Raw genomic sequence first — 128,769 nt, forward strand, 5'->3', positions numbered from 1 at the left:
TAGTTTTTAAGCCTGTTTTTAATTCACCTCAGTAAAAATATTCCTTCATATTAATCTCTTTTGTTTTGATTTCATAAGAATCTCAGCTCAGAGCAGGTTTATTTCACCGAGCTGCCAGGCTGGAAAAGACCAACCTGAAACATGTTTTATATTCAGTCCGGTTTTTGTCTTTGCTTCATTTAAATGTTTCTCGCACCCAGTTTGAGCTTTTCGATGACAGCCTCAGTTCTTTTTCCATTTTTCACACAAAGAAAAAGAAACAGTAAAGCAGTGAACATGTCACAGATTTGGAACAATGTATATCCGGTGGTTACACCGACTTTAGTTTCTCGGCCACCCCTTGTCTGTGCTTTCATCATCGCTCCTTCTTCACCTCCTCATCCTCACTTCTGTTCTCCTTTTTTAAATCTCTCCTCTTTCATCCCGTCATCACTTCGGTTTTATTCATCATCAGTTGTCCATTTTCCTTTTCCTTCTTTCAGCCTTCCTCCATCTATGCTGGGGTCACTTCATCCTCTCGGTGATTGCAGGAGGGGAGATTCAGAGTTCAGATTTTTGTTTTTTTCATTCCTGATTTAATTCCTTCTTTGAATTTCCCTCCAGCAGAACCTGCAGCTCGGTTGAGAAGTGCCATCGCTGCAGTGAATTCAAGAGAGGAGTGATGAATCACTCTGCCTGTTGATGCTGTTTATGATCTTATTTGTTCATTTGTTTTCAGAGTCACGTTCCCACTGACACCAGATCAAAAGCCGCATATAGGCGACGAACGAGGTTAACAAACATCAGGGTATGTTGTAACTTATCTTTGACAAAAAACTACATCCAGTCTTTATGTAAAGAAAGAAGGAAAAGCAGCAGCTCTTCCTGTGGGCGGAAGCATATACAGCATCGCTGAACTATGTCAGAGCATCAGTGCCATCTATAATCGTGTCAAAAGCATTTTGTGTTTTTAGGTGTAAAACGTTTGACATCGGACCTATGCTGCATATTTTAAAAACAGAGTTGTGTTCTGCCTGTGCTCGTGCACAGGCAGAACAGAGCTCTGAGGTCAGCTCGTCTCCAGAAGTGCTTTTAAAAGTTGAAAGCTGTCGGAAGAACAAACAGCAGATCTGTGTATCAGGAGATGTTCCCTGAACACGATCCGTGACTTCTTTAAGTTTTTTCCATCCTTCCTGCCTGTCTGTCCTGTCCTGGATTGCAGCTGAAGGCTGCCGTCTGTGCGTTCCATCATTCAAATGGACAAATTCACTTTAAAATTCGCTCTTAGGCTGAGCGTAGCTTTGTCTGTCACAGCCACAGATGGCCGAGTCAGAGGTGCTGCAGAGTCATTTGATCCGATGTGATTTGCTTTAAAAGAGCCAATCTGTCATCTGATCGCTTTCAGGTCAGGTTCGCATAATTACAAACTACGCGTGGGTGTAATTAGAAACCAGCCTTTTATCGACTGAGCTTATTTTTCCTCTGAGATCACTTTTAAGAGCAGAAACTCTTAAAGATGCAGGTCATTCCTCCTCAGCTCTCTGTAGCTGTTACAAAAACGCAGCCAGCAGCACCTTCAGTCAAGAGGCGTCCCATCATTATTATTATTATTACTGTGATTGCAATGGAGGCATCATTTTGGGCTTCATTGTCCAGGGGTTCAAATTTGGAAGCGGAGCAGGTGAAAACGTTCAGAGCATATTCCAGCAGCACCTATGCGGTCGCTAAGGCTCTCATTAAAGCTGCAATTCACAGCTCAGATTAGGTAGAAATAAAAGTCATTTTTTATTTGGGTTTCTGGGATCTCGCTGACCTGGTGACCTGATGAGCTTCTAGAATGACTGTTATCAGCTGAGAGCACACCTGGTGATGTCAGCCTGGTGCTTAACCTTTCGATGTTTAATCAGGAAGAGATTCTCTGAGTAAAATTATCTCTGTTCCCAACAATCACCCAGGAATTATCTGTTCGTCTTCACAAAAACACGGCAGCTGTAACCAAACACCTCTCAGGGCGCTAGAGTGCGACCAATTTGGTCGCAAATGCGACCAAATTTTTCAGTGGTGCGACTAAAAAAAATCTTTGGTCGCACCGGTGCGACCAACTGTTCCAGTAACAAAAAAGTCTCTGCAACTCTGAAAGTCTCCCTATGGTCAACAACAGACACACATTATGCCCCTATCGTGGTCTAACCCAGTCAGGGATAGTCAGGGGCGGGACCTCTTTGATTGGTCGTGGTCCAGATATTCCTGCAGTCCGTGTGTACTTTTGAAAGTGCCGGTGGATAGAGAGAGGTGACTAGCTCGAATAAAGCGCTATCGATTCATTAAATCCTGAATCGACTTTTAAATATAAATGTATTTTTCCAGAAACACCAGAATCTCAGGTTAAAGCTCACAAAACTATTTCAACAAACAGCAAATGAGAGCAGGAAAACGGATTCCATACAAAGACGTAAACGCAGAGCGGACCCGACGCACCAGAATCAGCTTTCTCTTTCTCGGCTTTCTCACCCGACGGCCCGTACACGGGCACGCCGTCGGGGCTGAAAGCCCACAGCCCACTGATTCTGATGCGTCGGTCCGCGCTTTGTGTTTACGTCTTTTTTGCGCTAGATTCTGAGGTGCAGGTTTTGTCTCTCTCCAACCAAAATTCACTGAACCAGCAGCAAAAAAAGATCCAAACTACGATTCATTTTTGATAAACATCGTCATGAATTCCCTCTGACTTTTGCTGTTTTGCTTCCACCACGATAAAAAATCACACTTCATGCACAGCTCTATCTCTCTCTGTATTTCAAGAACAGTTTCCCATCTCAAATCTCTGTTTTCTGCATTATTCATTCGCTTATTACCTACCAGTCTACCGTTGCTTACAGCGCTGTCGGTCGCTGTCTATTTTTTTTTTAAATGACCTCCGACAAGAAAGACTAATTTCTGCTGTTCAATACTGAAGAAATTTAAACTTTTAAAAATTATGCAAAATCGCAGAATATTGCAGAATATTTTAAGGTTATCTGCTATAAAAAGCCAGGTCAGGAAAATCTCCTACATGTTTTTCTGTGTTTTATTCTCAGTTATTTTGACACAAAGGCATCTGTTGTGATGTTCACAATTTTGATAAAGTCTCACATGCATCAGTACTGATAAATGATCAGAATTATAATATTTCTGACTGTCTGAGGCAAAATTGAATCGAATAGAATGAATTATAGAAATCAGTGATGATACCCAGCCCTCGTGAGTAGCCTAGGCCCGACAGAAGTGGATGTAGCTGTGGGTAATGAGAAAAGATGAAAAGAAATATTGATAGCTTAAGTCAAGACCTGATCCGTCTGAAATTCATAGCCAGTGCTCTGACATGGAGCCATCAACCTCTGAACGCTGAAAAAGCACAGTGTATCCAGAAAACACATTACATGCTGCGATAAATGCACTGCCCAAGTGTCCCCTCTCCCTACTGCCTTTCAGCGGCAGGCAGCAGCCTGGAAGCACAATATTGTTAGTTAATCATTTACAAATCAATATTGTCTGTATGGACAGCAATTTCCCCCCCAAAAAAGTGCACATGTAAAAATTTGGGTGCGCCTAACTTTTGTGCTGGTGCGCCTAAGAAAAAAATTTAGGCGCACCAGTGCAACCGTGGCAAAAGGTTAGTCTAGAGCCCTGCCTCTGGACTGAAGCTAAAGCGCCCAGATCTCAGCAGGTCCCAGTTCCACAGTGAAAGCTGTGAGTGACGAGGTCAGCGGCTGATGCGGACGCGCGTCTGCTGCTTGAACTCTGGAAAGCACTGAAAGCGGGCTGTCAGTCGTTCTGACAAACTTCTCTGCTGCAGATGAAACCTGCAGTCTGCTGCCACAGTCGACTGTGGGCGGGTTTCTCTCTTCCCCTCAGAGCGATGGTTCAGCAGTCCATCTCACTCTCTGCTCCCACAAACATCATTACATGATCTGTGCTTTGAGAATCAACGACTCAAACATCAAACCTCAAACACCATGTCAGTGTTTGAGTTAATCACGTCATCGATCCTTAATTGTTACATTCAGTTTCATCTCAGCATCCGTCCACTCTACATTTATTATTATTATTATTATTATTATTATTATTATTATTATTATTTGACCAGGATGTACCACTGAATCTCTAAGAATGGGGACCTGACCAATGTAACACTGCAAACACACAACATCAGCTACATGACTGACATACTATGGAGGACCACAAGAGCCACGCGCATCGAAATAAAGAATTCTGTGCTTAAATAATGAATTGTAGAATAAATTCTCCATTTGTAAATTCATTTTTGAATTCCAATTTAATAAACTGATTTTTAAATGCTTTTTAAAAACTTCATTTCAAAAAACATTTCTGAATTCCAATTTAATAAACTTAATTTCAAAAACCTTTTTCCAATTGCACTTTAATAAACTGCATTTCAAAATCCATTTCCCTTTCCTGTTCGCTCAGGGATTAACATGTGGATTAGCTGTTGGATTAACAACTTCATTTTAAAAATCCTGCGGCTATTCAAATTAGCCACACCGTGGGAAGTAAGGAGCTCTCTGATTGGTTGGACAAACACAGGCTGTCTGCCAGCCTGGATTTTTCTAGCTCATAGCTTTGCCCTGCTAAGAAGCGTGTGTGCTTGTACAAAGGCCGTTCAGCCTCGGGATTTACACTCGGCTCGACACGGATATGTGAAGAATGAAGGGACCCTGCAGCGAAACGGAGAGCGCAACCTCTGACTGAGTGCCCGTTTACTCAGTCTGACCACCTGTTGAAGGTAACTTGCTAACATGGCTAACGCTAGCATCACCGCACGTAGCCCCGTTATTTTAACCTTCCTCTCGTGTTAGGGTCGGCACCGACCCATTTTAAATTTCAAATGCATAACAAAATCACATACATTTGTTTATTGTATCAAGGCTTTTTGACTTTGTCAGGAACCTCTATTTCTACAAAATAAAACAAAAAAAAAAATCTTTTCACTAAATTATAAAATGCCCTAGTTGAAATTATGACCTTTGTGTTGTTAGGGTCGGTTTCCACCCAGGTATAATATTATGAGTATAAAGCAATAATTAAAGCCAAAACTGAAATCATAAGTGCACTGTCAGCTAAACACTGACAGCAAGCTCCTCTCCTAATCATATGAGCTTCAGGGGATTCTTATTTTGCGTGTTTTTTTGCAGTATACCTGCACAAAAACAAAACAAAATAAAGATGGGCATGTCAAGACATTTGAGGTGAATTCACTCATTTGAGTGGCCATTTGACTTCCAGAGTGCACATTTACAATTTGCAGCATACAAAAATGAGAAGAAGATTCCCAGTGAGCCAAGTTCTGGATCATATTTTTGGTGAAAATGAAGGAGAGGACACAGAGCAGCATAGCGATTCAGAAGGGCAGGTTACTAAAGAGGAAGACAATGTGGAGTATCATCCAGAAGACACAGACACATCTGATCAGAGGAGGAGGTCGCTGGTGCTGAAGCTACTCCTGCTGAAAGATTCAAGTCCAAAAAGGGTAAGATCTTTTGGAGCTCAGTACCTCATGATGTACATAGCAGGGCAGCTGCTGCAAATGTCATCAAAATGACCCCTGGAATCACAAGGTTTGCTCTGACCAAAGTCAGTGACATCAAGAGATGTTTTGAGCTATTTATGCCATTGTCACTAAAAAGAATCATCATTACTATGATAAACCTTGAAGGAAAAAAAGTCCATGGCGACATGTGGAAAGATGTTGATGAGGAATACCTGGATGCTTTCATTGGTGTTCTTCTTCTTGCTGGAGTGTACAGATGCTGCAATGAGGCCACTGATAGTCTATGGGACGCATCGACAGGCAGAAATATTTTCTGGGCAACGATGTCACTTCACACATTTGATATCATTTTGATTCAAGAGTCCTCAGATTTGACAACAGAGAGACCAGACCGAGGTCTAACAAGCTTGCTCCCATCAGGGATGTCTGGGAGAGATGGGTGCAGCTTCTTCTGCTGATGTTCATCCCAGGGCCAGAGGTGACAGTGGATGAACGTCTTGTCCACTTTTCGAGGAAAATGCCCCTTCCGGCAATACATACCCAGTAAGCCAGTGAAATACAGCAGAAAAATCTGGGAAGCCTGTGATGCAAAAACCAACTATGCCCGGAATGTACAGATTTTCACAGTCAAAGCTGCGAGTGGCACCCCTGAGAAGAACCAATGAAAATGTGTGGTCCTCGATATGACCACTGGACTGCAGGATCACAATATCAGCTGTGATATTTTATTTTATTTTATTTTTTACCAGATATGACCTCGGACAAGAACTTCACAAAGGAAACTTCACAAAGGTGTAGCTGTATCATTGGGAAGTGATAAAAAGCCCACAATTACCCACGACTATAACCAAAACAAAGGAGGAGTGGACTTTTTTTCAGTTTATATTAAAGGTCTACTGCTGATAAAAAAAACATTTTTTTGTCTTTTCTTGATGTAAATATCTATGGGTCGAAATTGACCCGTAACACCATAGATGTCATTTTAGTTATTAAGCTTAAAATGAAAAAATCAATAAAACAGATTTATTTAAGAGATGTGTCCTATACCCCTCAGTAATAGTCAGGTAACACAAAAACCTTTTATTTATTAATATGATTCTCTTGAGGTTAATTTTACTATTTTTTTTTAACTGAAATTGAGGGGTATAGTGACAAAAAAAGACCCAGAGGCCCACACCAAAAGTATTAAAACCAACATTTTCATGGATAAGGAAGCCTAACAAGATAACCAAGAGATGAGAAACAAATTGGATGATAACTTATTGTTTTTAGTGTATTTTATAGCTGATTTAATTCACGGGTCAAAACCGACCCGTTAACATAAGAGATGATAACAGAAAGCTAACACAAGAGGAAGGTTAAGGTCATCTTAGCTTATGAAAATTTTACGTCGCAGCTGTACGAGCTCGCTACGTGTTTTGTAAGCTGCTGTGCTCTTCACAAATAAAGCTGGAAGCAGCTCAGACTATTAGAACCAGCACTGAGCCCTGTTACATTTATACAGTGTTAGAGCAATGGCTGCAACCTACAGCCTTTAAACTAGCGATTAAAATGCTGACAGTAAACTCGTCAGTCCAGATGTTACCACATTACTTTGTGATACTTAGAGTTAAAACAACTGAGACAGGCTGATTAAAATAACAGCTGTCAGTTCTCTCATTCCTTATATCAAGACTGGAGATCGCACTACTGATTTCAGTTCATTTAATATGTGAGTGCACAGATTCATTCTCAACTGGACATAAATGATGATCAAAGGTTGTATATATGATGAATTCATCAAATCCCAGCCTCTAACACAGTGCGCTGAATCTTAGCTTTGAATGTCCAGTATATTCTAATCAGTGCAATTTAAGCATTCACTGAACCTACAGTATCTACACCTGTGTGGCAAATGTGTGGTAAAGATACAGATAATGAAATTTAATTATTAATACAATATACATCATGAGAAACAAAAGCTGAAATTGATTCAGTTAAGTACTTTTCTCTGTATGCTCTGTGATTTTTAAAGGCCTTAAATTCTGTGATATATACTGTAAATGACTTTCACAGAGGTCTTAAAGTAGTTACATTACTGCTGATAGTCTGGTTTATATTTTCACATGTTTTTGTGTCTGTAGGGCTGTTTGATGACGATTTGGACTCCTCTGGGAGATGAGGACACACCCACATCTGTTCCATACTGCAGCCATTGATGGTGTTACGGCTCTGAGTCAGCTTTGGGGCATCAGACGCACACACTGGAAAACCAGCACCTGGACTTCATGCAGGAGAGACGGCCTCAGGGATGGACTCTGCATCCTCTACTTTACCTCCTAATCTCTTTCTCCTTTAATACACAATTAAAATCACTCCAAAAGAGTGTAAACTTACCGAGGAAGTCTCTAACTTGTACACATTTGTATTTTTACTTGTTTTATGAGTTATATTTAAGAAGAGTAAAGTTATTCACATAAAGTTTTTATTCTTCTGTATCATGTACCACAGTCATACTGAACTTTACAGACCTGGTGAATTGGAGAAAAAAAATCATATGTACGTGTGTGTGTGTGTGTGTGTGTGTGTGTGTGTGTGTGTGTGTGTGTGTGTGTGTGTGTGTGTGTGTGTATATATATATATACACACACACACACATGAATGAATCATTCAGCTTCAGCAGTATTTCTATTCATCTTATGGATTCCAGTCTAATGTCAATTCACTCTTTGAGTTCAGTTTTGGTCTTAAACTCCAGAGAATACCACCTGGTTCAACAATCTTTTTATCTGATTATTGGCAAAACAGTTTTCTTCTGAGAGATGCTCCTGAGGCTGAAATTGAGCCCAAAGAAACAACAACAAAGTTTAGTTCCTCTGGATTTTCCATGGAAAATTGTTTTATCACTTCTTCTCCATTGTCACGGATGAGTGATGAATGTATCTCCCACTGGAAACCATTGTGTCCAGTTAAAGTCAATCGACTTTTTTAAGCAGAGTTGTTAGATGCTGTGCTCATGAGGACAATGAGTTTTAACTTGCAGCACAACACAAAGCTGCCATACTGGATCAACGATCAAAACACTTAATTGAGCAGAATTAAGTCAAAATGTAATATCCTCATATGATGACACATCACACATGACCCAGCATTGTTCTAAGAATGCAAACTTTCTTATTGGAAGTTTCCACAGCTGCCAGAAAGGGACAGATTTCTGGCTGGTCTTAATGAGTGATCGTTGCTCTCTCGTTTTCTCTGGAATTCCTGCACGGAGGATGTAACACCCATGATAAGCGCTGAGGTGTGTGTCCTTGTCAGGAATCGGCCATCCTCAGCTTCCGGGTTAGGAAAAGTGGAACCAGAAGATATTCAAATACATCTCTCCACAGCTGCTGATGAATTCTACAAAAAACAAAGTTTGTTAAAAACATTTGCAGGGGAATCACCACTGATTTATCAGTGACATCCATTTACTCAAAAATTACTGACAAGTGGACAACTAGAATATATAGTTTATAATTTCAACAATGTACTGTACAAAATGGAACTATATATGACAAATGTGGTGCTTGTGGAATTTTTAACAAGGACACTACAAAGCTTTACAGTACTCATGCTACCAAACTTTTGACGGCTAGGTGTGCAGTTCCTGCTTTAAATGCATTCACTTTTAAGATTAAGAAATCTAAGTGATAAGAGGCCAGAAATGTTTGAACTCGCTTATGAACCTAAATCACTGAGGCCGTCTCTCCTGCATGAAGTCCAGGTGCTGGTTTTCCAGTGTGTGCATCTGATGGCCCAAAGCTGACTCAGAGCTGTAACACCATCCATGGCTGCAGTATGGAACAGATGTGGGTGTGTCCTCATCTCCCAGAGGAGTCCAAATCGTCATCAAACAGCCCTACAGACAAAAAGACGTGAAAATATAAACAACCAGACTATCAGCAGTGATTTAACTACTTTAAGACCTCTGTGAAAATCATTTACAGTATATATCACAGAATTTAAGGCCTTTAAAAATCACAGAGCATACAGAGAAAAGTACTTAACTGAATCAATTTCAGCTTTTGTTTTTCATGATGTATATTGTATTAATAATTAAATTTCATTATCTGTGTCTTTACCACACATTTGCCACACAGGTGTAGATACTATAGGTTCAGTGAATGCTTAAATTGCACTGATTAGAATATACTGGACATTCAAAGCTAAGATTCAGCGCACTGTGTTAGAGGCTGGGATTTGATGAATTCATCATATATACAACCTTTGATCATCATTTATGTCCAGTTGAGAATGAATCTGTGCACTCACATATTAAATGAACTGAAATCAGTAGTGCGATCTCCAGTCTTGATATAAGGAATGAGAGAACTGACAGCTGTTATTTTAATCAGCCTGTCTCAGTTGTTTTAACTCTAAGTATCACAAAGTAATGTGGTAACATCTGGACTGACGAGTTTACTGTCAGCATTTGAATCGCTAGTTTAAAGGCTGTAGGTTGCAGCCATTGCTCTAACACTGTATAAATGTAACAGGGCTCAGTGCTGGTTCTAATAGTCTGAGCTGCTTCCAGCTTTATTTGTGAAGAGCACAGCAGCTTACAAAACACGTAGCGAGCTCGTACAGCTGCGACGTAAAATTTTCATAAGCTAAGATGACCTTAAAATAACGGGGCTACATGCGGTGATGCTAGCGTTAGCCATGTTAGCACGTTACCTTCAACAGGTGGTCAGACGGCGAAAACAGGCACTCAGTCAGAGGTTGGGCTCTCCGTTTCGCTGCAGGGTCCCTTCATTCTTCACATATCCGTGTCGAGCCGAGTGTAAATCCCGAGGCTGAACGGCCTTTGTACAAGCACACTCGCTTCTTAGCAGGGCGAAGCTATGAAATGCAGTTTATCAAAGTGCAATTGGAAAAAGGTTTTTGAAATGAAGTTTATTAAATTGGAATTCTTAATGTTTTTTGAAATGAAGTTTTTAAAAAGCATTTAAAAAATCAGTTTATTAAATTGGAATTAAAAAATGAAATTTACAAATTTATTCTACAATTCAATATTTAAGCATAGAATTCTTTATTTTGATGCGCGTGGCTCTTGTGGTCCTCCATAACCAGTGTTGGGTAAGTTACTTTAAAAAAGTAATTAATTACTATTACTAATTACTTAGTCAATATTGTATTTAAAATACTTATCTAATTACTATGGAGGACCACAAGAGCCACGCGCATCGAAATAAACATTTCTGTGCTTTAATAATGAATTGTAGAATAAATTCTGCAATTGTAAATTCATTTTTGAATTCCAATTTAATAAACTGCATTTCAAAATCCTTTTTCCAATTGCATTTCAAAATCCTTTTTCCAATTGCACTTTAATAAACTGCATTTTAAAATCCTTTTTTCAGTTGCACTTTAATAAACTGCAGTTCAAAATCCTTTTTCCACTTGCAATTTAATAAACTGCAGTTCAAAATCCTTTTTCCACCTGCAATTTAATAAACTGCAGTTCTAAATCCTTTTTCCACTTGCAATTTAATAAACTGCAGTTCAAAATCCTTTTTCCACCTGCAATTTAATAAACTGCAGTTCAAAATCCTTTTTCCACTTGCAATTTAATAAACTGCAGTTCAAAATCCTTTTTCCACTTGCAATTTAATAAACTGCAGTTCAAAATCCTTTTTCCACCTGCAATTTAATAAACTGCAGTTCAAAATCCTTTTTCCACTTGCAATTTAATAAACTGCAGTTCAAAATCCCTTTTCCACCTGCAATTTAATAAACTGCAGTTCAAAATCCATTTCCCTTTCCTGTTCGCTCCGGGATTAGCTGCTGGATTAGCTCCTGGATTAGCTGCTGGATTAGCTCTTCGATTAACAACTTGCTGGAGGCTATTCAAATTAGCCACACCGTGGGATGTAAGGAGCTCTCTGATTGGTTGGTCAGACACAGGCTGTCTGCCAGCCTGGATTTTTCTAGCTCATAGCTTCTCCCTGCTAAGAAGCGTGTGTGCTTGTACAAAGGCCGTTCAGCCTCGGGATTTACACTCGGCTCGACACGGATATGTGAAGAATGAAGGGACCCTGCAGCGAAACGGAGAGCCCAACCTCTGACTGAGTACTTGTTTACGCAGTCTGACCACCTGTTGAAGGTAAGGTGCTAACGTGGCTAACGCTAGCATCACCGCACGTAGCCCCGTTATTTTAAGGTCATCTTAGCTTATGAAAGTTTTACGTCGCAGCTGTACGAGCTAGCTACGTGTTTTGTAAGCTGCTGTGCTCTTCACAAATAAAGCTGGAAGCAGCTCAGACTGTTAGAACCAGCACTGAGGCCTGTTACATTTATACAGTGTTAGAGCAACGGCTGCAACCTACAGCCTTTAAACTAGCGATTACAATGCTGACAGTAAACTCGTCAGTCCAGATGTTACCACATTACTCTATGGTACTTAGAGTTAAAACAACTGAGCCAGGCTGATTAAAATAACAGCTGTCAGTTCTCTCATTCCTTATATCAAGACTGGAGATCACACTACTGATTTCAGTTAATTTAATATGTGAGTGCACAGATTCATTCTCAACTGGACATAAACGATGATCAAAGGTTGTATATATGATGAAGTCATCAAATCCCAGCCTCTAACACAGTGCGCTGAATCTTAGCTGTGAATGTCCAGTATATTCTAATCAGTGCAATGTAAGCATTCACTGAACCTACAGTATCTACACCTGTGTGGCAAATGTGTGGTAAAGATACAGATAATGAAATTTAATTATTAATACAATATACATCATGAAAAATGAAAGCTGAAATTGATTCAGTTTAGTACTTTTCTCTGTATGCTCTGTGATTATAAAGGCCTTAAATTCTGTGATATATACTGTAAATGATTTTCACAGAGGTCTTAAAGTACTTAAATCACTGCTGATACTCTGGTTGTTTATATTTTCACGTTTTTGTGTCTGTAGGGCTGTTTGATGACGATTTGGACTCCTCTGGGAGATGAGGACACACCCACATCTGTTCCATACTGCAGCCATGGATGGTGTTACAGCTCTGAGTCAGCTTTAGGCCATCAGATGCACACACTGGAAAACCAGCACCTGGACTTCATGCAGGAGAGACGGCCTCAGTGATGATGGACTCTGCATCCTCTACCTCACCTCCTAATCTCTTTCTTCTTTAACACACCATTAAAATCACTCCAAAAGAGTGTAAACTTACTGAGGAAGTCTCTAACTTGTACACATTTGTACTTTTACTTGTTTTATGAGTTATTTTTAAGAAGAGTAAAGTTATTCACATAAAGTTGTTATTCTTCTGTATTTATTCTTTTGTATCATGTACCACAGTCATACTGAACTTTACAGACCTGGTGAATTGGAGAAAACAAAGCGCGCTCGCTCGCGCTCTCTCTCTCTCTCTCTCTCTCTCTCTCTCACACACACACATATATATCATTCAGCAGTATTTCTATTCATCTTATGAATTCCAGTCTAATGTCATTTCACTGAGTTCAGTTTTGGTCTTAAACTCCAGAGAATACCACCTGGTTCAACAATCTTTTTATCTGATTATTGGCAAAATGTTTTCTTCTGAGAGATGCTCCTAGAGCTGAAATTGAGCCCAGAGAAACAACAAAGTTTAGTTCCTCTGGATTTTCCATGGGAAATTGTTTTATCACTCATCCAGGTGACTTCTCCAGTGTCACGGATGAGTGATGAATGTATCTCCCACTGGAAACCATTGTGTCCAGTTAAAGTCATTCATTTTCTTTTAAGGAGAGTTGTTAGATGCTGTGCTCATGAGGACAATAGGTTTTAACTTGCAGCACAATACAAAGCTGCCATACTGGATCAACGATCAAAACACTTAATTGAGCAGAATTAAGGCAAAATGTAATATCCTCATATAATGACACATCACACACGACCCAGCATTGTTCTAAGAATGCAAACTTTCTTATTGAAAGTTTCCACAGCTGCCAGAAAGGGACAGATTTCTGTCTGGTCTTAATGAGTGGTCGTTGCTCTCTCGTTTTCTCTGGAATCGCGGCACAGAGGATGTAACACCCATGATAAGCGCTGAGGTGTGTGTCCCTGTCAGAAATCAGCCATCCTCAGCTTCCAGGTTAGGAAAAGTGGAACCAGAAGATATTCTAATGCATCTCTCCACAGCTGCTGATTAATTCTACAAAAAACAAAGTTTGTTAAAAACATTTGCAGGTGAATCACCACTGATTTATCACTGACATCCATTTACTCAAAAATTACTGACAAGTGGACAACTAGAATATATAGTTTATAATTTCAAAAATGTCCTGTACAAAATGAACTATATATGACAAATGTGGTGCTTGTGGAATTTTTAACAAGGACCCTACAAAACTTTACTCATGCTGCCAAACTTTTGACAGCTAGGTGTGCAGTTCCTGCTTTAAATGCATTCACTTTTGAGATTAAAAAACCTAAGTGATAAGAGGCCAGAAATGTTTGAACTTGCTTATGAACCTAAATCACTGAGGTCATCTCTCCTGCATGAAGTCCAGGTGCTGGTTTTCCAGTGTGTGCGTCTGATGGCCTAAAGCTGACTCAGAGCTGTAACACCATCAATGGCTGCAGTATGGAACAGATGTGGGTGTGTCCTCATCTCCCAGAGGAGTTCATATCGTCATCAAACAGCCCTACAGACACAAAAACATGTGAAAATACAAACAACCAGACTATCAGCAGTGATTTAAGTACTTTAAGACCTCTGTGAAAATCATTTACAGTATATATCACAGAATTTAAGGCCTTTATAATCACAGAGCATACAGAGAAAAGTACTAAACTGAATCAATTTCAGCTTTCATTTTTCATGATGTATATTGTATTAATAATTAAATTTCATTATCTGTATCTTTACCACACATTTGCCACACAGGTGTAGATACTGTAGGTTCAGTGAATGCTTACATTGCACTGATTAGAATATACTGGACATTCACAGCTAAGATTCAGCGCACTGTGTTAGAGGCTGGGATTGGATGAATTCATCATATATACAACCTTTGATCATCGTTTATGTCCAGTTGAGAATGAATCTGTGCACTCACATATTAAATGAACTGAAATCAGTAGTGTGATCTCCAGTCTTGATATAAGGAATGAGAGAACTGACAGCTGTTATTTTAATCAGCCTGGCTCAGTTGTTTTAACTCTAAGTACCATAGAGTAATGTGGTAACATCTGGACTGACGAGTTTACTGTCAGCATTGTAATCGCTAGTTTAAGGCTGTAGGTTGCAGCCATTGCTCTAACACTGTATAAATGTAACAGGCCTCAGTGCTGGTTCTAACAGTCTGAGCTGCTTCCAGCTTTATTTGTGAAGAGCACAGCAGCTTACAAAACACGCAGCGAGCTCGTACAGCTGCGACGTAAAACTTTCATTAGCTAAGATGACCTTAAAATAACGGGGCTACGTGCGGTGATGCTAGCGTTAGCCACGTTAGCACCTTACCTTCAACAGGTGGTCAGACTGTGAAAACAGGCACTCAGTCAGAGGTTGGGCTCTCCGTTTCGCTGCAGGGTCCCTTCATTCTTCACATATCCGTGTCGAGCCGAGTGTAAATCCCGAGGCTGAACGGCCTTTGTACAAGCACACACGCTTCTTAGCAGGGAGAAGCTATGAGCTAGAAAAATCCAGGCTGGCAGACAGCCTGTGTCTGACCAACCAATCAGAGAGCTCCTTACATCCCACGGTGTGGCTAATTTGAATAGCCTCCAGCAAGTTGTTAATCGAAGAGCTAATCCAGCAGCTAATCCAGGAGCTAATCCAGCAGCTAATCCCGGAGCGAACAGGAAAGGGAAATGGATTTTGAACTGCAGTTTATTAAATTGCAGGTGGAAAAATGATTTTGAACTGCAGTTTATTAAATTGCAAGTGGAAAAAGGATTTTGAACTGCAGTTTATTAAATTGCAGGTGGAAAAAGGATTTTGAACTGCAGTTTATTAAATTGCAGGTGGAAAAAGGATTTTGAACTGCAGTTTATTAAATTGCAGGTGGAAAAAGGATTTTGAACTGCAGTTTATTAAAGTGCAAGTGGAAAAAGGATTTTGAACTGCAGTTTATTAAATTGCAGGTGGAAAAAGGATTTTGAACTGCAGTTTATTAAAGTGCAACTGAAAAAAGGATTTTAAAATGCAGTTTATTAAAGTGCAATTGGAAAAAGGATTTTGAAATGCAATTGGAAAAAGGATTTTGAAATGCAGTTTATTAAATTGGAATTCAAAAATGAATTTACAATTGCAGAATTTATTCTACAATTCATTATTAAAGCACAGAAATGTTTATTTCGATGCGCGTGGCTCTTGTGGTCCTCCATAAATTACTGTGTCAGAAAAGTAACTTAAGTACTACATAAGTATTTAACTAAATACTTCTTAAAATCCATATAAACCTTGAGTGGACAAACAATAGAAATTAAACTCTTTAAATAATAAATACACTTTTTTAAAGACGGACACTCTACAGTATGCAGCGGTAGCATCTGTTCCACAATGTAGCCTGCCAGGGCTGGACTGGGACAAAAAAATCGGCCCGGGCATTTTGACTAGAGACCGGCCCGCCAGGTATTATAAGAAAAACCATAAAGCCTTTGAATGAAAACAAACGCTGTTGTCACAGTGATGTACACTGTCTTGTTGGTATATATGTATCAGTCTAATAAACTTAAACCTTCACCATCCTCCCTATTCTGGTATTCTAAACAGTACCCGAAAGTAGACTGCTTGGTCGAGTTAACCTCCTGAACTATCTACAACACATGGTGAAAACCTGAAATTAAGACAGAGAAGACTAGAGGTGAGACATGATCATTACTGATTACTGATGACAGATTTAGGTATATTTTCATAAACCATTCATTTGCCACATCAATAAACAGCATGGCAGGGCAAAATATTTTTTCTAACATGGCAACCTTTAAAAAGTGAAAGGAGATAGAAAGACAGATGAGAAAGAAAAACTTAATTGACTTTTTGATGGCATTTCACACACAGTACTGGTACAGTATCTAGAAAATGTGGGAAAATGCTGGCATCATATACAGTACTTACTTCTGAAGAAATTATGATGGGACCCTAAAAAAATACTATGTACAATAATGGATTTCTATACATTTTACATCAGATGAAAACGTTTGTTGTAAGATTCAGAGCGATAAACAAACAAGAGAGAAAAGCCGATCAGCTGATCACTGATCAGTTTCATGATTGAAGTAGAAACAGGAGAGGGAGGGGGAGAGAATGAGAGGAGAAGAGGCAGCTGTGCAGCAAAGACACAGAATAACTCCAGCTTTGTGTCTTTTTCATTGTAGCTGAAATACGGGACAAACTGTGTTCCTTTTCACCTCAATACCAAACGCGAATATTTTCTCTGTACACCAGACGATTCCGTTTTTTACAGGACGGTTGGAAACTCTAATAACTAACCTTATAAATAAGATAAAATAAGTTCAACATCAATAATATCATATCATCCGCCCAGCAGTATAGAAACAAGTTATTGTAACTGACTGTAAAAAGTCAGCATAACGAAAATAAACTCCACCTAAACTTGGTTTATATCTGACTCACATAGACTGCAGGTCATAACTTCTTACCTGAAGTTCAGTTCACCGCCTCGGGTCTCTGCTCCTCCTGCCTTTCCGTCATCCACCTGCCAGCGTGTTGCATCTGCTGGCCTCCACCACTTGCTAATGTTGCTGAATCAGTGGAAGCTCCGCAATAGCCATCACCAAACAACTGAGTTATTTTTACACATCTCCCTTCATCTGGCCAATCCACCACCTTTCAGTGTTTATACCGTTACGGAAAAAAAGAAGAAGAAAAAAACAACCATCGGCCCATAAAAACGAAAAATCACCGGCAAATGCCCGGTATGCCTGATGGCCAGTCCAGCTATGTAGCCTGCAGTCATTTTTTAAGCTCACCTTCAGACGCTTTCTGTGCTGCTGAAGTAAAATCAAGTTTTGCCTGCTTAGCAGGAGTTGCCGCGGTGTTATCCATGGATGATGAACAAGAATCACTCAGAAGTGTTCGTCTATGCTCTGTGTCAGGCGCTTCAGTAGATTACTCGCGCTATTAACAACAGCCGATAGTTTTTTCTCCCCAGGACATAGCTCACATATTGCTGTAATGTTCTTGTCTGCTTGTTTCAGAAAAGTGAAGAGACGGGAATATGTCCATGTCATAAAACAGCCACTCGCTTCAGCCGAGTCCGACATCTTCCGCTGTAGAATACGACTATGCAGCAAACTGGCGCGAAATGACGTGCAGCTGCACTACAGCGATGTTAAAGCGGCAGAGTTTACTTTTACGTTTAGAAGATAAATTAATGAAATTAAATAATGATATTCAGCGAGTTTAATTATTTTACAATGTAACGCAAGTACATTGTAAGTAACTGTAATTAAAATACCTAAAAATGAACAGTAATTAGTTACTCTACTTTTTCAGTGGAAAAGTATTTTAATTACAGTAACGCGTTACTTAGTAACGCATTACACCCAACACTGTCCATAACTGACAACGTGATATACACCACACACCTACAACATGAAACACTAGTGACCTCCCAAGAAACACATCCACACCCCCTTCACTGCATTCCTGCATATCAGCGCTACTCATAAAGAGGACGATATTGAGTGAGAGACTTTGTATTTGGAATAAAACACGGAGACGCAGGAGGTATTAAAACTGAGGAGGCACACCACCATCATCACAGGCAGAAAAGTAGCTTCGGCAGAATAAAAGTAGAAGCTAAATTTATTTCTACATTTTTTATTCCATTTATTCTTATGAAACATTTTCCTTCACATAATTTTTGTGTTGTTTTTGTAGTTCTGGAGAAAAGAAAGAAGAATCCACTAAAGTGTATTGTCAGTTTTTATTGAGAAACAAAGTCTGAGTCGAACTTTTGGAGTTAAAATAAATAAATATTATTAACAATATTAATATCTTATTTCATGGTACATTAATTACTGGAGGTTTATTAAAATCTCTTAAATCCTTTAAACGTTTATATACAGAGCTTCTTTTTTTTTAATAGAACGTTTGTATTGCGCATGCCCGGTACCAACAGCGGCTCACGCGCTTTTACGCACGGCCTCCTCCTCCAGGTATCACACCTGGCTGTGGAAATGGCGTTAAAACTCACATAGTTAGGACAGGTAACGCCGGATAGTCCAAGAACGGACCTTCAAATTAAAAGCACAACATCGCCAAAAAGACAATGCGGCATTAAAAAGTCTCCAAATATTTATTTAGCCTTTTTAAGCTTCACTCTTTGTGTATAAAGAGCTTAGATTGATTCTTTTTAATGTATTTTAGATTTTTTTAATCATGCTAAATACAGTTTTTATTTATAAAGCATTGCTCTTTAGCTCTTTCTCTCTATTTTGGGTTTTTATTTTACTTATTTAGAATTTTTTTCTGTGAAGATTTTTTCTTTTTATATTTGCCACAGTTTTTATTTAATGATGTATTTCAGACATATTCAAGTGTTTTATGAGGTTCTTGTGGTTTTATTTTTCATATACTCGCTCTGAATCGCAGTTATTTCACTAATATTTCTGACTAATCCTCAGGTGTCCTGTTAACCCCTCTGTTCCCTCCGTGCACCTCTGGATGTGTTCAGAGCTGGGACCGGAAGTCGCGCAGGGTTATCCGTGTGGCTTGACTGCGCTCTCTGTCCCGCAAAATCCCGCAGCTGGCATGAGTTTAGGATCCGCGAGTGGAAAAAAGAGGGGGGAATGAACAACACGCCGCCAGGATTACGGTTGGTGTGTGGACTTTTATTTCACTTTGTCCGCTTTTGGTTTTGGGGGATTTGAACTTTGATCGGGTTTCTTTCTGTGTGGCTCGCTCGTGGCTCTTCATCGGACTGTATTTGGGACCACAGCCGCTCCGTGAATGCTCTTCCACAAGTATTTGCAGTGCAGGGTGTGTTGTCATCACTCTTGTTTTCGACAAAATGTTTTCTCATAGCTGATTAATCATGTGTGCATTTCAACTTTATGAAACCAAAAATGATGCTTTAGTTAAGTTCTATAAAGTCCATAATTCTATTTAATCTCATTAATACAGCCTGTGTGTGAAAATGTTACAGCTCAGTGGGTTTTTCAAAATAAAGTTCCAGATCGTGAGCATGAGTGTTAGAAAGTGTAAGTTCTGAGGTCCCGTGGAGCTCCCGGGTTCTTTAGCGAGATATGTGCTTTGTATTTAGTTGCGTGTTTGCCATCTCTCTCTGCATTGTGTTGAACAGGGGGGTGTTTTTCGCTGACATAGTTCTGTAGGGATTATAATGCAGGGAGCACATGCCCTCACGGCCCATTGTTGGCCCCTCTGTCTCTGTTGTCTCTCTTTCTACTGAGCGAGTCAATTGATGGAGGGATAAAAGGCCAAAAATATGCACTGACATGGCTTTCAAAAGAGAGAGAGAGCGGGACAGAGGCAGAGGGTCAGTGGCAGATTTGGTAGACCTACTGTTGGTGGCCTGTACCCAGAGGCGGCAGCAGACAGGCCATGAGGGCCCAGAGCAGCCCTACAATTAAACGGGGAACATCGAGAAGCAAGCCATGTCTTTAAACTACATCAAAAACTTCTACGAAGGATGCGTAAGTACATCACTCAGACTTATTGGAGGACTCTTCCTCTAACCGGAGCCTGCCTCGCCGAAGCTTTGACAGTTAGAGAGAAGCAGTGCTTAACACGTGTCCCTCCCGAGGCTTAAAATGAAAAGACATTAATTTTTTTATATATTTTTTTTAAAAGTCAATCTTTGTTTTGCTTCAGTCTTTATGTAGCTGAGCAACGTATTTGTGAGCCAAGAGGCTCTCTGCTTTGTAAGAGTGCCATTTAGGCCCTTTTTCTGATAAACATGAGTCGGGCTGGAGCAGGCAGAGAGACGAGACGGGAAATGTTTCCTCTCAGTGGGTTTTGTTTTAGCCTTCAGAGCTCAGGGCCTCCGAAGCAGCTGCTTTTATCTGACTGACAAAAGCTGTTTTCTCTTTGTGTGTGTGTGTGTGTGTGTGTGTGTGTGTGTGTCATGAAAACCTGTATGGGAATGTAAATACCCCCGTGTGTGCACATATGGCTGTCTGCTTACATGTTGTCCTGTGTGTGTGTTTGTGTGTGTTTCAGCTCAGGCCTCCTACAGTGATAGGCCAGTTCCACACCTTGTTCTTCGGCTCTGTGCGGATGTTCTTCCTGGGCGTCCTTGGCTTCGCCGTCTATGGGAATGAGGCGCTGCACTTCAGCTGCGACCCTGACCGCCGCGAACTCAACCTTTACTGCTACAACCAGTTTAGGCCCATAACACCGCAGGTAGGAGGAGTCATCCAAACTTTCATCCCTCTGATGTCACAAACTAAAGCAGAAGGAGCTTTTAGAGGTGCCATCAGCTTTTATTAACACAAAGTAAATGCTACAAAACCTCCGAACAATTCTAAATATCCCAAAATGTCTGTAAATTTTGACCACCATTACAGATCATATTGAGTTTGAGTTCTGAGAAATCACATGTGTACAATGAAGAAAAACAGATGTGAATTATCAGTTTGGATAAATTCTGTTGAAGAATACAGCATCATGCATGAATCAGGGAAGTTTCCAATATTCCAGCTGAGGCATGTTTGGGGACAGATGGTGATGTGTCCAATCCAATAAAAAGCATTTGCAGTCAGAAAACGGTCGCAGGTGGTTATCAGCATGAACGGCTTTTTTCCATATTGGTGGAAAAGGCAATTTGGGAGAGAACATTTCAGCAAACATTGAACTACAATTGACCAGATTCCCGCCTGCTGCTTTTCCAGAGACACAAATCCTATATTTCACTGATTTCCACCATCTGGAAGGCCAATTTAAAAGCAGTGTCTGAAGTCATGCACAATAAATGGACACATGTTCTTTTTACTTTGTTCTTGAACTCTCTATCCCTATTTAACCTTTTTCTCCTTCCCCTGATTTTCATCCTCGACTTGCTGCTCTTGTTGAAGTCCTCTTCTTGCTTCAATCCATCAACTTCCATGAGCTTTTCTCACTTCCCCTGCGTTGTTCCTCCCCTCTCCAGGTCTTCTGGGCATTACAGCTGGTAACAGTCCTGGTTCCTGGAGCAGTATTCCACCTTTATGCCGCCTGTAAGAACATAGACCAGGAGGAGATCCTCGAGCGACCCATCTACACAGTCTTCTACATCATTTCTGTTCTCCTGCGCATCATTTTGGAAGTCATCGCCTTCTGGCTACAAAGTCATCTCTTTGGCTTTCAGGTCAGTCGGTGAGAAATGTGACACGATAAAATTTTTTATTTGTATGTTCACCCATATTCACACCAAAGGATAGCAACAATGAGAACTGTGACTGTGTCTGGAATATAGTTCCAGACACAGTCACAGTTCCAAAGATATTGGAGCGGGGCACACCCGAGGCAGGGCACACCCGAGGCAGGGCAGCAGACAGACAACCATTCACATTCATGGGCTAGATGGTGGAATCGAACTTGGGATCTTCTTGCTGTGAGGCTACTGACCGCCCCACCATGCAAATATAGTTGGTATAAAACTGTCATTATTATGATGGCAGAATTGTCAGATTTCGCTACCTGGTAACCTATAATACAGTACAAGATAAGTCTCTTTAGGCATGACGTACCAGGGAAGTTTGCAGCTTTACTTTGATCATGGATCTGTTCCTGTGTGAAAACGTCATTGTACTTTGACTCTTTTTTTTTTTTTTTTTTTTTTAAATGGTCTGGCACATAATAGGTACAGCCAGAGTAGTTACATTGGCAATAATTCCGATATAATTCCTGTCTTCATGAGATGTAAGGTTTGAGCAGCCAGTGCCTAGAAGTTGAGATAAGAATGGAAGCTTCAGTGCCTCACATTTCTCTCTTTTTCCCCAGGTTCACCCACTGTACATGTGTGATGCCAGTGCTTTGGAAAAGGCTTTTAATGTGACAAAGTGCATGGTACCTGAACACTTTGAGAAAACCATCTTCCTCAGTGCCATGTACACCTTCACCGTAATCACCATACTTCTCTGTATTGCCGAGATATTTGAAATACTCTGCCGACGGCTGGGCTATCTCAACAATCAGTGACACAAGTGCACAGATAAAATGACTTGGGGTAAACCTGTATGACACCTTATCTGCCAGTTTTACCGGGCTCCTGCCAGCTACGGCTGGACTTTTATAAAACAGGAAGCGAACAGAAGACCAAAACCTCACCTGTGGTCAATCGTGAGTAAGTGGCACTAAGAAATTTGAGACAGTCCAACAATGTCAGAGCTGGCAAGTCTGAAATAACCTCCAGAGTTTAACCATAACTATAGAGTGATGATCCCTGGTTGTATATCAGATATCAGTGGGTCTGTACTGGTTGTGTCCAAAGGTGTTGTGTGGACAATAGTTACCTCTTACTGAACACTTGGGGATGGACTAGAAAGACTTTTGGTTTTCTTTTTTTTCCTACAAGACATGACTGAAGGACAGACTTCATGGTGCTACTAAAAACTCTTTCCAGATGGATTACAGCCCAATGGCAAACACCTCAAAGGCCCATAACAATCTTTTCTTGGAGTTGTACCTCAGATCTGACTATACAGAAGAAACCCCAGAAGCATTAGCTGCACACATTTTTCTAAAAGGCCTGGCATGCACTAAATGCATCATGGTTCATCGAGCCAACTTGATGCATCCTCTGTGGACTCTGTTCACTTATGGAGTGCCAACCTAAACAGTTCTTCTTACGGTGCAAAAAGATCTGACTGGAAGGCGTAAGGTCTTCATGTAATGTAACTGTTAACAATGCAATTAACTGAAGAGCTAGTCACATCATTCTGTATAAAGTGCAGATGAACATAACTGTCTAGCTTGCCTTTCAGGTGCCGACCACCAAACGTGACAGGCACATCGCAGAGCTGGCCACAGATTGTCACTCATGCCATGCATAAGAAACTGTCATCCAGTAACCTTACCCATGGGCGAGTGAATTGCAGGTGCCATTGCTTCTGACACTTGTATGTGTGACAGTTATCGCTTCCAATGTGTGTCTGATGTTGCTCAAGGTCTGTTCTGACCTTCACTTCAATCAACACGAGCACCACAACTTTGTTGTCATTTCATATAAAACGGTAGTTCTTAAACAACTTGATCATCAAGCTCATGCGCCGGTTGAGCCTAAACATATGCTTGAGTTTACCTCAGTGAGATTAAAAGGCATCTTCAGACCACTGATGCGTCTTACCAAAGATGCCATTGCTAAAATGGTTGCTATGTAGTGTTTTACTCTTCAAGGTAAAGATCTGCCCAAAGATGCAACTTATTATGAAATGGGTTTGATGCAATGAACTACGAAAAGGAAGAAAACACCTTGTAATATATATTTTTAAAAAACTTTATCAAAATCTATCACCTGAAAAATCTGAGTTAAAAAGTAACAATTACATTTGGCTGTAAAAATGTGTTGAAATGAAAATTTTTCAGTTCTATAGTAGTACTAAAGTTGTAATGGTTTTGAAATTTCTGAAACAAAGCATCAAGCTCCAGTTAGAACATTCATATGTTAATTTTTTGTTAATAGGTATTTAATAAAATCCTACTGGCAGATTTGTTGAAATCCAAGCTGGAGAAGGTTCAAGCCATTCACGGTTCTGAACGTTCTGGGACACCAGAAGAGGTGTCCTCAGTCCCCCGCCTTTGCTTCACCCTTTTTTCTTTGCTTGAAGTATTAATACTTTCTGTAATATTTTCCTTTGGTGTCATTGTCCATGTATTTTGAAAAAGATTACCTCTCATGTTTTGTAATGTTTTATTTTTAATCAGACATCCATCCAACTTTTGTTATGAAGTTTTCAGCAATCTGTTCATCATCTCAGGTACAAAATTGCATTACACGACAAAAGTGGATCAAACCCTCTTTCCGAACCCTTTTAAACCCTTAACCCTTTTCCTCTCTCTGTGTCATCACTCCAGTTGCAGGATTTAGAAGGGTTTGAACCAGGTATGTGACTCCTGTGATTTGGGTTTGTCTGCGTTCTGGTATCTGTGACTGGACGATGGTTTTAAATTTTGCCTCTAAAAGTTCTGTCACCAAGTCTAAGGCCTGGTTTATATGAAATTAACAACTGCAGATGAATTTGGCAGGATAAAAGGTTTCGATGTGGTGCAAATAATGAACAAATCTAGGAATCTCACTGGATAAAATGGGATAAAACAAATTTAAGTGCATACCAGTGGTCTATCTCAGTCTATTCACATTATCTTTGAGTTAGTTTATCTTGTTCTTCTGCTCAGGTATACGAGGTGCTATCAAAAAAATTCTGAGACTGGGGTGATAAAAGCAAAATCCATACCTGATTTAAATGTAGCTACCGTCCCCTTCACAGTAGCCAGCTGATCCAACGATCCATAGTTTCGGCTCGTTAACCACACCTGGAACACTCCCCGGAAGTCCCATTTTTCTCATTGGTGCTGCTTCCGTTCAATGGTGCAAATCGTTTCTTTTTCTTTTTTTTCACCTGCAAGGTAACACAGACTAGTGTAACATTCACCTAAACTGCTTCTGGCACCTGTTGCATGCTAAGAAAAGAACCTCTGAGGGAGAAGTCAGTGTCTTTTACTAGACTGTTCACATTTATTGTCTGGTTACCAGACAAGCTAGTTAGTTTACTTGCAGTTAGCAATGCAGCTACCTTAAACAGCTCATGCTACTTTGTCCACAAGCTAGCAAGTTGCCAGAGCACATCACATTTCTATAGGTTTTAAGCCTCTGTTCATTTAGTGGGCTAGTTTCAGTCCTTGTGAAAGGTACTGTTTATAAGGTTGGGGAAACCTGTAGTCAGCTGAGACTGAAGAAGTCACCTGGATGAGTGACGCAATGTTCTCCCACTGAAAACGCTATGTCCAGATGAACAGAATCAATTTTGGGGGGTTTTAAGCCTCTAGTAATTTCAGAGGGTTGTGTCAATCTTTCTGGTGTGACCAGGCTAACAGGTTAGTTTCATGCTATCACCTGTAATTTTGAAAAACAAACCCAGGACATTTAAAATCCACAAGAAGAAAATGTTTTGCTCAGGTTGGCCAAAGTTCAGCGTTCACTTGTTAGCTTTTCCCATAAGCTAATTTGGCAGGGTCAAACCTCGGGGCTAGTCTTGGTTAAGAGCTTAATCAAATTTGTACATGAAGCTGTGTTTATCTGTCTTTGAATGATGAACTTAGAAGAATTTGGAAAGCAGAGCTGCTTGTATTTTTGCAAGGCTGATTCACTGATAATCAACAGAACTGTAGAGATTGGAAATATTGGGGGGTATATGTGATATTAAACATATAATCCAGTTATTAAAAAGGGGGCCACAAATTCTCAGCTTGTTCTTTTAATGAACTCATGTAAAATAAGTCAAAGCGTCAGCATAAAGTAGGTAGGTATATGGGTTATGCAGCACTACTGTAAGCTAATTTACTTCTTCTGGCCACTAATATCAGGTCATTTGTGGAAATTCAACTATGACACAGAGTACACAACAATGCAAATTCATTTTTAAATTTTTTTATACATCTTTGATTTTTACCAGTGATGTTATATGTTAGTTGTTAAAATTGAGTTGAGGTTTATTACATTTTTGACCACTGTTTGTCTCTATATGAAAATATTTTGTCAAAGAGGCACAGTTTACAACCAGTGCATCCATATTAAAACAAAAATCTGTTTGCTACAGTTTACTGAAGGTGACCAGTAAATTCTGACTTGTTTTGTCTTGAGATGATTATTAAAAATGTCCTACAATTATCTTTGTTTCATTGTTGATTGACTTGACTACAGAGTACTACAGACTACGGTATTTATAGAGAAAAGTATATATAAGGGGAATATATATTATGATGGATGGTTTTGGTTCACATTGGTCCACCGGTTGAGGTGATGAGGTACATTCAGACATATACACATGCATACCCTACGATCATTATTGTAAGATTATTTTCCATTGATTCATTGTTTTTATGCTTATCGAACTCAGAGGTGACTGACCAGCTATTATATGGTAATGGCGATAGCATGTGGTATAAAAGATTTCTTGAATCTGTCCTTGTGGCAGTGGAGCTGAGTCAGTCTGTTAGAGAAGGAGGACTGCTGGCTATCCAGTGCGTAATGCAGAGGGTGGTCAGTTTGTTCAATTAATTTATCCAGACCACATCTTCAGAAGTGTCCAGCCAATCTCAAAGCCACCCTTCCTGATCAGTTTATTCAGTCTATTGATGTCAATAGCTCCAACGGCGCTCCCCCAGCAGACCAGATTAAAGTACACTGCAGTCACCACAGCTGACTGATAGAAAATCATCATTTTGCTGCACACATCAAAGGATCTCAGCTTTCTCAGGAAACAGAACCTGCTCATTGCCTTCTTGTATACAGTCTCTCCTTGTTAATATGTACGTCCAGGTACTTGTATTCCACCACACCAGTATCCTATCACAGGACAGACACAGGTTCCCTCTGAAGCTGCTCCACGTCTTTCTGGTCTTATTGATATTCAGAAGCAGATGATTTGAAATCTTCACCACACCATAAAGTCTAGTGCTCTGTACCTCACTTCCTGCCCATCACTAATGCATCCAACCACTGCGGGTGTGATGACCCAGGTTAATACTGAAAGTCAGAGGTGCAGAAGGTGAATCAGAGTGGAGATACTCCAGTGCCCCTGTGAAGCTCCTGTACCGTACTGTACATCTCCAAATCAGAGAGTCTCACATACTGGCTTGCCGGGTAGTCAGTGATCCACGAGACAGTGGATTGCTGACGTCCTTCTCTTTCAGCAGCAGTGGCTGCATCACATTCAATTTACTTGACAAATCAAATAAGGTGATCCTCACCATGCAGTTCTTTCTGTCCACATTAGTCCAAAAGAAAATAACCCACTGATGGTTTGATTTGTAACCCCACCAAACATTTTCTTATGAGTTTGCAAACTGAATTGTTACCGTCAAGTATTACTCGAAACAACATGATGGTCTTTTGTAAACTACGGCTTCACTAGAGTCAAAAAGTTCATGATTTGTGTCCAGAATTTTACCTGCTAGTCTGCATGCCGACTGTTCAGAACATATTTAATGTGTCCAGGGAGGCTGCAGACAATAAATACAGCTAAAAAAAGACAGAAAACATCTTCTCATTGAACATCAATCAAAAAGGGGAGTGAAGCTATATATATATTTTGTCTTCTTTTGTTCATCATCAATTACTACCACCTCATCCAAGTCCAAGCTACATTTGGATTCAAAGTATGTGTGCAGCAGCCTTGCAGCTAAGGTCCTCTGTTCCCATGAATAAAAAAAAACAATAAAATACAGTATAACCGGAGCCAAAAAGTGCAAAACTGAGTCACCAAGGAAGTGGGTGGGCTTGGACCAGAGTCGACCAGTCAACCAACAGATTCTCACGACCTCATTACCCAAAGCCCTGACCACATTAGCTTTCCAAACCTCACGGACTTCAGTCCAGCTCATGGTTCGGTGGGAACTGGGCAGCATGAAGCTTAACACACCAAATTTAAACATACAACAGCATATCATGGTTTGGACCAAAGAAAACCTGGTACTCAGCAGACATGCCTCAATAAAGTCAACACATGGCAGGCTTTGGGAGAAACCCGGAGAAGCTGTCATGCTGTTTCTTTGTTGAGCCTCCCGGGTCAAAGGATCATTTGACCACAAGCCGAACCAAACAGATCCAAGCTCTCATTTTTACCACGGCCCATAAACTCCCCTCACTGCAACAGACTTCTTTGCTCCAAGCCCACCCAATTTCCTGGAAATACATCATTGTTCCCTTTGATTTACACCGTTTATTAGCAGACTTCATTTGCTTTGTTGTAAATGTGCTCAATCGCCTGAATTCAAACTCAGTTTGTGGCTTTAACTTGACCTCAGTCCAAATATCCTGGGTGTAATACTATGCTGATTCTTTTTTAACATTCATTTGTTTTGATTGATTTTTGGGACAATATTGGAATATTAAAAAAAATTTAAACATGGAGTTTATTATTTTGAATCTGTCTAACACACATGCACACACACAAATTGTTCCAAGTAACTAAAGCTTGTTTTTAACACACTTTTGCCATGACTTTCTTCCAGTGGCCACTGTCTGGTGTCTCATTTCTTTCTTTCTTTTAATTTAAAAAATGAAAAAAATATGAAGAAAATATGATCCCAACTGATGCATATATATATATGAATATATAAATGTGCATAAAACCAAGAGAGACTTCTTGGCACTGAAATGAATGTAACGTAAATTCATGGGTTGAACTGACAATTTTGGCCTTATGGATATGAAATTTTTCTAATAAACGAACATGTAAATGCCTAATTTGTTTCTTTACATTGTAAATAAATGCTTATATTGCTAGTTTTCTTCAGTTTATTGTTGTCCAAAATTCTTTGACATCTTCCACCAATAATATATTTTTATTCAGGCTCACAGAATATGTATTATGTCATAGTTTCACCTGTAGTTCTTTGGTTTAATGAGCCACACCTTGAGATTCAAACCCTCACCCAATACTTCAGCGAGATGGTGACGTCATCGTCCCGTCTGGGCGGCCGCTCCTATTGGACAAACACGCGGAAGTACGGAGGAACTCTTGCTAACAACAACAGTCCATTCTGGTGATTTGGTCGAGCTCGCTGGATCGGTTTTAACTCCACCATGGCTCTGCCGGTTCAGTTCAGAATCATCCAGCACCACCTGCGGACCGCGCAGGAACACGAGAAACGGGACCCGGTGGTGACTTATTACTGTAAGTGTGTGTTCTGATTGGCGTTAGCAGCTACTGTTGTTAGCATGACAGCTTTGTTTACCTGAGAGCTGACAGCCGCCTGAGCTTAGGACCCAAGCGTTTTATCCAGAGGGGAAGTTTAAAGTAAAAGTCCTTACAGATTGTGTGAGATGTTCAAGGAGCCGCCGAACTGCGGCGTTAAATCACTCCGCTCTTTGAACGTCTCACAGCGTTAGCTCGCTCCAACTTCATTAGCCTCCTAACGTTTCCTTAGCAACAGGGATCATTTGGGAAATTCATAAACTGTTCCCCTCACTGACTCAGATAAAGAAAGCCCTCCAGCTTCCGTTCTGTGAGGCTGTAAACCTGCTCTGCTTTCGTCCTGTTAACTTTAGTTGAAGTTTGGAACAACCCAGAAACTGTCCAGGTAATCCCACCTGGCTAGCTGCCAGTGAGATCTGGAGTTAGCAGACAGGAAGTACCGGCCAGAACGTTCCAGGGCTGCTTCAAAGTCTGACGTGAAGTCCTCGTCCAGCTAGTTTTTTTCTTCTTCTTCTTGGTCCTGCTGTGTGTCACAGAGTCATGAGCCTTTACAGTCAGCTGTGAACAATGGGCTCCACCCCACTGCCTGCATACTTCACCTCCACAGTGACTCATGAGTGTTTTACCAGTCTGTCACTGTGTTTCACACCAGTGCATACCTGCTGAAACCCAGTCGCACCTTCCTTACACAGTGGCAGTATTTTCTACAGAAGTATAATGCAGCCACGTGATGAGAAGTTATATATTCAGTATACTTCACCAATCCACAACATCAGTTTTGTCAGGACACTTGATACGGCAAGATTAAGAACCTACAATATTATTATTTTTTTAATCCCATAATTTTATGAACTTTTATAAGCAGCATTTGGCAATAGTGGTGTAGAAGAACTCCGATTTTACAGGAAAATATCACCAGCAGAACTGGAACTGATTGGTGGGGGTGAGTGGAGAGGGATGAGGCCAAAATACAAATAAATAAATTATGGGAGAGAGAAAAAACAAAAGATAAAAAGTTTGCTTAAAGTATTGTAATCAAGGACAGAAATTCCAAGAAAATGCTTGTATCTCCAATCTCAAGTAGAATATGAAAATTGTCCTGTTTTTTTTCTGAATTAATGAGATGCCTTAAAACCTTTAAAACCTTGATTTGATGGACAGTGATTTGACCGTATTTACGTCAAATCCTGGTGTCTGGGAGATACTGGCTTCTGTGTCGTAGCTGAGTGTTTAGATGCATTTAGGCTGATGACTTTCTGGCGAGATGCAAAACATCTAGCCAATATTCCCAAAACGTTGATTCTGTTCATTTTCAGCGGAAGGAACGTTTCATTGTCCATCCTTGTGACTGAACATAGTCTACTCTCTGGGATTTCCTGGATTAATGAGCGGGCAGTAACAGTAGCATCTACAGTATGTTACTGAAACACCAGTGCCTCCCGGTCTTTCATTCTACACCAAAGTAAAAGTGCCCTGGGGGGTATTAATGGTCATGAAATCGATCTTTCAAATCAGTCGAAGGTTTTTCTTGATTTTAAGATACGTCACTGAGAGAGAAACTGCAGGTTTTTGGTTTGTTTTTTGGTCAAGTGACTGCATAAAACTTCCATATTTTTCCTGGTGATTTAAACCAATATGATGCTTAAGTTTCAGGGATCATATCACATCTACACTTTTGTTCAATATTTACTCTGAGAACAGATAAGCTGTTCCACAAAATTCTGTTTTTATTTCATTTAATAGGAAACCACCAAGTAATAAGAGCTAGTCTTGTAAGATATATGTATATGTTATTTTCCTTATTATGTAAAGTGTCGTGTTGACATGTTTTTATCAGTCTGAACTATGTATGCTTCGATTTATTAGATCTATATTCACCTTGCAATCAGCCATTTCACAGATTTGTACAACTAACTTTGTGCACATTAAAAGCAGGTGTGATGAAGGGCTCAAAGACATTAAAAACAGTAATTTATAATTATTTATAGTATTCATTTCTCTCCTTCACTATCACAGATGTTGAAAATCATACAACATAAACCACAAAAACCCGTCCTGCTGGGTTCTTTCTGTGTGCCGTTTGTATGTTCTCCCTGTACTTGCTTGGGTTCTCTTTGGTACTTTGGTTTTCATGCCACAGCACCAACTGGAGGATTCTAAACTGGAGGTAGGCGTGAATGTGAGGTTGTCTGTGTCTCTGTGTTAGGCCTGTGATGTACTGGCAACCAGAGGCCGCTCTCTGGTGTCCTCAAGGTGCTGCTCTGTGCTGATCGAGCAAAACCAGCGTCGGTGAAGAGACGAGTGAGAGAGAGAGAAACCAAAGTGTTGTTGTCACTCACTCACAGTTTGGACACACACAGAAAACTGTTGTTGTGACGCACCTCCAGACTGCTGATCCTTTGCTAACAGGCATCGTCCCACTGTTTCTGATGTCTGATCCACCTTTTTGGGTGAGTGTTGGTCACAATATCACATCACAGTCATCAACAGTCCATGTAAATTATTTCAAATGCTCTATTGAAAGATAACGTTTTGGTAGAAAGGTGCCCAGTCCTCAGCCTTGTTTCCTGTTAAGTAGGGCAGAGTGTGTAAAAGGACTGATTGGTGATGCAGAGGGCACAGCAGGGACTGAGTCTGACCCAGTTGAGCGGATGTAAGTGAGATGCACACGAAGAGGTATATCAACGCAGGAAAAGAGAGTCGGATCAAAACCACGAGCCCACTGACTGACAGACAGACGGACAGACGTGTGCTTCCTGTGACAGCTGAGGTGAAGCTTCTGGGAAACAGCTGTTAGGCCACATCTTCATAATGTGGCTGCAGCTTTAAAAAGCTCGTTTTGCTTCAAACAGGCAGAATGGGAAATGGGACGGTCATGGTCATCACTGTTTTCAAGGCGTGCTTTGCTCTCTGTTGAACCTGTGTTTGTTCACCTTTACCAGCCTGTGGATGTACACGATACCCTGTGTGGCTGAGCTCAAAATGATGGCACATGATCCGCCACCATCATCAAACCAGATTTTCCTCTTTTAAATTTGGCTGATTTTTCACCCACCTGTCATCTTTTTGTGAAAGTGAAATACTTCAGCACTGCTGCTATTTTTATTCTGTCACTCTGGATCTCCCCCGGCGGGTCCAAACACTGACCCTTTTACTAGACTTTTATTTTGGAACAAGGAAAAAGTCACAGTGAGCACCAAAAATTTTTTTGGGTAAGCCTCTCTCAGCCTTAGCCCATCACTGAGCATGGCTTATTGCCAATCCCTGATTGGCTGCAGATGGGTGAGTGTGAGGGCGATGCTGGGAGGTGGACTAAACAAGCTTAATGATGTGTATGTGCATGGAAACATATTCTCAGTGGTGAAAACGGTGATGTGCTGTTCTGTCTGTCTGAGGTGAAGGAGGCCTGTTTCTCAGGCGTTTGTGAAGAAGAAGCCCCTCCGTACCTCCCAGGGACAGTCATTATCGTTCCTTGGGGGTGGCGGCGCTCTTTGTGCTGTTTCTGGTTATTAATTTGCCGAGTGCCGCCTGCGAGGAAGCCGGCCCGAGCAGCAAGGCGGCGTCTTCATTTCTGTCCGTGGTGCGTGAAAAACACTCTGCTGCTGCTCATATTAGACGATTAAATTGACTCACCTCTCCAGTCTGTTTTATTCTTTTTTTTTTCTTTGGTTTTTTTTGCCTCCTTGGTCTCTTTGCTGCAAGCTGCTCTGTGCAGTGCAAACAGCCTAAAAACAAAACCCTGTGAACACTAGAAGAATGTTCTACCAGACGATCTCTTGGGGGAAATTTTGGACTGTGAGACACCAGCTTTGGCCCTGCATGTCCTCTGGATACCCCACAGGACCTAAAATATGGGCTAAGTCTGGTTTCAGCAGACAACCATTAAAATGTAGTAAGATATCAGATCCATAGTTTGAGAAAACAAAAAACAGTTTTTTTTGTAATTGAAAATAGTTGCAGGCTATACAGACTTTATTTATCCCTTGGGGATAAATAAAGTCTCTCTGATTCTGATATTAATCATGCAATATGTTTGTTGTTTTCTCAGAGTTGTTGCTCGTGGTTGTTTATCAGCAGGTACAGCTGTGGGTGTGGTCTGCAGTTCAGGTGTGAGCCTGTATTTGGAGCCCAGTTACTTGTCAGTGATGTGTGTGTCCTCTGGTCGAGTGCTTAATGGATTTTATACTGCTTATGTTGGGAACATGACTGACGGAGCAGATAAGCAGTTTAACTGTATCTGAAAGCAGCAACAGCAGCCTTTTATCACTCAAGTTGATGCGGAGAGATAAACATGACGGACAAGTCCGAGGAGGGTGAAGGTGAATAGCCCAAGCTGCCTGCACTCAGTGTGTGTTTGTGGTGTGAAAGGTGGCCCCGTCAGTGTGGATGTGTGCTGGACCAGTGACCCAGCCAGACCACTGGAGGTCAGCAGCACCATGTGTCTGGGCCTCGGAGGGAGAGAGAGAGAGGGAGGGAGGGGCAGGTCGTACACTAACTTTAACAGGGAACGTGTGTGTGTTTAAGGGATGGGGAGCAGTGGACTATGAGTGTGTTTCGTCACCATATTAGCAAGAAGATGTTTTTAAGAATAAGATGTGACGTGATGAGTGAAGCAAGGCTTAAAAGAATAGAAATAGGTTAATGCTCATGTATACTGATTATGGGAGCAATAACACTAGAGCTGGAATAACAGACAGGTTTGCCGTGGATGTCGGCCATATCTTGAGTTGGGTGCATGTTTTTGGTAGCAGGAAAAAAGGAAATGCCAGAAGGAAGCTTTGAAATATGTAAAAAAACAAAAAAAAAACAACAAAAAAACAAAAAAAAAAAAAACCACTTGTCGGCCTTTACAGGGGTCTGTGAGGTCTACAATTAAACTGATCGACTGCACCGAATCAGATCATTCAGAATCAATGTGCAGTTCCTACCAGGAATGCTTGCAGGTTTTACCCTGATGTCACTCTTTGGTTAGTGACATTATGAAGGCTTTGATACCTTGAGATGAGCATGTTAGCTGTCACTATGCTGGTATTTTGAAATGGATGGATCTGACTGAAACTGTACACCAAAAACATGTCATGGTCAATCATCCCTCTTGATCCTTTTTTTAAAAGTCAGTATGACCTGAAACTAGCAACTGAGCCAGAAAAGTCATCCGAGTCACAGAGAAAGGGACATAGAGACATTTCCACCCAACAAATATGACTACCAGTTCTAAAGTTTAAAAATGACTCTGTTGTATTGGTTATTGGCTTCAGTGATCAGAAACCCATATATGAGAAATGTGAACTGGTTGGAGATGCTTGGTTAAGTGACCTCAACAAAAGTGCACTGCAAACTCTGCCAAACCGCCAGTAAGAGGAGTGAAAAACAGTTGAATTTAATAAAAGAACTGACACAAGAGTCTTCCAGGACTCCATTCATGCCTGCAGGAAAACACAGCAACACCAGCCAAGCGGAAAACACTGGAAAAGAGCGAGAAAAATTCCAGAGACGAGCAGCAGGTGGTGAAAAAGACTAAAGCTCCGACTCGATAACGCAGGATTTCATCACCTTCAATGCGCTGCAGACTGTGAATGAGACTCTCAGCTCTCACCGTCAGAATCTGCTGAAGGCGAAACTTTGTGAAGAAACCCACATTTACAGCCCGCTGCTCGTGTTTCAGTCTTCGGCCTGGCTCTTGTTCTTTGGGCCAGCAGCCTGCCCGTTGTCTCTGACTCAGATTTACTGTGAACTGAACTGATTTTACTCCAACTCCCTCTACAGGGACGATACTGAGGTAGAAATACTGCATTAGCATTAACAGGGCAGCTGGTTTGAGACTGACTGTTGGACCGGTTGGCCAGGTGGGGAAAAACACTCAGTGCATCACACAGACACAGAGCTGATAAAAGACGTATGAGAAAAAATGATTTCATGTGCTCTAAAAGGCACCCCCATCAAAGTGGTTGCATCCATAATTTTCTGCATTAAAACAGTAACCTGCGTGTATTGTTGTCACGCAGCTGTAAAGACCAGAACCATTTTGTATCAGGCTGAAAACAAAATATGGAAATATGAACATGTCTATGGGGACTGCCTCACTTTTGAAGCCTCAAGTGGCCATTAGAGGAACTGCAGCTTTTATCTGCCACATTGATGGCTTCAAGTTGCATTTTGGTCCTCGTATCAGTCATTCCTGTTAACAAGTGACAAAATCAGACTTTTAGACTTTTATAAGCGTGCATCCCTGAAGTAAACATAATTTACTCCCCACCTCCGCTCACACTAAGGTGATAATGCTGCTTCTTCTTTTCTCTGACGGGTTCTTTTTCTCAATCACTGAAACAAATTGAAAACTGCCGCTAATTGGCTAACAGATGGTTGCAAATCTGGCCTTCCAGGGGAAGGGATAAATATTACAATAAATTGGAAATCTGACAGTTGTCTCCAACAGAGAGAGAGGGTGTGTGTGCGTGTCTGTGTTATTCACATAATTGTACCAAAGTAAAGGTGTGCTTCTTCGAGGTGCTTTGAGGCGTTATGACTGGCAGTGCAGAGTATATTTTCAGCGAGCAAACATCTGAACATGCAGAACTTCACAAATAACTCATCAGGGAAGCCGTCCATCATGTGGGTCTGATGAGGCCAGGGCTCACAGAGATTTATTTCCGTCCTTTTTGACTGACCGCTAGTGCGTTTACCATCACTCAGCCTCAGCTCCACATCAGCAGGTCCATCTAAATTAGCCAGCTAATGCCAGGCAATATTTCACCTCACCTCCACCCCAGAACAGGCCAATCAATGGAGGTTTGAGTCAACGCCATGATTTGTTTAGCTGTAATGAAGCCACGTAATTCACCTGCAGCTCCCCCGGCCGACAGCGCTTGGCTGCGTTACAAATGCCGTTTCACACTGATTGGACTGTCGACGTTATAAACGAGGAGAGGGTGAACACAGGTACCATCCCTCTGTCTGCGGGAGGGGAACACACTCCTCCTTTTATTTGTATGTAATATTCAAACATGCATGCAGCTTCTTCTTTTTTTTTAACTTGAAAATTTTTTTTAATTCACTGTTTTATTCATTACTGCACTGATTGGCTGTGATTATTTGGCTTCCTCAGAATGATTGGATTCTGATAAACAAGACTTTGCTGAGTAACCTGATGGAAACTGGGACCATTACGTCTCACACTCAATCCTCCATCCTCTCCCTGCCGAGCTTTAAAACATTTAGAAAGAATAAAACCTACCATGTAATTAGTTTGGACTGCCTGGGAAGTGGGCACAGTGGCAGACTGTGCCAGTTCAGCTGTCGCTGCGTCCACATGCTGGCTATAATTACACGATTTCAGAGTTTGCAGCTGAACGTGATGATTATCTCTTCAGCATGAAGGGAATGATACGAGTGTGGTGACAGTGGTCTAGATTTTCTTAATGACCCTTGCTGTAGTACAAGACATGACCTCACTAGAGATTTATAACTTAGTCTTAGTTTCCAACTAAGTTCACACAGAACAGTGTGTGACTGGTTCTGGCTCCCACCAGCTTTCCCAAAAGTTTTAACAAATGAAGCCATCTGGCAAAATGGAAAGTTCTGAGGAAAATTACCGTTGACATCCGAGACAGAATTCATTGTGAGGTGTGATTCTCCTGGCTGACATAACCTGATTCAAGCTTACCTCTGTGAATTACACGCTGTCACTATATTGTCCTGAGTGGATAAGGTCAGCTAAATCATTCCAGTGCTGGTCTGATAAAGCGATGTGACCATATTCGCATCACTTCATCAGCTAACTTTACCACCTAAACATCACCGGATTCATGCCACGCAGCCAAGTTAAAGCTAGCTAGCCAACTCTACTGCTTGGCAACATTATTTGTGCATGTAAATGTGGCTTCTTCTTCACACATAGAAGTTAGTCATGGAGTGCTTGTCTCTAAAGAATAAAGGCCTGGATGTTGTAATTTTCTTGTCTTACATTTAGATAAAACTGAGGTTGTTATACAGTACAGTCTTGAGCTACACCCTTCTTTACATTTTGCAGGAAAATGGGTAATGGGTGGCATTTTTCATATGCAGTGATTTACTGGAACATATTCGTAGATGACACACTGCACACTATGTGGTGTGCCAAGTTTTCAGCTAACAGCTCTTTGGGAATCGCTTTGTTGGTGCAAAAATTTAATTTTATGCTGTCAAACTATGTTATCTTTTGCATTTTTCATAAATTTGAATGAAGAAATGGGAACAACAATGGAGGTTACGCCGAGCTGCTTTTAATACCAAAACCAAAGTAATGCTGTGACAACAGTAGAACACATATGGCAGAGTTTCTTGTTCTTAATGATCTGTTCCCGTCGTGCTCGGTTTCTGTGTTCGAGCTTCATCTTATCTGTAAGTGTTGCAGTCACGCTTTACAGCATGTTGTGCTGGAATGAACCTCCAGAATCTGTGGCAGTGTGTTCACTCTGTGGGCCTCGATTGTCTTCTGGTCACACTGAACGAACACACACACACACACACACACACACAGAGCGACTCAGCTGTTCTCCATAATGAAGTCCTTGTCATTCATATGACACAGAGACTGCTCTGGCCCACATTCACATTGGCACAGAATGTCAAAAATTGCATCGAGGCGGTGGCGGCGTCCTGCCAGCACCATTACAGGAGGGTTAATTATTCACTGCTAAATATATTTTCTTACAACAGTCACTGTCACGCCGAGAGATAAACGAGGAAATTGGGGAAACTGCTGTGTTGACAGAGCAGAGTTTAGTGTCTGTACACGTGAAATCTCTGCTGTAGAAGCCTCTGCAGAAAACTTGGGCAGCACATCACAGGTCTACCTGATGTGGCTCACATCGTACTGACTGGTGTTGACGTGCTCAGTTATGTGCTGTGCAACCCAATGAGTGCACTGTCATAACAAATCAGCAGTAAACCATCCCGTCAGGCACCGATGGCCGAGAGGCTCGCTGTTCCATCCCGAAGATGCTCTCTGACCACAGTCCCTGCATCCAGCTCACCTCCACGCACACAGAGAGGCAAATTAGACCGATATCAGAGTCCTCAGAGACGTAGATAGAAGTCAGAAAGCTGCGCAGTCACGAGCTGAACTTTCTGGAAATGCAGCTTCTTGCTTTTTCACTGCATTTGTTCAGCGTTCAGTGTTTCGTCTAACACCTTCAGTGCACATCCTTTCTCACAGACTTTACAGCACTTTAACTTTTTCCTCTGCGTGAGCTGGCAGCAGCAGCCCTTCCACTGAAGCTTATCACCTCCGAAAAACAAACGCCGGAGGTAAAAGCATTTTTTGGACCCTACTTATTTTTGGGAGAAGCAGCAGAGAGGGAAGCTCGTCAGAGACCCTATAATCGCAGGAAACAAAAGCCTGACAGGTTTTAACACCATCGTCTCCTCAGAGGATGTGTCCCAGCTGGCGTGCTTTCAGGCTTTTGCAGCTTTTTGCAGACCGGAGGGGCATCGAAGGTTTAACCTGCGAGGCCTGGCTTAAAATGTCTGGTAGCTGATGTGGATGATTTATTTCCTGTAAGATGAATGCAGGTCACTGAGATCAGTTAAAGTCCTCCTGTGTGCTGATATCTGTGCACTGCTGATTTAAAGATGGAATTAAATATAATTTAATGTAATTTATCAAATTCAGATGTTTTGTTTAATTCTGAGTGTTTTTAATTTTAAAACAAACTACTATTTATGTGTTGCAGTGACATTGGTAGTTGCTGTCCTTTACTGGGCTGCAGAGTGCTGTTGATGCTTACATGCTGACAGGACAGGAAATGAAGAGTTGAAGGTTTCACAACATGTAGTTTTCAGGGTGAGAAGAATAAACTGAACAAAATACAAATTAATGAAAAATGATTCCTATGCAGAAACAAACTGCACCTTCACTCACCACAAGAGGGCTCCAGCACTGGTTGTGTGTGTGTGTGTCTGCAGTCTAACTGCGTTGGGTTGTGTTGTACAGCGCGATGACACAAAGCCTTTCTTTGTCAGTCTGCTGGAGGACCCGCTGTCTGTGTGGCTTGCTGCGCTCTGGTTCATGCGTACATGCGTACATGCGTGTCACACTGGTGCCGCTCTTTGGAAACACTGAGTGCTTCTGGCCTTGGCGGCTGGACAGAGGCTCCCCGCCATTCTGCTGCTGTGAAATGGGCCATTGTTCTGCTGATGCTGCGCAGGGCTGTGACTCAAACATGAGGTGGAAACAGATTACTCAAATATATGCAGAGTACAACACGATGTTTATGGTCTCCTGGTAACTCGACAGGCCCGACCGTCCACGCTGGAAATACTGCTTAATATTCAGGCTTTCTCTCTCCGCTGCAGCAGACGCTCTGAGCACAGCCTGTGCATGTTTCAGATAACGTACAATAAGTGTAGAGTAATCGTGGGAGCAATATCAGCAGGTGGAATTTTATTTAGATATGTTTTAATGTTTATTAATGTTTCCAGCTCATGTCATGTCGGCTGTGTCTGACCAACAAACTAAAACCTGGAGATTTTCAAATTAAAGGCATAAAACAGACCAACAGCCTATCTCTGGATAAGTTGCAACCTTTGAGTTTTGTTCAATTAATGAACTAAATTATAAACATAATTATAATTAGTTACTCAGATTTCTTACCGTGCACCATTCCACATGCTTTCAGCTCTATATTCTTCTACTAGAGTAGCTCTGCATGATTTACAATTTACAGTAATCTTTATTTATGTGATGCTGCATTACTGCAGCCCCTCAGTCACTCATCTCTCTGAAACAAGCAGTTTTGGCTCCTCCACCTTTATGCCAGCTGTCTTCTGATTGGCTGCCCCTCACAGACAGAAGGTTTTAACAGCAGGTGGGTGGGGCTGCGGTGCCCTACAACCTGAGCACGTGGCTCACAGAGATTACTTATTATTTGAAACTTTGGTGATTTTTAATAAAACCGTCGATTTCTAGAACACGACAAGGTTCCATGTTCCAAAATGAGGTCCATGTTCAAAAGAGAGAATTTCAGCAAAGGGTGAAATCCGCACTGATCTCATCGCTCTGTGCTGCACGCCGCACTCCGCCTCCACACAAACAGCACAATCAGCTGAGGTAATCCTTGCAGAGAAGGAACTCTGAGGCTGCTTCACCCTGCGCTGATAGTGCAGCGCTGAGTCTGCTCACTGTGCCTGTTGCACTACAAGTGTACACACACACACACACACACACACACACACACACACACACAGCTGTGGATTAGAGATGATTTGAGGACTGTCTGCGTGCCTGTCAGCACAGGTGGAGGTTTTTACTCCAACATACCTGTGAATGTGTGAGAGTGAGCAGAGTGTGAAAAGCCTTTCTGCTGCCGGTTTAGGACGACTGTGAGGTGTTTATCCTGCAGACACAGCGTCTGTATTTCCTGCTGATGGAGGAGGAAGCGATGTGCGCTTCCTCCTATTTCAGGCTCCGACTGGTGGCAAAGGGTCGCTCTTCATTTTTAACATGGGTCAGCAGCTGTGTGCACGCACAGCGATCACACACAGTTCACCATCCATCTGGTTAACAAACCCCGGGCTGATTCACAGAGAGATGAGCCTGCAGTGCAGTTCAGCCCAGAATCTACAGGAAGGCATCAGCATGGTTCCATAAAACTTTTACAAACACAAACTCTCTAACGGGGTGTAAAGTCATGGTTTGTGTAGCCACGCGGCAAACCGAAGCACGGTGACGGACTTCAGGTGTACGAGCCACACCCCTGAACTGAAACCTGGATACCCACACAACAAACAGCTGAATTCTGTGTGTGTGTGTGTGTGTGTGTGTGTGTGTGTGTGTGTTGTTGATGGGGAGCTCTTTTCAGAAAATGTGTTAAACCTCTGATGAACCCACGGGTGCAGAGGGACGTGTGCATGAAGAGCACGCTGAAGTCTGCTTCATATTTGAACTGTTTTGGAGAAATATCCAGATATTCATGACAGCTGTGCACATCATTCTCAGTCTGCTTTCTAACTGAGGTTTGTGTTGTGAGCATAGACTGTGTGAGCAAGTGTCTCTTCATTGCCCAACAAGACTTCACAAACCATCTTTTAAATACAGTCTGTGGTGTTGAACGTGGAGTTCAGGTTGTATCACTCCTCATGAATGTTTTGTGTATTTTTCTGGCTCAAATAACATTGGATTTAATGTTCCTATACCAGCAGATACATTCAGTAAATGCATATCTGTAATATTCATATAACAGTTTTTGAACACTGAGTAATGAGCTGCAGGTACATCACAGAAACACGAGCCCTCCCTGACCTCCGTTACAGTAATATGAAAACACTTTATCATACCAGCAGCTTTTTTCTGACTAGCTTCATAATTTTTGGAAAATAATTCCAGTCCAAGTTCTCTAAGAGTTTTTCTGGAGGTCATCCCTGCAGGCCCAGTGCTGCTGCTCAGGTGTGAGGTTACATCATGTTAGAGAAGAATAGAAATAATTGACAGGTGAGGGATCATGAGAGTGTGTCCACACAGGCCTGCTTCGTCTCAGGTGGAAATCTTTCCCTCTTCCTCCTGGAAGAGAAGAAAACATCTTCAGCAGCTTTTATGTGAAACTTTAATGAGGAGGACTCTGTGTCGAGTCTTGTGTGAGCGAAGCTGTGGAAGAACAGACTTGTTTAATTCTTTTATCTCCTCCCCGTGCTCTCCCGCAGGTCGACTCTACGCCATGCAGACGGGCATGAAGCTGGACAGCAAAACACCTGAGTGCCGAAAGTTCCTGGTCAAACTCATGGACCAGCTGGAGACGGTGAGTCGGATTCACTTTAGTCCTGTTCCTCCTTCAGTGCGGACCCTTTTTCCTGTTTAGTTCTCTCTTGCTGATTGTGTCACGTTGAATAATGAGTAAATGAAGCGCATTAGCTTAATCATCTCAAACCAGGAACTTCAATATTTCAGGAGCTTTCTGACTGCGTCTAAATGAGAAAGATTAATTTGGGTCTGTTCGCTGGGTCTGATTTTCATTCCTGCTTTTGACTTCAAGTGATTAAGAGAACAAAAACACGCAGATGAGATGGTCATTGCATTTGTTTCATAATCATGCTCTTGATTTTTCTGGACTCTCTCTCCCTCTGTGGAGAGGACAGACGGGCTTGGAGGTCCCTGGTTTCTGTGCAGGCCTCGAGGCCATGCAGGCTGCAGCTCATACTTTCATTGGGATTATTTATTTATTTATTTTATACTGAAGTTTAAGCTTTGCATCGAGAAAATCTGCCAGATTAAATCAGCCCGGTTTATTTTTATTTATCTGTAAGAAACCGAGGCTCATAGAGGACGTCTGAGGAGCTTTTGTCTCATCATGCGCCCCTGCTGCACAGCTCATGTTTAGTAAATTAATAAGAGATATGAATAGAAGTGTCTCGAGGGTTGATAAGAATCTTGTTGGATTTCATATACGTCAGATTTTAAGTGACGTGTTACATGAAGAACAATGACCTCCTGCTGAGCTGCACGGTCCAGCCGACAGCCTCGTTACTCCTGCTCCGAGCGCCAGACGGAGCGCTGTGACGCTAGCTGCACTGCTGCCTGTATACTGCCTCTACCTCAGCAGCACACGGCTAAGTGGCTCTTTTCTTAGAAAACACACACACGTCAGGTATTACTATGTTGTGGGGACATCTAATTGACATAATGCTTTCCCTAGCCCCGTACCCTAACCCTAACCATGAAAAAAGAATGCCTAACCCTAACCCTCATCCTAAACCTAACATAACCATAACCTAACTGTAACCCTGACACTAAAACCACATTATGAGTCTCAAAAATGCCTTCAAACCAGGATTTTGGTCCCCAGAAGTATAGTAAACTTTAAATCTTTGGTCCCCACAAAGATATGAATACACACACACACACACAACGCAGCCCTCTAAAAGGCTTGACATTTACCTGTTGGCTATCAGAGGCTGCGCTCACTGCATAAGGTCCTCTCAGAGGTTTGAGGTTTCTCTCCTCGGAGAGGTTAAAATACTGCTGGGGTCCCAGTGACCCCAGAGTTCCCCCTACAGGTCACATGCACTGCTGGGCAGCAAGATATCATAAGTAATGCAGAAAAGCCTTCAAAAGGTCTGTTAGCAGACATACTTTGCAGGCCAGGTAATGTCATAATACTTCAAGTTTTCCTTCAATTTGTCCATATATGTATGAACTACGAACACTTTCATTAGTAAGTTCTGTGCCATTTCACGCAACGAGCCTGAGCCTGTTATTTCTGAGCCTGTATTGTTTTAAAGGTGGTTTCAGGGTTTAAGCCATAGACTGTACATAAAAGATGGCTGCAGATAATGTGATGTCACACACTGGTTTCTAAAGTCCTTGAACTTTTCCTTGAACTTGGCATTTTAGGTGTTGTTGAATTTTTCTCAAAAGCAGATGTGGTGAGTGATGTATGGATCTAAGGAAACCATCCTGAAATATGCGCCGCTTTAGCCTTCTTTTTGACTCTGACGGGTACATGGTTTCTAAAATGAATGTCATGTTGTGCACAATAAGACGTAAACCCAGTGATAACCCAGACAATTTTTTCCCCATTTCCTGCCACTGCGCTCTGAACCTGAAGTGTGTACAAGGACAGGAGAGTGTCGGATTTAAGCGTCATTTAAGTTACTGACCCTCGTTAGCGGCTTGCGGGCCAGAAACATTTCTCTGAGATGGCACAGAGTGCAGAGCGACAGCTGGACAGCTGTGCCACACCTCACTGTCACTCTGGATATGTGGTCAAGTTGCACATATATACAGATGCCTCACTAAGACAGTCCTGAGCCTCACTGCCGTGGAGTGTAAGCCGACCACAACAAGGTAATCAACAACCTTTGATTTATATTGATAACGAACGATATATAAATATAACAATAACAAGGTTTTGTTTCACATACCATTCAGCCTGAACCTCTGATCAGAACTTTTACATTCAGTCATTCACATGAGAGCAAAGGCCTGATGATGTAAGTCGTGGGTTATTTTGACCCCCACTCACAGCTGACCAGTGCTGACATTTTCCTGCTGAGGTCGATGTAAAGTTAACCTGTTCCATCAGGTGAAGACTCTTTGGGTTTTATCTCTTTTCACCATTTAATGTATTATATTTCACACGGTAAATAATCTTTACCATTAGGGACTCTTTTTGTGCCACAAGTCTGACTTAATTATGGAATAAGACACGTTGGTTTGCGTCTGTTTGTTCTCCGAGCTTACGAGAACATCTTGTGCTTCTCCGTGAGTCACATTTACGTAATGCAGGCTGCTCTCCTGTCTGCTAACAGGAACGGGCTAATTAGATTTTGTGGGATTGTTATGATGAAGGGAGGAAGGGAGGGAGCAGGTGACCGGGCTGAGAGTGTCCCAGCAGGGGGGTCAAGTGAATTTACCGAGACTGAGAAGAACCCACGGAGAGGTGATGAAGCTCTAAAACACATCCGTCAGCCTCAGTTTTACTGTCCATGTCATTTTGATCCTGTAGTTTCCCACCCTCATCGCGCATGTTTCTACTTCTACGATTACATCCAACGTTTACCGTTTACCGTTTAACTTGCTACGTGGCAAGCAGAGGAGTGAAGAGGAGAATGACATGGCTGTGAATGAAATCAGGTGTGGGTCTGAACAGTTAAAGGAATCAGATGCAATGAGTGCTCGCTGAGCCTGATTTTACAGAAGCTCCAGGGATCTCCGTCACACATACGCGTCGCTTTCCCGACACGACACACACCTGCTGCTTTGAGTTCTGTACGTGTGTGTATGAGTGGGCTCTTTATAATCTGTAATAAATTATTTGATTATGATATATATTGCTATGGAAAATATAGCCTTAAATTGCATTACACTACTCTCAGAAAATATTTCTCACAATATTGTCACCCTGGTGTCACCTTGTCACGGTGGTGGTGTTAGCATGCTACGCTGTCTACTGCAGTTTGCTTTGGGTGGAGTCTTTTTAGGGAAAGATTCTTAGGTAAACTTGTTCAGTGTGAGCATTTATAAAATATGAATATTAACTGTTGGTTGTAAAATATCAAACAGCCACTCCTGACTGTGTCAGCTTTTGCTTGATGCTCTGAACATGGAATGACGACTGCCGCGTTTGTCACGTTGTCTTTCTGACGCCTATTGCCGGCTTGGAGTCGCAAGCAGGTTGGTTGCTTGAGACGTCTCCATGAAGCATCACTGTAGGAACGAGGAGAGTCCCAGAGGGAAAACTGATACAACATCTGGTAAAGAAAAGAAAACTTTCATTTCCTTTTTTTCTGAGGAGCAGCAAGAGTTTAGGAGAAGACTGCAGGTGAGGATGGCCACAAATAAGGCCGTGATCAGGGCCTATGCCAGCTTTCAGAGCAGGTTTCAGGTCTTATTCTGATTTGGTTTTGCTCGGTAAACTTCAGCTGGAGTCAGACTGTGATCACAGCGCATCACACCAGCACAAACCCGATTAATCATGTGGAAGTGCTGCTATTGTCCAGATGGAGCCCGAACAAGGTCTGTGAAACACGGGGACACCCCGAGGTTTCCACTCCTTAATGAACTGTTGCTCGTTGCTGTGACTCATTCTGCAGCACTCTGAGTCAGGATTTATACCACAGCAGCAACTCTCTCTGCCCCCCCACTCCCATTTCCCCGCTGACCTGGCTCGTACGTACTAGGCATGCTGGACTTTTATTTTCCACTGTCATTGCCAGCTCAAGCCTTTCACTGGGACGGTGGAAAATCTCTTGTTTGAAAATCAGTTTCATGTGATGCAGGATGGGAAACCTCAGAGATGCCAGTCATGGTAGATGCTGCTAAATTTAGATCTTTGTCTTCTGCAGCAGCCTCTGAGGATGAGCACCGTGGTCTCTCACAGCGGGGAGATCAGGGTGGTCAAACAGGTGGTCCTTCTGCTGTGACTTAAACTCTGCAGGTAAAACATATTGATTATCAGGTAAAACTGATGCAGGACACACAGCAGTTCAAAATCAGCTCAGCCGCTTTACGAACGGAGTGAGCGAATGAGTAATGTGGCTGATTCTGGCTCTGTAAGTAAAGCAGATTAGCAAGCCGCTCGATTTGCTTCTACTTTGCATTTTATTGGCAGAGAACGCATTTTTATTGTTGCTCAGTCATGTTCATTTAAGGGTGAGAAGCCAAAATGATCGAGGTTATAATTCAATAAATTGTGCAGCCTTATCAAATATACTATACAAAGACTCAGATTCCTTGGAGTCTGTTCAATGAGTCTGTGGTGGTTCTGATCACCTGTGACTGTGGGAATTACGTGCATCAGAACAAAGATGGACTTTATCAGAACCACATCATGGACTGAACTGAAGGTTTTCAGAAATGTAGACCCAAATCACGATTAGACCCAACAAAAGAATGAGATGGATACATGTGTCCAGCTGTTTGAATTTCCTCTTGAGCCCTGAGCGGTCGAGGAGTTACGGTAAAATCCCGGCGGAGCTGATTTTTCATGCCACTCTGTGAGTACTTGGTGCTATTATGGTACACCAACTATCACTGCAGAGCATAGGTTCTCTTTTTTCCAAAACCGTTTGATTTTCATCTCTAACACAAACATTAACAGAGTTACAATAAAGTGTGCTTTTACACTGACCACCAGGTTCATGGTTCAAAAAGGGTTAAATGGTAAATGGCCTGTATTTGTATAGCGCTTTACTAGTCCCTAAGGACCCCAAAGCAGTTAAGACCTCACTAACGTCAAGGAAACATGTATTGTTCTCAGACACTCAAAGCTTTCTGAGCTTAGAGACACTGACTTGAAGCTCAGACACATGAACAATGCTCAGCGGATGATGGAGGAAAATTCAAATGACTGCAACTAGAATTTCGATTATAATTGAACTCAGTTCAATTTAATTAAATTTATGCAGCGCCAAATCAAAACAACAGTTGCCTTAAGGTGCTTTATATTGTAAGGTAGACCCTACAATATTACATACAGAGAAAAACCCAACAATCGTACTATGACCCTATGAGCAAGCACTTTGGCCACAGCGACAGTAGAAAGGAAGAGGTGGGCCGAGGCTGCAGACTTGAGCATGAAGCATCAGCTGCAGTCAGAGGTGTTGGAGCTGGAGTCTCTGTGATTCATTGTCACACACATATTTATGGTCTTCATTTATTAACAGAGCTCATGAAAGCGCGGCTGGGCGTCCCGTCGCTCATACACACTGCTGTGCACGTGTGGATTTCTGTGGGAAGCGGACCCGGTTTGTTGGTTTGGACTTGGTTTGCACCTCCGTGCGTCACACTCGCTGCTCCCAGAGTCAATAAGGCGTCACGGTCTCGTATCAAAGGCTTGCTTCGCTGTAACCTGGTCCAGGTTTACATTTAAAAAGTGGCGCTAATTCTTCTGCTTCACTTTAAGTTTGGTCGCCTGTCAAACGGAAACCTAACCAGAGCGAGCGAGCCTGAGATTCGTAGCTGAGTTTAGCGACTTTCCTTTCATCCCACATTCTTGTATTCCCAGGCCAGTTGTCCTCTGCTGTCCTGCACTCAGCTCAGTGCTTTTACATTCCTCCGCTACGACTCACAGTCAGCGAACAGAGTATCTATTCAGCCCGGCCAGGGTCCACCTGCTGGAAGCAACCCGCGTGTTTGCTTTAGTGCTTTTACAAGAAACCCGAAGCCTGCTGGACGCCGTAATGGACAGAGCTAGACGTTTCATATAGAGGAGCAATTACAGGTGGAGCAAACCTAGTCAAAGCGAAGCAGAGCAAGCGAGACTAATCAAGCATCGCGCTAGATGGCACCCGCTGAGGCGAGGACGTGTTTGCCTGAGTTAAAACATTTGAGCTAAGAAGTCAGAAGTGTTTTTCCGTGCACCAAACCAAAAGCGACACATCCAGGGATCAGGGTTAGTTTCTCCGGCCTCCACTGGATGTTTAAAGGATCATCTGCAGGTCCTACTAAGTTTTAAAAACTGTAAATAAAGCAGATACTGGGATAAGTACATCCAGTAGATGGAATACTCCAGAAAAAGTGTTTAGCTGGTCAAAGAGAGGCCCTGTTTTAATGATGGCTTTGTGTGAATTTGTGGGCACTGGTGTGTAAGTGTTGGTCTTCGTACAGTGAATGCATTGAGTGTGTGTCACCTGATTCAGCAGTTAAAACAGTACCTGGTCTAAAAGCTCTGCAGGTCTATCCGTTTGCAAACGTGAGCGTGTGCAGATGTTCTTCTATATTTCTGATCTGTTGATCAGTTTCAGTAACGTGGCTAAAACATATTACACCTTTCACAACCAAAGTTTGACACTAAAACAGATTTATTGCTTTTCTCTGCACAGCTTACATGGTTCCGTTCATGCGTTGGTGTTTTTTGTTTCTCCTGCAGATGAAGAAGGAGCTGAGTGATAACGAGTCCATCAGTCAGGAGGTGGTTGGGAACGCCCACATCGAAAACTATGCCTTAAAATTATTCCTCTACGCTGACAACGAGGACAGAGCAGGACGATTCCACAAGTGAGAACCGAGACGCTTCCTTAAGTGTGTGTGTGTGTGTGGGTTTGTGTGCACTTACTAGCAGGACTTTGAAGTTGGCTTTGGCCTATAATCATAACATCCCTGAAGAGTGTAATGGCCCTGTGTAACTGGTTTGTCAGTGTAATGATTTAATCATTGAATGATGCTCTGATTAGTCCAATTAGAAACTTTGAGGTATTTAAACCTTCAGTTCATGATGGAGTCTAAACATTAGATTGCCATTACAAAGGACTTGATGTGAGATTTGTATTCACGAGTACAAGTACTTCATGGAAGGAGTCATCTTGCAGGAAGAACCACAGAGCAGCTCCCAGCCCGCAGAACCACACAGTCCTGCTGTTTCTCTGCTCAAAAAAATATCTCAAACCTCAGTGAACAAGCGGGATGCACAGACTACCTGGTGCGCTGGTTTTCTGTGGACCACAAAAATATGATCTGTGACTTTGAAAATGTGAGCACAGCTTCTGTCAAAAGAAACTCAGTTTCTCAGATAAAGATAATATTCAGATTCCAGTTAGACCCGTTACTTATACTGTGGGCTCTATAAGACCAGCTTTGCATGATTCAGTGTTCAAAATAATTCTTCTTATACTCATACTGGGCCACAGTGCAGCTCATCTTTGCTTTGAACCAAGAGGTTTTACTCGCCCATCCAAGAATGAAAGTTTGTAATTATTAATAAATCGATTAGTGACGGTCTGACGTTTTATTCACACATGGTTTAATTATGACCTTCCTCTGTAATCTGATCATTCACGAGGAAGGTCAGTATCTAACCGGGTCACTGGAAGGGTTTGTTGGAGGATTTCACTGGAAATTTATATTTTTTCTTTTATTAGTTTCTTTGAGTCTTGATGTTTTTCCTCTGACAGGAGACATGTTGGAAACACTCCAACACTTTGTCTTTCATACTGCAGCTCCTCAGCCTTTCCTCACTCTGAAACACGAATTAGGCTCCTCCCACACTCGTGCGTGAGGGGGCCGTATCAGGGCTATCCCCACTCAGTGATGTCACCGAGAGCCAAGAGTAGAAAGGCCTGGGTGAAGCAGAGTGTTTAGAGCAGGCTGAATTCCTCACATCTGCACACTGAGCTCATTATTTGAAACTCTGCCCGTGTTTTTAATATGAACGTACACGAATGGAGCAGAATACATGGCAGAAAATAAGCACAGCCGCCCCCTTTTAAGCCTCACAGTGTCACAGTGGGACATTTTCCGGAATGTTCAGGAATATTCAGGAATGCTGCTCCTTGCTGCGTGTCCACGCTCAGTTTCTGCCGTCACCATCAGATGGTCGACGGCCCTGTTGGGGATGGTCTTGGTCTCGGGGGACTTGCGTCCGTACATCCAGTTCCAGACCGTTTGGTGGAAAGCAGGTCACATCTCCTTCCATGGAAGCAGTAACTCAGGCATCATGTGGAAATATGCTGCCTATTTAGGTCAGGAAACCACCTCAGCCTGTTGATCTTCATTCAGCGTTCAGCTGAGAGTGTTTTAGCAGTGATGTTTCTGCTGGTAATCACAGTGTTTACACCCATCACAGCTTTAACCTTTGGAGCTAATTGAACCAAGGAAGACGGATTAAAACCAAAAACATTAGTTTGTAATCATTACTCTTCTGTTAGTGACTCTGGTTGTGTTAAATCCTCATATTTAACGGGGAAGAATAACATGACACCAGATTATTGGAACAGTTGATCTGAGGGATTTCTCTGGAAAATGTGTGTTTCTTACTCTTTTCCTTTGTAATTTCTCCTTCACCCAGTTTATCACCTGGAATGAGACTGCCCGACAGGAAACACCTTGGAAATAATCAGAGGTGTTTATACGTTCTCCACATGATTTCAATGCATTCTTTGTTTGTCTTATCTGCGGGGGTTTCTGGGCTGAGTTTCTAATTGTACATTAAGTGAGGCTGGCCAAATAGTCAGGAGTTCAATCTTTGTTTTCTTTTCTTTGTCTTTAAAAAGTTGGACCCTGTGTCTGACTCAGACACACAATTTCCTAGGAATGAGACAAAGAACAACAAAACAGAAGCACCTGCAACTCTGTGCAACTGCTGTAACCTTTCAAAGAAACAAAGAAATCCACCATGCCTGCATGACAAAGTGACTTCAGATACCTGGTTATCCTCCCATTACCTGGATTCAGGTACCCAACAGCAGGAATCGGGCTGAGCTGGTTATCTGCATGTGAGTTCACCTGGAGTTTCCCTTGTACGTTCACATGAAAGGTGCGGTGCTGGTCCATCCATGCTTCAGACCAATCAGAAGCATGGATGAACAGGTTGATGAGGTCACAGCATGAACACAGCTGCTGTAGACAATGCAGCGGTCTGAGCATGTCTGAGGAAAAGCTTTGGTCAGCAGCATTGTTTAAGATCTGCTGTATTAATAAAGTTTTAAAAGAATTTGAAGCCAATAGAAAGATAGTCATCAGTAATACAGTGATGTCATCACCACAGCAGAATCCAAAGGATTTATTATTTCATTAAATTAATTAAATGCTCATCTTTAAGGAAAACACCCGCTCGAGACCCAACATCCCGCAAGTTTGCAACTTTATCACTCCACACTGAAGGTTTCCAGAAATACCTGGTTCTGCCTGAGGTTTCTTCCTGTTAAAAGGGAGTTTAATTCAATTCAGTTCAATTTTATTCAATTCAATAGCATATCAGTAGCATCCAGATCTGCTAAAAAGACAGAAACCTGCAGGACATCTCCTCTGTGAACTCTGGAGACTCTGCACTTTGACCTTTGACCCGGGAGAAACGTGCAGAGTCAGTTTCCTTTCCTGTCAGTCATCCTGCAGCAGCTCATGCAGGATGAATGGATGCAGGCGACGTGTCTCTGAACTTGTTTGTGGTGTAAACACAGCCCAAAAGCTGTTTCCAGCAGGTATATGAAGCAGGACTGACTCAGGCTTCTGTTCTGCTGCAGGTCAGCAAACCCGCCTGCGGTTTTACAAGCAGCAACAGTCTGCTGCCAACAGGAGCCTCAGTCGTGTGTTATGTCACCCCTGAACACACACACACGCACAAACACGGGCACACGGACACACAGATATACATGCAGACACGTATATGTATGTGTAAATACGTACATGTTTACATGTCTTCATTTTGAGTCACACAGCTGAATGTTTCTTGGAAACTTCCCACTCTGCACTACAAGGAGCCCATTCTTTCTCCTTACCTGTGTGTGTGTGTGTGTGTGTGTGTGTGTGTGTGTGTGTGTGTGTGTGTGTGTGTGTGTGTGTGTGTGATGGGTTGCTGTGGTTACCAAACATATCTACTCTTCAAACCACAGAGCCCGGCCAGCTCAACACGAGCACTTGCTGTTTAGAATCTTTTACCAAGAGTCAGATAACAGATAAAGAAGTAAACAAAAAGTAACCAATACTAAGCAAATAATTAACTAGTAATAACGTGTATGTTAGCTTAATAAACAGCAATAAAAGCTTAGTAAAGGTTTACAGTGACGTTAGAGGTAAAATAAGTAAGGCTGTTATACAGAAATAGAATGGAGGGGATGGATCTTCTAAGTGGCATTTTTTAAGCCCCTGCCCCAGCTCATGTGGGTGGGACAGTAATGGAAACAAAAACGCTGATAACTGAAAGATAATCTGCAATCCTCAAAACACAAATGTTTGGCTCTCGACCTGCACCAGCCAAAGTTTTAAAGGTGCTTTCTTTTTTAAAACAATGGTCCAACTGCAATAACTCTAAACCAATATATATTACGCCGTTTTATACGAACGGTGACCTATCTGAGTTCATGTGATTGTAAGGCGCTTTTAAAACTCGAGTGAGTTTATACAGTGTCCTGGCACTGATACATGTTTAAATCCAACATGTCTCACGAGACAGTTTGTGTTGTGTTTGCGTGTTGTGTGCTCTGTGCTCTGCAGCACTCTGGAGAAGTCCTGTGGTGCTGAGCCTGCAGCTGCTCCACCCCCTGCTGTCAGTTAGTGGTTTGTTCCTTTGTAGCTTGGACCACTTTTAGTTGGTATTGATTAAGGCTGGCCGATATGTGAAATTTTTTCAACCGACATTAATGAGTCCAATAAATGACGATAGGCGATATATTCGTGCAGGTGACTTTTTGATGGGCGGAGCAATGTAATCATGCACAGACTGATTTGCGCGTTTAGAACATAGAAGTCCAAATGTAGAGCAACTAGTTGCCCCCCCAAAAATACAAAGTCACCAATTTGGGATTTCTTTGGCTTCAAACCGAAAGATTCAAAGAGTCAAACCTGAGGATGTAACCAAAGGAGTGCGCCACTTGTGCAGACGCATAGTGCCAGCAAAGGACTCAAACACGACTAACGTGCATGAGCGTTTACATGTCCACCATCCGGCTGAGTATGCTAGGCTATCACCAGCTTCCTCGGCTCCATCAGAAGTGCTTTTGCTAATATAACTTCTGTTTGGATTATTCATTTATTTATTTATTTGAAACGCACCAAATTACACTAAAGCTGCTGGAAGACGGTGCCGTTAAAACAGCCCTATTTCTTTTCTTTTTTTTTTGCCCGTTGACTGCTTCTCTTAGCTTCAACCAACATTATTGGCAAAATTACTCATGGGCAAATAAATAAATCGCTATTGTAGAAACGAGGCTCAACCTATCGTTGATGGTCGATAATCACCCAACCGTAATGGTGATCACTCCTGACTGGAACATGAGCTGTTTTGGAAACTGAAATTATTCCCGCTCAGTTGTTAAGCATCAAAGACATGACAGTGATTTGTAATATTTTTGGCTCATCTGAGTAAAACTACTAAAAAGTCACAAAACTCAAGATCAAACCAGCAACCATCCAAATCAGAGACAGCCACTGTACCTCATGAGCCATACCTATGGTCGGCGTGTGGTCTCTGAGAGATGAGCCGCAAGTGTGAAACTGGACGTGAATGGATTTGTGCTCATGTTATTCACTGTCTTCAGTGAGCTCTGTGATTTTTTTTTTTTTTGTTGTTGTTGCTTATATCTTACTCCTGAACAGTGGATCAGTGCAGTTTATGGATGTGTGACAGTGGAAACTACGAATCCTTTGCGAAGGATATTTAACAGACTTGTTTATCTCTCAGTGATGGAACAGTAAGAGACTAATGGACGTTCTTTCATCTTATTCATTCACTTCTGTTCTGCCCATTTTTTTTCAACCCCCTTTTCTTCCAACCTTTCCTCCTTCGTATATCCCATAATTCCTGCCGTCTGTCCCCCTCCTCTGCCTCTTTCCTTCCTCCAGGAACATGATCAAGTCGTTCTACACTTCAAGTCTGCTGCTGGATGTCTTGTCTGTTTTTGGGGAGCTGTCAGAGGAGGTAAGATAAAGACCCTGCTGGGAGTCCCAGGTTTGATCTCTGCAGAGTTATAATGATGACCAACCCCAATAGAAAGCTCATTTATCAGATAACTGGCTGAGGGATGATGCTGACTTTATTTAATCATTTATAAATGATCCAATAATCCCCAAAGAGACCAAAACCAACAGAACATTCATCCTGCTGCCGAGGCCTGTCTGTGCAGCCAGATCCCGACAGCAGTCATGCATCTGCTTCTTTATACTGAGACACGAGAAAGTGACACAGCCGTGACATCGATCAGGTCACTGCACTGTGGGAATGTCGTTAAAGGAGACTTCAGGTCATCCACCAATCCCTTCCTTCTGATATTTCATTGTTGTTTTTTTGTATGTTGGCTAACAAGTCCATCAGTGATCTGCACTCATAACAGAGCTGCTGTGAGGCCAAGCGTTGACTCAGCTGTTGCGATGTATTCAGGGTGCTGCAGATAAACAGTCTTTGTGTGAATTTGTGCTCTTATCCTCCCGCTAATCTGCAGTTATTAGCGAACCTTTACAGACTGGCTGCACAGCTCGACATTGTTAAAACACAGAACTTTATTTTATTTCGCAGCCAAAAAATTTCAAAGATCCCAAATGTGCCGTGCTGAATTTTCAGGGAAGAGATGCACAAACACATTAAATATTTCGATTTGATGAGAAGGTGCAGCCACAACACAACAAACCACAGAGTCTGTGTGAACGTCAGAGTGAGCAGTGGAGACAGTCTGAGCAAATTAAAGCTCATCATTGGAAGCAAAGGTTTAAGTTTAGTGGTTATTAGCAGTGGCTGGGAGTTATTTGTGCCTTAAGGTGTGAAACACAGCGCAGCGTTTTCCACAGATTCAGATTACAGTACGTGTGGTGCAGGAGGCCCACACTTTCTAAAATAAGTGATTAATAATTCTGCTCAAATGTGTCGCTGCTCTGAACATTTTATGTGCAGCGTTTGTGATGAAGACATAACGGAGCTGTAGATGTCTCTGCAGCAATCTGCCTGTTATCTCCACCGTCAGCCTGCAGCTCGTCCCTCTGAGGTGTTATGATCGACGACTGCAGACCATCATGTTGGAGTTCAGCTGTGGGATGAGGTCCTCTTGAGATCAGACACCCAGACAGTGACTGAACTTTCAAAATAAGTGGGTAGGCTTATGGCCCGGTGAATTAACAACAGATGATGAGATTTTCCCAGATGGATTGAAAAATGGCCAAAGTATGTCCCCAAATATATTTCAGCAACCATTAATGATAAAAAATTCACCGTGTCTTTAGGAAACCCTGCATAGACATTTTCTTTGTATAGCACCAAATCACAACAACAAGGTGCTTAAAGGTGACCACGTACGAACCTTTACTGTGAAAATGAGGTATGAACACAGTCCTGCTTAGCTCTGTTCCTGTAAACACCTGGTGTGTATGATTCCCTCATCATTATGTCCAAATAACCCAGAAACCGTTAAAACATGATGGGGCACTTAGTTCATGTATGGTGAGCTGTCATGCTCCCACACTGAGACCCACTGGTGACTGAGTTTCAGGCAGCAGAAAGAGGTTTTCAGCAGTGTTGCCACCATCTTATGTAACACTGTTACCGTCAGGGACCTTTATACTTAGTGAATGCCTTCAATGTGTTCCCATGTGTGTCAGAATTCATCCCACTGACCTGTTTCTGAGAGAGAAACTGAATCTGTAGCTGCAGTGTAACGGTCTCTGAACCAGACAAGTGAGTCAGTGACTTTGAAAAGTACGACTATCCAGTTCAGTATTTTCAGAAATGCTTTTTAAAAATGACTCTAGCCTTTGTAACTGAGGCTGGCACACATTTAATTTCGCACATTTCTTCAAAGCAAGCACTCAGATGTCAGGTGATGTCCTCTCTGTCAGCAGGTACCACCCCTCATTTATTGATGTTTTTGCTTCCAAGGAGCCAGTTTGTCCTGTAAAGTGGTCTTGAGCAGCAGCTCTCCAGGGTTTCTGAATAGTAATCAGTTGTTTTATTTATTTATTTTTTTAAATTTTATTTTCAAGAATAAAAAGTCAATTCAAGGGATGGACCAGTGCTGTTCACACAAAACAGACAACTCAGGAACCAGTTTGAAATGGAATCTTCTGGCTTTTTGTTATGAGCAGCCTGTGTTTCACAAAAACTCATAATTTGTTCTCATTTTTTTTTTTAGGTGAATCTATAAAAATTGCCAAGGATAACACAGTTAACACCAACAAGGTGGTTCCCACAGAGCTGTAGACTGAAACCTTGCCATATCTCAGCATGGTGTGTAGGGTATCCCTAAACGTTTTTTTTTTTTTTTTAGAACAGTAGGTGACTAAAGAAGAAATGAATAACCAAAACAATTGCCTGTAGCAAATAAACAGTATCTGAAAGTTATGTTCTTAAGAAAGAATAAAGATCCAACAAGACCATAGACAAGAGAAGAGAGATGATATGGACCTTCAGTTGATCATTCATTGCTCACTGAAGCCTCATCAAAAATGGTCTCAGTGGAAGGACAGCTGTCAGGAAGCGGTTATTAATGTAGGGAAACTGGGAGAAAAGGCAGAGGTATGAAAACTACATGAACAGGTCTGATGGAGAGATGGATCCACATCATGGTCAGTATGTACGAGGAGGTCAGGAGGAGGTCCAACAGTGAGAGTCTGCAGTCATCTGTGACACAGGGTGGAGATTCTTTCCTGGAAATCTGAAATGGAAAAACAGGCAGAAAACCTCGAAACAAGAGCTTCAAATACTCTTCACGAATCCTGGAGATCTTTTCCTGAAGCTACTTAAAGAAATGACAGAAAGCTCAGAGAGCTCAGACTGAAGAATTAAGTTTGTCGTACCTAATGCAGATTTTGAAGCTGGTTAGAATTTTATTGTCTATGTGTTAATGTGGCCACAAACTTTAAGTTGAAAAGAGAGATGACACCATTAGAGGAGATCGTTCCCTTTTATCTCTGTTCATTAAGAACACCATTAATCCTCAGTCTGGCCCCAGTCCAGCCCTCCAGTACATTTAATTTGATGTGCATCCATATTCAGATGTGAAGACACGGCTGTGTGATTTCATGTTAACTGCATCAAGCTGCCAGATCTTTAACTTTACCATTGTTTTCTCTTTCCTCCTGCAGCTGTTGAGTTTTTATGTTCAGGCCTGATATAACAAATATAATTTTGCTTTTACACGAGTAGTCGCTGTTATGCCTGATCAATTGGAATTATTACCCAGTTGTTTCCTCTTCAGTTAGTTCCTCGTTGCTGTGCCTGGCCGAGAGCGTGCACTGGACATAAAAATCTACACGAGCAGAAAGCTCATATGCGTACTTCTTTTACTCCGGCTGTCACCGCACTGCATTGTTACTAACAAAGGCAGCGTGGACCATCTGCCTCTGACTATAATTATGTCTCTCCACCATGAGGCCGTGAGCCCGACTGGGGACATTGTCAGCCAATGCATTTTACATTAACAAATTATGGGAATTGAAAGCATTGTGACCCTAATCATGGTACTTCACAGAAAAGAGTCAGCAGCCGGGGAAACTACATGTTCCTGAGTCACTCTTTGAAAATCGGATCATCACCTAGAATATAAAAGGATCTAGATTTTTTTTTTTTTTTTTTTTTTTTAATACAGTCATGAAAAAGTTTTTACAGTTGTGCACAAAACTTTATCACATGACTGCATGAAGATAATGATGTTTCCAACAAATATGTTGAAAGTAATTCAGAACTGAAGCATTCGTGGCTCATCATATCTTGAAACGTTTAAGATTTTACCAACCAAATGTCCAAATGAAGATTTAAAGTCCAGTGGTTCCCTCTGTGAATTGCTACCTTATTGTGGTGGAGGGGTTTGTGTGTCCCTGGGATCCCAGGGGGTATGTTATCTGGGGCTTTTGCCCTATGGTAGGGTCATCCATGGCGAATTGTCTGGTCCCTCACCCAGGAACAAACTCTGCCCGGGATGGGGTTAACTGGGCCACGCCCTGGAGCCAGGCCCAGGGAGGGTGCCCGAGGTCGAGCGACTAAGGCCAGGCCCAAGTAGTCTATGGGGCCTGGCCAGGCACAGTCCGAAGAGGGAACATAGGTCCAGCTTCCTGTAGGCTGCACCCGACCCGCCCAGCACATACTGCACCCGACCACGGTAGAAAACCTGAAAGGACCAACTCAGATAGGTTTTTTTGTCTTTGTCATATTGTTGAGTCTTTTTGCCTTCTACAAAAGTCCTGTTTAGGTGATAAATGAATGCAAAGACAACAAATTGCCCCGAGAGGGAGCATGTGCTTCCCTCTGCTATTAGTTATTGTTTAACCGAGAGTTTTACAATGTGTCACCTTTCTGTTGAAACTTTTATAGCGGTTACATTCCTGTCTTTCCCTTTGCGTGCTTTAATATCTCAGAAGTGTTTTTCCAGGGATTAAAATGACCGGAGCCTCATCCATCTGCGATGGTAATGCTAAGACTAAACAAACACGCGTCAGCTCTCCTTGTTGTTTCTGAGCTGCTTCTGTGAATTTGGCACTTAACTGGAATAAGCAGGAAATTCTCACAGGTCTTATCAGGGTCACTCCTATTGTAATATTTCAAAGATCCTTCAGCCTTGATTCACTCTAGTGTGCCCCCATTAACACTCTACTGCGTCTCCTCACACCTCCATTGTAGTACATTGTGATCATTCACTGCCTGACACCGAGGACCTGGGACACGCAGTTTATGAATTGTAATGTAAATTCTCTGTGGGCGACTCCAAGCAAAGGCAGATGTGCACTGATCATGAATTTTACATCACTCACACCTGAGTGCAAACCAGTGCATAATTGAGGTTTAGTGCCCAACTTAGTACCTGTTAACCCCACAGGTAGAACTTTGTTACTCTGACTCTATAGTCGAATACCTCTAACAGCCTTATGTATGTTTTCTTTTCTGGGTTGGATGGATGGAACTTTATTCATCCCTTGGTTAGGTTCCTTCGGGAAATTCAGTACCTGAACCTTGAACCTTGGGATTGAAGTATTTTTATTTTCTTTAACTTCAAATTGAACAGCTTACACCTTTTTATACCCTTCAAAACTACTTACCTGCTTCTTTGTCTTCAGGCCTTCAGCAGTTATACCCTCCCATTTAAAATCCAGGTCCTAAAAGTTGGCCCGAATTAAACCAATAATGCTTTTTTCTTTTCAGACTCAGTTTTAGTATGTTTTCTCTACTTATCAGTAGAATAAATTACACCTTCCTTTCTCTGGCCCTGCTTTAAAAGCTAACCTGATTCACATTAGGTCCATGTTCTAGAGTACTGATGGAAATCGGATAGCCAACAAAATGAGACCTGAATGTAACAAACCCACAGCAGACCCCAGTGCATGTTCATGCTTCCTGCTGGCGCCGCAACACTGCCGCCTGCTCCTGCTGTGTAGCCACCATCTCAGCCACCATTTGGGTCAGCTCCTTCCACGGTTGGCCTAGTTGCGGGTCTGCTGTGTCCCCATCCTGGGTTTCGGCACCACTGTAACAAACCCACAGCAGACCCGGGTGCATTTTCATGCTCTGCAGCATCTCTTTATTAATGGTTGCTTGTTCACACACTGTTGGCTGCAGCTCTCTCTCTCGCTGCCAACCACACACACACTGACAACAACCACCATCCTGCAGGACCCAGTACCGTGTTTAAGTCGGTGGGGCATGATTGCGGATGCCGTGCAGGTGCGTCCGCCTTCCCTGCTTGGCACCGCAAGCCACGCCCCACCACACTGAATAAATATCCCAGCACTTGGTGAGAGGAAGAATCTATCAGTCTTCTCAGCTCCATTCACCTCACTCATGGACAAGACCTACAGACACTCATCCCTGACCCGGAGTTGGTACTCCATCTTTTCTGGCTGAGGAATCATGGCTTTGACTGTGTTAATCCCACCTTCAAACCACCCCAGTGCAAGGTAGAGGTCAGCACCCGACAAAGAGAACCATGTCATCGGCAAAAGCAAAGATAAAATCCTGAGTCTAACACCCTCCACTCCTCAACTGTGCCTGTCCACGAGTTCAAGTCTGTCCAAGAGTTACGAACAGAATCTTTAATAAAGGAGAGCCCTCACAAGAATGAGTCTTACTTTTTGTTGGCAGTGTAAACCCAGTCCTGTACAACTGTCCTGGGACCAGAAACTAATAAAGCTAAGCAAAGCTCACACTTCATGCAGTTATACAGTTTGCCTCACTCTCAGAGCACGCTGGCATGTGACAGGTGCAGCAAACAATTTCTGCCTTCTTGTCTTTGTTTGGGGACCAAACATAACACGTTTGTCAAGTGCCGCTTGGATTAGAACTTACAATATAGCAGTACTAGCTCTGCTTTTTATATGTCGCGTGCCCAGGTCACAGTCTGTCTGTCTCAGGTAGATCCGGTGACGTCCACAATGTTCCAGTGACTTCCAGTCTGGAAAGTTCCTCATTCAGATCATGACTGCAGCTACAAAACTTCTTTAACAAAGAGAGCCCCTATCCTGCATTGCTGGTGTATGACAATGAAGGACCCATGGTAAACATCAGCAGAATAAATGGTTCCACTTGTTAAAATTGGATTGGTGAAATTGGGTGCTTTTGAACGGAGCACCCTGGGACCCACAAACATTTCTATTTTTAAGAAGACCTCATTAAAGGAGAATTGGAAACTAATGATTATGACAACCTCAATCAATGAGAGTTCAGTTTGACTTGACAATGTTAACTTCTTTATGATCTATGTACCCACTTCCAAGTCCTTTACAGTGACTAAATTCATACCTTTCAGCAGCCTTGACCTTTGACCATATCGCATGTTTTACACTAACCGGCACTTATATTTTTCCACAGCTTTTACCCAAAAAACTACCTCCCTGTGTCAGTTATAACTTCCTTGATGTGTCTTTACTCTCGCCTTTACCAGAACATCCAGCACAGGAAGTACGCCCGCTGGAAGGCCACCTACATCCACAACTGTCTAAAGAATGGGGAGACGCCTCAGCCCGGGCCCATCGGCATGGGTGAGGACGAGGAAGCAGGTGGGACACACTGATATGGAACGCACGCACACACGCACACACACACCTCTTTCCCCGTTACCAAACAGTCCTCCCTTTTTCTCTTGTGTGAGTTCTCTTTAATGAATGCTGAGGCCAAATTCCTTTTGTTGGCATGGTTCTGTGTGTGTGTGTGTGTGTGTGTGTGTGTGTGTGTGTGTGTGTGTGTGTGTGTGTGTGTGTAAACCTTGGCTCTGCATTGTTTGCCTTATCAGGTCTGGGGCTGTAGCAGGAAAGTCATGCGGTGAAACTGGAGACGCTGTGAGATTAAAGGAGTGAGGAGAGTAGATTAGTCATGTGGTCTGTTCTTACATCCACAGTAAGTTTGTGCTTATGTGTGACGATGATTCAAATTAGCACAGTCTGGCTAAAGAAAACTAAGAAAATGTGTGCGAAAAGGCACCTGAGTGCACGTGTGCCGCTAGGCTGTGCCGGATCTTTGTGTTCGTGTATACATGAGAATGAGCTGATATTTATTTTATTACTCTCGGTTTCCTCATATTGAACACAGATCCCTGACCTTTGTCACATTGTAAAGTTCTGGCTGCTGATGCCAGGCTTACACCATAAAACGTAACCTTTAATAGAAAGAAAGCATGGGGAAAAACGCCATGAGATCCCGGGGAGATTGACTGAATTAGTCCACCAACAAAATGCAGCCTTTAAAGTTCACCCTGTTCTTAAAAACAGAAGTGTAGGGCAGGAAACGAACCCTTTTTCTAATGTTCGCCATTTTAGCTGCTGACATGGGATTTGCAATAGATTACGACCTCCGAATAATAGTTTTTGCTCAAGTGGCTTTTTAAGTGGTCCAATTTGCAGACCATCCTGCAGCTTACAGCATTTGTCTTTTGGCAAGTGGTAATTCTCTGCCTCTCTGGGTTAAATCTAAACATCAGAATAGAAATGGACTGAGCTGTTCCTTTTTTTCTTTCCCCTACTCATGTGAACGGACTTCCTCCATGTTTCAGGCAACATGCGCGCATTCGCTGGTACAATATTTCGTTTTTCCTTGTATTCCTGTACGTCGTACGTTAAATTAGACATGCTACGGCAGCACTGGTCACTCACAGATCCAGGATACATTTTATGGTAACAGTTTTTGGTGTTCTTGCCTCATGGTTTCTCTCACCTTCAGAAACATGCTTGATTGTTGCAGACTTGCTCAGTTGAGGAAATCTCTGTGAAAGACATTCTTAATTGTAATTAATTAATGGATTTTTTAGTGATGTGAGGAGTATACTTTCTCTTTGAAAATGTGCTTGTGATTGATGAGTTCAGGTCCTTCAGAAGGAATCGGACAAGCGAAGTGCGATTGTGTGGCTCGGCGTCTCGACATCTCTTGGGAGCATTATGTGATTATGCTAATAATTCCTGAACTCTGGTGACTTCAGCTACAAGTCGATTTTATGCTACGCCATCTGGACTCATTTTCAGATTGCACTCAGACTGCGAGAAATTGCATCAAAAGGCCCAGGAGAAAACATGAGTGTGTTTTGACATGAGCACCTCCGGGCCTGCACACGTCTCCCGTCCCTGAAGGGGAAACTCGAAGCGTAGTTTTCATGTCAGTGGAGTGATGTTGACGAATTCCTCACTACAAAAACGACCATCTGCTCAGCCACGCCCGCTCAGTCCACATACACGCGGGCGTGCTCGACCGTGACATCACCTCAAAGAGCGCTCATCTGCACTCACATGTAATACGCACGCACGCACGCACGCACACGCACACACACACACGCACACACAGCACATTTACTTTTTCTTGTATTTCCGACCATGTCTGCCACAGATTTTCACACTTTCCTCCTCTCCCTGCGGCGTTGGGGTCTCTGTGTCAGTGATGACATCATGATAGCGATATCATCCATCCTGCACGTATGGATGGTGTATGTGTGTGTTTGTGTGTGTGTGTTCCAGCGTTACTGTATTTTTTTTATTTATTTTTTTCCCCCATTAGGATTTTATCAGTATTTCAACACCATTACGCTGTGTGTGTGTGTGTGTGTGTGTGTGTGTGTGTGTGTGTGTGTGTGTGTGTTTTCTTTCTGTCCTTTCTCACAGACTCACAGACAGTCCAGATGTTTAGTTTAGTTCTCTGTGTGTGTGTGTCTGCGCGCGTGTGTGTTGGAAAGTTCGCACATCTGTCTCTCCATCAGAAAGCATTCCTTTCTGATAGGATCACTTTTGATTGATTACTGTTGTTGTTACTCCTGCAAACACAACATGATTTGTGGAGTTTGTTTCTCTTGCTGTGACGAACGTGTCAGCCATTGCTGGCTCCAAAGAGTGAACTCCAGGGTGCTCGCACTCTTCACCGTAATGGTTAAAACCTTTGTGACAGCAGGGTTAGACTAAATCCCCTGGAGAGGATTCTTACATTATGGTTCATTAACACAGATCTGAAGATGCACCATGCCGCACAAATAGATGTGTAAGGTGTTTTTGTTGACACTGTCTGCAGCATGAAGAATCTTTTTTTTTTTTTTTTTTTTTTTTTTTTTTTTTTTTCTGTGATTTGTTGGCAGTTGAATTAATCTTTGATGAGAGGTGGGCGGGGTCAGTGGCAGCTTTTATGCACAAATAAAAAATACTTATGCACACGGTTAATAAAAAACTGATTTAGCTGCTACCTGTTTCTTTTGCTGTGGGGGATTCCCCCGAGAATAAACTGTCTTTATCGCCACATGTGCTTCCTTTGCGCGGCTTCAGATCACACCAGGGTGGTAAACTAAAACAAATGAAGTAGAAATCAAACGTTTGACTTTTAGGAACACTCGGACGTGGATTCTTTGGGTTCGGTGTGCCGAACCGAGTGAAAGCCTGCTGTTAATGTCAGCTGTAGTGATTAACAAAGGCCCCATATATTGTCCAGGCGTCGTTTATTTACTGCACTGTTGTCATGGTAACTTTGTGAGATATTATTTCCACATCTCAATAGTTCAGAAATTATTCACCCAGGGCAGAGAACAGAGGGGAAACTTCCCATGTGATAAGGTTGTTAGAACAAAGGAACGTGTTTACATTTTTTTTTTTTTTTTTAATTACGGACTTGACCTTTAAAGATCAGAGCCTTCAATTACAAGCCTCATCTGGAACAGCTGGTTAAATTTCATGCGATGTTTTTCACAAATCCCTCCATATATTGTGTAATTTCCCAGGATTTCCAGAAGGTTATAATCTCACACCTGTTATTTACCTTAAAAGAATCACTTCTTGGAGCGAACCTAAAAAGAAATGCCCCTCTGTTTTACTCACTGAACAAAAGAATCCATACGATCGTCAAACTCATTTATTAAAGCAGACTCGCCCGCCAGCACAGTCATGGTCTGTTTCACAGCAGTGTTACACAGATCCTGATCACATCGTGCTTCGTAGCCCTTTACCGCTGTCTCTGAGGCGCTAGCAGGAGATGATCCTGGACCTTATTTTATCATAACATGGAGACTCCACCTGTGAGTCTACCTGGAAACCCAGGTGATGTTAGAATTGTGTGTCCCCGTGCTGCTGGACACTGCGTGACAGCAGGCACCGGACTCTCCACTGATCCACTGTAAGTAGGTTAATTGATCTCTAGAGAGTAGTTGGACACACACACAGCAGAACACCAGTATACAAGCAGTCATTACAGGCAGATCATTGTCTCCCAGCAGCCCTGCTCCGACTTTCTGCTGGCTGGAAGGAGGATGTATTTAGCAAGAGGAAAGGAATGGATGGAGGGAATGAAAGGGTGGAGGTTGTGGGGGGTGGGTGTGGGGCACAGGGAGAAAACGTCCCGTGCCGAGTTGTTAAAAATATAAAGCATGTTTTCTGTGACCTGAAAACATGCTTTATATGGTGAAGTTATTGAAACGTGACTTTCACAAACATTAAAGTCAAATCGAGCAACACAGAAGGTCGGTGTGGGTAAGGGGGGGGTCCTTAGTGACAGTTGGATAAACAGATTTTAAATTAAGGCCCTGTGAAGCCCACAAATCCATTCTGACTGACCTGCTGGTGTATAATACTAAGTGACACAGTTATTAAAGAGCTTTATAGGTTAGAGGCCATTATCCTATGAAGGATTCAGGTCAACAGTGGTTCTTTGATGCGTTGCGAGGGTTGGTGAAGTAAATTTGGAGACAGTTAAATCAAAGTGGAGCTGTTGTGCTTTCCCTAAGTTTCCATCTCCAAACACTGTTTCAGGCTCTCAAACCCTAATATGGTCTTCTCAGACAACGTCAGCTACAGCCTCCTGCTGTGTGCAACAGGCAGCAAATCAGAAGAACCTTGGATGAAAGGGGGAGGGGCTAAAACAGCTTCTGGGTTAACTAATGCTCATCAGAAAATAAATGAGGATTATTTCAATCTGTGAATCGTGCAAAGCAACTGTTGGTCTAAATAATATGATCCTCACCTCTTTAACCTTCACAGAAAAGACATTGTCTGTTCTTTGGATCTTTTCTGGAAGTCTGATGCTTGAGAACTTCTTGTGTGTTATTTTTATGTATGTATTATATGGCAAAAGTGAGAGAATGAATAAAACAAGGGAACAACAGGCAAACCCGGGACCTTGGTCCATGCTCCAATCAGCTAAAAGCAAACAACAGTCAGAATAAATGAGAACTCATATCCCACTGATAAAGTCACAAAAGCCATGAAAGGAGCTGGGATGGATGTGGGTTGCTAAGCAGCTTGCAGATGAACAACAGCTGTGGGCAGGCAGAAGCAGCTGAATGGCTCACTGTAGATAAGATTTTCATAGAAAGCGGGTGATAATGAAACTGGTGCTGTTTTGATGATTTTTAAAGGCATGTGATTTGTTGACCACCTTGACTGGTTAAATGTAAAAGGGGGAAAGTGGAAGTAAGCAAAGTTCGTCTTCTACCTGAGTTGGTTAGGATTCTGGGATTTATGAATGGTGAAGCTTAGAAGTTAATAGTCATGATTCTTTTTCTCACAAATCAAATCAAATCAAATCAAATCAAAGTTTATTTATATAGCACATTTCAAGACCGAAGTACACCAAAGTGCTTTCCATAAGATCATAGTACAGATAAAATCAAGTATAATAAAATTGTAAATATGAAAATACAATAAAATAGTTACATAATCCAATGCAATCCGGATGCAGTTTGCCCTAATTGACCTTAAATGCAATGTCGAACATGTATGTTTTTAAACGTGATTTACAAGACTGAATAGAATCCGATGCGCGTATATGGAAAGGAAGTGTATTCCATAATCTAGGTGCTGCAACGGCGAAGGCACGATCACCTCTGGTTTTCAAGCGAGACCTGGGTTGCACTAAGAGCAGTTGGTCTGATGATCTTAGTGCTCTTGTGGGGCTATATGGGCAGAGAAGATCAGCTAGGTAATCAGGTGCCATATTATTTAAAATTTTATAAGTAAACAGTAAAACTTTAAAATCAATTCTAAATTTAATAGGGAGCCAGTGTAAGTTTGCCAGGACAGGAGTAATAGAGTCATACTTTCTTGAGCCAGTCAAAAGGCGAGCTGCGGCGTTTTGAACTAGCTGCAGTCGTTGAAGGAGGGAGAGTTGTAGGCCCATATACAAGGAGTTGCAGTAGTCTAGCCTTGTAGTAATGAAGGCATGAATAAGTTTCTCCAAATCCTTGTAGGGAATATAAGATTTAGCCTTGGAAATTAGACGTAATTGATGAAAGCTGGATTTAACCACACTAGATACCTGTTTGTCTAATTTAAATGAGCTATCCATAATGACTCCAAGGTTCCTAACGGCGTCAGTAAGATGACTAGCAACAGGACCAAATATGTCATTTAGCCGTCCTGAAGATGTATCTCTGTCAAAAACAATAATTTCTGTCTTCTTCTCATTTAGTGTAAGAAAATTTTGTGATAGCCATTCCCTAACATCCCTTAAACAGTCAAGCAGAAGATGTAATGGGGAGGACGCAGGTCCGGTCAAATGAAGATAAATTTGAATGTCGTCCGCATAACAATGAAAAGAGACATTATGTTTAGCAAATATTAAACTCAATGGCAACAAATACAAGGAAAACAACACAGGGCCCAACACCGACCCACACAACAACTGGTCAGGAGTTTTAAGCAGGACTACAGCAGCTTGTGGCCTTGGCTGGTGTCCACGGTGGAAATGAGTTTGGGGATGTACAGGTCCTTAGAAAAACAGCCACCCTGCTGCAGTGGGTAGATAAGATAAGACGTTATTGATCCCGAAAGGGGAAAACATATTTCATCCAGAGCAACAGAAAAAAGCAATAAATAAATAAAATGAATTAAAAGAATATCAGAAGGGACAAAAGTAGAGAAGGGCTCAAAGTAGTGCCTAAGAGCAGCGACCGGCCTCCAGACACCAGCTGGAGGGCTAAGGGTCTGTCTGAAGCTATGCCGAGCTCAGAAACTGCTTTTTAACAAGTGCCCTTTGGCAAGACACTCAGCCAATCTTTACACCACAGAGCTGCACAGCGTCCGGCAGCAGGACCGCCGCTGTGGCATTCACTCACCCACTGCTGTAAACAAGGAAGCAGAGCAGGAAGAACACTGGCCACAATCTCCATTTACTCCCACAGCTCACTCACCAGCTTTATACCAGCCTGATTAGACCGATCAAAGGGGATGGTGATAATATTGATGATGATGATGATGTGACTGGGTTCAGAGTGTGATTTGGGCAGCAGTAAGAGTTGATAGCGTTCATAGTTTGGCTGCTGTGAGCTCCCTGTCTGCTCTTCGGTTTCAGTTACAGAACACTTTGAATGAGCTACAGGTGTCATGGCTGCCAGGTGTTTATCATTCAGTGGTTTAGGGAGAGCAGAGAAAGGAAGACGGGAGTAAACAGGGGAACTTTGAGTGAAACTTCTGTTGATATAGACAAAAACTCATAACCACATAATGAGCTGCTGCCCAGTGTTAACACGCCTGATACTGACTGTGTTTGTGAACGGAGGCGATACTTTCTCTATGATTGCACATAAATCTGTAACATCTCCATTCTGACCTTCAGAAAATCTCCTGCTGGCAAAAAAGCTGATGCTGTACTTCACACTATGTTTCATTCATGGCACACAGCTCCACTGAAACCTTACAGTAGTGTGGGGAAAAGTGCCTTTCAGGATCCACTGCCATTCACAGCGAGATGATTATCACTAATTAAGCAGTTATAAAAAGGAGAAAAAGCCATTCCACCTTAATTAATATGATCTGATGTGACTTTGCAAACTGACACTCTGTGAGCACAGAAAACTTTGAGTCTCGGATTTCATGTTTGACCTTTTCATTGATGTTCAGGGTGAAAATAATAATGTATACTTTTCAGTTGACCCACAAAATCATATTCTTTGAAGCTCACAAAGTGACATGAAAGAATATCAAACATGAATATTACTTACCTGATGCAATGTAAAATCTATTTGAAGAAACAGTTATTTGTTATCCCAGTACTGCAGCGAGGGGTGAGCAGTAATTAATCTGATAGATGGTATTAGTGCTGTTTAAGCAGTTTTACAAACATCAAACAGCAAAATAAACAAATAACAAACTAAAAAAATAACTAAGAGTCAGAGTCTGACAGAGTTTTCGAGCTGAAACCCAAAATCATTCCCTGAATAATCATAGCGTGTGCGTGTGTGCGCGCGCGTGTTCTTTTGGGGAGGTGTGGGGCAAACTGTGGTCGAGTTGATGCAGCTGTGGGTTAGATTTAATGATTTCCTTAAGGAGGCTCCTGCTGGAAGTGTCACCATTCTGCAGCTTTTGTGTATTTGTGCATGATTTTAAAGGCGTACCAAAACTGCTGCATTTACAGACTCATCAGTCTATAAGAAAATAAAGGAGGGGGGGAAGTGCTGTAATTGCCTTGAAAGAGGGTTTGAGAAACTTTCCTCCAGAGGTTACACTCCCGCTGTCTATGCTGTTGCTCCTATAGATTTCAGTCCTATAATGTCTCCTCTGTAAGTCCAGCATAGCCCTGGTAGCATGCTATAGCTGCTTGAGCGCTGACTGGACCTTTAATGCTGGGAAAAGAAAATTTAAAGTACATGAACATTAACAGAGTGTTGAGCTGTTTGGAGCACAGGGATAGGTGCACACACAGTTGTACACGTACAGGTGTACCAACAAAAAACAAATAAGAGATAAAAAACTTACAGACTGTAATATAGTTTATTCATATAGTTTTCAGTCTGATGCACAGATCGTAACAAATATTTGAGCATTGAGAAAGTGTGTGTGCGTGCGTGCGTGCGTGCGCAGATGTGACTCCACAATGAAGGGGTGTGAACGTTCACGTTTTAACAACTTAATGAAAGATGGAGCGGTCCAGCTGAAGTGTCTGATCTGTGCTTCATGCCCGTCTGCCTTTTTGTCTCTGATGCAGTAATGACACAGGCTGGGCTCTAACGTGGTGTCGAATCCAGCCTGTGTCTGCACATCCAGCCCAGTAGCTTAATCTCTGCAAACATCTCTGGCTGTCAAGAAGTGTTTTCTTTGTGTTAGGTGTGGTTGCTGAGTCTGCGGGCTTGCAGTCAGGAGGTGAAAACACTGCAGTTTCATGTGTTTCAGAAGGCTCTGTCCTTGTTTCAGGAATATTATTACTCTCTGTCGCTGCATGTTCAACTCTGACACCTTTGTTCATGACGTTACCTCCCAGAGTTCCACTCTGAACGTGAGTGTACAGGTGTGACAAACCTCAGTGTACCTGTTGCCACTGAGTGAGGGCTCGAAGGTCGAAGGCTACACTGAAAACAGCATTTACCAAAAAAAAAAATAATGCTGAAGTCACTTAAATTGTCAGTAACTGAATAAAGAAAATGTTCTTCTAACACAGAAACCATCAGCAGATGATCGGGTACAAATGTAACCTCTTCTTCAACCTCTTCTTCTAAGCACGCGTCACAGGTCAGGGGCCGGGCGCAGACATCAGAGTCTGTTTTCCAAAAGTTACCAAACATGGCACGCTCAACTTGCTGTTTTTGTGTGACTGATAAGCATTAAGAGGGTTATCATCATTCATAAAAGCCAAACCTGTTGTTTTGGTGAAGAGGATCTCGGTCCCAGCTATGTCAGTCTTACTAAATTTTAGGGTGTTTTTGTAGTAATAAATATTACATGTTCATGTAGAGCTTCAGTGTATGAAGAAGCAGTAATATTGTTAACAGTCTGCTGTGTGAGAACAGTGTGTTTAAATATAAATGTGGGTGCTGGGACATTCAGACACACAGTGCCTTGTGTTTGTATCATTTTTCGTTTTCTGCAGAACTTCCATTATTGTACTTCTGCTCTTTCATCATCAGATTTGATGGTGTACGATGGTGCACGATGGTGCATGATGGTGCATGATGATGTATGTGTTACCTTCAGTTTTCACATATATCTGGTGTGTTAACTCCTTCAGTGCTATGTTACTTAGATCCAGTGATGTGTAATAATTTGTGTCTGTTGTTGTTGCTGTTTTTAACTCTCTTGAAAAATGAAGGGGATTTTTACTTTTGAGCTTTTGGATATGGCTCTGTTAACACCGGTTTACATTTACATGTCATTATCAAACACGATCTGACCTCACATTTAGCTTATGTGTGTATGACTCAAATATTAAGGGTGATGCGTAAACACTGTAAACTGTGTTTCCATATTGAATAAATGATGCTTAACGGGTCGATAGCAGAAAATAAACTGGTGTAATGTAATCAGAGAAGTCAGTGGCTGGTGTAACGTCCCCAGTCCTGTGATGTGTTTAAAAGTGCAACAGAATACCAACAAACAAGGGCGATCAGTCATCTGCAGTCCTGCAGTCGCTCCATCACACATGCCCCGCTGCACACTCCATCTGAAACCAATTTCTGATGTAATATCTGTGGGATTTACACACCTCCTTTCTGTTCACTTTAATCAGATTCTCATGAATTCTAATCATTTTCCCCAAACTCATTTTTGGATTCCACCTGATGTGCTTTTGATGAAGAACCCTTTTTCACTGTGTGATTGAAACCAAGTGAGGCCAAAAGCTTTAAGCTTCTCTGTTCACCTCCTGCATCCTGACGTGTGGTAGAAAATGTCATTTTTCACTTTTAGACACAGAAACTTGAACCGAGTCTGAGGGTAAGCAGCATGATGAGCACCAAAGGCACCGGTTGTAAATGATCTGGGCTGATGTGAGCTACAAAGACTTTTCTTATTTCATGATCCGTCACTTACACTTCTATCCCCGTGTTTCCATTTTACCCTGTGTGGACAGATATGTAGTTATTAGAGATTAGGGCGCAGTGACGGGCTGGAAAGTGGTGAAATCAGGTGGGTGGATCTGATCCCGGCCACGCTCCTCTCACGTTTCTTCAGCTGAGAAACCGTGTGCCAGTGAAAACCGAAATTCCTTCATGATCCACTGAAACTCTGAGATATGGAAGTAATTCACAAGTGTGAAAGCAAAATGAGTTTCCATAAACAATGTTCCAGTAGTTTTTATTGGAGCTGCTGTCCATTGAAGAAATCTCTCTCTCTCTCTCTCTCTCTCTCTCTCTCTCTCTCTCTCTCTCTCTCTCTCTCTCTCTCTCTCTCTCTCTCTCTCTCTCTCTCTCTCTCTCTCATAGACGAGTTTGGAGCTGAAGGCTTCTCCGGCCTGGGCCTCTCCCACGGGGGTTCTTTTAGGGCCGGTCCTCCTTCACAGGCCTCCGAAGACCAGGACCACAGTTCGGTTCCAGGCCCCGCCCCTGGCATAGGTTTTGCTTCCGGTCCAGGATCAGCCCCATCGGGTCCTCCGACCACAAACTACAACAACATCCACATCCCACCAGGAGCCCACGCTCCGGCCAACACGCCGGCCGAGCTGCCACCGCCTGCAGGTACGACAGAGGTTGGCTGTGTGTACAAACAGCGTGGCCACATGTCAACACTCTGGTCACTCAGTTTAGTCTATAGCAAGCTGAGTGTACGTGCTGAGCTCTCCATGTTTGACACATGTGTCCTTGTCCAGCAAAACATTTCACTTCACATTGTCCATCAGCCTCAGCTCCACGCATAGTTCTGCTGTCTTTAGAAAATCTCACAGTGGTTTTATGTCATTGTCACACGGCAGCATTTAGCTCAGAGGACGAGGTCCAATCAGTTCTGTCCGTGTTTGGATCCGTCTCTGGAAATCTGTCTGCAAACACATGAAAACAGCTTTCAGCTCTGTTTCGAGACGAGGACACCACCGCAGTGAGCCAGACTTCGAGCGTCGATCACACCTCGTATCAGCCTGCCGCCGTGGCTGCCACACCGTTACTACGTTACGATGCAAACAGTTTAAAACGCCAGTATTAAATCCTGCTTCCTCTGAGCGCACTGGGCCCGCCGTGCCTCTGAACATCGAGGTTTAACATGAAATAATAGCAGCAATTTAAAATTCTGTAGCTTTAAAACAGAGTAAATAATATTGTGCTGTACGATATTTCTAAGAAAGAGTCATTCGTTCATTTACATCAGCTGACTTTCAGAGTCTGAGAGACTGTAATATGTCAAATATGGGACTTGTGTTGTGCAGCACATGGAGCACTTTATTTAAAGAGACTGTCGCTGCAGCAGACACACACACAAGCGCGCACGCACACACACACACACACACACACACACACACACAGTGCTGTTTAGATGTTAGTGGTCTAACTTCATCACATGCTCTGTGAGGGTCCAGGTCTGTCCCATCACTGAACCGTGAATGATTAATTATAGACAAAACGTTGTGTTATATAAATGAATTATGATAATGATGCCATGATCACATGACTGCTGTTTCCAGCGTGCTGTTGTTCTGCCATCATTAAAGGTCTAAACTAGAAGAGCTGCCTCTCTTGTCACCTGCCCTGTAATCCTGCTAATTTCCCCTGATAACACCGAGTATGTGACGGCCTCGCAATTTACCGGCGACGCTTTCAGTGACACTCCTCCCCGAGAGATGCATGTACACACGTTTGCTGGTGCAGATGTTTGCAGATGTTCTCTGGAGGATATAAAGAAGGTAAAACTTCTCCAAAGTGAGGCCCGGAGGTTTGTGCAGAGTCGATCAGTGACTGTGTTTATTTGGAGGCTGACCTGAACATCCAGAGTAATAATGAAGTGTGTTTCTGTGCAGAGAGATGTAATTGTTCCCTTATGGAAACGGCGTAAAGGCAAAATGTTGTATAAGAGCACTTGTGTAGGCACTGTTGCCACCTCATAGATCTGCGTGGAGGATTGAGTGTTTAGTTTTTTGCTTCCTGCGCAGAGTGATGGGGCACAATAGAAAAATAAACATTCACACAGAAACCTCGAGTAATTCAAGGTGATTATAGATTACACAAGCTTCTGCAGAAAGAGCTGGCACACACCGTGCAAACACACTTTTCCCCAAACACACACACACACAATCGGTCCACCGTCACCGCTGCACAAAGAGGAGAGACAGAGGTGGACCTGCTCCTGCTGACAGACAAGGAGAGACTGAACCCTGCTGATAACGAAGCTTTTGCTCAGACCCGTGTGATAGGCTGTAGCCCGGGTGTGTGGGAAAGAGTTTGGGGCTTTGCTCACATGCGTGGCTGAGTGCAAAGTTTAGTTCTGTCTCACTGATGATGAACGCTCAGGGGGACTTTTCAGACGACAGCTCTGAAATCTGACAGGTTTACAGAGCAGCTTCGTTCCAAGGTAACCACCTGATCGCAGTGACGCAGCGTGTTGTTGGTGACGTTTCGTTCATTTCCACTAGGAGCGCATCCAAAGTGAAGCATCTGTTGGCAGCTTGGTCGTTTTCAGACGCTTGATTGTGTTGTTTCTTGTCTGGATTTCTGCTAGCTGTCACTAAATATTCATATCTGTGCAGTCAGAGCTGAGATTGAGGCTTCAGAGATTCACAGACTGAAAAATAGGACGCCATCCAATAATCTAATGGGGGTATGTTGGGGCTGAAATACTGTGGCCTGCTGGGTAAAGGTCAGGAAGATGATAGATGTTGACCTGTCCGTCCTCTGAAATCTTTGGCACTCTAACGGAGGTGTTAGATATAAACACTGATTATTGATAACTGGCATAGTTATTAGAAATATAGTTTTGGCCATTCGTTACTGAGTATTTCCTTGAATATTTACCACAATCATAATTTGAAGTGTTTTTGTTGACCAGCAGAAGCTGTTAAACCTGTGCCTATGCCCCGATCAGTGCCCACTGTTGACCCCACACTGCTCAGCGCCCAGCAGCAGGGTAAGAAAACACACACTTACAGATGACTGCTGACACGATACACAACTGCTTTTCCTTCCAACTCCCTATAAACACAAAGCTCAGACTGCAGGCGGTTCACCTGAGTCAGAGGCTCTCTGGTGTCTGCAGGTAATCCTGCTTTCACATTGAACTGGTTTAAAAACTGCTTCTTAAAAGACATCTCACTGGTTTAAGGCCAACAACCATTCCTGCTGCTCTCTACGCTCATCTGGATACCGAATGTTCCTATAGTGAAAATGCAAAAATGTGAAGTTGGAATAAATTCCTGAGACTGTTTCCAAACTTTGACTGCCTCTAAATCCAGTTTGAGACCCCGGTGGCCTCCGGTTAGCGCTCTCTACCAGACATATTGTATTAATATAAGGATGAAAAAAAGTTTCTGCATATGGTCTCTGTCTGTCGCTCCACCGCACTCCACTGGAATCATATTTCTGTACACAGCTGACAAATTAAAGAAAAAAATCAAAGGTAAAGTGTGTTAGTGTGAGCTGAACTCTTCTGGACGAGCACCATTCACCTGTACCTTTCCTTCATTTGCTGTTTCGATGATGTTGGAGAGTATGGCCTGACACATCATTCAAAAATGTCCCAAAGAATTTATTCAGAATATTAAAAACTTTGTTTTCCTCCTCTGTTCTGTGCACACATACAAAATATAATTTATACTATTATAGTTATTTAATTTAATACATAAGTAGAAATTTAGAACTTCATGTGTTTCATTTTCCTTTTTCCTCGCCGCTGCAAACAGACAGGACGTTTTTGCTGCTGAGTCTTAAACTGAATCTGTTGGATTTTTCTTTGCCTATTAAACTTTTTATAAACGCATGTGTAAAACTTGTTGATGGAAAGACGCCTCGAGTATAAACCAAGGAAGATGCGAACATGGCGAGCCCGAGAGTGAGTGGGAAGCTAACGGTATGTGGTTAATGAGTAGCACAAGAGGACTCGCGTTAAGGAGCTTAATGGAGTTTAATGATAGGAAATGAATTCAGACGCCCGTCGACATGAATACGTTACACAGAGCTAATTATAAAGAGCAACATCTAACAAGATTTCCAGAGATTCACTCACAGCCTTGGAGTGTAATGAGTCGGAGCGTTTCATTAACTCCGCCGAGTACTTTGGTGATGAATCAGGACTTTGATGGCAGAGCCATTCATATTTATTTCTCAATTAAAAAGAGGACAGCAGCTAATCTGCCACACTGAGCCTGATGAAATGATGGAAGGATCGTTGTCCGGTTTCCATTACCAGGCTGAGAAACGGCGCTTTCCTCTTTTTCCTCCTGAGGAGGAGATGGTGGCCTCTGTCTGATTGGACCTCGCGTCGTTCGTCCGTCTGTCTGCCATCTAACATATCATTACGACCTCAGCACCGCCGCTTCGCCGCTGTCTAGACTGTCATTAGCTGCTGGCGGTCAGCCGCAGAATGAGAGGGAGAGAGGGAGCGTGGTTGGAGGGCAGGATGAGCATCATTCCCGTAATTCACACTTTGCTGCTGTTTTTAAACGCGTGGTTTCAAAGTGTTTTAGAGAAGCTGCTCAGCGGCTGGCAGAGCACAAGCAGGTTGTGCTGAGCAGCTTCAGTGTTTCCATTCACCTGCTATTATGGCACAAACAGAAGAACCACAAAGTTTAAAGAACTGCTTCACAAAGGTTCTCAGTAAAGAAAAACCTGTGACAACAACTGAGAACAGCCGAAAAATAGGCTTTACATACGACAACGGCTCACATGTGACGTGTTTAATGTTCGTATCTAATGTATTTATGCATTCAGAAGGGACACAGCGGCCTTCTGCCTTACTCTGTTCATGATAGTTACAGTGCAAACAGAGCGTGATTATAGAAAAGTGTTTAGTATATGCTTGTGTAATGATCGTAATGTGTAACACATCACTGTGTTTATGAGCTGCAGATTAATCAGCTTTATTGTGACATCAATACATAAAGAAATTTAATTTAGACCATGAAGACCACTGACTCGACATAAAAGATGGGCATAGCTACCAGCAAGGATAAATGAAGCAGGTGCACAGGCTTAAACCTGCCCACCTTTATACAGTCAGTGATTATATTCCATTCATGCAGCAAGCAAAAAGTAAAATGTTTGCGGATGAATTGTACGCTGCTGCAGTGTGCACAGTGCAGCCATAGAGCATATTATACCATATAACCTTAAAGACTGAGCAGGTTGCTTAGTCAGCCGGTCATGCATAAATTATCATCATGCAGTTCCTCAGATAAAATTATTCAGTCGGCCGGCTCAGCAGCAACTTTATGACAAATCACTGAATCATTCAAACTTCAGTTTTCTGTCAAGGTGAGTTCAGATGTTCTGAATAAACCGTGCAACTCGGGCAGTTAAGCTTTTGTCCAATCGCTGTTATAATTAAAATGAAAAGGCCTTTTTGATGCAGCGCATTAAGCCTCAGTCCAGGCAGATAATGAAGAAAAATGGAGCTCGTAGCGCTCCGTTAAAACTCGTCAAAGACTCTGAAATGAAGATGCGGTGAAGAAGCAGGTGTTTCTTTCCGGCAGCCCTGAGCGTCTCCTCTGCAGCGCGGTCAAACTTTTTAATTCAGTCAGTCTCCTCTTTTTTTTCTTTGAGTTTATGTGTGATGTAATAGAGTACCATTAATCTTTAACCCTTAAACAAACTGTCACTCATTTATTTGACCACTGGCATGATTTTGTACGAGAGTTTTACTGCAGCGTTGAAATGCCATTAAGATATCAGAGCTGTATAGTTATCAGCTAGATTTTTTAATGTTCCACTGACTTACTCTGAGCCTCTGTAAATGCACCGGGGTTAGATTTTACAGCACGCAGTCGTTCCCGATGAGCACAGGGACTAATACATCCATATACATCCCCATTCATGCCAGTTTCCATAGCAGTAATCTCCCGTGTGTGATTTATGGCTCCTGGTTGGTGTCTGTTTGCGTGGCTCTTTGGCTGGGCAGGGCGATTGTGAGAATTTACCATTGTGCACAGGTAGCAGCATGAGAAGCACAAAGAATATCTGCACTGGTTTTCAGTTTTCATTGATTTTTAACCCTCTGAACGAGACTCTGGGAGAGCAGAGTGCTGCAAATGTAAATAAATAATATGAATTCACAACACAACACCCCAAAGATGTGTCACTGTAACGGAAAACAAAACCAGTGAAGGAACAAAGAAACATAATAAGATCAAGAAACAGTCATTCTTACAGCGTCAGTCAGTAATAGGAACGTTTCAGCTGGGGTCCTTCCTGGCTCGCCTTCTGAAAACTGATTTCTCATTATGAAAGCTGTCAGCTCGTTTCATTTACTCTTTTTATTTCAAGCAATCCTGCAGTTAATGACTCCTGAGATCATTTCTTATTTCGACCACCTCTCCAAACACCCCTCTTCAAATGTCTCCCTCCACGTTAAGCGCTGTGGTCTCTGGTTTTTCCACGTTTCCCCCTCCTCTGCCTCTCAGGCTCTTCTAGTTGTGGAGTATATGCAGTCAGCATATTTTCCCAGTCTTTTCCCAGCTCAGAGAAATCAGCCAGGGGATTAGAGGCTTATGGTGAAACATTATTCAATCATTTCTTTCCCGTTCTTCTCCAGGACACTTTTAAGAGCAGAGGAGCGTGTTTTACGAGAGCTGCGGAGCCAAGAGAGATATTATCTGTTGATCTGTTCTTTCAGCCTGCCCTGCTTGTCAGAGACTCTCAGAGGTCCTTTATGGAGGCGCCCACCATGTTAATGTTAAAGTAGAAAACTAATTTGGTGTTATTATTGTTTCATATGCTACACATTAACTCTGCAGAAGAAGCATTAGCTGGATGGATCTGTAGATTTATTCCCTCTGTTTAATGGAAGAAAAGTCTTGCTGAGGTCGGTATGCCCAAAAATACACAAGTGACCTCAGCGTTTAACCAGCGGGCAAGCACATAATGACACCACAGCCCAGATTCGTACTTTCTCGTGTTTAAGGAAACTCTATCTACACTCAGGAATTTAGAAGGCCACCTTCAGGACAACTGCTGAGGACAGTTTCCATCTTAGTTTTCATCTTTTATGTGACAGGAAGAGGGTGGATTCCTTTAAATCAGTTCAGTTCAGTTTTATTTAGATAGGTGCTTTATATTGTAAGGTGAGGACCCTACAATACAATCACATGAGCCATACGAGCCAAGTGCTGTGGCAACAGTGGGAAGGAAAAGCTGCAGAGATTTGCATTATGGGTAGTGGATATTCAAGACTTTGTGTTCTGCTCATGAAAAAGTTATCAGACATGCGCTCAATGCAGATGATGTGCATCATTTTCCACTTGTGAAGAAACTCGAAGTGAGTGAACTACAGACAGAAACCAGGAGTACTAACTATGTTTTTCTTGCCTACAGGCTGCATATTCATACTCAGATATCTGATCTGATAACTTCTCGTATGTATGAAACATTTTCCACATAGTTGGCCGTTTTTATTAAGAGTGGAATTGAGTGGAATCTCCAAGTGAAATCTGCTCATTCACCATGTTTTATGGTTTGTTAAATTGATTTTTTTTCTTTGTCCATAAGAGACAGTTATCGCCCTTAGACTGTGCAGATGGTTGGATGTTTTATCACTGCTTTTCTGTGAGACTGTTTTATGAGTACAAAGTAGATCCAGTGACAGCTGCTCACTGTCACGTCTGAGGATTGTTCAGAGAAACCTGGTTTCTGGAAACACCCTGTAAATGGAGGTTCACTATGTCCGAACTGTCTAACAGAAATATGTAACGCATCTTAGATCATTTTTGGATTTGTTACCATGGTATGGTAATGACTTGAGCCTCATGCCCAACTCGGCAAGTATGGACACGTTCATGTACATTTGTGGACTGTGATTTATCACTGTGATGTCAGCAGTGTCGGTCAGTCACCTGTAGAATCAGTAAACGTGTTTAAAAAGCAAAATCCAGAAAATTCTGCTGAATATTACGTGGCACCAAAAACAACCAAGGTGCTGTGTTCATTTGAAGTAACGCTGATATTTACTTTTCAAACACAAAAGAAAAGAAGAAGAGAATCAGACCAGGTCCCTGGAGTGGAGGTTGTTGTCTTGACTCTGTGTGTCTGCAGCATTCAGAATCTGCACTAACCTGCTCGTGTTTTGTCTGCAGTGAGACTGAGCGATTGAATATTATTCGTCAGAATGCGTTAACATGTTTCGATTTTGCGCCGTCATTTCGTGGCTTGGAGACGTGTCCCATCCAAGACCACGTCTCGTGGTCTGTTTGCAGAGCGAAGCGTAGAGTGAGGGGAGCGCAGCAGAGGCCTGGTTTAAATTAAAGAGTGTCCTCTGAGAGGGAAGGATCAACTGAGGGAGTGAAACATCCTGAACAAGTAGAGTGATGAAAGAGGGAATAATGGAATGATCGGATAAAGGGTAAAAGAGAGATGATGGGAGCGATTGTAAAAAAAAGTCCAAAGGAGCCAATCGACCACCCGTAGATACAGAGAGAGGAGGGAACAGTTTCAAACAAGAAAGCAAATCAAGAATAAAAAATGTGCTCAACAAGGGAGCAAAGACTCTACATAAATGTCATTTACAGGATTCATTTGTCATAATTGAAAATTTGAAATGTGCAGAGACAGTTTAAGAAGTGATGAAAGATCCACTGCATATATTTCAACACGCTTTGAATTCTTGAACACTTTGAATCTTTCAGGGACTCTAGGAATGGATTCTTTCAGGATTTTATTTGTATTATTGTGTTGAAATTTCTTGCTTTTTTAATGTCTACTGATTTTGCAAAAATAAATGAATTGTGACTGGATAGACAGTAAAATCAAGGATAGACAGGTAAGAAGCAAAAGATCATGAACGAGAAGAAAGTTAGAATATAGTTAAAACTGGATGAATGTGATGGTTGGAGGCAGTTTGTACAGTATGTGTTAATTGGACTGGTCACTGATCTGTTATGACCTGTAACCTGTCCTCATAGAGCTAAACTGGTACGTCCAAAAAGTCAAATCTTTATGCCTCTGCAGTTGTTTCCATCTTTCCCCTGCTTCGTGATGACACAGTGACCCCATACTTCATAAAAACAAGTTTTTTTTTTTTTTTTTGAAGTTAATAACTTGAGCTCCACCCATCTCACAGCTGGAGCAGCGACTGTGAGCCATTTTCAGTCTGAAACCTCACAGAAACTTTCAGTCTGATATCAGCCGCTCACCCTACATTTGTGTGGTCAGGTTTCTTAACAATACAACATCAACCTAATTTTCCAGAGCAGCAGCACAGCTCCAACAGCAGTGCTAAAGGACCAAAGTTTCTGCTGGTAACTGGTAAGCAGGGACAGGCGGTGGAACATATCCGTGTCCATGACCAAGCTCCAAAATCTGTCAGAGAGGTAGAAACCAAACAACCGTTACTCCTAGCTGGAACGTTCAAAACATGCGCTTAAACATTGGGGAGGAAGCATCAGAGGGGGAAGTAGAAGAGGGCAATAAAGATAAGGGAAAAGAGAAACATGCTCTGAGCTCATGATCCAGTTTCCTGGAGGCAGGGTCTTTACTGGAAGGATCTTTACAAGGTTGTTTTTGTTTTTTTTTCCTATAGAATACTCTGGAGTCCTGTATGTGAAGGAGGGTCTATGTATCCTATAGTGTTACACCCACCATAAGAGCTGTGTTTTCTTCAGGCTGAGCTGTGAGCCCCTAGAGACTCTGATGGGTGGAGGGCCAAGAGTGGAATATGCTGCAAATAAAACCCCAGCTTGCCTTTTTTCGCTGTTCTTGTTGGTTAGAGAAAATTTTTGAATTTTAGAAGAAAAAACAAACATCTTTTTGTCACTGCAGGCTTGACCTTGAAGAGCAATGTGGATTTTGACCCAGAAGAACCACGACACATGCTTTAATCGAGTTTATAGCTTCAGTAACAACTACAAATGAAAACAAAGAATATGCTGTGAAAATATTTTTAGATCTAAAAAATCATTGTTATAAAGTCGATCACAACTTTTTACCCACCCACGACATGTGTGTATAGGTTAACGGTTATCTTGGAAGCTCAATCAATCTTCAGATTGGGTTCCCCAGGGATCTGTCATCAGGCCACTGCTTTTTATACTGTACATCAATGAGATGGCTGCAATGTCAAAGTCATTGAAGGTCATATTGTTTGCCGATGACACACACCCAGTGTGCCAGGGAAATAACGTGGAACAACCTCTGAATGAAGTAGAAAATTATCTGAAGATGTTGTTTGACTGTTTAAAAATTAATTAATTAATTAAAAAAAACAAAATTTCATAATATTTGGAAATCTTAAAAATTCTACCACTCTGAAACGGAGTATAAATATTAAAATTAGAAAAACGAATCTGAAATAAGAATTTACAAATGATCCTGGATACTCCATATTACTTATATCTCAGGCAAAATATAAGAAAGCCACCCTTTATGAAGTTGCAGATTTCATAAATTGGACATCATTATGACATACTGCCCGGAAGGGAAAACCTGTAAAACACACCCGTCCACTTTACTTTCTGCAAAAAAAAAGCAATAAAGACCATAAATAAAACCGCTTCAAGAGATCAATTAAATTGACTTTTTATTAGAATAACTGACTTTGAGAGGAATACTCGTGTTCAGCTTTAATATGGGAAATGTTCATCTCTCTGATCGAGCCGTCTCAGTGTGAGAGTAACCCAGCCTGAAAACTTTAACTTCTTTATTTTTTGACGAAAAGCAGTCGGTCTCCATAAGTTTTGAGCTTCTACCTCCTGCTGTTTGGTAGTTTGTACACAGGGTGTAAAACTTTAGATTACTTAGTGTTTCATCTGTAAATGGCTCAGGAGTGTCAGGATCTTCACTTTACACTTGACTTTTACACTTCTTTTGTTCATGTTTTCTTTGATTGCTACGCAGAATAAAACTAAACTGAGCTGGGTCAAAACCAGTCAACATCACATCATTTTTAATATTTTAGGTAAAACGACAAAGAGGGGAGGACGTGAGGAGACGCTGATAAGAAAAACCTGATTCTTTAATTGTTGAGATTTAAAACAAAAGATCGTAGACAAGTTTAGAGCAAGAGGGTGAGCGACATGATGATCTCACAGGGAGCGGTTTATCTCCGAGGATCATGGACATGTTACAGCCTCACATCTCTTTATTAAACAACACACACACACACACAGACTCTGTGTCTCCTCCCTGACGCCTCACCTCATCGGGCCGATTACAGATGAGTCTTTATTTAAATACATTCTGATCACAGAGATGAATTACCCACAATCCCCTTGACACCGACAGACAGTGATGGGCTTACTTTCCGTGACGCGGATCACAGCGGGACTTCGAGTGTTTTAAAGGGAATTTAAGTCAGAAATAAACTCCGAGCAGAGCAGAAGACTCATCCTGTGCCTCGTTTCTCCGATGCTCACAATCAAACACACTTTATTCGTGCAGCAGGTCAGAACAAAACGGATGACAACTGAAACTGACAGGAAATTGGTAAAATGGGATGACAGCGGCTTGATTATAACCCCCAGAAAATAGTTTTTTTTTCTTATCATTGAAACTTTATTCAAAGCAGCAGTTGAACAAAACTGAGTGGGAAATATTAGAAATATTGGAAATATTAGAAAAAATTCCAGCTATTCCTGAATTCATTCATCCATCCATCCATCCATCCATCCATCCATCCGTCCATCTTAGGCCCAGGTGTAGCTCAGGAGGTGTGACCCTGCCTGCTGCAGTCTGCATGTATCCGTGGCTTAGATACTGATCGCTGAGACAGGAAGTGCAGAGACGCGCTCGTATGAGTAAATGAGGCGTTCGGTATAAACAGCTGTGACTGCATGGGTAGAAGAGAAGAACCGTCCATTTACCATGTTATCCATCCATCCATCCATCCATCCATCCCGTGTCTCACACAGTGGCAGTAACACAAGTATTGTTATATAAGAAGAAATTTGTAAAATGAGTCTGTAACCTTTAACTTTCAGGGTTTTTTGTTGTGTAGCATCAGAAGTAATAAACAAATACTTCAAGTCACTGTAACACTCATGGGACGTTTTTTCCATGTTACAGATAAAACGTTTCATGTTTGGTGTGATCATAGAGTCGATGTTATCTATATTAAAGGGATCCTTTGCTGTTTTCCTTTTTTTTTTTTCTCCTTTCCTAAAGCATCCTGTAGCTAAGGAAACTCAACAGTTGCTTGTGCAGATCTGTCTGTCTGCCGTTTGATGGAATGTGTCATGGTTGGCATCAATCCTCCCCTTTGTGTTTCTCAGCAAATCAGTCGTCAAGAGCGATCGGCCCTCAGAGCTGCTCTAATTGCTTCGTAGTTGTTGTACATTATATCTGATCTCACTAGTTTCCTTCTCTCTACCCCCCTCCATCCTTTATCCTCCTGTCATTCCGCTCTCCCTCCCTCTAGGCGGCATCCAACTCTCCCCGGAAGACTTCACCAAAGCCCAGAAGTACTGCAAGTACGCCGGCAGCGCCCTGCAGTACGAGGACGTGGGCACGGCCGTCCAGAACCTCCAGAAAGCCCTGAAACTCCTCACCACCGGCAAAGAATGAGGCCCTTGTCCTCCTGCCGACCCACTCCTCCATCCCTTCTTTTCTCCCCCCCTCCCCCCCCTTTTCACTCCAGCAGCGCCACTCTATCCGTCACTGATCCGGCCCAACAGCGAGCTGAGGACGCAGCTCACTCTCTCACACACACAAACACACACATACAACCACACACACACACACACACACACACACACACACACACACACTCTGAAGAGGGCCGTTGAGCTCGCCATCAGGCGAGGACACGATGGAAATCAGCGTTCAACAATAGCTGCCTGTGTGTGGCTGCGAGTCGCACTGATTGACGGGACAACAGTCCGACGGCAGAACACGGCGACTCTGACGACTGACGCACATCACAGCTTCATCATTGGTCTGAAAAGACAGCAGAAGGTCCTCAGGCTGCCATTTAACATCACGGAGCTCGCCGCGTACGCATCAGTAAACCGTTACCATGGAAAACAAAGCTCTGAAACATTTACAAAAAGTACAAAATAAGTCTGAAATCATTCTGTTCAAACTTTAAAGAGAAATAAACAAGAAAATGAAAATGTTCTGCTTTCCTGACACTAAACTGTGTCACAGGCAGAACGACGATTTAGGAACTCGCAGATCGATACAACAAAAACAGCAGAAATTTTTGGTTTGCGTGCAGCAGGCTCTGTTTGTGTTCTGTGTATGTGGCGAGAAAAAAAATGTTCAACTCGAAGCTCGAAGTGACTTTAAGGTCACGGCATTCAACCTTTTTTCTGCTGACACAGCGTTAATGAGAAATCACAACTGTAAGAGTTTCAGGGACCAAACTAAATTAATTAGCGACTACATTTAAGTAATTGTTTTTTTTGTTTGGCATTTTTCCTGCAAAATTACCCAAAATCTTCAGAGATTTCACGAGTGAGTTCACGTCACGTCTTTTCTAACTGCGATGGAGGGCGTTGAGTGATCTCGGACTTGATCAGCTCATCTTCTAAGTGCAGCTTCGAACTTCACACAAGTATATAAGAAAAACCCAAATTTTAATCTTCCCATCACACAATGAAACTAATAAGGGTATTCCTCAGAATGCCAAGAGTGTGAGATGACACACGACAGACGCTGAACGAGCTATGCTCATTTTCAGACGACCTTCAGCTCACTGCTTCAGGTTTTCTTCTTCTACGATAGAAGAAAGGAAAAAGTGTCTGTGTCTGCATCACTGCTGTCGGGACGTCTGTGACTGCTCGCTGTGATTGTTTTGGCTGTTGGCGTTTTGCTCTTCTGTAATAGAAAACTGTCTCATTTGTGTCACTTTCAAACGGACGGTGTCCTGATATTCAGGCGATGCAGAACAAATGGAGGAGGCGAGGCCTTGGAGCAGCGTGGCTGTCGGCCTTCTGACTCGTTGTGTGGCCGAGGAGGCGGAGGATTATCTCCTGAAAGCTATACATAAAAACATATTGCCGTGTGTGTGCTGGTGGAGATGGGGGTGGCAGTTGTTGTTTCAGCTTTAGTTCTTTTCTCTTTATTTAATGTTAATCATTCTTGGTTTGTTTGAAGGTTTTCAGAGTTGCACGAAGCTTCTGTCAGAATCAGTGATTTACAGCAGTTTGAATAAAATGTTGGAAATGCACAGCAGTGTTGATTCTTCCTGTTTGTGTGTTTTATTCATAACTGATGTCACTGTGTTGGAAATGAAAGCATGTGTAGCTCAAGCCCAACAGACGTGCAGCAGAATGAGCTCCATGTTAATGAAATCTGCATCTTTATAGTAGGACCTGATAGATCCTGCTTTTAGCTCAGCGCTGTAAAGATCCTCCAACACTGAAGGAAAACCCTCGAAGCCTGCAGACGGTGCTCTGTGGTCGTCTCTGAGCCACCCCTCGGGGAGGACCCATGGTTAACCCCATTTCTCCAAAAGGAGGCAGCAGCTCTCGGCTTCTTCTACTGTTAGTCTCATTTAGCTAACCATCACAAAGAGCAGCAACACAACTCAACAGCGTAGGTCTTTTAATCTGCTGCCAGTGACTGAATAACTAGACTCCAAACACCCGCTCCACAGGGCTGCGGACCAACCACAGGTTCATGTCCGCTCACAGGTTCGAGGACACGCCTAAATATTGACCACAAATCTACAACGGAGAAAATGAGGTGTAATTCACAGCTCGGTAACAGCAGAGTAAAAATAAGACCACAACTTCCTGCAAGTAGGAAGATGATTGCTTTGATTTTTTTCATATTAGTAGCAACACTCTACACATCTGGATGACCATTTTCAATCCTGTGCTGATCAGACAGGTCTCCTGGTGGGACTGATGCTGTCACCCTCAGCTCATTTATAAATGCAGGCAGATAGTAATGAAAATGATTCTGCATCGATGAGTCCAACTCGTCCTCAACATGTCTTCCTACAGGACTGGACTGTCGGAAGCGCTGCAGCTGGTTGGATTCTGGTGATACTTCCATTTTTCCATTTTGCAGGTAAAAAAACGATGTCACTGCTGACCTGTGATGTCTGCTGATTTGTCATGGTTAACTATTATTGCAGGCAGATTTCATAGAATTACCAATACTGATTCCGTCTTGTTGCCACAGTGACGTACCAAGACAAAAACTGAGTGGTTGCAGATCTTCAGAGGCAACAAGTTCGTTCGTGCTCAGGTAAAATGATTCAGGGCCTGTAGTAGTCTGCAGCCACTTTCTCAACTGTGACTGCAGCATTAAGGAAAGTAGCTTCCTGTGATGAAGCAGACACATTCAAGTTTGAGACGTCTGGGTTAAAGCGGTGCCCAACACAATTTAGTTTGACATAGAGCATCTGTGGTAAAGCAGATCATGTTGCAAAGCCACAACTGCTGAGAAGGTTTCGTCCTGAAAACTGAACCAGTGTTTGATTATGGTCAGTCTCTCCTTTCTGAGAAATCCTCCTGAGGAATCGCTGAGGCTGTTATGGCCGGGTTTCCTGTGTCATGGAGCCACACATGGTTTCACTTTGCAGAAAACATCATTGTGAAGCGGAGTCCAAAGGAACCAGCCGGGGACGGTCAGAGGTGAGGCGTCCCAGCTTATCGTCAAAACTTCAGCATGTCTACCTATACTAATCTCTGAGTTATGTCCAGCTTAACCTGTCACAGTTAAATGTTCATGTCTCCGCAACCTTTTCTCTGGAAGTTGGAAGTGAAAACTTTTAGAGCCACAGAGATGGCGCAGGGAGGATGCCGAGGTGGACAAATGGGAAAATAAATCTTTAAGCCAGGGGTGAGGAACTCCAGGCCTCAAGGGCCGGTGTCCTTGATCCAACACGGCTGATTTAAATGGCTAAATTACCTCCTCAACGGTTGTCTCCATTCAGGGGTATTCAGGGGTAGCATGCTTCGATGGCCGCATTTGTAGGCATTTACGTCACAGCAACGTGACGAAGGCTGTCCAAATTCGAAGAGTCCTCCAAATGTGGCAACAAATGCATCTTTCATTTCCCCAGATTTGAAGGATGGGTCAGGTGTATCCTTTGTGGCCAACCATATCCCAGGATTCATTGCGGGTCATACAGGAGAATTTTTCTCATAACAATTGCTGTCGAAGCAGGAGTTAATGCGGGAGAGGAACACACTTTTCAATGTAAGTATAAGAAAATCTGGTGGTACAAAAGTTACATTTTAAAGCAGTTGTGTTGTTAGGCTTTGGGCATTTGCTTATGGTTATTGTGTAATTAAAATAATCTTCGTTAAAAATTACGCGTAAACTAGCTTGTATGGTGGGTCCTGTGGTTTTTCATGTATTGCCGCTTACATACAGCTAATTTTGAATTTTGATTTTTTTTTTTTTTCAAATTAACCTTTTCGTGATATGTTTTAGGGAACAAAGACCAAATGGCTCCGTTTATTAAAATAAGAGGAGAAAATTATCACCTCTTCACTGGGGTGAAGAATTTGGCCACTGTGGCATGGAGGTACAGGAATAAATCAATTTACACATCATATTCATATGAGTATAGTTTTATTAACTCCCATGCTGTACAGAACCTGTGATGTCCAGATGGTATTGCTCTTGTGTTCTGTTGTGGAAACTTTTGGATTTACGGATTAACAGTTGCCATGGTTTTCTCTCTTCTCTTATTTTTTTGAATGTGATCAGGACAGTTCTGGAGAAGATGGACCTGCAGGGGAAAGTCACCCCTTTGCAGGCCAGAAAGAAATGGGAAATCTTAAAGAAAAATACAAAGTATGTATGTGTGTTATCAAGAAGATAATTCTTAAGAACACATGTTAATAAATGTACAATTACTAAGAGTCGTTGTGTTGTTTTTATTTGTCTACTGTCATTTTTGATTTCCTCTGCCTTTAGGATTGCAAGTATCCAGGCTCAGGAGAGGGACTCAGTGGGAAGCTCACTGTTGGTACTTGACACTGGAGTGTCCTCATGAATGTGATAGGTGATAGGACAAAGGCCTTCCATTAGGCCTCCTGTCCTAATTTCAGCAGTGGGTGACCAAAACGAAAGCAATGAGGAAGTTTGAACAATTTCAAATGGATATGTATTTAATGAGAATAAAGTAAATAACAATAAAACAAGAACATTTATAATACATCAACAAAAATATGGCCTGGGATCCTCCCAGTTAAAAAAAAAAAAACATCCAGGACTGGGACACTCAGGTTAATTCTACGGTACAAGGGTCTGGTAGGTAAAGGAAAAGGTGGAGAACAACATAGAGTTTTAGCAGAAAGGTATGATTTCATTTATTTTAAGACATCAAGCATTAGTCTGATTATTAAGCTTAAGTAAAATATACTAATAGGCTGTGAAAAGACTTAATTTTTTTGCACTTCATCTGTGTAACTAAGCTTTTTGTGAACTCAAAAATAAATCTTTTTTTTTTTTTTTTTTTTAGCTTTGTGACATTTTTACAGCTCATCTATGCACACAAATAAGTTACAGGATCAAATGAACAATAGAAAATAAATAGAAATATAAAATGTTCTTCTATAAGTTTCAAAGAGATTTAGTTTACATATTTTATATAATACAGTAAATGTGTATGAATGGCCAGCAATCATTCAGTCACTGAAATTATCCATGCAACTAGCTAAGTAATGCTTGTAGATTAAATAAATTATTTTACCTGGATATGACTGTCTTTGGTGAGCCTAAGGTACAAAACATGCAGGCGACGACGATAGAGTTTTTCTAGCTCCTCGAAAATTAAAAATGTACAAAAAAACAGAGCGACATTGCTTGGTCCATTTTAAAGTTGTCGCACTGTGGGGCTAGCGACCGGAAAAACACAGAAGTAAGGACAGACTTGAATGAAGGCTAGAAGACTGTCCAATTTCACAGCCACTTACTTCCGGCCTATCTGGCCTTCGAAGGACCCGCCATATGTGGACTGGGTAGGTCGGGTCCTTTGAAGCATGCTACCCCTGAATTTGGACACAGCCAACATGTCTTGAAGTTCTCCAGAGGCCTGGTAATAAACTAATAATTTAATTCAGGTGTGTTGACCCAGGGTGATATCTAAAACCTGCAGGACACTGACCCTTGAGGCCTGGAGTTCCCCACCCCTGCTTTAAGCAGACACTGTTTGCTTTCTGTTTCAAACGGTCTGATTTACCCACAGCTTCTCCAGAACCAGAACCACCGGCTTCTCTTTATAACAGGAAGAGTTCCTCTATGTCAACATAAACCTGCCTTAGCTGCTTCCTCTAAGGTTTATTAGAGAAGCCTCCTGTATGCTAGATCACTAAAGCTGGAGGACCGATTGTTTTACTTTACTTACTCCACGAATAAAGATTGTCACTGGAAAAGAAGAGTGAGTTTTGTTTTAGACGGGGAGACAGGATGAGAGATGAAAGCACGCTTTAATCATCAGACATAAATACACTTCTCTATCAAACTAATCATCATTCTGATTAAACACTGAGTCACTGAGTTTTTTATTTAATGGTAAAAATTGAAGGTGAAGTTCCTCAAAGCTGAAAAGTCTTAAAAGCCGAGGTCGTTATTGTTTCAGCATATTGTTGATTTTTATGAAGATTCGGAAAGAATCAGACCTGTGGTCAGTGCATCCTCCTCATTCCTCGTTCATCTGTCTTCATCTGCTTTTTTAATCTCTCTGTATTCAAGCATTGCTGCTTCTATATTTGGAAGACAAACAGACTGAAGCCTGAAAGACTCGTTTTTACCTTTTCATGCCGATTCCAGTCACTGTACTTCTTGTTCTGTCCTCTGTCATAAAAGTGCTTTTATTCTGCTGGTGGATCTGCCAGGGACAAACTGTTTCCTTTTTATTAATATTATATAAGCCTGCTCCTTTTTCACTGTTTTTTCTCTCTGTCTCTTTGCTCTCAGAAAACTTTCTTACTTCATTAAACGGCAGCATGAGTTTGTGAGCCCGAAGCTGATGTTTTCATAAGAGGGCTCCACTTTGAAAGCTGAGAGTCGCTGTTGTAGATATTTGTCGACGTGAGACCTCCAGGACTGAATAGTAAAGCCAGTTCCTCTAATGTCCACCTGAGGCGCCCTCCAGACTCCCAGCTTCACGGCAGAAATATCTGAGAACATTTTTTTTAAACTCACCTGTTTTGATCCTGTTAAAGCTTTAAATTTGGGCATGACAGGTGTTTGTGCCTTTTACACCTTCAGCTTCCGCCGACCTTGGGAACAAAGTCTAGTACCAACACAGGTAAAGTGTACGCTAGTGCAGCAGGAACTACAGCATGAAAACGTTTTACCAGAGCTAAAGACCACTGATACTCAAACTGTGTGAAAAATCTGTGGTATGAACTCGAGTTCGGAGCACGTTTAAGGGAACGCTTTAGAAAGAGTGGGCAGAGCAGATGGAGTTCTTTGACTCATGTGGGTCCAGTTTGGTTCAGTGAGGATGCAGCTGAGAGCAGGACAGGGCGGTTACCTGCTGCTGCGTCAGGCGTCATCATGTCTGTGCGCCAACTCCATCAGGCGCGTTTCCTGGCCCTCTGAGATCTCCTCCCTCAGGAGTTTTTCCAGCAGAATGCAAATCCGTGCAGCTCCTGAACTTCTTATCAGGCAGGAAGTTCGTCTTGAGTGACATTTAGAGGCAAATGAGATGCAGCGTGCAGCTCTTTGTTTCCACTCATCTGCACGCGCTCCGTGTCCTCCCTTGACCAAGAACATTCTGACCAATGACGGGCGAGTACTCACAATGCATGCTGGTAATGATCAGCATTTATCTGCAAGTCATTACCGAATAAGTGAAAATGCAGAAATGAACGCTGTGTTGCCTGCTTGCTCAGTTCAGATCGCCCTCTGTGATCTCATACTGACCCAAGAGCAAAAAAACTATGCGCCTGGCTGTTTGGAGCACAAACTCTAACCTCATCACTGAAACATTAGTTTAAAATGAGCGGTCAGCTCTGAAATTGATGCGTGGCAGGAAATTACATCAAGCAGAATTAAAATACTTTAAAGGTCGTCAGGAACAAAGAAATAGATGGAACTGAGCTAGCCAACACTGAGGGAACATCTACACATGCACAGCCCTGAAGCTCACAGGCAGGATGTTTTTCACAATAAAAGCCTGATGGTCTCCTCTGTACTTTATTTTCCAGGATCTGCTCCTGCAGGTGAGACCTGCGGGTGGGGCCGTGCTCAGTGTGACAGCTGATTGTTCTGTTTGTTCTGTCAGACAGCTTTTATTTTGATGGTTTGGGCGGAAGTTTAATCGTATAAATTCCAGCCTGAGCTGAAGTAAAAACCCGTGCTTGTGTTTTTCCTCAGCTGAAACGTCTTCGCGCTCCTTCGCCGGGCAGTCCGGGTCAGGAAAGCGAGCCCACCCCTCGCTCTCCCCGCCTCTCTCTCTGCATCGCTCTCCCTCTCACTCTCTAAACTTTGGAGACTTTTGCGCGTCCTGGGCGCATTCTGGATTTGCTGATTTGGAGTCTGAAAACTTTCAGCGCGAGAAAAAACTGGAAAGCAGAGAAAGAAAAAGGGAAAGAGGAAAAAAGGGAGAAAAGAAATAGGAGGAAAGAAGACCTTCCCTTGGACTCCGGAGAGGGAGAATGATCCTGCGGGGGGACCAGCTGCCGCTCCAGTGAAACATGTAAGTCACAAAGTGTGAGGCTGTTTCAGCTGCAGACTCGTGCAGGATGGGTTTGCTGTCCGGTGTTTGCTCTGAAAGCTTCTCAGAGACTCACTTTGAGTGTTTCTGTGTTTTTGCCTCCCGTTTGTGAAACATCCACAGAGTGGACCCACAGCAGCCTCCGTGGAGAGGCTCCTGTTTAGCTGAGTCTTCAGCTCTGATGGACGCGCCGTTAATGAGGAAAATCATCTGTGTGCTTTTCTTTGAGCTGAGCTCTCCTGTGGAAAATGAGCAGATCTGTTTCCATGATGCTGCTGACTGCAGATGTGTGCACATGTTTATGGTGATAGAGACGGAGTGCGCGCGGGAGCGGGTCAGTGTGCGTAGAAAGCGCACAGACTCCTCTGGGTTCTTTTCTTTTGTCTTTTGTCTGAAACCCTGAGTTCAGACTGCACAGGCCTAAAATATCAGACCTCTTCAGGTCTAGCACTTAACTTGAGTCCTGTGAGGAACAAGAAGTGATGTTTGAAACATGTAAAAACTCTGCGAGCACAGCTGGGACAGTCCCGGGTTTAAACCTTGGCTTAAACAGTTAAAACACCTCGATTATACTTCAACTAGTTCAATTCTTAGATCAGGTCAGTGCTTTTTCTTTTTTGTTTAAGCCTTGTGAGCATTTCTAATCATTATAAACTGGACTAAGATCTTGTTTAGGAATCAGAAAATCTCGGACTGTGAACAGAGTCCCGTGGAAAAGTGTAGAAACGAGACTGGAACCAAACCGGAAACTTTGTTTTTCTTTAATAAAACTGCTTTTAAATTACCACAGTTTATAAAAGATTAGTCTGTGAAGAGTCTTTGATTACTTTGTGGACTTTTTCGTATTGTGTGGAGTGAAATAAGCACCCGTGCTTCATATGTGCAGGTGTGCGTGTGAGTCTGACAGCGCTCACGTTATGAAAGCAAAACGCACCAAAAGACCCTGGAGGCACCGTGTAGAAAGTTTCTGTTTGCCTGCTAAGTCAGTGAAGTAGTTTGTTTTTCAGATGATGCTGTCTGTCCATCCAGCTTATCCCAGCTATGATACGGTGAGTACACCTGGACAGGTCACCAGTCTGTGGCAGGGCTAACGCAGAGAGACCTGAGGGGCAATTAGAGTCAGTGGGTATCCCAACCCCACAGAAAGGCCCCGGGCTGGATTTGAACCCCGAGAGGCGAGCATGGTGACCGCTGCACCACCATGCTGTTGGTGTGGGTCATGTTTGTGTGTCACAGCATGACAGGAGCTGTGGAGGCTTTGTGCCTTAGCAACGTGTTTCATTGTGAAGATGGGACGGCGGTGACTCCAGAACCAATCAGTGATGTTCGAGGAAATGAAAGATGCATCCTCACAGGTCCTCAGAGCCTCCGCAGTCCCCTGCAGGGAGGGGATTCCTGACTTTATCAAAGAGCGTCTTGTTTAGGGTCTTGTTTAATCCGTCACTGCCAGGTGTTACGCAACCTGCGAAGGCGATACGGCCAAAAACACACCAAGGGTCCCAGAAGGTGAAGCGTCGAACAGGCCGCCTTTAAACGGAGGCGCGAGGTGACGTCAAATGACATTCTGATGACGGGAAGTGTGTGTCTGTGTGTGAGGTGAAGTTACCTATCCTACAGGTGTACTGAGGAGCCCTGATACATGTACAAATTAAAATGAAAGTTATGTTCAAACAGAATGAAATCCAGACGGCGATAAGCGAGAACGAGCTCGCGGTCAGGCGTAGCAGAGAGGAATGTGCTTTAATTAAGTTAAAGGGGAAGATCTGATCTCTCCACCTGCACCGTGAGTCTGAGCCTGATGACATTTGGTAGGATAAGAAGGAGGCGCTCGCCTCGTTTTCCCTTTTCGTCGTGAAACGGGCGCACAAACTTTTACAAACTAAGCATTGTGATTTATATAATAAAAGTGAAAATGAGTGAGTTGAACAGTAAAGTCACATGGAACGTGTTTAACGAGGTCCCAGGTGAGAGTGGGAGGCTTGTTTTCTGACAGACTTCTTTGTGCAGGAAGAGGTGTCGCCCCCTGCTGGTCATTAGAAAGAATACAGGTTTAAGTCGCTTCCTTTTTTAAACCCTAGAAACTGCTATATGCACACATGCATTAAAAAACAGGAAAAAATAAATCCCTGTGATGAGTACTTGTGTCAGTAGACCAAGTCAAAGACAGATTCGGCACCGAAGGCTAATTTCATTTAAAATGTTATGCTGGTGCCTAATAAATCATAATGAGCTGTTTACACCGAGTTATGAAGATGAGCTCATCATGCGTGAAATTCATTTGGACATCTTAAAACTCTTCCACTTCCAAAAACATGTTTTTATGCCTTCCAGTAATTAACAAGAGTCATAATGTAAAAAAAAAGGCTCCATTCTGTGAATGAGCAGCGTAGTTTTTTATAGCTGTCCACACTAAGTGCTGTGATTGGTGCTTAAAATACAACTACAGAATCAGTCACCAGCATGGAGCCCCCTGAGGATTACCACCGAGCTGACAGATCTTTGGAACATTTAGCGTGCTTTAGGTCCTATTTTTGGTTTTGCAGCATATTTCCATTGCATCTGTACGTGTTTGCATAAAGCAGAGAGACATCACTGCAGTGCAGCTGATCAAACAGCGCAGCTTCCAGGAGCGAGCAGAGACCAAAGCGGAGCTAAAAGGAAAGGGAATATCAGACACGCCATGTTGTTGTCCGTTTACTAAAAATCTCATGATGAGTTTGAATATCAGTGACCTCGAGGTCAGAGGTCAAGTTTTCTGAATATCCTATGAATGCCATTATTAAAGAGTGAAGCATATTGGTTGAATATGATGGAAACTACACAAAGAAAATGAAGCAGTAAATTCTGAGAGTTAAGACCTACTCATTTTTGTTGTAAATAAAATAAATAAATATGTCATCGCTGGATTAAAAACTGCTAAATATGTCACCCTGGTCACCCCGTGGTTCCTTCAAAGGTATCGTCCACCTGTTGTTGTCACACTTGTGTTGCACAGCCTGAATTGTGTGTCCTCTGGTTTGTGCTGCTGTTGGTGCGTTTAGCTTCGCCTCTGCTGCCTTCACAGCAGACAAAGAGCGTCTGTGTCAGAAATAACGGCTCCACATTGGAGGGCATTGTTTCCGGTCAGCGCGTTGCATCGGCGCTTGCGGGCAGCGCTGATGTTTTCGGCAGCTCTTCCTTTTCGCAGTCATCTCTGCTGTGGTCATTTCCCTTTTGCTTCGGGCCAAAATTTCAGCCAATTGGAGTTCAAAATATGCAAAGCGTCATCACTCAGAGGCGACATGCTGTTGTCCTGCTGGAGGACTGCGTGTAAGTGCGTCTCAGTGTGCACTACAACAATGGGCCATAAATCAAGCGTCAGGCAGCTCTAGCTGATCTTCTGTACACATGTTTGAGGAGGGCAGTTAGAGCAGTTTCTCACAATAAATTAGATTTACAACCATGTGCGTGACAAGAACTTGGCTGCAGTGTTGAAAGGACAGGTTCCTGTGTGGGCTTCAGACCTCCACCAAGTTTGAAGAATTGTTAATATTGGGATACTGCAGCGAGACGAGTGCTGCTATGGAGATTTAATCCTGAATGAGTTTGTTCTCCACCCCCAAAGCTGACAGAATAAAAAACAAGTGCGCCTGTTTAACAGACTGATTACACATGCACGACACAGAAATCTGAGCGCCACGCCAACGCAGAAGAATAAAGAGCACAAATATCTTAGATTAACATCTCTAGAATATAATAAACTCATCTACAGAGTCAAACAGTTTGTCCCTGTTTACCTTCTCTTACTTCATAAGAGAATCCATACTTCTTTCTCTGACTTACAGAAAGGTCTTCACACAGATCCAGACTTTGTCTTACATGATGTCCGAAAGGCGTTTGGGTCTCCAAGGACTGCATACAGTCAGGATTTCTAGGCATAGAGAACTAGTTCCACACGATCCTGCGCCCCACGATAGCTGGGGCTCCAGCACCACTGCAGCCCTGAACTGGATAAGAGGTTAATTAAAAGGATGAAGGCTTGCCCCTCAAAGCTGTCAGTTTCCTTCATCAACACTGGCATGCTTATCTGGCAGTTAAAGATGGATAATTTCATGCTAGTGAAGTTTTTGCACACCTGAGTGACATTCAAGCCTTTTCTATCCTGTTTTAATCAGAATCAATAATGTCGTCAGTATCGATGACATCCCCATCACTCTCCATCCGGAGGCGCAATTCTATTTTCAACTAACGTGTCCAGAACAAAGAGTAACTCTCTGCTCAGCTTTAAAAACTGTAAAACACATAGAGGGTGGGCTTCAGCCATAAGCTTTCAGCAGTGTAGTTTCCTGCTGTTGATCTACGCTGATGATGGTGAAGTATTTTTTCTCAGAGAGTTCGGTGTTTTCTGTCTTAGCTACTATAACATAAAACTGAACTGCAACCCTACTGAATTAGGTCTGTTAAAGTTGTTGCAGGGTGCAGCTTCTGGTGATCGTGTATAATGCAGCAGTTGATGCAGCAGCAGTGGGGAGACTGGTCTTTACATTTAAACATCAGCCTTTTCCGGCATGTAACCGAACATATTTTGGGAGCTGAGCCTTTCTAAGTAGGCTTCAGTGACAGCAGGTAAAAGACACAGCAGTGTCTGAGTTTTTAACGTGATTCTGAAGAGGATCAGTTTGCAGCAGGTGTCATTTATTTTGTGTTTTTAGTGACTGCACTGATTTAGTGACGACATAAAGGCAAATCCTTCACTAATGCATCTGTGGTAGGGTCCAATCAGGAAGCAGTTGACACCGTTGGTTTGTTAATTAGACCAGAAAGAGAAGTTAAACAGCAACAAGATAAGAAATACAAAGAATGAGGTGACGCTGACAGAAAATGTTCAGCGTGATGTCGGAAAGCTTTCTTTGATTCTTGTGTGTCAAATATGAGCAGTTTGAGTAAAATGTAGTTGGTTGTAATTAATAGAAATCAATTTTAATGAAAAACATCTGTCAGGTTTGTTTTCTCACTCATGTCCATGTTATTAACCGTCAATGTAAATGAACTTGAGGGTGAGTCACAAAGTTGTTCCTGCTTGTGCAGAGGGGTTGGGCAGAGAAGGTTTGTGTTGCTGAGTCATGTCAGAGCTCCTTTTCCTGCAGTGAAAGGTGATTTTCTCAGTTGTTCTGCAGTGAAACCCTCAGAATAACCTCTGGGCCACAGAATGCCTGGCTTGAGGCGGGGGGGTTTGCAGGCTGCCATCCAGCGCTGTGGACACATGAATCGCCGCCTTTATGTGGTCATGTCTACCGCTTTGCTTGCTGACCTTGCTCTTCTTGTCATTCACTCCCATTTCCACAGCGGAGATGGAGCTGGGAGGAGGAGGACCGAGAAAACAAGACGCATGACTTGACAAAGAGGCGAGTTTTCTTTAATGTCAGGAGCTGCATGAATTTGCGGCGCTGGACACAACAAAGCTGAACGATGAAATTAAAATCGAGCTCTGTTCTCTCTGCTTTAAATATTTATGATGCAGGAACTGTTCCCAGTATTAGGACGGCCAAGTTTGCATCAAATGATGAAAAAAATTCTAATCAAAAGTTCCCAGAGACCGAAATGTTTCTGCTCGTCTTTTTACTTTCTCTACCTTGTACAATTTTCATTTCTTCCTAGTGTGTTGAATAATTCACTGGTTTGATCTGCGGAGACAGAGGAAGTGTGCAGCTGCCATGTAAAGTTGTTCAAACACACCGCTGAGGCCATCTGCTGCCTCGCACATAGAGACGTGACTTTGTTTCAGCATGAGGACTTAGCAGTTTAAGCTCAGACAGGGTGACGACGAGAAAACTTTGCTGCGTTAAACCGTTGAATATTCACTGAATGTGTAGCTTCTGCAAAGTTCACAGCTCAGGCCCATATTATTCTGGACCTTTGGAAACATCAACGGCCATATTTGTCGTGAGAAAAAATTTGTCTTTGGGTGTGCACAGACAGACGAGGAAACTTTGAAGTAGCTGGGATCAGCCATGTGATCGAGACTTTTCACAGCGTGCTCTTTCTGGATTCGCACAGGGATGGATATCAATACCAAAGTCCTAATCAGTTCAGTCACAGAGTGAATGAAGTGCCGTGCAGGCTTCATATATTTCTGATCATCAAGCTGTTCTAGAGACCATGCTAGGTTTGCTAGCCACATGTTGGTCTTCACCAAAATGACCACACATTACAAAGTGTGTGTGCCATTATCATTAAATATGCTAACCTCAAAAAAGTAAAAATGCACTTCCTTCTTCACTTCTACCTCCTGGATCGGTGCTGATGTGGCAGTACTGGCTACATGTGCCGTCATGGCGAGCATATATAGGAGTGCGGTGGGTGTACTGGAGCCACCAAATTTGTTGTGCAGAAGGAAGTAATTAAGTTATATAAAGTCCACCAACATGATGCTAGTACCTGGTCTACAACCTTCTGCACACATTTCCACATTTCCACCAAAAGAAAAAAGAGAGACTCGTGTTGATTCCAAAAATCTGGCAGCGCCAAGGTTCCCTGGAACGGCTGTATTTAAAACTAAACCCACTGATCTTGGGCGGCTTTGGCCTCTTCAAGGAATTCACCAATCACTGGCAGATACATGCAATAGATTCTGAAGATATCAATAGAAACACAAGGACTCACTCCCACACAGCTCTGGTCTTAACATCATGGAGTTGGTAGGAAAACACAAGGACCTGGGGGCCATCCCTGCCTTAAGTGTTTTTGATAAATATGAGGCACAAAAAGATCCCAGCAGTCCCAGCCGTTAAGTGTCCAATGGGTTCATGAACAGCTGAGAGAACAACCTGAAGGCTGGTGTGGAGAGGCCGTGGTTTCTTCTGAAACTTAAAGACATTCAGAGTTTTTAAGCTGTGAACAACTTTTCTCGGTCTTCGGGTCATTTTTGCTGTGATTCATAGTTTAGTATTACGTGATCTTATAACTCAGTGACCATGAAGGAGGAGCCGAGTTTATGTTTTTGCTCAGTTTTTAGCACAGCTGGCACTTCTCTGCATTTTACAGTCTCCTGACAACAGAGACAGCAAAATACACTCAAATCAACTCAGCCAGAGTCATGAGGGACCGACCGAGACACCGAAAACAACCTTTAGATTCACTTCACTGCGTTAAGCACATAGTGCACAGATGATGTCACTTCCTTCCTTGAAACCGCTGTAATTTCATGTTTTTTGTCATATGCCACTTGTCCCTCTGTCTGCTGAGCCCAGGTGCATTAAAAGTTATTCAAGTTATTCAAAAAAACAGCAGTAGGATATTTTGGTAGATCGTAAACCAAAATAAACAAATAAATACATATTAATAATGAGAGTAGTTAATTATCAGCCTTCTTAATAATTGATAATAATTGATTAAGTGAGGAATTATCCAGAGAAACTTCATTAGCAGTGATTCATGCAAACCTGGAGTTGGATATGTGGAAGGAGCAGATTATAAGATCCTGCTTTTAATAAGCAGACTGTGTCTGTGTGATGCTGCGGGTATTTATTACTATTTATAATTTATACACAGGCGACAAACAAAACCTCCACAAACCCACTGTGTGTGTCTGTGGAAAATAACTGGAAAGGATTTTGGTAGAAAACCTTTGTGACTGTGGTCTCAGCATCCTGCACTGGTGTGTGTGTGTGTATGTGTGTGTGTGTGTTACCAACAGCCATTATGGGGACCAAAATCCTGGTAAGGGGCTAGGGAAAGCATTATGTCAATTAGATACCCCCGCCCAATGTGTGTGTGTGTGTGTGTGTGTGTGTGTGTGTGTGTGTGTGTGTGTGTGTGTGTGTGTGTGTGTGAGTACTGTAAACATTTGTTTCAACTGCAGGAAGAGACTAAATCAGGAAGAGACGAGCTGGGTCTCCACATCGCTGTTCCTCCCAGAGGCCTTTGAGATTTGGATCACTGGATGGTTAACCCTGATAAACTATAGATGACAGCCTCGCTCGACCTTTTGGTTTCATCTGTGCTGAGATAAAAGTGTCCCGACCTCACAGCCGTCAGGAAAATAAGAGGTGTCAGATGGCTGACAGTGTATGTGTGTGTTTGTGTGTGTGTGATAGATTGGCAGGATCCAGCTGATGGGTGAATAAAACATGAAACAAAGGTGTGCTGACGCTGTGCCTGGAACATCTTCCTGAATGTGGCTGACTAGTTTGGATCTCTGTGCGGGACTGAAATACTCCCAAACGGACACATTCAGATGTGTTATTGGACTTTTTTTTAATTTGGAGACTTTCCACAGTTTTTCATTAAGTTGCAAATCAAGTGACTCTTTGAGTATATTAAATTTGATTTTGAATAATGTTATGCTTCAAACAATGCCACAGAGAGCAAGCCTGGAGTATGGGTACCTGACTGAAGATATGTAATATAAACAGTTTAACCCACTGATGTCGGCTTTATTTAAACATTTCCATGAAGGATAGAAGTCAGTCCTGTTGGGATAACTACGTTCAGTCTTCTCACATAGGCAAACATGAACTCCCCCTCCTCTAAAACACCTCCGACTCGTTGGGGCGTGGACGTCAGCTGATGCTTTTGTTCTGTGTGTTGTCGATGGGGTCTCGATAGGTCGGGCTTGTTCCTGTGCCCTCTGTGACCCTTAGTAGGTCCTGAGCCATTGTTGCAGTAAACTTATTAATATTAATGAACTGAGATAAGATTTGAATTTGCTTTAAAGCTGCTTCACTTTGCTGAAGTGAAACTCTTTGATACAACAAGTCCTCTCATTAGCTTCTCTCTGCATTGGAGCAGTTTGATTGGTTCCCCGGGGATGTGATTGTCTGACACGCAAACACATGTGATCTGCAGTCACTCGTTTATTCACAGGTCTCTCGTCAGTTTCAGGGCTGCAGGACACATTTGAATGTGACTGGTGAGAAGCATTTGAAGCTCCTTTTTTGTCATGAAATTATCCACAGTTATGTTGAATTATGAATTACTGAGACACAGTAGACCTGCATCAGGTCAAGTTGCACTCCACCCACTCTAGAGCGAAGTGGAAGGCTCTTTGTTCCTGCTGATGCTTTTCTGTTGATCGGACTGAAAAATGACAACAAATAAGTTGAAAATGGTTCAGAGAGCAAATGAATCATAAAATGTGGAGTTTTCATCCAAGAAAAACAGGATTCATGTTCAGAATATGAAAAAGTCGGAATGCACTATGCTGAAAATTTCCTTCTTCGTCTGCTTTTCCAGGGAGACCTTTAGAGGTGAAGGCGGAGGAGGAAGAGGAGGAAGGTGGAGACTTCGTCATGTTGTCCCGGTGGTTCTGCTGTGGATGACCCTGCACAGACACGGTAGGACCCGATGGTTTTAACTCTGCTTGAATGGGAAAATCCAGGACAAATAGATCTTACTTTTATTTATTCACTGAAGCAGGAAAGCCGTGCTGCCCTCACAGCTGTCACACTGACAGGAAAAAAAAAATCACACATATTCTAATAAATAAACCTTCAACCCCGAAACCCTGAGCAGGAATAAAACTGTAATCATCTGAATACTGAAGACACTATAACTGCAGTGTGTGTTCAGGCAGTAGTTGGAGGACAGAACACCTCTGGGTTACTTCCTGATGACATGTTTTTAGTGATGTTTGCTGTGTTATTGGGCAGCGTGGATATTTTGAAGAGTTCACCACTGCAGCCACAGCAGCACCCACATGGAGAACATGACAAATACGTTCACTCGCACTTTAAAACACAAGGAAAACGCCTGCAGGTCACCTCTGCAGGAGAGGCTCAGGAACAGGCATCAGTGATCTCAGTTACAGAGCGATGCCGTCTGATGACAAAACATGAAACCATCATGAAAATTGAATTTATTTGTTTGTGTATGTGAATGCAAACATCACCTCTTTGAGTTACGGTCAGCTCGACTTTGGAGCTAACATACGAGGAAGTGTAAAAATCATTGGGTCCATCTGAGAGTTGAGCTGCAGTCCTTGGTGCGAGGGGAAAACGACCCAGAAGGCTGTATTTTTTTTTACTATTTGAAAGTAGAAAACCTCACAGCGTGAACACAGATACAATATATAAAACTTCATGCTCGTGTCAACCTGGGAAAAGAAAGAAAAAGGTAGGGGGAAGGATTAGATCCAGGATTTTGATAACCACAGAGCTAGTGCAGGGAGGATGGACTTCATGTTACGATGTAGGTTTCAGGTACAGAATGAATTAACAGTAAACAAACCTTTATTCAGGTGACCCAATAGTCCAAAGGAGCTGTGGATACACTAGACATGAACAGGCACACCAGCAACCTGAGGCTTTAAAGCAGGGGTGGGGAACTCCAGGCCTCAAGGGCCAGTGTCCTGCAGGTTTTAGATATTACCCTGGGTCAACACACCTGAAATAAATGATTTGTTCATTACCAGGCCTCTGGATAACTTCGGCTGTGTCCGAATTCAGGGGAAGGATGCTTAAAATGCCATATTTGGATGCAATGACGTCACAGCGACGCGACGAAGGCTGTCCGAATTCAAAGAGTACTCAAAATGTGGCGACAAATGCGTCTTACTTTTCCGCAAATTTTAAGGATGGGTCCGATGTATCCTTCGTGTCCTACCATATCCCAGGATTCATTGCGGGTCATACAGGAGATTTTTTTCTGATAACGATGGTGGTCGAAGCGGGAGAGGAAAACAATTTCAAATGTAAGTATATGAAAATCTGGTTGTACAAAAGTTAAATTGTTATAGCGGTTGTGTTGTTAAGCTTTGGGCATCTGCATAGACATGTTTTTTAAATTTTATTTAAATATCCGTAAACCAGCTTGTATGGTGGGTCCCGCGGTTTTTCATGTATTGCTGCTTACATACAGCTAATTTTGATTTTTTCGAATTGGTGATATGTTGTGGGGAAACTGAGTTAACGATAAAAACCCTGAAAACCATAAATTTCACAGGGGAGCCTTAACTCTCGTGGCCCGGTACCAAACGACTCACGGACCGCTGCTGTACAGAAACTGTGATGTCCAGACGGTATTCCTCTGGTGTTCTGCTGTGAAAACTTTTGGATTAAGGGATTAACATAGTTGCCATGGTTTCCTTTCTTCTCTTATTTGTTGTGTGTGATCAGGACAATTCTGGAGAAGACGGGCCTGCAGGGGAAAGTCACCCCCTTGCAGGCCAGAAGAAATGGTATAACTTAAAAAAAATACAAAGTACGTATGTGTGTTATCAAGACAGAAGTTCTTAAGAACACAAGTTATTAAATGTACAATTACTAAGAGTTGTTGTGTTGTTTTTATTTGTCTACTGTCATTTTTGATTTCCTGTGCCTTTAGGATTGCAAGTATCCAGGGTCAGGAGAGGGAGTCAGTGGACGCCCACTGCTGCTACTTGGCCCTGGTTTGCCCTCATGGATGAGGTGATAGGACAGAGGCCTTCCATTAGGCCTCCTGTCCTAATTTCCTCTCTCCCTGAGGACACTCCAGGGCCAAGCACAGCAGTGGGTGACCAAAACGACAGCGATGAGGAAGAGGGTGAGCCACCCACAACAGGGAGAAAGAGGCGAAGGGATAGAGATGATAAGCTGCTAGACCTCGGAGAGGACATGAGGCAGCAAAGAGAGGCTGAGGAGAGGAGAGCGCAGGAGAGCAGGGAGAAGATGGACAGACTGTTTTCACTTCTAGAAAGATTAGTTCCAAAATGAGTTATGCATTAAGAAATTAATTAATTTGGATATATTTGTTACATTGTTATATGTGTTGCATTAGTATAGAGGTTTTATGTTATTAATAAATTAATTAAAACAAACAGTAATTGTCACTGAACTCAATTTAATTTACAGGTATTTGTAACATGTATGAACATAACGCTAACGTTGAACAATATTACATGGATATTTATTTGACAGCAATAAAGTAAATAACAAAAACCTTTAAACAAGAATATTTCTAATACACCAACAGTTTTAAAGATGAAAAAACAATATTTTCAGTTGTTCACACAGGATTAACCTGAGTGACCTGTTCCTGGACCGTTTCTTTTACAACTGTAATAGATTACAGGAAGTCTCTGGCAGTGTTGCTGAATCTGCCGGAGCAAGATCAGACATGGATGGGGTGCTGCAACTGAGACCTGCGGTTTGTCTTTTCTGGTCTGCAAGTGGAGAATCACACAGGGTGGTCTGCAAAGAGAGCTTTAGGATGGTTCCTCCCACTGTCCACTGCATCGTCCATCCACAAGGTTTGCAGGGCTGGCTCAATCGACGGCTGCCACACCACTAAGATGTTTTCAAAAATATGCAAGCAGGAGATGGTGGATGCTATATTACTACTAGTATAATACTTGTAAATCTGTAGCAGACAACAGTTTGATAAAGTGCTATGTAAAAGAAACCAAAGATTAGATTCTATAAGTTTCAAAGACTTTTGGTTTATATATTTTATATAATACAGTACATGTGTATGAATGACTGGTGTTGTGCCAAAAAATGATCGTCTGTCAAAAACTGATTGCTCGTATTTAAACTGCTATGAATAACTTGTTGGTCTATAATACGTGAAGCACATGTCAAATGTATCCCTCGTGAATGATATCAAGTCACCTTGAGCCACAAACAACATTCCTGTAACAAGGTAGAAGCTGCAATCAGTTTTTGGCAGTGACTTTTAAATATCCTTTATTTATCCAGTTCAAAAAAATGTTGTTGACATTGAAAATTTATTTTTTATGAGTAATCTGGCCAAGAGGACAGCAGACAGTGCAATAAATATATCAACAGTTCTGTAAACATACTTTAAGTGGACAAAAAGGATCAGATTGGTTATAATGTAGGTACAATAACACAGAGTTATAAAGACACTTGAAAAACAGGTAATTTTTAAATTATATAACCCCTTTGTAAACCCTGTTCACCGAAGTCTATTTACCAACATACATAAAGATATTACACATATTACACACGGAAACATTGGAAATCAGTTTTGGCAGGCGAACACTTTTTGGCACAACACCGGCAATGATTCAATTATCCATGTAATTAGCTAAGTAATTCCTAAATGCGTGTAGATTAAAGGAAATTATTTTACCTGGATATGTTTGTCTCTGTTGAGCTACAAAACGTGCCGGCGACGCCGATAAGGTTTTTCTAGCTGCTCGAGAATTACAAATGTACAAAAAAACGGAGCGACAGTTCTGGGTCCATTTTAAAGTTTTCGCGCTGTGGCGCTAGCGACCGGAAAAACACGCAAGTAAGGGCGGACTTGGACTTGAAGGCTAAAAGGCTGTCCACAGCCCATCTGTTATGTTGTATACTCATTGTTTGTTCAATAAAGTTTCTATGGAGAAAAAAGGGGGCCGTCCACAGCCGCTCATTTCCTGACTACCTGTCCGTCTAAGGACACTACCGTGGGCGTTTATCAATATGCGTACTTGTGCGTACTTGCGTTCTCGTGTACTCGTGATACGTCATCAGTCGGAGACCAAGTACTGTTCCAATTCGAAGTACGCATCACGCCGAGAACGCGAAAAAGTCCCGGATGTGTTCTCGATCCGCCCGTTTTATCGAGCATGCATCGGTGTAGACTTGGGACAGCTAAATATCCCAGAATGCATTTCGTCCAAAACTCAACAGCGGACTCCCGGCACATCGTTTCCAACCCCCCCCCCCCCCCCCCCCCCCCCCCCAAACCGCTCGCGGACTTCTCACTACTCAGGTTAAAGAAACCCCAGCAGTTGTCTATAGTATTGAGTGTCCACTAGAATAGAAATAAAAGCGTTCTAACATCTCACCTGCTTGTTTTTATTAAGGTATGTACACGTATGTACATGTACACTATTTTTATTAATAGAGGTTTCACTACTGAGGTTAACAATGATATATAAGTCACTTAGATCACTTCTAAATGTTAATGTTTGGTTTATTTCAGTGTTTTATTTGTTCCTGAGTAAACTGGTTTGGCTGTGATTAAAGTTAAGCTTCATAACATGTTACTTACAGTTAAATTAAGAGGGGACGGCAGTAAAAACTCCGGACCTGTGACATCATCACGTACGCTGGTGTTCCGACTGTACAAATCACGAGTCCGTGCTCGCGTACTTGAGAATTGAGAAACGGCCCACGAGTCCGTGCTCGCGTTCTCGGCGGGTATGTACTCACCGAGAACGCGAGTACGTACTCGCGTACTTGGGCATTGATAAACGGCCCTTGTGACGTAGGTAGGTAGTGTCCTTATGAGCATCCTTCCCCTGACACAGCATTCAAGACATGTTGAGGAGGTAATTTAGCCATTTAAATCAGCTGTGTTGGATCAAAAACACATCTAAAACCTCCAGGCCTCAAGGGCCTGGAGTTTCCCATCGCTGCTTTAAAGCATACAGGAGGCAATAAGGGAACAGGAAACAGGCAGGGAACTAAACATAGCTGAAAGTAATCATAGATAACGAAATAAAACCGGTAAATCATATCAAGAAAACAGCAAACACACAGAAAAGGAGAAACTAAAGCTCAAGGAATCAAAATGAAGCTGCACCTACAGATTATTTAAATCTCATTATGTTCATCAGTAGCACGTCGCCGCAGCCATAGAGAATCTCCCTGAGACCGAAACCGCTGCTGAAACACGAAAGTGTGGCAATGAAGACTATTTGATGCCATTAAGGTGCTCACAGGTGTAGAACACAAACATGGATCTTTGTGTGTGTTTTGGAAGACATACCCCCCCCCCCCCCCCCCCCCCCAGTGACCACCCTTCCTCCAGTCGACACAGGAATCATTCAGTGTTTGTGGGAGGGCTTCCTGAGCGCTCGCAGCTGTGAGGGCAACGCAGCACAAAATTCTTCCTCTGACACAGCAAAACGATAAAAGGCCCTCAGCAGCCGTCAGAGCAACTTCACAATGATTAAATGTCAGAGTTTCAGAGCGGAGTAAAGTCTGCTTTCACTCTCAGTCTCATTTTGTTCACCCGTTGAATCTTTGGAGTGAAAATGAATGTGAAGTTTTTCCTTGATTACAGCTGCTCGCTCTGTGATAATTGCTTTAATTATAATGAATCTGTGCTTCGAATGACATGAAATCATCCATTAAATGTCATTTTCAGATGTTTGTGTGATTATTTTAATTAAACATGGGGCTTGCTTGCATTTCATTTCCCTGTGAAAATGTTTTTGAGTCTTTTATTGTGAAAGGCTCGTGGACATGACCGTTTTGTGTTTCTTTGCTTTGTTCATGTTCTCTTTGTGTTCAGCTGCTGTTGGGAAAAGACGCTGCATTTTTGAGGGAGTGCTCATGCTCTACGTTCCTCTGAATAAAGAAATGAGCAACGTGTAAAAGATCCTTTCGAAGCTTAAACTATGGGAAAACCGGCGTTCCCAGAGATGCAGCGTTTTCATCTGACAGCAGTGATCTTTCATTTTGTCTCTTCTTCTCCCCGCGTTTCCATCGTTTGCTTTCCGCTTCATCCCACTTTGTTTTTTCATATTTTCCATGTCTGTGTTGGAGCATGCCTCCTCTTCTTCATGCTTCCATTAACGAGAACCACCCGCCATGTTCCTGAAGCCTGCAGTCAGATATCTTTTCCATCTGGTTTATTTTTATTCCGTGGAGAGCATGTCAGCAGCGATCATGCTCTGATGCTTTCATTCATTCATTCCCATGAGGTCAGAAATTCATCCTCTCACATCCACGCATGTCTTTCTGTCGCAGGCATCACTCTAACACTTACAGACGTCTTTTTGTTTTTTACTTTAACCTACCAAATGTTTGTGAGTGGTGTGAGGGAGGTTTGGTTCCTGGAATCAGTTTCATGTTCGATTTGGAGCCAAATTAGACAACGCTGGGCCAGAAACCTGTTCTGAAGCCTGACAGAGTTTAAAAAGTTTCGTTTTATAGATTAAAGCCGCTGTGTTTAATGATGTGTGTTTGGTGATTAGTTTGGTTATTTTTCTATGGTTTTATGGTTCTGTTTAAAAACAGAGGAGAGCTCTGGAAAGGTTTTGGAAAGGTTTTTTTTGGTGTTTTGTACTCTGATTCAATCCTCTGTTTGTCAACACTTTCCTGTAATCCAGTTATGTTTGCCTCTGATTGTTCAGCTTTTGGCCAATGTACTAATCAAACATTTGTTGGTTGTTTGCTTCGTTTGTATCTTTCTGGTTACTTCATTTGTTCAGAGGATCGGTTTGATTGAAACTTGGTTTGTTTGTGTATTTTCTTTTTTCTCCTCACTGTATGGCTTTTTTCAGAGCTTGTGTCTGAATGAAGGTGTAGTGGGTGGTGCCCACAGACTCATCTGTGCAGGTTTGGGCTCTGTCAGCCCGACTCTGCTGTTTTTATTATTTTATTTTTTATTTCCATTGGAAATGTTGACGGAAGGTGACCTCAGCAGAAATGAATATTGTTTATGTTCATCAGTGTGGCTTGTATTAGAGCACTGTACCTGGACGTAGTTCTATAACGGCGTGTAAACTGAGTCGGGAGAACGGATTTTCTTTGTTTTTCTACAGCATTAAATTACATGGATTAATTTTCATTTAAAGAGATATTTCATGTTCACAGGTCAAAATAAGCACAAACGGCTGCATCCGCTGGGTCTCCTCAGAAACGTGCACCCAGTACAGACTGCATACAGTCATTGCAAGCTTATTATCAAGGGTTTGACAAACATGCACGCTCAAACTACTCTGACAGTGCCGGCTCTGGGTGCCAGCGGCATCGGATGGGACCAAAGTTTGGCCAAATTCTTGCACGGCAGCCGTGGGAAAAGTGGGGCATCCACAGACTTTTGGCCATGTGAGTGTTTTTCTTAGATTTCAGTGTTCAAGGAGAAACGCAGGAGTGGAAGACGGAGAGCAGGGAACTGCTGGCTGTCCATGTTTTCCATGTTTCTGCCAATAACACTCATTAAACTGAAAAATTCAAACTCCAAGTGAGAGAGAGACAGAAAAGCGAGGGGCGAGCAAGAGGAAAGAGGTGAAGGGGGGAGAGAGAGTACGTTTAATGCATTTTCCATACCTCATCAGCAGCCGCAAGCCAAACCGAGCGGTTCACACACACTCGTAAAGTTCCCAGCAGTCCTAAACCACAGCACACACACACACACATGTGCACAGGGGTTAGCGGTGGTTGCTGTTCTTCTGGTGACAAACACATAACCGACATGTGTGTGCTGCTGCTGACCAGCTGATAAACTGCAGCTCTGAACCAACCACACAGGAAGCTGTAAATATTAGAGAACGAGAGAAAGAGAGATAGAGAGACCTTTGGTCTGACAGCAGCGTGGGGCCTTCTCCTCTCTGACACGTCAGTCCGTTAAGGGTCACGTGCCGATCTGTTTAAAGTTCTTGTGCCCTCCAAACACGAGCTAAAGCTGTAGCTCTGGGTCTGGTGAGGTTCCAGTAAATGTATTCTGCTGTTTGTTCTGAAGCTCTGAAGTTTCCACACACTCAGCAGAGCGCAAGTCCTCCGAGTGCTGCACCACAGTACGACTATTGTTGCAGAACCACAGTATGCTAATGCTGCAGACTCAGACCAGGTCTCCTTCACACTCACTGCCAAAAGTATTGCACTGACTGAAAATGATGCAACGTATCAGCTTCACGGAGCAACTCCCATCAGGACGTTGCTCTTACCAATTATCTCCCCATTTCTTACTGATAAACAAGAAGCCTGAGTGAAATGCAGAGGCTGACAGACTGTGTTTCCCGGTGCTGAGTTGTTTTTATCTGATGACGTGAACATGGGGCTTTATCGAGATGGAACCAGAAGCTGTAGAAATGTGCTTTCTGTCACTTGCCAAAACTAAAAGCAGCACGCCTTCCTAGCTGCTCAGCTCAGTCACTGAACTGACGGCGGAGCATCTACACTCAACCTTACAAACACAACTCTGACTGTGATTCCAGTTCCCAGATCTCACAGTATGACCACAACATTTGACAAAATAATGCTCAGACTTCCTGAGTTGGTGGTAATTTGTTTCCAGCCATCCATTTTCTACTGCCTGTCTGGATTTGAGTTGTGGGGGCAGCCATCTAAGATAAGCACAGACTTCCCTGATCCTGGAATCTTCCTCCAGCTTATCTGGGGGAGCACGGTCATTCCCAGTCTTGCAGAGAGATGGAATCTGTCCAGCGAGTCCCGGGTCTGCTCCCAGCATGACATGCCTGAATCACCTAAACTGATTCCTAAACTATCCATCCATCCATCCATCCATTTATTGTATTTTGCTTATCCAATTCAGGGATGTGGAGGGCTGGAGCCGATACTAGCTCACTGTAGAGCGAGAGGCGTACACCCTGGACAGGTCGCCAGGCTGCTGCAAAGCTAACACACAGAGACAGATAACCGTTCATAATCACAAAATAAAATCCAGTTTTTAAAAAAAATCTGGCCCTTTTTTAATGATTAGTCAGCAAAATATGTAAAAAAAAAAAAACCCTTGTTTTTCCATTCTTTGAAGTGAGGAGTGTGCTCTGATATTGGAGCTTTCATCTTAAAAAAAGGGTTTCAAGTCTCATGAAGTCCAAAAAGTTTTTCAAAATATGATTAATTATTAGTTCATTTCCCACAAACATGCCTTTTGTTTCTTCTGTTTTCTTTTTCTTAACGTTTCCGTGCGTTCCAGCATCCTGCTGGCATCTGAACAACGTTTAAAATCTTTTCCACCCTGACCAGAATTTCTTTTTCCTTCCTGCCGGGAAGCCGCCGACTCGCTGTGATTAGTTTTTGTCCCGTCTCTGCTCGGAACGTTATCAGCGATCAGCAGCCGCAAATTGTTAATGTCACCCTCCACCAACACTGCTAATTAATCATAATTATGGTGTACTGAATTTTTTAGACAATAAGGAAATGATTTCAAGCCTGGGCGCCTAATGGCTGCCCACTGCTTCACAGAGTGAATGGGTTAAATGCAGAGAGGAATTTCCCCACGGGGATCAATAAAGTATACATTATTATTATTAAATTTCAGTGTGTGGTTTCAAGGAATCGATGCAACGCAGCCGATGAGATGTGAGAAGGAGCAGCTGAGGTTGTGCACACATCTCGCTGTGTTCTTCATAATACACATAATCACAGAAAAGATTATTGGACATGAAAGACACAAAGCAGCGTTTGTGTTAAAAGAAGATTTTTAATTGCTCAGAAATCGTGTTTAAATAAGATAAAGAGCCGAAACACAAACACCGATATCAATGGTTGCCAGTTTGATTTTCTTGGCATTTCTTCTTTTATGCCAGCAAAACAACTTCATGAAACCTCGAGAGTCCAAGATTAAGGCCTCTGAAGGATGCAGATGAAAACTCTTTCTGCGGTGACCGTGCCGACGTGTTAAAAAAACTGACGTGAACATACCGACCTGTTGTGTGAGTCTGTTAACAGCTGATGATTAAAAACGTTTGCGTGATGAACGTATGTTTATTTAACTGCAAACCAGACACCGGTCCTCCTCGGTAAAGTCGTTCCTCTGGAGGCAGCGAGAGGCCGGGGAAGGGTCGTTCATACATATTTCATAATATGATGTGGGTGTGTGGTCGTGGGACTGTCCAGATTTTATCAGCCAGCTTGGCGTCCTCCCCTCATCCCTCAGTTTTTATCTCTACCTTCACTTTTTTTTTGTTTTCTCTTCTGCACGTGTAACCAAGTACATTTACTTTACACCTTTTGTGCTGTACATATTTATTTTACGGTTACAGTAACTAGTTAACTAGTGTAAAATATGATGCTTGGTTATCCTATAAAATAAGAAATCTGACCAGAAAATGAACAAATGAACGGTGTTTTGCTTCCAGCTTAACTTGACGTGACAAGTTGCTGTTTTTCCTCTTTGATCTGTTTTTAATCGTCAGTTTGAGGCTGTTTATTGGACACTCTTCTCACTCTTTTCCAATAATAATCAGAGGAAATAAGCACAGGTTAAAAAAAGCTGCATTTTAACGAGTACATTAAAAATACAAAAAGATAAAATGATCCACCAAACTCAGGAGTTCTCTCTGTGCTTAACAATGAGCATAATAGTGGGCTGATACATTACTGAGCAAAATTACATCCGCCCCTTCTAATCTTCATAACAGATTTTTAAAGGTTCCAGCAGAATGTGCACCGTTAACATGAAACTACTGAAAATGCATCATTCAAACTCAAAAGGTGCTGATTATGAAATTGACTGAGTACTGCAAAATAAAGATATTTCTAAGTATTTTTATCCAGCAGCACAGACGATGCCACGCTTTGATTTTTTTAAAGAGTTACTGTGTTGCTGTGAAGCCTTTCAGTTTGCAGAGAGTCCAGCAAGTTTGTTCCATATAACACGAGCATCGGCAAAAGAAAAGTCAGTTTTATGCCATGAAAATGTCTGTTTCACATCCGTTTGTTCATCTTAGAAAACCCAAATGTACTGATTGATGGTTTTTGGTGGGAGTTGAGATGAGCATGCTTCATATGATTGTTTGGGTTTTCTGTTTTCTTTGTGTCACTGTAGGGTCTTTCCCGTATAATATGAAGGGCTTTGATGCGACTGTTGTGATTTAGTGCTAAATAACTAATAGTGAAATAAACTGAATTGTTGCTGTGTGGTTCTATTTACTGTTTCAAACCAAAGACATGTTCCAAATGTCCTGTGCTGTAAACTTTAGCGGTATGTATTTTCTTCAGTCGTGTGAATAAGCTCCTACTTTGTGTTCGTCTCTGCTTTAAAAGCAGCTGGGCAGAGACGAAGCTTTACTTGAGCCCAGTTACAAAACCTGGACGATGATGTCACTTTTGGCCCTCAATTTTTTTGTTGAGCGCAAACAAGGCGATACTCTGTCCTCTCTCCTGTTTCCTCACCTTCTTTTCTCCTCGATCATTACACATCCTCCCCTCTTCAGTCAGCTCTACCCCCCCCCCCCCCCCCCCCCCCCCCCAACTCTCGGATGCCAGTCTTGATTATCTCCCAGTGAAAGACAAGAGGATGAGATGAGGGAGGAGCAGGAACACCTGGGAGAGTGATTCAGTGTTCACCTGCAGAAAGAGAAAAAGTGGGAAAAAAAGTAAAATTCCTCTTTCACTATGTAATTATTGCGCTTCGGGCGAGCTTATCTGTGCTCATTTCAGTGCTTCAGGTGTGTGCCGTTCATGTTTGAAGCTGGAAGAGAGCAGCTGTCGATGGATTGAAATCCGGGGTCTGAGCTAGCCACCCTGTTTGCATCTTTTGAAAGACCCTGAAAGGTTGTCCAAATTATGGAAAATATTAGGCGTCATGTAAGTGCAGTCATTGTGTAACTAGTCCAGCTGAATAATTGACTTCTCTCACAGCAAAGTGGAAACAAAGGGTTTTCTATGGAGCTCATATACCGTGTCAAACTGAAACAGACATACTGTGTTGACTCAATATTGTCTGAAATATCTCTGTATTCAGTGTCAATATTTTCCTCTTTGGAAGAGGCAGCTCCTGGGCGAGGTGTTCTGAGCATGTCCGATCCCAGACACACCGGAGAGATTATGTCTGTCAGCTGGCTGTCAGCTGGTCAAACCACCATATCTGAGTCTCCTGTAAACAATTTTTCTATGGGGACGAGATCATTAAAGAACTATATTTTATGTGTGGAAATGCTCAGAGTCAAATTAGTTAGAGCTGTAAATCATCATCAGTTCTTGGAGGAGAGGCAAGTCCGTTTCTGACCGATGATTGGCCAACAAATGTTTCTTTCTGTAATTGCCGTGCTTGTTGTTGTGTTTCAACCGCAGGACCTTCCCTCAGATTACAGGAATTCTTATAAGGATCTCAGTTCCTGTGCAAGAATTTAAACTGAAGAATGAGGCAATAAATTCACTTCTGATAAGGTCTGTTTATTCCTGGAAAAATACCTGATTGAGGTGTAAAATTATCAGCAGTTTCAGGAACTCCTGATCAAGGGGAACGTCATGGTTTTGATATATCAGTTCTTGGAAGTAAATCTGTTTGGATGTGGGTCAGTGAGTGAGGATTAGTGTTGGAGGTTGGCTCAAACAAAACATAATAAAACATAATAATTAGTGCTGCACTTCACTAAGTATGCAGTTTACTGTAGTAAAATGTGTCTGAACATCAGGACCAGCGCTGTAACTCCATCGTCTGATGTTCTGAATGAAGTCACCAAGAACCTGAGTAACAAATTAATATCTGAATATTACAGGCCAAGAATGGTTTTACTCTCAAAAAGATGGAAACAAGCTCTCTGTTTTTATTCTCTACATCATCGCCGCTTATGAAGAAAGACCGCTTCAACATTTCCTGCCAGTAACCCTGTCTCTTTATCTGTTCGATGACATCTGCCTGTAAGTACGGGTGTCTGGTACAGCTTTGCATTATGAGATGGTCTTAAATTGTAATGACTAGTTTCTTTCAAGCGCACCCAAGGGTTGATTGGGTTTCTCTTTTGTAGTCGGATCTTAAAAAGTCTTAGATTGTAATCAAAAAAACACTTGAAGTTCTAAAACTGAACCCATGCTGGAAAAACCTGTGACCTGTTGAGCATTTATCAAAGTTTTGTCTCTATAGAAGCTACATCTGAAGTGTTCGCTGAGGGAAGCGACTTCAATTTCACACCTTTTTGAAGTTTTGTCCCGTGTGTAATTTGAAGAACTTCTCACAGATTCTTAAAGTGAGTTTAATTTTCACAAAGCATGATTCAGATTCCTCTATACTGCTGACTGATACTGACCGCAAAGGCATTCTTACATTTCATCCAGCATGGTAGGCTGTTGTACCTTCATTTGGAAGAAGTGTCCACAGTGTTTGAACGGAACTGTGTTCAATTTGTAGGTGGGAAAGAAGGAAAGCAAAGAGAGGGGATCAAGAAGGAAAACAATGGAGCGATAACAGCGAATGCCTGAAGAAGAAAGAGGGAGTAGAGAGGAATGCGAATGAAAGAATGTGAGAGAAATGCTAGAAAGGACAGAGAGGTGAAAAGAGAGAAGGGCAGGTTGATGGAAGCCAAATCATCTATAGGATTAGTGTCTGGAGAAAGGCCGAAAGGGGCAGAGGGGGCATTTATTTTTAGTGTATTTGTGATACTGGAGAATTTAAGATGAAGTTTGGCTAAGCTCCTTGGGTCACAATGAAATGCCAGGCGTGCACTGATATCTTGTTGATAACAGAAATGATGCCAGAAAGTTCCTATTTCAAAAATCCTCTCTGACCTTTCCTCGTTCTGTCATTCTCTAAGATCTCGGGGGTTAAGGAAAGGTCTCTCATATCTGTTATCAGAGTGGGCAGGTTTTAATACTGAGGACATGGTTGGTTGGCACCACTGGTGCATTAACACATTTGCAAAATTAGTTTTTAAATAAGCTCTTCTCTTCGACGCAGAGATGCTGTACTAAACTCACTACAGACTCACACCAGCAGCTCTGAGTAAGCCCGATAAGAAAGACTGAAAAGGCTCCTTCTGTTGCTTGTTGTATTTCATCATTGGTCCTGATCGTAAAGGTGCAACAAGCAGGTAGAAGTTTATCTTTATCTTTCACAACGACAGCAGTTTATCAGCCACGTTAGCCAACATCAGCTATCTCTGGTGGTATCTGCCGTGTCAGCATGCTCATCACTGAATCTGGATTTTAACACCATGTGATCACGCACAGTATTTCAGAGCCCACACAGTGGTGTTTTGGTTATGTTCAAACCCACTGATCAGTCTTTAAATAGTAAATGTGAGTCTCTGTGCTACTGTATTACTCTGATAGACTGAATAGGATACTAGTGATTGAGCACCGAATCGTTATTGACCTTGTTCACATACCGCAGATGATGACCTAGCATGAGTGGACTGATATCAGGTCAGAGAAGGTGCTGAACATGCTACAAGACCTAAAGTCTATGATATAAATTATGATTAGGCTGACTAACCACTGATACTATGAGCACACCAGAAATGTTGTAAATACAGCATCATTAATGAGCAGTTATTACAGTTTGATGTGGTTTGTCTTGAATTCTCATTATTCTGAACTATTATTTTAGAGAGTATTAGGAAGTCCTCGGCTGTGTGCAGCTCTTCTTTAACTTTTTAAGAACAGTTTAACAGTCCTGCTTGTGGAAGATAATGAAAGATTCACTTAGAACTCACAGTGAATAAAAGTGAAGCAGAGCACACAATGTTTTATGACCCATCGTTCTGTAACTATTAAATTAGAATTTCATTGACTGGAATGGACTTGAGGTGTTTCTACACACACTTAAGTATTATTATTAATATTATTATTATAGTGGACAGAAAAGCCACAGCCAAGTATGAGGAAATATATGAAGTTGAGTCACCATCTTATAATTCACATCACAGCAGTGGCAGACTTTGGCAGAGGCTGAAAACTGCCACTGCTGTGATGTAGAGGTCTGCTGGATGTCTTTCTTCAGAAAACTTAAAACTTCAGAAAAGATACATTTCTTTCATTTTATGCCTTTATTTAACAGAGACAGTGACAGAGAGATGATGAATATCAGGAAACCAGGACATTTGTGCCAGAGCTGTACTTCTTTGACCCTAAACAAGATTTGGGGTTGCTGTAGGTTGGCAGGCTGTGAATGTTCTTGTTCCTTGTTTTACAAAGTGTCCCCAAATGTTCTCTCCTGGTGTTGCATTAGTCACCACAGTTAAGGAAACAGGCATTCTCCTGTTGGATGTTTGTCTTCCGACGTGAGCTTAACTTTATCAGTAGGTGAACCTTTTCTTTCTAAAACCTAACCAAGTGTTTGTGGAGGCAAACAAATACAGTGGAACCCCGACTTACGAAATTAATTCGTTCCCGAGGGTCTTTCGTAAGTCGAAAATTTTCGTAAGTCGAAGCACCCATCGCGCCTTTTGAGTGAACGATAGCCTATAGGCTAATTGCTAACTGCAACAACAATACGTCGTTCAAGTGGAACAGCGAAGCGCAAGTACGAAAGCCAAGGGGTTGTCACATGATTCGGAAGGCATTGTGGGCATTGTAGGCATTCTGGGCTCAGCCAATCAGAGCCAGCGGATTTCGTTACGCGGGCATTTTGCCGTAACACGGGCAGAAATATTGCCTTCGTAACTTGAATTTTTCGTTAAATGGGGTATTCGTAAGTCGGGGTTCCACTGTACTCCAAGTTTGTGAAGGCGATAACTCGTGAAAGAGGCGATGTAGGATTTTGAAATTTGTACCATTGGTGCAGTTACTAAATATCTTGTACAACTTTGAATTTCAGTGACCTAGATGTCAAGGTCAAGGTCAGAGGTCAAGTTTTCTGAAAGTCTGGTGAATGCCTACTACTGCCTTCTACTCGGAGGCTGAGGAAAATCATGGGGAGCCTCCAATATTTTTACATCCTTTCGCAAAGTAAAGGCCTCGCCTGCCTGGTGCAGCGACTCTGCAGTCATTCTAATAGGCAGTGAGTTAAAACGAGATGTTAAAAAGTGTCATTATGTGATGAGTTAGGCGTTATACTCAACAAACTGAGCCCTCACAAAAGCCGTCACCAGCGCTTACAAAGTTAATAAGTAACTGCATCCACACACCCCACCCCACCCCCCACCCCCCTCCGTGCTGCCTCTCCATAATTAAAATGTTGTAAATCTGCCTCGAGTGAGTAAAATGCACTCTTCTACACTTCTTCATTGTTGCGTCTTTTTAAAAAATCCACTCTGGCAGAACTGCAGCAAAGCCAGCCTCCCGTCTCCCACACTAGCTCCCAGACAAAGGCCTTTTGTTTTCGGCTCCATCAGATGGGCTAAACGAACAGTGCTCTGGGTTGTAGCTCTGACAGAGAAGTGTACCCACATGTCGGGCTTCTCGTCAGGACTGGTTTCAGTAGTCTGTGTGGGAACTGCTGCAGGAAACAACATCTTCTAGATGTTGTTCATCTTTTAGATGAAACATGCTTTCTTTCATCTAAAAATTTCCGGGAGCACAATGTAGCAGGCTTTGGTCAGTAGCTGGAAGACGTCTCTCAACGTAAATGTAGACACACAGCAAAGCAGACACATGTATTTCCAAACATAACACTGTAATTCTAATATTCAGCTGACCTAAAAATATGTGGACAGTAAAAAAATGTTTTGTCTTTATTGTCAGGCTCGTTAACCCTCTCTGGACTGCTCTGTTTTAAAGAGGGATGAACTCGTGTGACCATACCTCAGCTAATCGTGACCCAACAACCCAGGATGTGTGTCGCTTCCCTTTGTCATTTGTAAATCATACGATCATTTCTTCCTCTCAACCATCAAACAGAAGTATTTAAACACGATGCATGCAAAGTGTTCAGGCATGACCTCGTTCAAAAAACGGAATCCTGCATGAACTACAAACTTGGACATCTCATCTGCAAATAAATATAAATAAGCAGGAAGTCTGTGACCTTTCTGATAATCAACCATGAAAGAGAATCTTGGACATTAGCAGCAGTTTGTGAAGACACACCTGTACTGTGGAAGAAGTGAGTAAAAATATTTCTGAGGACTAATTTAATTACATAAATGTTCCTCAGTCAGTGATTCCAGTGGAACAGCGTGTTGAGCTGGAATCTGGGCTCAAATTCTGTAAAGTCTGTAGTTATGAAAAATGAAGAGTGTTGGGAAAAGGCAAGCCTCTGACACACACACACACATACACACACACACACACACACACACACACACACACACACACACACACACACACACACCTACACACACAGCCAGTAATTAGCGGCTCAGCACACACTTGCTGCGGGTCATTAGCCTCGGCCCTGCAGCCTGTTGACGTGTTTCACACGTTGCGTGGATGCTGGTAATTAAAGCGACGTGTTGTTTGTATGAAACTGTTTGTCACATGCTTTTTTTTGGCTGTCAGGAAACTTGGGAGGGTGAATTAGCAGGAGTGAATGAAGGTGTGAAACACACACACACACACACTTCTTTGCTTTCACTGTACCTCAAGACCACAAACCTCCTTCACTCAAACACACTAACTTTAACCTGAGTCAACTCAATGATTTACATCATACAAGAAAGGTTTGGTTCAGTCTCCATGAAGTAGCTGTCAAAGTTCACACACACACACACACACACACACACACACACACACACACACACACACACACACACACACACACACACACACACACACACACACGCACACACACGCACACACACACAGAAGCTAATAAAGCAGCAGGCCATCCCAGTAGCCTGTGCCCAACCTGATCTCACCTCCTACTTTTAACAAAACCACAGCCACACACACACACACACACACACACACACTGAAGTGGAAACACTAAAACTGTGTGTGTGTTGCGTCATCTGTACTCTGTACAAACAGGCTGTTTACAGTCTCACTGAAATAAAGAAATATGTAATACTTGAGTTAACTGAATGCTTTTCAGCCTCGTTTATGTGTGCGTGTGTGTGTGCGTGTGTGTCTTTGTGTGTCTCTGTGTGTGCTTTGTTCAGTCAGTTGAACTGCTGCTGAAACTGATGTTTCAGCCTGCCGGTATAGCAGTCCTGCACAGCTATCTCCTCTCTGGAGCAGTGCACAAACACACTGTGCACCGGTTGTTTGTGTCCTGTTCCTGATGCAAATATATTAAGTATTTATTCAATCTAAAGGATGAGAGGTGGAGTTTTAAATTGATTTCTACTTTATCAGCTTTCTGCCTCTAACGAGCTGAATATGAGTCATCTCTGCCAAACAGGGACAGAAGCCTCCTCAAAGACATGAGAAGGTTCATTATGATCTTTTATCTTTAACAGGAAACACAGCAGTTCCCCTTTACCCACCAGTCCCTTTTCATTCTTGCCCTCTTTTTTTAATTACTTCCTTTTCCTGTCACTTCTCTTCTATTTGTTGCCCTTTTGTCATGTTTTTTTTTTTTTTTTGGCATATGTTCAATCTCCCCACCTTTCCTTCCTTCACATGCTGTCCCTGCTGTCCTTTCCTTTGATTTTTGATTCTCCATTTATTTAGGTACTTCCCTGAGACATTCCTTCGTCCTTTCCTTTCCTTTCCTTTCCTTTCCTTTCCTTTCCTTATTTTCTCTCATCTACTTTCTCCAAACCATTTCCTTTACCCAACGTCTCTGACCGTCCGTCATTTCCTCTTTCTCCTTTTTTCTGTCCTCTGTGCTTCCCCTTCTCTGTTCTTTCATTTTTCCTCCTCTCTCCTCTTCCTGTTCTTGTCTTCGTCCTGATCAGAAGATGCTTCCTTTTTGCTTCCTTCTGTTTTTCTTATTTCCTCTCCTCTCCTTGGGATGACCCAGAACATGGCTCACTGTCAGCTCTCGGCTTATAGGTAAAAATGAATAAACTATTTCATTCAGTCCCAATTTTTATTCTGTCAGCAGAATCTGCTGATAATTTGTGGCTCCGTCACATTTCCTGTAAATAAATCCCGTTTTCATTCTGTTTGGCTTGGCTTTGATTCTCTTGCTTTAATCCAATTGATACACACAGGGTGAAATTTATAGCAGTCCACAGAGAAACACTCAATGCTGCCAGGATCATAAAATATTAACCTTTCAAATTAATTCTGTAGTGGTGGAATCATCCTCCTCTCAATGTGTGACAAGCTGCTGCCAAAACCAACCACCCATCTAAATGTAAATGCGTGCAGCCGTGCCAGTGCTAATCCTCCGCTCATTACACACGTTCCTAATGATTCCTCCGTTAACTGCGACAGAAATTTAAGGAGACATTAACAGGAAATAGACTGCTCCTGTCCACTCTCTCTCCCTGACTCACATCATTAGTTAACAGTCGAGCTGCAGAGCGTCCTCTTCATCATGAACGAGGGGGAGGCCGTAAAGTTTTCCTCCTGCTCTGATTATCAGCAGTGAAGGTGACTTGGAGCCAGCAAGGAGGCATTAATGTGCCACCGCTGAAATAACAGTCAGCAGATCACACCTCTAACGGAGAAACGCGAAGATCGTTTGTTTTATTACGCCGCTAAACACAAGCAGAAGGAGACAAGGGGGCAAGAAGTGGACCGACCAGATGAAAGCAAGGAGACAGGAGAAGAATCGATGAAGAGAGGGGAAGAAACTGGAGGGAGCAAGGAAAGGAAAGGGGATAGTAAAGAAGAGAAAAAGAGGGAAGGAAACAAGAAATAAAGAAAGGATGAAACAAGAGGAAAGATGTCATAGAAAGCAGAGGAAGAGAAATAAGGTAAAATGAGAAAAATAGAGGAAAGCATACAAGAAGAGATGAAAAAGGAGTCAGGAGGAAACAGGGGAAACTGATGGAAAGGATGGAAGAAGAGAAGAAGTGAAGAAACAAGAAGGAAAAAAGGAAAAAACAAGTGAAAGTTGAATAAGAAACAATAACGAGAGAAGAAGCATGGTAAAGTCAAGAAGAGGAAACCGAAGAAGAGAAAGGGAAACAAGAAAAGTAAAAAGATGAAAGAGGAAAAGAAAGAAGGATTACGTGTGAGGTACGACAACAGGAAACAAAGCAAGGAAAGTTGAGCAAACTGATGGAAAGTGAGAGAGGAGGGAAGATGGATGGACTGGAGAAAAAAGGAAAGGAAACGAGTAGAAGGGAGAATAAGACAGAGGGGGGTGAAAAGAAATTAGGAAACAAGAGGAGAAGAAAAGAGGAAAAAGAGAAGTAAGAACAGCAAAGACGAGCAGGAAGAAGAACGCTGCTCAGTGAAGTGTGTCACTCCTCAGCCCCTCCCACCCTGAAGTCATTGTGTCACTCTAACAGATTATTGTGAAACAAATCTCTCCTCATTTCCCACATTTGCTTATCAGCACAGTCATATTTGCATGGGTGGACTTCCTGTCTGCTGTTCTGCTTTTTTTCCTGATTGGCGAATACACCTACACCCACCACTAAACACACACACGCACACACACACCCACACACACACACACCCACACACCTGTCAGGGTTTATCAGCTGCATGGAGCTGCCAGAGAAATGTCATCACATTAATAAGAGGCAAGCAGAGAAAAGAGAAAGAGTTTAGGTTTCCCAGGGTGGCTGATTCAGAGCCGTGTGAATCTGTTTACCTACAAAGGTGTGACTGTGTACGTACCTATTGTCCCGCCTCAGCCAACAGAAATGTTCCAAATACAGTTTTTGAATAATAAGGCTGTACCTGTAAAGTCATTTCACACTTACACCACAACTTCTTGACGGAAGTGCCAGACGCAAACAGCCAACACAGTAAAAGGATGAAAAAAGCAACATGTCATTAGATTATGCAGCACAATTAAAAAAATAAAACAATTTAGAAGAAGATCTGTGACTAGAGTACATTTTATATTAACATAATGGAGAAAAATACAATTAGCACATTTCCTCAAATAAAAACCACCGGACCTTGGATAATGGAGGGGTGCGTGGTCGACACAGCAACTCACAGCTTTTTACAGGCACTTCTAAAAGTAACCCCAACGCCTGCAAATATTTCACAATAAAAGCCCAACATGAAAACAATCCGGTCTTTAAGTGATGATGTGATGAATCCTGCTCCCGGGCCCGAAGTACTCTGAATTTAATAAGGCTGTTGTGTTTTTTACATGTTTTAATCTTGTTCTATTTTATCTCAACAAGGCAATGATCACTGTAAGCTTCTCTCAGTTTTTATTACCGCTAATCATTTTAAAGCTCAGTTTTTAAACCCGTACGATGTAACTACAGCCCAGCCCATGCAGCAGTATATTAATGGCTAACCTCGTATTGTGGATGGATTATCTCAGTTGTTCTCCTGACTGAAGTTTGGTTCGTTTACAGCATCCTGCCATGTGATTGCATTTGTCACTAACCATCGGGAACCCTCACGTTAACTTTTATCGAGTGGAAAAAAGCCCTCCGTTCGTTAGCGTTCGTCGTCCAGCTTCACTGTTTATATTGTGCTAACATAGCTGTGTCTCTAGTGATCACGTAGCACATCATTATATACCAGCTAGCCCAACTTCAGTAACCCTACAAACGTCACTGCTGTTTACTTTCCCATCTTCATTTGTGTTGGAAGTGATAGCTGAACTGTACGTTTTTATAAATCCCTCAGTCAGAACTTGCTATATTATATTTAGATGGAAGCTAGCGAGCTAACTCACTGCTAACTTCTAACTCAGTTAAACTTCATAAATTCTGTTATTATGGATGCCCGGATGTTAAACTTAATTGTTACACCTGGTAGAGCAGCCACAGTGATCATTTTATTACAGATGAAAGAATTTAGACAGTTTTTCAACTCAGTAATGCTGCAGTGATCGTTTGATTTAGGGACCTGCAGCGGAGTTTGGGCCCAGACATGGCTAATGACGTCAGACTTAAAGACCGGATAAGAATGGTTCCTTTTTTCTTTTAATTTCATGGATGTGGTGAAGGAGGACATGCAGAGGATTGGGATGTGTTGGGATCCCTTCACCCCAACCGGTCACAGCAGATTCTGGCATTCCGGTTCTGGCAGAACCTGAGTCTGGGTTCTGCCAGAGTTTACTTCCTGTTAAGAGGGAGTTTTTCCTTCCCACTGTTGCCAAGTGCTTGGCCTAAGGGGTCAATTGATTGTTGGGTTTTTTCTGTGTTGTTGTAGGGTCTTAACCTTACATTATAAAGTGCCTTGAGGAGACTGCTGTTGTAATTTGGTGTTTGAAGCTCATTTGCTGGTGTTGTGTTTTATTCAGGTTCATGTTAGCTTAGCAGAGCAGTGACACCATGAGTGCAGCGGGCAGCTGTGTTAATTAATTGAGGCCCCTCCCCTGTGTTAAAATAATGACCCATCTGGGGAATTTCAGGCCACCTTGCCCATCTTCTTCCACACACCACAGAACTAACAGCCTGATGATATAAATTTAACGAGACAGTCAGGACAAGGTCGGATTTAGGATTTGTAGTAAAGTATGATTACAGGTAAAATTCAAACAACTGTAATTCAAAGCCTGGCTTTTAATTTCATACAAGCCTGTTTCACATGATGGACTGATAACCTTCTGAAGAAGCTAATAAAGAGCACTGTGTCTTTGTACCATTTTTTGTTGTTTTTACTCCATCTTTTGTTGCGTTTAGGGAAAAATCTAGTTTCTACTAAAGCAAGCCATTTGTAATTTGACAAATGTTTATTGCACGTTAAAGATAAGTATACACCCTTCAACATACAAGCACATAATAAACCATTCACTCCAACATACACACAAACATGCAAAGAGATGCAAACTATGGTTGAAAGTAATGGGAGAAGATTAAAGGAAGGCTAAACCATAAAGAAGAGCTTTCAGCAGTTGTTTAAAACAAACCACAGATTCAGCAGACCTCAACAGCACAATTGATGGTTTGCTGTTTCCAGCAGCCTGAATAAACTTTCCTTTTAAAACAAACAAATATGAAAATATGTTTGCAGCCATCTGTGGAATCTTGTGCTTGTGTAGTAAACTGCCCTACTCTTTTGAAATGATTTCATAATTTCTGTGATCATTTCTTCCACTGGTGCTGTTCAGCATTGGAACGCCTCACCCTTGCAGCTGAACTTTGGGCTTCGTCCTCAAGACAATAAAGTTTACTTTGACTTTGAAGAGGGAAATGGAAGTTTCCTGTCTTTTTATTTGGCAGATCATTCTCTTGCTGCAAAGCGTTGATTTGTTTTTACTGTATAATGTTATAGAGAGAGTATTCAGTGGCTGATGAGGAAAAGATGAAGGATAATTGCATGAAGATGGTGGCGGAGCTGGCAGGGCTGTCACTGTGTACAGAAGTAATGCGGGACAGATGTGAGGACAGGAGCTGGTTTAATGGGTCTGCAGTGTTTTCAGTGTGCCAGGAGTAGCCGTGCTTCCTTCGAAGCAGGAGACGCTCTTTATGAGATACAGGCCAAGGATGTTTGGTTTGCTCACATACAGAGACCCTGTGTATTGCTGAAGTATATGAACACACTGTAATGATTAATTCACAAATATTTTACCTTCTCTGGTATTACAACTCTGACCGTGTTCTTTCATTTCCCACATACATATTTGAGAGCCACATCTGTCTTTGCTTAGGCAGAGTTTTAAAAGTTGGCATTTTTTACAAAATTGGTAGTTGAGAATAATTTCACTCTCATTTTCTATCTTCCCTGTTCTGGTGTTTATACCAGCCTACTACTGCAACTACTAATAGTAGTTGTAAGTAGGTGTTTCATGATATTAGGAATGCAAACTCAACACCAAATAATAGTCGATCCCATTTTAGACACAACGGGTAACAAATTGAAGAGACATTCAATATATATGCATGTTTGTGCAAATTTATTGAGCCCAGTTTACTTCCTGTGTGTTTGGTGGGTTTGGCTTCATTCTTCAGTGCTGATCATGCAGGTGCGGCAGCCTCCAGTGCGGGAACACTTCCGGGTCACAGTCCCCTCAGCGACCCCAAAACCTCCGGGAGCACACAGGGAGAAGGAGGACAAAAAGGAATAGAAAACCACCAAAACATAACATGCAGAAAAATAAACATATACAAGAAATACATGAGCTCTGGGTCATCAGACCCAGGCCATGACAGTAACATTAAGATGATCTTTGTAATATTAGCCACCTCTCTTAATGATAGCTTCGCATTAAGGTGTTGTTAATATTTCTGAACTGTTTTATACTTTAGTGTTGTTGAAATGGGAGCTTTGTGGACTACTGAACTTCCTCTTAAATACCAGAGTATCTGTATTTAAGATGTCGCCCGTGTGTTCAGCTGCTAGTGGGGGGAGGGGCCGTGTGTCAGATGGAGGAGACAAAGATGGCACTGTTGGTATGTTGTTGAAAATGAATGAAATGAAAAGCATCTAATTTGATAGTAATCTTTATTGGTACCCAAATATCACTTTCTTTTAACAACCCTATCTGGCAAAAAAACAAAGTACTGTCATGTTTTCAGAATTTTGGTACTGAAAGGTAATGTAAATATTGGTTTTGGTGACATCCCTGATTATACTAGTGCTGTAGATTTGTTTTAGTAATACTTTAGTGAAAACATGGTGTAACATCTTGAGATATCAGCTAGTTTTGTGACTTTCTGCTGCCTCCTAACTCTGCTCAAGCCCTGTTTCACGGATGCCTGGATGTTAAAGAGACCAGCCTCACTGACTGTTTTATTGGAGCTGAAAGACATTTTGACTCTCACTGATGTTGCCGTCTTTGATCTTGGAAACTGAAGGAACATTTGGACAGGAAATGACTAATTATGCCAGACTAAGTGAATTATACCCAGCACCTTTAAATCCATTGAATAAACAATGTCCAGGGCGTCCTGCTATATTCAGCCAGCACATTGTGCAGGCAGTGTGCTGAAGAGACATGAAAGAGAAGCGTCAGAGTCTGTGAGCCTTGTAGTTTGATATTCAGGCTGAAAACATGAAACCTTTTTTTTTCCTGCCTTCGCTGCTCTGATCTTGAAGATATCGACACTCAGACCAGCTGCAGTCAAACAGAAGCACGCAGGACGGATCAGACCAATGGTATCTGGACACTTAGAGTGCACTCAGGGAGAGCGTCAGCATCTTGTTAGTGTTGGTGAGATAATCAAATCAGTTAGTGAATTTAAAAATATTATGGCTGAATATTAAAATGTTGGCTGATGAGGGTCCAGCCATTAGAGTCAATCAGGAGGGTCGGCTGTTCACAGCTTGTAAAGCTGAGTTGGAGACGAGAGAATCCAGAGAAACGTGAAGTTGTACTGCCAGAAACTTGAGAGGCAGCTTTTAGGCTTTTGAGGGATGAACTGTGCGACTTCCAAATGCCCCCCCCTTACACACACACACACAAACACACACACACACACACACAGACACAAAACCTACCCTGAATGAAATCAGGGAATCAGGAGAGATGGAGGGTTTCACCAAGAAAAGTCTACACTCCCCAAGAGACATGGGAAACACTCATTTTGTGTGTGTGTGCGTGTGTGTGTGTGTGTGTGTGTGTGTGTGTGTGTGTGTGTGTGTGTGTGTGTGTGTGTGTGTGTGTGAGGAAGAGAGAGAAGCAGAGCTGGGAAAGAGAGAGAGTGAAGCTGTTTTCTGAATCGTGTGGCAGCGTCTAGCTTTTCCATTAGTGGAAGGGAGGAAAAAAAGCTTGGTGCTTTTTGATGTTACATCCAAATGTTCCTAAAATTTCACGCTGAACAACTTTAATGGGAGCAAAAGGTTTAGCTGAGACACACACACACTCACACACACACACGCACACTTAGGAGGAGTGGAAATGGGTTTGTGCATAAATTTGCCATGTGTGCTGTGAATGTGTTTGCGTGCACCTGTGCAGTCAGAGTCTGCATGTGTATTTCTGTCAGCATAGAAATCCTACATCACCCTCTGTTGATCCGACATGTTCAGCATGCTTTCAGTAAATTGCTTGTAGAACATAAATGACTCAAGGAGAGAGGGGTGGAATAAATGGGGGGGATATAACCTCACGCTCCACGGTTTCAACTTTTCAATTCAGCCGATGCCATTTCAAAGCCAGGTGCATTAAAAGGCAGAAGCACAGCAGGAGTATGGCTTATAGCGGCAGAAAGCATTTAAAACCTTTTTTGGGACACAGTCAGCAAGAGTTTGTCACCACCCGTGAGTGGTGATTGTGTATGTGCAGGTTTTTGTGTCCCGTGTCCTCTGAAATCACCGCCAGATAGGCGAATAGCCTCGTCACAGTGTAAACAAACCCTGAATCCACAGAATTAAAAAAACATGAAGCACGAAGGTGATCACGGTTTCTTAGGCAGAGGTCTCTAAAGGACACAGCTGGGAGATTCCTAAATACTCCTCGACCATCGCTGTGGATGGTAGGCGTGGCCGAGGATATGCCTGAGCTAGGCTCGTGCATTTGATCGACCAATCGGATGTGAAGGCTGGGGAACACCTACTCTGATTGAGTAACAGTAACACAGCACTCTGCAAAGACTCCTTATGTGTGTTTTTGGGAATCCATGAAGAAGCATCATGTCGAGGATGTTCCATTAGCAGAGAAACACTGACCCCTTCCTCAGGTCACTCATACGTACAAATATTTGTGAAAGGAGGTAAATGTGTGGCAATTCGCTTATTTAAATGCATTTAAATGATTTTAAATTACTCCTTTTTCATGTTATGACTCGTGCTGGTGGCTCAAAGGATTAACGGCCATGATTTAGCTGTTTGAGCAGCTGTCTCCTTATTTTGATTTAAGCAGCGCTTGAGAAGCCTGAAAGCGTTTCAGGATCTGGCAACATGCCACGATCGTTTCAGCCGCTCGTAATTTAAAGTCTGCTGCACTTGCTTAAAAACATTTACCAGAACGATGCGTGAGCTTCACCTCATCTGCTTCTGTTCCCACGAGCGAGGCGCGGAGCTGTCAGTTTCTGCAGTAAAGCTGTGCAGCCTGCACATATGAATATGAAATAAGATGACTGTGAGAAATGTTACACCGCCAAGCTTTTCTTATTGGAGCGAGGGCTCTGAGACGCGTGCACGTGCATGCTGGCGTTTCTGACGTTGGCTGTGGTTTTGGCTGCCGCAAAGGCCGAGCCTGAGATCAACGGAGGCCATTGTTGCCCCGAGCGAGAGAGGCAAACCATTCTTTCCACTTTCCATTTCAGCTCTTGTCTGTTATTATTTTTTTTCCTCAGGAAACGTTCTTGTTTCCAGCTGTTGTTAAGGACGATGAAGGCCAACATGTTTCATGTTTAGAAAAATTTAAATCAAGCTCCATTAACAGCCAACGTTTTACGGTTGGAGGTGGGTAGGGCTATATGTGGCCCCGTTACCGGGATGTGAAAATGTGAAATATGACTTTATATTAACATAAATATGGAATCT

General features: G+C 42.3%; 2 protein-coding genes across 4 annotated transcripts; both read left to right on the plus strand.

Moving 5' to 3' along the window:
* Window positions 1–20,124: 20,124 nt before the first annotated feature.
* gje1a (gap junction protein epsilon 1a) lies at window positions 20,125–22,648 on the plus strand. The gene is made up of 4 exons (XM_063496299.1): window positions 20,125–20,163; window positions 20,690–20,872; window positions 21,618–21,815; window positions 22,451–22,648. The coding sequence occupies exons 1-4, from the start codon at window positions 20,125–20,127 to the stop codon at window positions 22,646–22,648; spliced, it is 618 nt and encodes a 205-aa protein (XP_063352369.1).
* A 6,515-nt stretch (window positions 22,649–29,163) lies between these two features.
* vta1 (vesicle (multivesicular body) trafficking 1) lies at window positions 29,164–85,630 on the plus strand. Of its 3 annotated transcripts, none has more exons than XM_063495929.1 (8): window positions 29,164–29,346; window positions 42,046–42,140; window positions 48,711–48,838; window positions 54,116–54,191; window positions 61,126–61,240; window positions 71,827–72,078; window positions 74,372–74,449; window positions 83,879–85,630. In XM_063495929.1, exons 1-8 carry the CDS (start codon window positions 29,256–29,258, stop codon window positions 84,022–84,024), a joined length of 981 nt encoding a protein of 326 aa, XP_063351999.1. In that variant the 5' UTR covers window positions 29,164–29,255; the 3' UTR covers window positions 84,025–85,630. The 3 variants fall into 3 exon arrangements, with proteins under 3 accessions (XP_063351999.1, XP_063352000.1, XP_063352001.1); XM_063495930.1 differs by having other exon boundaries at window positions 74,375–74,449; XM_063495931.1 differs by lacking the exon at window positions 74,372–74,449.
* Window positions 85,631–128,769: the final 43,139 nt, after the last annotated feature.

The sequence above is a fragment of the Pelmatolapia mariae genome, linkage group LG15 (genome assembly GCF_036321145.2).
Source record: "Pelmatolapia mariae isolate MD_Pm_ZW linkage group LG15, Pm_UMD_F_2, whole genome shotgun sequence".
Taxonomy (NCBI): Eukaryota; Metazoa; Chordata; class Actinopteri; order Cichliformes; family Cichlidae; genus Pelmatolapia; species Pelmatolapia mariae.

What these genes read in the sequence shown, in the direction of transcription:
- vta1 (XM_063495929.1), top strand. Translation starts at nt 29,256, where the DNA reads ATGGCTCTGCCGGTTCAGTTCAGAATCATCCAGCACCACCTGCGGACC. An exon ending in AGAGCAGGACGATTCCACAA is followed by an intron (nt 48,839 to 54,115) that starts GTGAGAACCGAG and finishes TCCTTCCTCCAG; the next exon opens with GAACATGATCAAGTCGTTCT. An exon ending in GCTCAGCGCCCAGCAGCAGG is followed by an intron (nt 74,450 to 83,878) that starts GTAAGAAAACAC and finishes CCCTCCCTCTAG; the next exon opens with GCGGCATCCAACTCTCCCCG.
- gje1a (XM_063496299.1), top strand. Translation starts at nt 20,125, where the DNA reads ATGTCTTTAAACTACATCAAAAACTTCTACGAAGGATGC. An exon ending in AAAACTTCTACGAAGGATGC is followed by an intron (nt 20,164 to 20,689) that starts GTAAGTACATCA and finishes TGTGTGTTTCAG; the next exon opens with CTCAGGCCTCCTACAGTGAT. An exon ending in TTAGGCCCATAACACCGCAG is followed by an intron (nt 20,873 to 21,617) that starts GTAGGAGGAGTC and finishes TCCCCTCTCCAG; the next exon opens with GTCTTCTGGGCATTACAGCT.